The sequence below is a fragment of the Schistocerca nitens genome, chromosome 9 (genome assembly GCF_023898315.1).
Source record: "Schistocerca nitens isolate TAMUIC-IGC-003100 chromosome 9, iqSchNite1.1, whole genome shotgun sequence".
In the NCBI taxonomy this organism is placed as follows: Eukaryota; Metazoa; Arthropoda; class Insecta; order Orthoptera; family Acrididae; genus Schistocerca; species Schistocerca nitens.
The window spans coordinates 401,119,156-401,255,348 of record NC_064622.1 but is presented as its reverse complement, the minus strand read 5'-3'; the positions used below and the strand labels follow the sequence as shown (position 1 = coordinate 401,255,348).

Below are 136,193 nucleotides of genomic sequence, written 5' to 3'. Positions count from 1 at the left end.
GAAAATCGCTGTGTGGAATGATTTACTCTAAAAAATAATCAGCTTCATTTTTGCCTTCATAGTCCATTTCTACAGCTTGTGATGAAGCAAGCTGGAATATTTTTACCTCCCCTCTTGTTTTGCCATCTGCCTCCTTAAAATTCATTTTTCATGTCTGACTAATTACCATTAACATAAGTGAGTATAATATGCATTTTCATAAAAGAGAAAGGTTGGCCCTCAGTTTTAAAGAACACAAGAGCAGATCTAAATTTGTGCTTATTTTTGTGTATGTAATTATTTTCCTGATTTATTTCGACTATTCCTAGTTAATACTTTTTTTATAGGGTGAAAGCAGTAATTGTTTCATAACTTAGATTCTGTTGTTGACTTATAAACAAATATAAATTCTATAATAATTATGAACATTTGGAGGAACAACAAATAGCATTCTGTAAGTAGTTATTTGGCTCTATTCGAAAACATGTTAGCAAAGCCATCTCTTCATTAATTCCAAAGTAATTACCAGTTTCATCAAAAGTATTGTTTGCCATAACTATATCTATTAATTTCATCATTTAAACTAATAAATTGGCTTAACCCCTTGTAGTAGAAGAAACTGTTAAAAGGAAAGAATTTTTCCATGTATTCAGTTAATTCAGTGAGTGATGTTTCAGTTGTAATTTCTGTAAATTAAACATCAAACAGTGTATAGCTTCAGTACCTATTATTATGATGATATATAAATGCTTGATTTTTGGTCCTGAGACAATCAGTCCACTGCCAAGTTTCACAGAAGAAACCTGTGTTGGTTAGAACAACAACAATACACCAACTTAACTGTGAAATAAGTGTAACACAATTAGGCCATGTGTTAAAACAATAACAGCACCTGTTCAGTACATACCATAATATTCTACAAGACTTGTGAACTGTGTGGTTAGATTTTTACTGCTCATAGATATTCAACAGTAAATTATTGTAGAGTATGCTGATGTATGCATGTAAACTATTAATGAGGCTTATCAAAAGTTAAACAATAGTGCACTGGTCATATAACTGTGTATTATTCTGGGGCTGTGAGCAGTGAAAGTAAAGAACTGTGAAACACAACTGTGCATCTGTTGGCTACATTATTTGCAGTACTCAGTGTTGAAATTCCACCCCCCATTTTTCAGCTGGTATCACAATGCAATATGTCGACACTCAGGACCATCAATGAAGAAATAAAGCAGGCAAACGTCACAAGCTACATCTACATTATGAAAATCATATCAAATACATGAGTCAGTGTACTTTATCTTGTCCTGAATATTAGTAATTCCACAAATTCCATTGACAGAAGGAGAATGGGAAGAATAAAGAGCTTATGCGCCTCTGTGTTTTTTTTTTTTTTTAACTGTGGGAGTGATATGAAGTATCTAGAAGAACACAGGGTGTGCGTAAAGTCCACAAACATTTTCAATTATTTATTGCACAAAAACTAAACATTGTACAGATGTCATACATTTTGAAGAGAAACACTGAATTTTTTTATTTTTTATTTATTTTTTTACGAACATTCAGTATGTGAACCATGAGTGACCCAGCAGACATCAATACGGTAATTGAATTCTTGCCATAAACGTCCCTCCATGTCTTTATCGACTGTGGCAGTTGCTTCCCGTATTCTCTCCTGGAGCTCTGCTACATCATTTGGTAGACACGGTACATACACCAGATCATTAATGTGTCCCCACAGAAAAAAGTTACACGGAGTGAGATCTGGTGATCGGGGAGGCCATTTCATGAACTCCAACACACAGAAAGCTTGCTCACCATGTTTGTGACTAGTGCTATCAGCAAATTACCAAACTACACTGTAGTGGCATACATGAAAAAGAAAAACTTTCAGAGTTTCTCTTCAAAATGACATATGTATGATATCTGTGAAATGTTTAGTTCTTGTGCAATAAATGATTGAAAGTGTTCCTGGACTTTATGTACACCCAGTATTTATATATTTTATTCTCTAAACTAGTCCTGGAAATGTCTAAGTCACTATTTATGAAATATTTGATTTTTTTTTGAGGAAGTTGAAATTGATCAGAATTTCTGTCACATTCTCCCACAATGCAAAAGGCCATATGCCTATTCTCAATGCTCTTCATTGAATACAGGGTGTCCCATGAGGAATAGTTGATATTCAGGGATATGACAGGAAAAACCATTCAAAGCAAAATAGTGTAGTAAACATGGGCTCTAAAGTGCATAGCTTAAGGGCCATGAGCTTAGGTGTCTGCATGGGACGGTGGGTGTGAGGGCAAGAGGGGGCACTCGCCCTCTCCTGGAATCTGGATACTGGTGCAGGATTTTTCATTACAAAATTCATGCTAATGTCCACCGACAAAGTTTAAGAGGTGATAATATGGACCAAAACAATAAAAGAAAGTGTAATAAAAATGGGCTCTAAAATGCATATTTAAGAGCTTTGAGGTTTTGCCCATCTTTGCTACTGTGAAACACAGCTCTTAAACTGAACAAGTATTCATAGCTCTTAAGGTGTGCATTTTAGAGTTCATGTTTCCTAGACTTTTTTGCCTCAAATGATCATTCCTGTCCTATTCCTGAATACTGACCAGGCCTTCTAGGATACCCTGTGTGCTTGATGTTCTTGTTTCTAGATAACATGAATCCCACTCACTTGAACCGTTTTTCAGTATAAGCTGTATGAGATTATTGCAAACAATCTCTTGAGCAAATAAATTAAAATTTACCAGTAGCCTATCAACAAATTGAAGACTGTCATCTGCCATACATACAATTCAGTCTATTGACTGTTCCATTCCTAAGCACACACATTACTACTGTCAGACATTCAAGTGGTATGTTTGAGTACAGTTGTAGATCATTAATCATATATACAAAGGCTACTGGGCTGGTTTGATTCACACATGTAAGGCCTTATATTTTTCTATATTAAGCGCATTTTGCTATTTATTGCAGCAGGTTACTATTTATGCAGATCCTACTGATCATTGGTATGGCTTTTATTGGGAAAGTTTCACTCATAGGTAACTGTCATTTGTGAGAACTCTGATACTGTAACTAACTAATGAGTGAATAGCTGAATATTTTCAGTCTTATTACACATCTCTGAGGTACAGCTGAAATTACTTGTGTGCCTGAGAATGATTTCCCATCTAGAATTAAAGGCTGTTCTGTTTATCAAAAGGCTTTCATTACATAAGAAATCCTAGCTAGATACCCTGTCCAAACACATTTTCTTTAGTAGGCATAGATGTGGTACTGACTAACAAGTTTTATGAAAGTTTGAAACATTGAATCCACTTAATTGCTTTTGTCAATAACTCTCAGAACACCATCATGGTTATGATGGAAAAGGTTTTTGTTTCAGTATTCAGAGTATTATCCACAACCGTATTACAAACAGATATGAGGAATGCAGAATGGTACTTCTGTGGATCAGTTTTGCTGCATTTATTGAGGCTACGTCCGCCCTGGTCGCCAGTTCGTATTTCTTGCTGAGAGTCCTCTTAATTACATTCAGTGCCGGGTCCCAAGCCTTGCTGAGATTGTAGCCACAGTCTCGGCAATCTCTCCTAACTGGCGACCAGGGTGGATGTAGCAAGCACATCGAGGCTAATACAGCTTCCGACGCCCACATCTTCACAACCGCTGGCGCGCGGGCGTAGACGGCGAAGAGAGCTACCCGGAGGGGGAGGGGATTTAAATTGGCCACCCGCCCTCAGGAGCTCAGTTCGTCAGCGCACCTGACGGTGGCAACATGTCTGATCGCCGAAATATTGTGCCTGTTGGACACTATGAATCGGCAGTATACCCGTGGACTGTTCGAGCAACAGAGAACAGTTATCTAATGAAGTTACCTATGTTGTATTATGGTTAACAATGGAACTAATTTGCTTGCAAATTCTTTGTCTTTCACATTATTTGTCTTTTAAATTCCCTTTGTATAGGTTTTCTATTGTTTCTTCATCAGTTGTTTTTTTTTTCGTATATCATATATTGCAAGCAGGCGCCTTTTCTTTTGCGGTAGTTTGCACTTTTATATTTGCAACCATTTGAATTTTATTGACAATTTTTTCCCAGTACTCTATATTTTATTTTTAGTTTCTAAAATTATTATTTTTTTATGTCAACTCGATAGCTTTGATTTTAAGATTATACTTTACACTGTTAACCGATTTAATAAGTTTTTCCCTCACAACATTGGTGTCCTTATTATCTGTTATCAAGATGAAGATACTGTTTGTGGTGCTTGCATGTGCACCTCTGCCTCGGTGCTCAAAACTGTATTTGTATTATTATTTCCAGTTGAGGCAGCAAGTGGTACATATGAGACAGTTGGTCTTGAAACTTGAGCTTTACATTTCCTCCTATTCAAACAATTTGATTTTTATCTTCAGGGTGGCACTGATTTTCTGACAAATTTTGCAGGTAGTTTCTGTGTTTCATGGTGAATGTCTTAAATTTTCTCTTGTATTGGCACCTGTTGGTGCCTCCACACATTTAATTTGCTTTTGATCTCTTCTATGGTTTATTTTGAAATTTTCTTGTTTATGGCTATGTTTGGAACACACATTGTGATGTCAAGAATAGTCTTTTCAATTATGCTATTTTGTCAAAAACTGACATTTTGAGAAATGTGCATGTAATACTGCAAAGTTTATAACTGAAACAGCAACCAGCTACAAATACAGTACTATCAAGATTTATGAGGTCTGTTAGAAAAGTATCCTACCTTTTTCATTTTTTTGCGAACACCTGATGGATTGAATATAGCATGCTTGCATGAGCCAACCTTGAACCTTGATGCACATACATAAATTTTTTCCTATCTGTCGATAGCACCAGTTGCTTGTGAGCAGTAGTTGAGTGAGGTTGTGTGTAGTGCTTTCATTGGTTCTTCATTGCAAGGGAAATGATGAAACGACTGGAGCAGTGCTACTGCAACAGATTCTGCCAGAAACTGGGCAACAGCCAGGTAGAACTCTCGGTGATAATGCTGTGGGCATCACACAGATGAAAGACTGGTACAGCAGTTTTAAAGATTTCTTACAAATCCGTCTTCAAGTGGTTTTACATGTTTCATTGTTTTCTTGCTGGGGTGTCGTTTTGACTTTCTGCACTAGTACAGAAAGCTTTTTGTTCACTATTTGGTAAAGTTTCAAAGACTTAGTTCTTATGATGTTTACTGAAGCATTTATGAAAAGATTTTAAAGTTATTAGAAAGCAAAATGTTGTGAACAATTTCTTGCTGTATGATTCTGTACAAAATTGCCCTGCGTTTTTGTTGTGGTTTTTAAAATCAAATAAGAATTAAATCTCTGGTAAACTCTACCAAATAGTGAACAAAAAAATTTTCTGTCTCTCCTAGAGGAGCAAACCAGTGACAGATAAACGATGCAGCAGCAAGAAAACTATGAAATGTGTAACAGCCATCTGAAGATGGATTTGTAAGAAATCTAAAATCATATAATAGTTTCTTAGAAATAAACATTGTCGAACCATACTTGCGGCTGGTTGCTGTTTCAATTATGAATCTTATTGGTGTTTGTTTTCCATTCGGTGGAGTTGTGAGTGGTGACAACCCATTTCCATTATGGGAGAACTTAGGACCGCACACCCACCGTCGTCGCGACTGCACAGATATCATTTCGCCAATATACGCCGCTATGAAGCAATTTGTATATACTGTAATTATTTAACAAAAAATATTATTTAATTTTGTATCATTATTATTGTAATATTTTCTGTAATAATATTCTCGATGTATTTATGATTGTAATATTTCTATACTCAGAATGTAATTGCGAAATGTGTCAATATCTGCGATAACAAAAATGTAAAATTCAGCCACAGAGGAAAATAATGTTGTAAGATTACAAAGAGATGTTAATGGTCAGCAATAATATAAATAACACTGCATGGTGTGCGTTCTTTGTTGTCTTCCTCGAGAGCTGAGAGAGAGAGGAACCTGTGACGTAGCATTTTATGAATGGGTAGACTTCATTTGTCTGTATCTAGATTTAGCCGCCATTAGAGGAGAAATTACAAACTAATGTAAGGTGAATTATTGTTGTGGTCTAAATACATTATAATTTATCAAAAGTGTGTATTACTAATGTAAATTAGCTTGCCCATGTCATCTATAATATTTCTTTAAAGAATTTTCAGCATTTTTAGCAATGATCGCTGCTGTTGCTGGGCTGTGCCGCGACCGAACGATTTGCAGCGGCGGCACATTTAAAAAATTGTTCCGCTAAGAAAAATTAACCAAACCCGTAAATCGGGAGCAGATAAAAATTAGCAGTGAATTAAGAAAATGTTTTTCTTTTACAGCGATCCTGAGAATGACGGAATTTATTACTAGTTTCACATTTGTGCATTCATAGGCGGATAGTTAACATTGAAATTTAACAATTTGTTGGTTCTTTCAAATACACTCCTGGAAATGGAAAAAAGAACACATTGACACCGGTGTGTCAGACCCACCATACTTGCTCCGGACACTGCGAGAGGGCTGTACAAGCAATGATCACACGCACGGCACAGCGGACACACCAGGAACTGCGGTGTTGGCCGTCGAATGGCGCTAGCTGCGCAGCATTTGTGCACCGCCGCCGTCAGTGTCAGCCAGTTTGCCGTGGCATACGGAGCTCCATCGCAGTCTTTCACACTGGTAGCATGCCTGGGACCGGACCGCAGCGACGCACGGATGCACGCCAAGACCGTAGGATCCTACGCAGTGCCGTAGGGGACCGCACCGCCACTTCCCAGCAAATTAGGGACACTGTTGCTCCTGGGGTATCGGTGAGGACCATTCGCAACCGTCTCCATGAAGCTGGGCTACGGTCCCGCACACCGTTAGGCCGTCTTCCGCTCACGCCCCAACATCGTGCAGCCCGCCTCCAGTGGTGTCGCGACAGGCGTGAATGGAGGGACGAATGGAGATGTGTCGTCTTCAGCGATGAGAGTCGCTTCTGCCTTGGTGCCAATGATGGTCGTATGCGTGTTTGGCGCCGTACAGGTGAGCGCCACAATCAGGACTGCATACGACCGAGGCACACAGGGCCAACACCCGGCATCATGGTGTGGGGAGCGATCTCCTACACTGGCCGTACACCACTGGTGATCGTCGAGGGGACATTGAATAGTGCACGGTACATCCAAACCGTCATCGAACCCATCGTTCTACCATTCCTAGACCGGCAATGGAAACTTGCTGTTCCAACAGGACAATGCACGTCCGCATGTATCCCGTGCCACCCAACGTGCTCTAGAAGGTGTAAGTCAACTACCCTGGCCAGCAAGATCTCTGGATCTGTCCCCCATTGATCATGTTTGGGACTGGATGAAGCGTCGTCTCACGCGGTCTGCACGTCCAGCACGAACGCTGGTCCAACTGAGGCGCCAGGTGGAAATGGCATGGCAAGCCGTTCCACAGGACTACATCTAGCATCTCTACGATCGTCTCCATGGGAGAATAGCAGCCTGCATTGCTGCGAAAGGTGGATATACACTGTACTAGTGCCGACATTGTGCATGCACTGTTGCCTGTGTCTATGTGCCTGAGGTTCTGTCAGTGTGATCATGTGATGTATCTGACCCCAGGAATGTGTCAATAAAGTTTCCCCTCCCTGGGACAATGAATTCATGGTGTTCTTATTTCAATTTCCAGGAGTGTAGCTTAAATGTATAGTGAAGTGTGTTTTATCAATGATAATTAAACGTCGGCTTGGCAATATTTAACCATTTTCTGCTAATAGAGACAGTCTTGTGTTCCATAGCTAACGCCGGGAAAGAATTCAGTAAATATTTAAAAAAAAAAAAAAACCGCTGCATATAGAAAATGTGTGCCAAGGCCGAATTATGTAAAGGATTTAATTCTCACCTAAATATTCTTAATCAGTTAATATGAATTTATCAGCATGAGAGGGTTGACTAAGTTCACGTAATTTTAAATGTACTTAATTCTGTCTAAATGAATTTTTATTACCACACGTAAATAAGGGGTTCTACAACAAAGTTCGTACTGAAAGAAAGAAGGAAAAAATAACAAAAAAAAAAAACATTATAAAAAAAGTAACTATTTAATTTTTTTTAAATTGTAATTTCATCAAATCTCTTAACGGGCACTATTTTTCACTTCTCGTTTATTAGCGGAATCACCTTGACAACGCGCGGCAAAGATACTAGTGTGATAAGGTCCAAACCATTTTCGGTCCCAATACTCTTTAATAATTCCCATACAGCGAATAAAGTCCTAATTCAACATAAAAGTTTCCGTATTGACAGTAAATCTCTTCACAATTGTAAGTATACGATCGCAGCGTTTTGTTTAAGACGTACAATCATCATTCACATGAATATCAATATTTGTACACCCAATCACCTCTAATTGACTCCGTCTCTGAATTTATCCCAAAATGATCTATTCTCCGCCACTCCAATGTTTAATCCAGTTCTAAGAATGCAGTTTATCTAATCCCGAAGTTCCGACTGCCACAGAAGAACTGTGAACACACTCGACACCGCTGAAAACAAAAACTCAAGAGACCTAACAATGCTGTGCGTTGGTTTATATATTACATTCAAAACAAAACGCAGCTCTGTTATTCTTCCTTGGATTCCCTTTGTACTACTACTTTGCGTTTCTCTATTTCGAATATTTACACTTTGTAAAATTTTAACTAACTATTACTTTGAAATACACTACTGACCATTAAAATTGCTACACCATGAAGATGACGTGCTACAGACGCGAAATTTAACCGACAGGAGGAAGATGCTGTGATATGCAAATGATTAGCTTTTCTGAGCATTCACACAAGGTTGGCGCCGGTGGTGACACCTACAACATGCTGACATGAGGAAAGTTTCCAACCGATTTCTCATACACAAACAGCAGTTGACCGGCGTTGCCTGGTGAAACGTTGTTGTGATGCCTCGTGTAAGGAGGAGAAATGCGTACCATCACGTTTCCGACTTTGATAAAAGTCTGATTGTAGCCTATCGCGATTGCGGTTTATCGTATGGCGATATTGCTGCTCGCGTTGGTCGAGATTCAATGACTATTAGCAGAATATGGAATCGTTGGGTTCAGGAGGGTAATAGGGATCGCTGTGCTGGATCCCAGCGGCCTCGTATCACTAACAGTCGAGATGACAGGCATCTTATCCGCATGCCTGTAACGGATCGTGCAGCCACGTCTCGATCCCTGAGTCAGCAGATGGGGACGTTTGCAAGACAACAACCATCTGCACGAACAGTTCGACGATGTATGCAGCAGCATGGACTATCAGCTCGGAGACCATGGCTGCGGTTACCCTTGGCGCTGCATCACATCAGCGCCTGCGATGGTGTACTCAACGACGAACCTGGGTGCACGAATGGCAAAACGTCATTTTTTCGGATGAATCCAGGTTCTGTTTACAGAATCATGATGGTCGCATCCGTGTTTGGCGACATCGCGGTGAACGCACATTGAAAGCGTCTATTCGTCATCGCCATACTGGCGTATCACCTGGCGTGATGGTATGGGGTGCCATTGGTTACCTGCCTCGGTCACCTCTTGTTCGCATCGACGGCACTTTGAGCAGCGGACGTTACATTTCAGATGCGTTACGACCCGTGGTTCAAATGGTTCAAATGGCTCTGAGCACTATGGGACTCAACTGCTGAGGTAATAAGTCCCCTAGAACTTAGAACTACGTAAACCTAACTAACCTAAGGACAACACACACATCCATGCCCGAGGCAGGATTCGAACCTGCGACCGTAGCGGTCGCGCGGTTCCAGACTGTAGCGCCAGAACCGCTCGGCCGCGACCCGTGGTTCTACCCTTCATTCGTTCCCTGCGAAACCCTACATTTCAGCAGGATACTGCACGACCGCATGTTGCACATCCTGTACGGGCCTTTCTGGATACAGAAAATGTTCGACTGCTGCCCTGGCCAGCACATTCTCCAGATCTCTCACCAATTGAAAACGTCTGGTCAACGGTGGCCGAGCAACTGGCTCGTCACAATATGCCAGTCACTACTCTTGATGAACTGTGGTATCGTGTTGAAGCTGCATGGGCAGCTGTACCTGTACACGCCATCCAAGCTCTGTTTGACTCAATGCCCAGGCGTATCAAGGCCGTTATTACGGCCAGAGGTGGTTGTTCTGGTTACTGATTTCTCAAGATCTATGCACCCAAATTGCGTGAAAATGTGATCACATATCAGTTATAGTATAATATATTTGTCCAATGAATACCCGTTTATCATCTACATTTCTTCTTGGTGTAGCAATTTTAATGGCCAGTAGTGTACTACTACCTTTTTTTGGCTCTTAGGACATTTCGTGTTACAGAATTTAATCTAATACTCTTTTCTGTATAACCACTCTCTAAAGAGCGATTACACACTGCATGTACTTGACCTTCAGGAGTGCGTGGCGGTGAGCTTGTAATGCTTGTTTACCAGTCTCGAGGCCGCTGATGACGCCGTACTGACGCATAAAGAGCGTCCAGCATTGACAGCACAGCCGGAGCCGCCTCCGCTCAGCTGACGTGCCATCAGAGAGCGTGGCGAGGCACTGCACTCCAGTGTAAGCAAACAGGCGACTGCTTACATAAGTAGGACGACGGCCGCGATCAGACCCGTATACGGTGTACTCACCAGTCACTTATTTGACTAAAATTGCTTTGGCGTTTACTTTGTACTTTTGGAACAGAGGATCACCACCATTGCCACGGACGTCCTGCACGATCGACAGATATGCTATAGTTTCTGTCGCACCCATTTCGCACGTTTCGGTAAAAGCATGAAAAATCACGGGTAAATGTGAAATGAAACGGATTTTATGACGTAACCACAAGCACACGATGCATCACCAATTACTTGGATTCACGGTCAGCTTCACGAATTAATCTGGAGAATGAGCTTCACACAGAGTGCCTGTGAGCAAGACTGCGTCGTGATGACCATACCCGAAGTTGGTGATACTGATTGTGTACATCCTTTTTTAAATTTCACCGCTGTTTGATGACATTTTTTTCACACGAGATATGTGTAGCGGCTCCCTTTCAGTGTACGAGGTGCATTCAAGTTCTAAAGCCTCCGATTTTTTTTCTAATTAACTACTCACCCAAAATCGATGAAACTGGCGTTACTTCTCGACGTAATCGCCCTGCAGACGTACACATTTTTCACAACGCTGACGCCATGATTCCATGGCAGCGGCGAAGGCTTCTTTAGGAGTCTGTTTTGACCACTGGAAAGTCGCTGAAGCAATAGCAGCACGGCTGGTGAATGTGCGGCAACGGAGAGTGTCTTTCATTGTTGGAAAAAGCCAAAAGTCACTAGGAGCCAGGTCAGGTGAGTAGGGAGCATGAGGAATCACTTCAAAGTTGTTATCATGAAGAAACTGTTGCGTAACGTTAGCTCGATGTGCGGGTGCGTTGTCTTGGTGAAACAGCACACGCGCAGCCCTTCCCGGACGGTTTTGTTGCAGTGCAAGAAGGAATTTGTTCTTCAAAACATTTTCGTAGGATGCACCTGTTACCGTAGTGCCCTTTGGAACGCAATGGGTAAGGGCCCTCGCTGTCCCAGAACATGGAGACCATCATTTTTTCAGCACTGGCGGTTACCCGAAATGTTTTTGGTGGCGGTGAATCTGTGTGCTTCCATTGAGCTGACTGGCGCTTTGTTTCTGGATTGAAAAATGGCATCCACGTCTCATCCATTGTCACAACCGACGAAAAGAAAGTCCCATTCCTGCTGTCGTTGCGTGTCAACATTGCTCGGCAACATGCCACACGGGCAGCCGTGTGGTCGTCCGTCAGCATTCGTGGCACCCGCCTGGATGACACTTTTCGCATTTTCAGGTCGTCATGGAGGATTGTGTGCACAGAACCCACAGAAATGCCAACTCTGGAGGTGATCTGTTCAACAGTCATTCGGCGATCCCCCAAAACAATTCTCTCCACTTTCTCGATCATGTCGTCAGACCGGCTTGTGTGAGCCCAAGGTTGTTTCGGTTTGTTGTCACACGATGTTCTGCCTTCATTAAACTGTGGCACCCACGAACACACTTTTGACACATCCATAACTCCATCACCACATGTCTCCTTCAACTGTCGATGAATTTCAATTGGTTTCACACCACGCAAATTAAGAAAACGAATGATTGCACGCTGTTCAAGTAAGGAAAACGTCGCCATTTTAAGTATTTAATACAGTTCTCATTCTCGCCGCTGGCGATAAAATTCCATCTGCCGTACGGTGCTGCCATCTCAGGGACGTATTGACAATGAACGCGGCCTCATTTTAAAACAATGCACATGTTTCTATCTCTTTCCAGTCCAGAGAAAAAAAATCGGAGGCCTTGGAACTTGAATGCACCTCGTATACCACAGTGACCAACTAATTCATTAATTAGGCTGAGAGATAAGGATTGTTCCTGCTGTGACACGTTATTAAGTCGGACATGCTGATGGTGCGATCTTTTCCTCGTGAATTGTTACATGCGGAGGGCCACGTTGAACAACTCGAAAAGAGAACCACCATACCTGCAAGTACCCTGTCTCACAGACAAAAGGTTGTCTTACCTCGTTCCTAGTAAAAGTGTTTCGGTGTCCCAATTGGTCTTCTTCTCCGTTGGCCACCGATTTCAACGTGCATACTGTCTACTGTGAATGTGGAATGATGGTCTTCAATGAAAGCCTCGAAATAAAAAAATGCCGCCTTGTTTTTAATAAAACTAAGGAAAACTAACAATCTTTAGAGCCACTCTTGAATCTAAATTGGCGATGCCTAATCTTCACTTGCCCACCCCGATAGCTGAGTGGTCAGCGCGAGAGTCTGTCACGCCAACGGGCCGGGTTCGATTCCTGGCTGGGTCGGAGATTTTCTCCCCTCAAGGACTGGGTGTTGTGTTGTCATCATTATCATTTCTTCATCATCAGTGGAAGGCAGCGGGAAACCACCACTGCAATCGCTTCTGTAGACGATCGTGCGGTGGACCTCTCAGACGAGGCTTCCCCCATGACAAAACCTGCCGTAAGGCAGCACGCAAAGTAAAGTTTAATCTTCACTCGTCGAGCACCATTGCAAGCTCTCAAAAATATCCACGCGAGATCGCATATAAGCCTTTTCCAAGGCCGAGTAAGACTTTCACTTAAGTAGAAGAACATAAAATACCCACTTGCAGTGAATAAAAGTTGTCGGCCTGATACTAGTCGAAGACTGCCTGTCAATAAATTGCTTGAAAGTTCGTGATCCGCGCTTGCCTGCACAGAGCGCGGTTTTGATTGGTCGGTTTAGCCGGGCAATGACTGATAATATGGTATAAAATTCTAATTAAAATGTGAGCTTGATTTTGGAATTGCTAAAACCACAGTTTAAGCGTTTATCAGTGTGGAAAATGTCGAAAGGCTAGGTGGAGGCGCATATAAAAATTTAAACAGTTAATACTAATAAACAAAGTTCTGCATTTGCTGCCAATCCTCGCAGTATGAACCACTGCATTCACTGTACACTCCAGCAAGGCACGGTTCCTACTAGCTTCTCTGTTCTCATGCTGCGTGACCATCTGTCATTTTATGGGATGGGAACTGCTAACGATCTTAACTGTTTGCTGATGTACAGCATTGTAAAGTCTTTCTACCCTGTAAAATAAAATCTAATGCAATGGTGGTCGACGTGGCACATATATTCCACAAGACATTCCCATATACAGGAGCCACTCACCTGTTTTTTTGTCAAGTGTTATGAATTTTGTTCAACCTGCAGTTCATCAATAGCAGTTGCTCTGCCGGACTTCGTGTCACTGACTACTCCCACGCTAGGAGCTCTTACCGTTGATTTCGGCTTTTCATTTGCTCTGAAATTACTTCGGAGAAGTTGGTTTTTGGATGGGTATAATTTCTGCCGAGGTTCTGCAGGAGATTCCCTGTTCACCTAATGTTATCTTTCATGTAGATACTTTCAACCACGTAGCTCTGCTTTGTGTTTTGGCTCTCACTAATGGCTTGCACCAGCACATCTCATGCTTGTGTGCTCTTTTGAGCTACTGGAGTGTTCTGATAGAGATCTTAGCATTTCTCAAGTAGAGTCCTGTGCAGAGGATAAAAACTTTAGGAGAAGACAGAGGTGGAACATACCCAATGAATAATTGAGGACGTTGACTGTAAGAACCACTTCGTTATGAACTGGTTAGCAAAGGAGAGAAAGTCGTGGCGGACTGCGTAAAAACAGTCAGAGGACTGACGACACAAAAAATTTTTAAAAAGTTTCACACAGATGTCCTTCAAGCAACTATCGTTGCTCGAGTAAGTTCGCAAATAAAGACGCATCAGGCGAGCATTACTGGCAGAAACAGAATGCTTGATAACAGGTGGTGTCAAAAAGCGTCACAACACTGCCCAACACACCAAGAATTCTATGATGAATGCATGGGAAAATGAACGTGTAGTCGAAAGGTGTCACCAAGAAATTAATTTGCATTAGATTCTGATCATATTTCTAGTGTGTACAAAGATAAGGCTGAAAGTGTGTAACTCCATCCTGTAGCTAAAACTCGGAGCATAACACTTAGTTCTGATGGAAACTTTACTATTCTGAACTAAGTTGACAGAACAAAACATTATAGTAATTGAAAACTTTGCAAACCAGGATCGCTAAAAAAGCGTTTTATATGATGACGGGTTTCAGCAGAGCTTTTAAGGTACCCCTTGTCTGCAGATAAGAGTGCATTTTACTGTATTTCCAGTGTTGCTAATTAACACATACGAAGTGAATGTATCAACGTTGCGTGCATATGGAGTGAGGAGCGTGCGGTAGGTTCCCACGTTGGCTAGCCGAGGCGGATAACCATCTGGCGCTTTCAGAGCCAGTGGGATGGTGTGATTATGCAGAAATCGCTCGTGATGTCAGCAAAGAGATACGTAGGTAAAGTACATTTATTCTGGCGCGAATCAGGCAGTTGTTATTAACAAATATTTGCTGACAAATGTTGCCATTTTCAAGTCAGACAGTAGGAGGAGTCTACAGCTCATAAATACTATCTTCAGGAATTTTACAGTCCCAGGAAGTGTTGGTAGTAATAAATAAATGAATGACTTTGACATAACCGAAACGTACGAACTTATACAAACTATACCGATTGTACACACTAGTTACAGAGAAGCCGAAGTAAATATTCCAGAATTCCAATCGAGAACAGCTGTCAACTTAGTAACATAGAAGTAAATATCCTCGGAGTAGTGAAGCAACTTAAATCACTTAATAAAAGCAAGTCTTCTGGTCTAGACTGTATAGCAATTAGGTTCCTTTCGGAGTATGCTGATGCATTAGCTCCATACTTAACAATCCTATACAACTGTTCGCTCTACGAAAGATCCGTACCCAAAGACTGGAAAGTTGCACAGGTCACACCAACATGCAAGAAAGGCAGTAGGAGTAATCCGCTAAATTACAGGCCTAGGGGACTGATGACCTCAGTTGTTAAGTCCCATAGTGCTCAGAGCCATTTGAACCATTTGAACAGGCCCATATCGTTAACGTCGATATGCGGCAGGGTTTTGGAACATATATTGTGTTCGAACATTATGAATTAACTCGAAGAAAACGGACTATTGACGCACAGTCAACATGGGTTTAGAAAACATCGTTCCTGTGAAACACAACTAGCTCTTTATTCACATGAAGTGCTGAGTGCTATTGACAAGGGATTTCAGATCGATTCCGTATTTCTGGATTTCCGGAAGGCTGTATTACACAAGCGGCTCGTAGTGAAATTGCTTCCTTATGGAATATCGTCTGTTATGTGACTGGATTTGTGATTTCCTGTCAGAGATGTCACATTTCGTAGTAATTGACGGAAAGTCATCGAGTAAAGCAGAAATGATTTCTGGCGTTCCCCAAGGAAGTGTTATAAGCCCTTTGCTGTTCCTTATCTATATAAACGATTTGGGAGACAATCTGAGCGGCCGTCTTAGGTTGTTTGCAGATGACGCTGTCGTTTATCGACTAATAAAGTCATCAGAAGATCAAAACAAACTGCAAAAAGACTTAGAAAAGGTATCTGAATGGTGCGAAAAGTGGCAGTTGACCCTAAATTCTAGGCACTCAGTCCGGAACCGCGCGACTGCTACGGTCGCAGTTTCGAATCCTGCCTCGGGCATGGATGTGTGTGATGTCCTTAGGTTAGTTAGGTTTAAGTAGTTCTGAGTTCTAGGGGACTGATGACCACAGATGTTAAGTCCCATAGTGCTCAGAGCAATTTGAACCATTTTTTTTTTTTTGACCCTAAATAACGAGAAGTGTGAGGTCATCCGCATGAGTCCTAAAAGGAACTCGTTAAACTTCGGTTAGATGATAAATCAGTCTAATATAAAAGCCGTAAATTCAACTAAATACCTAGGTATTACAACTTAAATTGGAAGGAACACATAGAAAATGTTGTGGGGAAGGCTGACCAAAGACTGCGTTTTATTGGCAGGACACTTAGGAAATGTAATAGGCCTACTAAGGAGACTGCCTACACTACGCTTGTCCGTCCTCTTTTAGAATACTGCTGCGCGGTGTGGGATCCTCACCCGATGGGACTGGCGGAGTACATCGAAAAATTTCAAAGAAAGGCAGTACGTTTTGTATTATTGCGAAATATGGGAGAGAGTGTCACAGAAATGATACAGGATAATACAGGATTTGGGCTGGACATCATTAAAAGAAAGGCGTTTTTCGTTGCGACGGAATCTTCTCGCGAAATTCCAATCTCCAACTTTGTCCTCCGAATGCGAAAATATTTTGTTGACACCGACCTACATAGGGAGGGACTATCACCACGATAAAATAAGGGAAATCGGAGCTCGTACGGAAAGATATAGGTGTTCATTCTTTCCGCGCGCTGTACGAGACTGGAATAATAGTGAATTGTGAAGGTGGTTCGATGAAATGTGATTTGCATATTATCCATGTAGATGTAGATGTAGATGTTTACCATAGTCAGCAGTCGTTGATAGGATGCCTTCCGATCTTGTCACGCTCTCGTACCATTAATAGATAGCTTTTAATCAATGTGGACAAATTCGCTTTATAGTGTGCCTTAAATAAACGCTCCAAATGACATCCCGTTTAAAATTTATTTGTACATGAAACTTCTTCCCGCTTCATTATGTTAAACATAGTAGCAATGCACTTTCAGAATCCGACGGCGCTGCCACGGCTCTGCAAGGGGACGTAAAACTACGAGAGCATCGCTATGTAACAGGTAGGAAGAATTCCTACACTGCGGTTCACTTCGTCAGTTCAAGGACGGACTGACTTAATTATCGCAAAACTCGAGAGGGAAAGTGTGGCCAATTACACTGTGCGCCTCACCATCTACGGACTCATCCGCTAAACTGAGACATTTCTCGAGGTTTAACACGAGGGGGGTGGGGCTGCCCCCCCCCTACACACACACACACACACACACACACACACACACACGCACCTTGCGGGACCGCATTGCCACTCGCGGCGTCCCCGCCGTTCAGCCCGCAAGCTATTCGTTTCTTTCGTCAGTCAGTTCGACTGAATCGAGTTATCCAGTGGTTATACTTTCCTACGTAGCACGAGCGTCCGCGTCATCGTATTTTATACGTTTCTATCTGGCACATAGATAGCTAACCCATACCTACGAGAAAAATCGTGGATATTCTAGTGATCTCGATACGTTGTTCTGCCTGGCATTTGTTCGAGAACAGTCGCGAATATTCTATCGTTTTCTTGTACAGAGAACCGTCGAGGTCGACAATGGAGGAGGATGGACTTAATGGCTTAGTTCTGTTGAAGACTCACCCTGACATTGATTGACGATGTAACTAACCAATTTTCCAGGAAGAGTAGGCGCATAGAATTTATCATTTAAGGAAGAGACGGAAAGTCATCGAGTAAATCAGAAGTAATATCCGGCGTTCCCGAAGGAAGTGTTGTAGGCAGGCCCTCTTTTGTTCCTGATCTATATTAACGACATAGGGGACAATCGGAGTAGCCGTCTTAGATTATTTGCAGATGATACTGTCATTTACCGTCTTGTAAAGTCATCAAATGACCGAAACCAATTGCAAAATGATGTAGATAAGACATCTGTATGGTGCGAAAAGTGGCAATTGACCCTGAATAACGAAAAGTGCGAAGTTATTCATAAGCACTAAAAACAAAAAAATCCGCTAAATTTCGATTACGTGATACGTCACACAAGTCTGAAGGCTGAAAATACATCTAAATATGTAGGGATTACAATTACAAATACCCTAAATTGGAACTATTATACAGATAATGTTGTGAGTAGAGCAAACCAAAGACTGCTACTCATTGGCAGAACACTTAGAAGGTGCAACAGGTCTACTAAAGAGACTGCTTACACTACGCTTGTCCGCCCTATCCTGGAGTATTGCTGTGCATTGTGGGATGACATCGAAAAAGTTGACAGAAGGGCAGCTCGTTTTGTATTATAGCAAAACAGGGGAGATAGTGTCACAGGCATAATACTTGAATTGGAGTGGCAATCATTAAAACGAACGCGTTTTACGTTGCTACGGGATCTTCTCATGAAATTTCAATCAACAGTTTTCTCCTCCGATTGCGAAAACATGTTGTTGGCACCCTTCTACATAGGGAGAAATGATCCTCACGATAAAATAAGAGAAAACAGGGCTCGCACAGAAAAATTTAAGCTCTCGTTTCCCCCGCGCGCCGTTCGAGAGAGGAACGGTACAGAGAGAGCTTGAAGGTGGTTCACTGAACCCTCTGCCAGGCACTTTATTGTGAATAGCAGAGTAGTCCCGTAGATGTAGATATGCGTTACCTTACTGAAAAATGCCACTGCCGTAGGGAAACATGATCGTCATGAAAAAGGGTATGTGGTCTGCAATCAGTGTACGATACTCCTTGGGCATCATGGTTTCTTGCATGAGTTCCACTGAACCCACGGATGTCCACTGAATATTCCCCAGAGCGTTCCCCAAGCATAACGGAGCCGCCGAACTTGTCTCGGTCCTGCAGTACAGGTGTCAACCAGCTATTTCCCTCGAGGATGACAAATTCGCGCCCTTCCGTCGGCACGATAAAGAAAGTATCGGGATTCATCAAACCATGCAATGCTCTGCCACTACGCCAACGACCAGTGCCAGTGGTCATGTGCTCATTTCAGTCATAGTTGCCAATGTCATAGTGTTAACACTGGCACATGTATGGGTTGTCGGCTGCAGAAACCCATCGTTAGGTGAGGTCGGTGCCTTGTGTGGCCAGACACACTTGTTCGCTGCCCAGCATTAAAGTTTGATGTTAATTTCGCCACAGTTCGCCACCTGTCCTACTTTACCAGTCTTCCGGGCCGCCAACATCTGTAATGAGGGGTGGCCATCCAACCCCACAATGTCTGGATTTGGTTTCTCAACATATTGAAGACACTCACTACAACACACCTCAAACACCCGACAAGTCGTGCAGTTCCTAAAATGCTCGTGCCGAGCCTCTGGGCCATCAAAATCTTCTTGGCCAAACTCAGACAGATCGCATGGCTTCCCCATTCTACAGGCGGACAGCCCACTCATTGATACAACATGCACCATGCATGTGTCTGACTAGCAGTCATACCTTGCCTGGAGGCACCTGACTGGTTTACACCGATACATATCATAATGTTCTGGATGATATATATATATATATATATATATATATATATATATATATATATATATATATATATATATATATAGATTGCACATCAGTGTTACAAGTCGCTTCACAGTGCTACTGTATGACTCACTACCATGAAGGTCACTACACATTGGCATGTCAAATGTAAATGTAATATGTACAATGCAGTGCGAAGTGACTTGTTACACTGATGGATAATATGCTGCAAAAATTCAAAAGTGTAAGATCTGATGATGACAACAAAGCTCTGTTGAAACCGGTCATCCAATAAACTGCTTTTTTAGCGATCTTCGCTTGTGAAGTTTTCTTCAGTTACCATACATTACAGATCACCTCCAGACTGATCAAGTCATGGATATATAACAAAATATTATTATCTACTTAAACGAGCACATTGGTCGTTTTGGTGGGCTGTGGATGCTGTGGAACTGACACTAGATGGTCATGGGGCCCTCCACCACTGACGTAAGTCATGACAGTGAAATGGTGTGTATGTGACAGTCGTTTGTATAGCCTACAATCAGAGCAATAGGGTAAGTCGACGTGGAGGCAGGGCACAATGAAAGAAAATAGTTATCGTGTTTGGAAGTGCCCATGACCACACTGTGAATGAAGATGTCTGATTTGATAGTATATCAACACGGAGTTTGTAATGTGTGAACAAGGAATGGTGCAACACTCGCAGCATTGTGACATGGGCATTAAAATGGCCGTCATAGAAAGACCCTAACTTATAGGGACTGGAGATATGTATCACACTTTGTCAATTACAATCAGTTTCAAACCTGACAGGAGCTGCTGCACTATCTGAAACAGTTATCGAGCAAGCATTACGAAGCGAACTGCACATAATGGAGATCTGCAGATAGCCATTGCCCACAGTGGCACATAAAGATGCTCGTCTTCAGTCGGCTAAATAACACGCATCTGGACAGAAGCTGACTGGACGGGTTTTCGTGTTGTCCAACGATTCGCAATTTTACTTGTGTTTAAATGATGCAGGGCATCGAGTGCACTGATGGCCAAACAGTGCTTTTAATCTGCAGTGTACTGAGGGCGCAGTTCAGACTTGGAATGGTCCCATCATCTCTTCGGGGGGTGTCTTTTGTGGTGTGATTTGGGCACACTCATTCACGTTACCTGATTATGCACAATGGAGTTTATTTCAACATTTTTGACGAACAAGTGTTGCCCTTTCTTCTACATTTTCTCAGTAGTATGCTGGTGTGACGAACATTCAGGCAATCAATCGCGCCATAACCGGCCCGCTAAATCACCTGACGTCGATTCCATACAAAATGTATGAAATATTTGGAGTGGTGGGTGGAACATAGCGATCAACATCCCTGTATTTTGGTAGCTCTACAGATCGAATCGTCAATGAATGGTGTGATGTGAAAGTGACATATCACTGATGGATACTTAATTATTTTTCTGTTCTCTTCCTGGATATTTTTGAGAAGAGTACAAGGCATGATGACTCTGGAGGAAGGCTTCAAATTGTTTGGTTAACAAACGAGCAGGCCCAGGCGTTCATCCTATGGTCTACCTTGTCACAAGAGGTTACAGGGGCTCTGGAGAAGGGAAGTGGGTCCCGAGGGCATTGCAGTTTATCGAAGCATATGTGATAAGCCCCTACCTCTCGCTTTCACCGTGAATGTGGTGGCTTTCTCCTTTGAAAGCAACTGCCGCTAAGCCACTGCAAGTCCCTTGAGTACACCACAGTGACGAATGTCATGGGATACCTGCTAATATCGTGCTGGACCTCCTTTCCTCCGGGATGCTGCAGCAGTTCGACGTGGCATGCGCTCAACATGTTCGAAGTTCCCTGCAGAGATACTGAGCCGTGCTGCCTCTACAGCTGACCATAATTTCGAAAGTGTTGCTGGTGCAGGATTTTGTGCACGAACTGACCTCTCGATTATGTCTCATAAATATTCGATGGGATTAATGTTAGGCTGTGTGGGTAGTTAAATTAGTAGCTCGAAATATCCAGAATGTTCTTCAAACGAATGGTCAACAATTGTCGCCCAGCGACATGTCGCACTGTCATCCATCAAAATTCCGTCTTTGTTTCGGAACATGAAGTCCATGAATGGCTGCAGATGGTCTCCAAGCAGCTGAACATAACCATTTGGAATCAATGATCGATTCAGTTGGAGCAGAGGATCCGTTTCATTCCATGTGAACACAGCCCACACAACTATGGACCCATCACTAGCTTGCACAGTGCCTTGTTCACAACCTGGGTCCATGGCTTCGTGAGTTCTATGTCACACACTAACCCTACCATCAGCTCTTACCAAGTGAAATCGGGACTCATCTGATCAAATAACGGTTTTACAGTCGTCTAGGGTCCAACTGATATGGTCACGAGTCCAAGAGAGGCGCTGTAGGTGATGTCGTGCTGTTGGCAAAGACTCTCACGTCAGCTGTCTGCTACCATCGCTCATTAACGCCGAATTTCGCCGCACTGTCTTAATGGATACGTTCGCCGGACCTCTCACGTTGATTTCTTCGGTTATTTCATGCAGTGTCTGTTAACACTGACAACCCTATACAAACGGTGCTGCTCTCGGTCGTTAAGTGAAGGCCGTCGACCTCTATACGTCCGTGGTGGGAGGTAATACCCGAAATTTGATATCCTTAGCACACTCTTGACACTATGGAATTTGGAACATTGAATTTCCTAACCATTTTCGAAGTGGAGTGTCTCCTGCGTCTATCTCCAACTACTATTCCGTACACATAGTTGTTAATTCCCGTCGTGTGGCCATAATCACCTCAGAGACCGTTTCACATGAATCACTTGAATACAAATGACAGCTCCATCAATCCAGTGCCCTTTTAGACCTTGTGTACGCAATACTATCGCCATCTGTATGTGTGCGTATCGCTGTCCCATGACTTGTGCGTGACGAATTCATCTCCCCGTACGCAGATCTATGAATAGGCTGACACGGTACAGCTCGGTCACTGTGAGAAAATTCGTCGCCTTTCTCTCCAACTCTTGTTATCCAATCAACTGAATCTTACCCGCCACTGTGTTTACGCACAAAGGGCTCGACTAACGAGTGGTACATGGTTGGCAGCTGATACCAACCTCTTGGATATTAAGACGCATTCTGTAAGCCAAGAATGGGACTTTTCTGCACGGTTCCCCTGTATTTATGTACATAAAGCGAAGTTCTCGCTGGTGACTGTGGTAATGGCTGGACGTATTCTCCTCCATGTTAGTTTTTCAAGAAGACGGGAGCTAGGTTTAGACGAGAAGAATTTTGGGCGCTTTTCGCTGGGAAGCCGTCTGGGGCACACACATTCCAGAGGTCGTCAAGGGCAGGGCTTTTCTGCCGCCATTTTGTCTTTCTTTATCCTGTACTGACTGGTGCATTGTTGTGCACGTTTGCTGAATTTTGAGGAAGTGTTGCATTTTGCCTTAGTGCTAATCACTTTCTGAGCAGCTCACAGTTTGCGACGTTTGCTACGCAACTTGTTGTGCCTGATTAATTATATTTCGCGGGTGTTGGGCTTCTTTACTGTGCATTAGCAAGCTACACCGCTTAGAAAAGCTTGTAGCATTTCCCAAGCAGTCTTTCACGTAAACTGGATACCCCCCCCCCCCCCCCCCCCACAGTGTTATTGGACGTTCAAATTTAAGAGAGCTTTGTTTTTCAATATTTTAACTGACTTGGGCTCGATAAGTCTGACCAACTTATCGTTCAACAATACGAGATTTTATGCTCATTTTGTAGTTACATTACTTATTCTCTCTCATTTTGATATGATAAGTGTCGAGATATTAGAGTAAATAAATGACTTACTAAATTCACAATTGAAATTCTGAATTTCAGAACCAATCCATTGTCTTACAACGTATTCTGGTTAGGCAACCCTCTAAAAACAAATGTAACCGCTGTATTCCCAATTAGTTTTCCACACTGTGACGGTTTTCCATTGCAAAACAGGCGCCGACCCTTTTGTTCAAACATTAAATATGAGTGTATTTTGATCTGCGGTTATTATTTGTAATTAACGAGCATTGAACTGAGCTCGTCTTCGAAAGCTGAGTAAACAGATCAACGAAGAACCTGAAGAGGTGTCATAGGACGTCCGCCTCGAACAAACATAACGAACAATGCAGAACAAAAGGTGAAGTGGTCAGCCCGGTCGAATGCTGTGCAAAGGGGTCCGGGTTCGATTCCCGGCTGCGTCGGAGATTTTCTCCGCTCAGTGACTGGGTGTTGTGTTGTCTTCATTACCATTTCATCCTCATCGACACGCAAGTCGCCGAAGTTGCGTCAACTAAAAAGACTTGCAACAGGCGACCGGTCTACCCGACGGGAGGCCCTAGCCACACGACATTTCATTTCAGTGTACTGTGTCCTGGGAGTGACTCAGTTTTTGTTCAGTGTAGTTAGGTATCTTGATTTCTGTAGAAATCGCCGTGTACTTTTTAGGAGTTTTATACAGGTGTTTTCATTCAGATGTAAGTAATTTTGGAAGCCATCTCTGACATTTACTCATAGTTCACGTAATGTGTTTAAGCGGCTGTGGAACTTTCGTTACAAATTCCAACTGCTTGGCCAAAATCCGTGTTTCCTGTTCTTTTGTTGACACATTGCCAGAATGGAAAGGAAACTAGCAATCGTACACTGAGCAGCGATGGGAACTATGCATGGGTTGTCAGGAGCCACAGTGTAGCATTCTGTCAAGCTACTGCTAGTCAGTAGTACAGTGACATAAGGGTCAGAATAACAGGTACACAAGAGGATTGTGAGATACACTAGCCATACTTAGCAGGAAACTGAACCACTCAGGAGTAATAACTGTAGATGGCAGGATGGCGACACCACACCAGGGCGAACCTCTTGTTGTGAGCTATGTGTCTGGGTGCAGAGTTTTAGTGTAACAACTCTACATCGGAGCCATATAAACAGTAGGGGTTTGAGTCAGAGGCATTTGGAGTCCAGCAGAAGAGCCACAATGGCACGTCCACACTGGATGATTAGAAGACTAGGCACCGCCAGGTGCAGCCGCGGGTTCGAGTCTGGGTCAGGCCAGCTGCCGTCAGCATTGAGTCTCCTTGCAGTACTTGGTTCCACAGCGCTGCTGACTGGTCATTGGCGCTTCATCGTCAGACTCCGCCAGAGGGCAACGGGTTGTGTCCAGTGGGTGGAAGTCTCCACTCGCCTCCACGGTGGATGTGTGCAGACTTGACGCTGAGAGCAGCCATTCTCCAGAGGAATTGCTTCGCAGCAAAAGTAGGGGGATGCCGCTGGTGCTGACGCCGTGGCTTACAGTCAGGGTAATGCTGACTCGTCCCAACGCCAGCATTACGGGGCACTTGCACCAACATCTTCTCAACTAGATGAAAACAGAGACATACGGGATGCTCGACGGTCTACTGTGATATATGTATATAGACTGAAGCGACAAATGGAAATTTGTACCAAGGCCATACTTCGAACGTGGGTCTCCTGCTCATTAGACAGATGCGCTAACCACTATGCCGCCCCAGCACAATGGCTTTGCACAACTGCGTGGGCTATCCTAGCACAGCGCCCTTCTCAATCCAAATTCCCATTGACACCGCAACCCACGTTGGTATTCCCCAAGCAATGCTATTCGAATTAAGGGGGAATACCAAAGTGGGTTGAGGCGTGAATGGGAATTTGGGTTGAGGAGGGAGGCACGCTAGAGTAGTCCTTGTAGTCGTGAAAATCTACAGTGCCAGGTAGCACATATGCCTAGTGAACAGGAGACCTGGATTCGAATCCCGGCCTTGGTACAAATTTTCATTTATCGCTTCAGTCTCCACACGTATATCACAGAAGACCGTCGAGCTTCCCATTTGGCTCTGCAGAGGCGATGTGACGTCTGGTCGTAGAACACTTGAGATCGTCCTAGAAGGTGTTAACGGGTATGGAAACCTTTTTTCTGCGGCAATTGGAGATCCACACTTGTCGCTACTGACCTCGGAAACGCAAATTCTCGCATAGTTTTGTATATACTATGAGTCATGTCTTACATCGATTATAACCCTACGTTCAAAGTCTGTTAACTCGTGAGGAGCTATTATAACAGTCCGGTCACGGATCATGTCTACACTCGTCCCATAATCCTCATCTCACTTGAACATTTGGGCATCGAACGAGGGTACTTCTTTTATTAAATGTTGCATTACCCTTCAGAGTGGCACACATATATGCACTAATTTCCAATACAGTCACCAAGTCTGGGTAAACTACTGTTGCAACTTTCAACAAATCGTTCAATTCTTGGACGAAAGAAATCCGCTCCTTGGTCGTGAAGCCATTAGAGAAGTGCTATGTGAACATCCTTATCGTCGGAAAATCTACAATTGCTGCGAATCAGTTTCTTTATTCCTTGGACAACGTCGTCTGTGGTCGATGTTGATGGCCTGCCTACCTGTGTGGCTGTGATCAGATTGTGCACCATTTCACTATGGCTGGACGTGGCCTTGCATTTGTTCTATTTACCGCCAGAAATTCGTTGGGAATCTGTGTGCAGTTTAGAAGCAGTGCCTATAAGAATCATACCATTCCATGTACTTCAACTTTGGAGTACGTCTCCAGTTGCCACGCCATATCATATCACTCCCATTCTGTGATGCACCTGTGATTCGTAACGTAGTAGAACTGTCTGTAAGAAATTCAGACAAGTACCCCCTTCTAACAACAAACCACTCTAGCTGCACAATCATGTTAGTGTGGGATGTCATGTGTAGTTTACTTTTCCAGGTCCCCACGTACGGGACACATCTTCACCCTGTTGGTGAATAGAATGCACCACCTCATGTAATTTTCGACGTGTTTGTCCAGTGACATGGGCGTGAATCAATGTGTACCGCAACTTGTCAATGCTGGAGACTGTTCTCCTTGCTTCGAGCACCTAATGGCAGTATTACCACACCTATGCTAATCTGTATCCTGTGACGTGTCGTGAGGAAAAGCACACGTTTGAGGCGGTGGCTGCTACGCCTCATAGCGATGAGGTAGTTCTGGATGGTACACATGTTGACTTGTTGTGGGACTGGCGAATAACATACAGCTCTATTATCTGTCTGTTACAGTCCCCGGTTGTAGATGAGTACTCCAGCCATCAACACGTTATGCCCACGGCACTTAAATGGCTGCGGTTTTACTAGGATAGGAGTACTCATGGTATGACCTTGAAATGGTGGCATGGAAAAAGCCAATATCTGCCTGATGTCTGAGATGAAGTGTTCCTGAGTTGAAGTGCCCAACGATATGGCTATGATTAAATACGCTGGTATTGGGCATTTTGACCATCTTGCTCTTGGTTGCCATGCTGGCATTTAGTTCTAGGTCTGATTAGATCCTAATAGTGTGACTCGCCAAAATATTACATTTGTTGTGGTGACAGTATGCTGTTTTGAGTGTATTCTAGTTAAAAAGTGAATTGTTGGTAATGTCTCACTACGTTCTTCTGGTCTGATTGCATAAAAACGGAAGCGAGGTATGTAGTTTTGACAACTACGAGAATAACAGTGCTGTTGTTTCCAGGCAGCATCTCCTAGGTAAGGGATTTGGAACCAGATGGAATTGGAGACGAAGGCATGTGGCTTGAGTATTGGCATAGGTCAAGAGACGGGATGTAGCTGGGTGGAGGTGGATAGGTTTGCACTTTTCCAATCTTAATTTGGGAAATGGAGAGGTTGTGAAGGATACAGATGAAAGGAATTAGTTCATGTTGTTGGAGGAGAAGGCGGTAGAAGTCACTCTAGAAAATGACATGAAGTGTGTGGAGATATAAAGAATGTGAGGCATGTTGCTAGAGTCATGGCAGCAAGGCAGTGTTGTCAAGAACTGGCGATACAATTGGGTAACCATTCTGATTTTATAGGTGACGTAATGGCAACTATATAAAATGATGTGAGTGACAGAGTGTAAATGGATTCAGAAAGCGGAGTGCGTGGCAAGTAAGGAATTGGAGGGATTGCTAAAACATAGGAGGGTTGAACACTCCTGCGACATTCCCTGGGTGAGAAGAGCATAGGTGAGGGAGGGGCTTATAGGTAGGTATGACAGTCGAGGGATTTAGTGCCCATGGCTGGCTGGTTAGTAGTTTCAGTCTACTGTGAGCTTTCTTTTTTCTTTTCGTTAGTTGGCGTGGGAGGTTGTATCTGATCGAGTTTGTAGTCCAGTGTGTTTTGGTGTTTCAGTTAGCAGAGTTGGGCGGTTGTGGATTCTATGAAGAAAATTTCGAGGACAGAATGCTCTGGTAATTTAGCCTATAATTATTGCTTGGGTTTTTGAAGGCTTGACAAACAGGAACCACTAATTAGACCAAGAGGTGTAATTATTGAGGTAGAACTGGAGGTGGAAACTGGTCGAATGGAAGGCAGGTAGGACAGCAAGGAAAGTGATCTCGTTGGATTACTGAAGTAGGTACGCGTGAGAGGATGGTTTAGGAATATCGGTTGTATATAGGATATGTAGGTTGTGTATAGGATATGAAGGAACTCCGCCAAAGCCGGTCCCAAGCCCAGTTGAAAAAGGAGGAGGGGGAGGAGTAACACCTCGTTAAAAAACCTTGGTTCACCTGGCCCGGGTGATAGTACCTCGTGAGGGTCCCTTGCCAGGCAAACGGTGAAGACTTCAACGGCAGTGAAGGCGGCAATGAAGATCATCAGAACGGCGGAACTGGCGGAAGAGGCAGGCTTTTGTATAAATGCACCAGACTGTAGCGTCTGTTCCCACAATGGGCGGCTACAAAAGGTGTCTGTCCCACATGTTAGTGGCGGCCTCACTTATAATTCTAAGCTAAATGCTTGAATTTTTATCATCGAAAGGTTCAACTACCTTTCCCCAAACCAAACTTTAACCTAAAACATGATGGTGAATTTCAAAAGGAAAACTACTCCAGGAAGTAACCAATCTTCCATCGCTATTCATGGCGGTGCAACTAGGCCTTTGGATTCTGGAGAGCCTAGAACATCATGTAAGGAAGAGTCGGAGCTTCCTAGTACTTCTTCAAAGATAAGACCCAAGAAAAAACATCTACTGGGGACTCTGAATATCAACACACTTATGAAAATTGGAAAACCTAACGGACACTCTCAATCAACGCAACATACTTATATTAGCTCTTCAAGAAACAAGGTATCTGGATGAAAATGCATTTGAATCAGGTGGATACAGGATCTACAAAGGAAAACCAGCCATTAAAAATTCCAATAATACGGCTATATTGGGGACCGCATTTATGGTCAAACAGCAACTTACAGAATCAATAACTAATTTTAGCTCCCCATCAGAACGAATTTCATTTCTAACGTTCAAGTCAGGCAATAAACGTTACACTATTATAAATGCACATGCACCTATTAAGCAACATAACAGAACAAATGTTGAGAAAGTGGAAGATTTTTGGGAAATGCGAGAACACGAAACATCCATATTACCAAAAGAACATATAAAAATTTTAGTGGGAGACTTTAATGCACAAGTTGGCATAGAAATAAAATTTAAATCAGTAGTTGGAGATCATTCAGCACATGCAAGAACCAACAGAAATGGGGAAAGACTCATAGATTTTTGTAGACAGTTTAATCTAAAACTATTGTCGACATGTTTCAGGAAACTTGCAAGAAAGAAAAAAACGTGGGTATCACCTAATCCAAATCAAGGTGAATATCAGTTGGACCATGTGGCAATAACGACTCGCAACTACAAGGAAATCTTGGATGTCAGAGTGAGGAAGGGCCTAAACATAGACTCAGACCATTATCTGATAGAAATAAAGACCATGTTCCAACCGAACAAACCTAAACCAAAACCAAGAAGATTTCCAAGAGTAAACACTAAATTTCTCATGCAAAATCAGGACAATTTCTGTCATATACTAAACACAAGAAAAATGGATGATTGGGAAGAAATTAAAGAAACAACGCTAGAGTCAGTTAAAGAAATGGGACAGCCACGAAGAATACCAAAACACAGATGGTGGAACGAGCTGTGTGATGAAGCAATTGACAATCGACTAAAGGCATGGAAAAAATGGAACAGTAATAAGAAACACGAATACTGGGAAGTCTTCAAAGACGAAAGGAAAAAGACAGCAAAAGTCATCAGATCAGTGAAAAGAAAATATGATAAAGACAGATTAGAAGAAATGGATTCAGACTTTAAAAGGAACAACACTAGAGACTTCTATAAGACTTTCAGAGAAGTTTTAACAGGATTCCAGTCACCAAGTTTACATTTTAAAGATAAAAATGGAAAAATGGTTTTAAGCAATAAAGAGAACTGCCAAATTTTAGCTGAATACTTTGAACATCTATTAAATTGTGAGGAGCCTAATGACAGGTTACAATTTCAGAAACCACTACATGAGAATCCACCATCGGAACCACCTACAGTAGAAGAAATAGAAAAGATTACCAAAGCATTGAAGAATAACAAAGCACCAGGTGAGGATGGAATAGTAGCAGAAAAGTGGAAACTAGGGGGCTTATCCGCATGGCAGAAAATTCACAAAGTAATTAAAGACATTTGGACAAAGGGAATCATACCCAGTGACTGGAAACAAGCATTGATCCACTCTCTCCATAAAAAAGGAGATAAAACAGACACCAACAACTACAGGGGCACATCCTTGTTACCAGTGGCATACAAAATACTTTCTAAAGCACTAATAAATAGAGTAGAGGAACAAGCAGGACCTAATATAGGAGATTATCAAGCAGGATTTAGAAAAGGTCGATCATGTGCAGAACAGATTCTTAATTTAAAAACAATTTTGAGAGTGAGAGCTATACAAAATAAAAATAAAAATTACTTTCGTAGACGAAGAAGGCCTACGACTCAGTTTACAGACGAACACTATTCCAGATACTCAATGAATCAGGGATAGATGAAAACACCAGAAGACTTGTTGAACAAACGCTCACAGATACAACATCAAGAAATAAGTTTCAAGGCGAAATTTCTGAACCATTTAAAATCAAAACAGGAGTTCGATAACGAGACGGACTGTCCCCAATTCGCTTTAACTTGGTGTTAGATAAAATAGTAAAAACATGGGAAAGCACATTAAAAAACAGAGCATAAAGGGTATAAGCATGGGCCAAGGAAAGAACAAATTTGAAGTGAAATGTTTAGCCTTTGGGGATGATATGGCATTGATAACTGAAAACCGAACAGACGCAACAGTTATGCTTGATCTGTTACACGAGATTGCTGAAAAGACTGGGCTAAAAATATCCTATGAAAAAACCGAGTACATAGAATACAAACATGACACCGAAAAGTTTATGAAAACAAAGTATGGATAAATTAAAGGAGTTGATAGATTCAAATACCTGGGGGAGTGGATCCAAGCCAATGGACTGGATAACACAACAAATAAAGAAAGAATAAAAAAGTTAGAATTTGCATGTAAATTAACACAAAAGTAGTACAATAAGAAATCAATATCCATACAAGCGAAGACTAAACATTATAATTCAGTTATTAGGACACAAGCAACGTACGGATCAGAGTGCCTAACATTGAATAAGAAAGGTTAATTAAGAGAACTAGAAAAAAAAGAGAGAAAAATACTAAGAAAAATTCTAGGTCCTGAGAAAAACAAGGAAAATAGGTGGATTAAAAGGAGAAATGAAGACCTATACAAAAATTCAGAAAAGATCACAGATACAATGAGGAAGAGACGGCTAAAATTTTATGGACATTTAAAAAGCTTGGAAGAAACACCGATTACAAAGAAAATTTTTAATTACGTTAGTAAGCTGAAAAAAACTGTAGGATGGATAGAAGCAGTAAAGAAAGACGCCAACAAAATAGGTGTTACAGAAGAAATAACACGTGACAGGAATCACTTTAGGCTACCTATGGAAATCGCAAACTATGAAGAAGATGAGCCAAAACCTCGACCCAAGAGAGTGTGGACAGATGAGCAGAGACGAGCAGTTGGCGAGAAAATGAAGAAGTACTGGGAAGAACGGAAGAAAAAGAAACACCATAAGTCTTAAGTTGTATGCGGTCCATAGCTGGACAAATTCATAAAAAAAAAAGGATATGAAGGAGCGATGACAGGATGAATTGTAAGGGACCCCTGCTGTTGGATGGGATTTGCCGGACTTTTAGTTTGAAAAGATGCAGTTAGGCCTTGGGTAGAAATACATACTAACAAAATTTTAACAGGAGACCACAGTGGTGTACACAGTCGTAGGAGTCATAGGCTTTTTCCATATATGGAGATAGAAAGCGAGAGGGTCGGCATTTGTTCTGTTGTAGGTATGGGGCCTGGGGTAGCTGCAGAAGTTGATCACACTTGATGACGGAGAGACGATGTTGTTGTTCGTGTGCTCGTGGACCAGTTTGGATGAGATGGGTTGAAGGATCTTGCCGTTGGCACATGGTTTGAAAGAAAGAAGGTTGTCCGGGAGTCTGGTTTCGCAAAGAGGAGACTTTTTAGGTCTTCGGTAGTTGGAGTTGGAAGGCATGTAAAGGATGATTTTACACAGAAATGTGCTTCTAGGAAGATGAAAAAAAAGTTCAAATGTGTGTGAATTTCTAAGGGACCAAACTGCTGAGGTCGTCGGTCCCTAGACTTACAGACTACTTAAACTGAGTTAAAGTAACTTATGCTAAGAACACACACACCCATGCCCGAGGGAGGACTCGAACCTCCGACGGGAGTCAGTCAGTGATATGGCGCCTCTAACCGCGCGGCTGCTCCTTTGCAACTGATGCTTTTATGTTAGGTGTTGTGACTGACGTATTTAATTCTGTGCTTGGCGTGGAATGGAGACAAGGAGCAAAGGCAACAGCAGATACGAGTTAACGTTTGTTACTGAACCTTATCCTTATGTTTGAATATAGCAACAAAAATGGATGAGTTTCTTGAACAATCATCGAGAAAGAAGGCAAACATTGAGGAGGTGATCCTGTATAAACAAACTTCTCCTTCCACTCAGCACGTGCTCGTAGCTTCCCCACCCCTTTCACACGTCGGTAATTGGCTGCTAACGGAACGCCGCGAGTGCAACACCGCATTGTACGTACTCTTATATTAGCGGACCGTTTCGCGCCTACCAGCTGATCAGCGCCAGTCACAAGTGTGCCTCCTCGCCGTAGCCATGCCTTCGCTCGCTCCTACAGTGAAGCTCAACGACGGCAGGAGCATGCCGGCTTTCGGGCTCGGCACCTGGCAGGTAAACATTTAAAAAAGAAACACTCTCTGAACGAGAACTCACAAAGTATTTTTGTATTTTGGGTATCTGCAGTTGTTGAAAGGCATGGTGTTAAGAAGAATTCCACTGACAGCTGGTAAAATTGTAGTTTTACTGATACATAAGCGGTTAAGTGGTCTAAAGCTGCGTCATCTGCTGCAACTTACATGGTAAAGAGTAATATACAGTGTCTCAAATTCGTGGATTTTAAAATTAATAAACGTCGTCTCTGAAATACATACACAGTGTTAAAAGGTCGTCGATGTACCCATCGCTCCTAGTCAAGATATGTTATTCAGTAAATACTGTCTACAGCACATTGGCGAACGAAGGGTGACAAAGGCATGGGGCCATCCTGATTTAGGTTTTCCGTGATTTCCCTAAATCGCTTCAGGCTAATGCCGGGATGATTCTTTTGAAAGGGCACGGCCGACCTCCTCCCCTACACTTCTCTAACCAGATGGGACCGATGACCTCGCTGTTTGGTCTCCTTCCCCAAATCAACCAACCAAGCTACCATTAATTTCGTAAAAATTGGTGGTGGGCGGATCACGTCATTATAGACCCTTCTTTCAAATTTGCCTGCATCTAAAAGGAGGAAAAAAGTTTAAAATAAGAGGGCACTAAAAATTTTTTAGAACTCGGGATTGGCAATAAAAAATAGTTTCTACTAAAGTGATTACTTGGGGCACAATGCAAGCTACTGTGTGGAATGCTAGAAGGTGGCACTTTCTTACCGGTGTGACAGCAGGGTGACCCGCTGTTGAGAAGACCAGAAGCGACCCGTACGAGAGACTAAGATGGAATAACAGCGGAACGGAAACTATCATAAGGACGGTGTTTCGTAACGTCCTCATCGCTAGGAGCGCTTGGTCGCTCCCTTTACAAATCAAATACTAGTGAATTTTATTACGTACTCATTACTTAAACGTATAAACAATCCAAGTTAGCTGGAACGCCATTGTAAGGCAATCGCTCGCGACAAGCGGAAGATCAGCATGCATGTTCGAAGGAATATTGTATCGTACTTTCGGACAACACAGGCTCTGCAATATCGTATTGATTGACAGAGTTGTTGATATCCTCCTCAGGGATATCGTACAGAATTCTGTCCAATTGGCGCGTTAGATCGTCGAAATCCCGACTTTCTCAGTTGTGGATAGATCCGGCGACCTTACTGCCGAGGTAGGGTTTGGCGAGCACGAACACAAGCAGCAGAAACTGTCCCCATGTGCGGGCGGCTGTTATCTTGCTGAAATGTAAGCCAAGCCCACGCTGGCTTGCCATGAAGGGGGGAGGGAAACCCAATCGTAGAATATCGTCGACGTACCGTACTAAGGGTGCCGCTGATGACAACCAAAGCGGTCCTGCTATGAAATGAAACTGAAATGTAATGGCACCCAAGACTATCGTGGTTGTAGGACCATATGGCGGGCGACAGTCGCGTTGGTATCCCACCGCCTTCTGGGTCTTCTCCTGACACGTGCTTGCTCCTCATCGGGGGTGAGTTAGAAGCGGAGCTCATCACTGAAGACAATTCTACTCCAGTCAATGAGAGTCCAGGCTGAAAATGTGATGGTGGGATACCAACCTGACAGTCAGCCGCCATACGGCCCAAGCAGGAGCGATGGTCTGCTGCAACCCCTTCATTTCATAGCAGGACCCCTTTGTTGTCGTCCGTGGCACCTTGCATCTCAGCGGTACGCTGGCGACATTCTAAGTCCCATTTTGTTGTCCTTCATGGTAAGCTATCCTGAGCTTACATTTCAACAAGATAATGGCCGCTGCACACGACGGAGACTTTCTACTGCCCGTCTTCGTGCTTGCCAAACCCTAACTTTGCCAGGAAGGTCGCCCGATCTCTCCCTGTTTGAGAACGTTCGGAGCATTATGGGCCGGGCCCTCCAACCAGTCCGGGATTTTTGACGATCTAACGCGTCAGTTGGGCAAAATTTGGCACGATATCCCTCAGGAGAACATCCAACAACTGTATTAATCAATCACAAAAAGAATAACTACACTCCTGGAAATGGAAAAAAGAACACATTGACACCGGTGTGTCAGACCCACCATACTTGCTCCGGACACTGCGAGAGGGCTGTACAAGCAATGATCACACGCACGGCACAGCGGACACACCAGGAACCGCGGTGTTGGCCGTCGAGTGGCGCTAGCTGCGCAGCATTTGTGCACCGCCGCCGTCAGTGTCAGCCAGTTTGCCGTGGCATACGGAGCTCCATCGCAGTCTTTAACACTGGTAGCATGCCGCGACAGCGTGGACGTGAACCGTATGTGTAGTTGACGGACTTTGAGCGAGGGCGTATAGTGGGCATGCGGGAGGCCGGGTGGACGTACCGCCGAATTGCTCAACACGTGGGGCGTGAGGTCTCCACAGTACATCGATGTTGTCGCCAGTGGTCGGCGGAAGGTGCACGTGCCCGTCGACCTGGGACCGGACCGCAGCGACGCACGGATGCACGCCAAGACCGTAGGATCCTACGCAGTGCCGTAGGGGACCGCACCGCCACTTCCCAGCAAATTAGGGACACTGTTGCTCCTGGGGTATCGGCGAGGACCATTCGCAACCGTCTCCATGAAGCTGGGCTACGGTCCCGCACACCGTTAGGCCGTCTTCCGCTCACGCCCCAACATCGTGCAGCCCGCCTCCAGTGGTGTCGCGACAGGCGTGAATGGAGGGACGAATGGAGACGTGTCGTCTTCAGCGATGAGAGTCGCTTCTGCCTTGGTGCCAATGATGGTCGTATGCGTGTTTGGCGCCGTGCAGGTGAGCGCCACAATCAGGACTGCATACGACCGAGGCACACAGGGCCAACACCCGGCATCATGGTGTGGGGAGCGATCTCCTACACTGGCCGTACACCACTGGTGATCGTCGAGGGGACACTGAATAGTGCACGGTACATCCAAACCGTCATCGAACCCATCGTTCTACCATTCCTAGACCGGCAAGGGAACTTGCTGTTCCAACAGGACAATGCACGTCCGCATGTATCCCGTGCCACCCAACGTGCTCTAGAAGGTGTAAGTCAACTACCCTGGCCAGCAAGATCTCCGGATCTGTCCCCCATTGAGCATGTTTGGGACTGGATGAAGCGTCGTCTCACGCGGTCTGCACGTCCAGCACGAACGCTGGTCCAACTGAGGCGCCAGGTGGAAATGGCATGGCAAGCCGTTCCACAGGACTACATCCAGCATCTCTACGATCGTCTCCATGGGAGAATAGCAGCCTGCATTGCTGCGAAAGGTGGATATACACTGTACTAGTGCCGACATTGTGCATGCTCTGTTGCCTGTGTCTATGTGCCTGTGGTTTGTCAGTGTGATCATGTGATGTATCTGACCCCAGGAATGTGTCAATAAAGTTTCCCCTTCCTGGGACAATGAATTCACGGTGTTCTTATTTCAATTTCCAGGAGTGTATTTGCATAAGGGCCAGAGGTGGACCAACGAATTATTGAGATGCTCAATCCGTGAAGCTGTTTCACTTGAATAAATCATCCAATTTCTTTCTGAAATTGTAATCGTTTATTTGTCTGTACATGTAGATCATATCCACTGATTTCCATCCCATTCGGCTAATTCTTTCGCGGGACGTCTTTTTTGATATTAAAAGCGTACTTTCACATTATAAGACGTTGTGTAAAATTTTTATAAGTTGACAGAAAATCTTCGAGTATGCAACCTTGTCTGAATCTGACATATCGCTCAGTAAAATCAATTCAGCATGGAATATTGTGAAATAAGAGACAGGGGAAGAAGCCATAGAAGATAACATTATTTCTGTTAGTGAGTGGAAGCACTGTACAGCACAGTTCACATGTAGCAGATACAGTGAAGCGCCAAAGAAACTGGTGTAGGCATACGTATTCAAATACAAAGACATGCAAACAGGCAGAATACGGCGCTGCGGTCGGCAACGCCTATGTAAGACAAGTGTCTGGCGCAGTTGTTAGATAGGTTACTGCTGCTACAATGGTGGATTATCAAGATTTCAGTGAGTTTGAACGTGGTGTTATAGTCGGCGTACGAGCGATGGAACACAGCATCTCCAAGGTAGCGATGAAGTGGGGACTTTCCCCTATGATGATTTCACGAGCGTACTGTGAATATCAGGAATCCGGTAACTTCCGACATTGCTGAGACCAGACAAAGATCCTGCAAGAACGGGACCAACGACGACTGAAGAGAATAATTCAAAGAGACAGAAATGCAACCCTTCCGGAAATTGCTGCAGATTTCAGTGCCGGGCCATCATTAAGTGTCAGCGTGCGAACCACTCAAGGAAACTTAATCAATATGGGTTTTCCAAGCTCGTGTTCCCTGCACGACACAAAACTTTACGCCTCACCTAGGCCCGTCAACACTGACATTGGACTCTTGATGACTGGAAACATGTTGCCTTGTCGGAACGAGTCTCGTTTCACATTGTATCGCCGGCTGGACGTGTACGGCTGTGGAGACAACCCTCATAAATCCAAGGACCCTGCATGTCAGCAGGGGACTACGAGGTGTGGCTAGAAAAAAACCGGACTAGTACTGGTGAAACAATAAAACGAATGCAATAAGGCTGAAAGTCGCGTGGCCTGTCACGTGACTCGCGCTCCGCCTACTGCTCGAGTTTCATCTGCCTCCTGCACTCAGTCTGCCCGTGGCGTCTGTTTTAAGTAGTTGACGTTTTGTCTGTGCGTCGGAAAATGTTGAGTGTACAGAAAGAACGGCGTGTTAACATCAAATTTTGTTTCAAACTAGGAAAATCTGCAAGTGAAACGTTTGTAATGTTACAACAAGTGTACGGCGATGATTGTTTATCGCGAACACAAGTGTTTGAGTGGTTTAAACGATTTAAAGATGGCCGCGAAGACACCAGTGATGACACTCGCACTGGCAGACCATTGTCAGCAAAAACTGATGCAAACATTGAAAAAATCGGTAAACTTGTTCGACGAGATCGCCGTTTAACAATCAGAGCAGTGTCTGAGTTAACAGGAGTTGACAAGGAAAGTGTTAGGCAGATTCTTCATGAAAGTTTCAACATGAACAAAGTGTGTTCAAAAATGGTTCCAAAGTGTCTCACAATTGAACAGAAGGGACGCCGAAGAATGATTTGTTCTGACATCCTGGAAAACATTGAAAGTGATCCCACCTTCTTACAAAATGTTATTACTTGCGATGAATCGTGGTTTTTTACTTACGATCCCGAAACTAAACGCCAATCGATGCATTGGAAAACTCCTGGTTCTCTACGACAAAAAAAAGCACGAATGTCAAAATCGAAATTCAAGGCAATGATGACTGTTCTTTTTGACATCAAAGGGATTGTGCACATTGATTGGGTACCAGAGGGACAAACAGTGAATCAGCATTACTACATTAGCGTCCTGGCTACCCTACGTGAGCGAGTACGGAGAAAACGGAACGATTTGTGGAGAAAAAAGTCATGGATCCTTCACCAAGACAATGCCCCAGCTCACAGTGCGTTGTCAGTGAAGACGTTTTTGGCAAAACACAACATTCCCATCTTAGATCATCCACCCTACTCACCTGATTTGGCCCCCTGTGACTTTTTTCTTTTCCCTAAAGTCAAGTCAGCTTTGAAAGGAACTAGATTTGAGACTGTTGAAGCAGTAAAAGAAAAAGCGACGGAAGTAATGTATGGACTTACCGAAAATAATCTGCAGCATTGCTATGAACAGTGGAAAATTCGTATGGAGCGGTGTAGAGACCGAGGAGGAGAGTACATTGAAGGAGATAACATGAAATTGTAAATAATTGTAAATAAAGGTTTTTTCCAGCATCAGTCCGGTTTTTTTCTAGCCGCACCTCGTATTCAAGCTGGTGGAGGATCTGTAATGGTGTGGAGCGTGTGCAGTTGGAGTGATATGGAACCCCTAATACAGCTAGATACGAGTCTGACAGGTGACACGTAGGTAAGCATCCTGTCTGATCACCTGCATCCATTCATGTCAAATATGCATTCCGACGGACTTAAGTGACACCTCATACATCCAGAATTGCTAGAGTGGCTCCAGGAACACTTTTCTGAGTTTAAACTCTTCCGCTGGCTACCAACATCCCCAGACATGAACATTATTGAGTATATCTGGGATGCCTTGCAACGTGCTATTCAGAAGACATCTGCACTCAGTTGTACTCATACGTATTTATGGCCAGGCCTGCAGGATTCATGGTGTCAGTTCCCTCCAGCACTACTTCAGACATTAGTCGAGTCCATACCACATTGTGTTGAGGCACTTCTGCATGCTGGCGGGGGCCCTAAACGATGATACGGAGCTGTACCAGTTTCTTTGGCTCTTCGGTGTATTTTTAATAATGAATTTCTAAAACGTAGGTGAAAATATTGTTGCAAATGTCTGGCTACCTAGTCGAGTGGTAAGTGAGGCTGATGCCATGCGGGTTCGATTCCCAGTACTGCCTGGGATTTTTCCTTCGTGAGAGGACTAGTACGAGTTGCACTCAGCCTCATGATGCAAACTGAGGAGCTACTCGACCGATCTGTAGCGCTCCCAGGGTCAAGAAACCCAACAACGACCGGGAGAGAGGTGTGCCGACCACTTGCCCCTCCATAGTGCTCACAGTGACGCCATTGATGAAGGATGCCACGGCGGCGGGCGAGCCCGATTGACCCGCCTAGGGTCAGAGCGTTGAAAGTCGAATTTTTGCAAATATTTCAGAAGAGAAAGCAAAACAAGTCACTGAAGAAGCAGTGCAGAGGACAATAAATATTGATGGTACAACCCCATCTGAACTAAGGACTATGACTCTAATAAGTGAAAGTTCGTATGGGGTGGGTAACACCTCCAACAAGACAAGTTCACAAGGGGTGGGTAATATCTCCAACAAGACACTAACAGTTGTGGCCCAATATATACATAATCACTTATGTAATGCATCATTAATTCAGGTTGGTTTCCCAGACTGATTAAAATTTGCCACCTTTAGGCCCCTCCATAAAAGGGTGACCCCACAGATGTCAGTAACTACTGCCATTGTCGCTCGTTACATCATTTTCTAAAGTTTTTTAAAAGAAGATGCACTCCAGAGTTGTCATTCACCTGTGTAGTGGCGGGATACTTGTCCAGTCACAATTTGCATTTCAAAAGGCACTCTGCGGAGAAGTGGAACCGTCCTCTGATACAGTCGACACTTGGCAGCGTGACAGAAGGACGAAAATATAGACATCTGTTATGGCTTAGGTGCCAACACGCAATAGCTTCTGAGAGAAAAAAAGGTTGAAGTTTCGACGCGAATTCATCAAGCAACTCAAGCATTGGTGGCGCAGTGGCTAGGACAACAGTCCGAAATTTTGCGCCCTGTGATCGAACACCATCTTAAGTCTTTTTTTGTTTCGTTGTCACGAAAGTGTGTGACATCAATATAGCTTATGACATCGTGAAGTACAATGGAACTGATAGCTAAAGAAATAAGAATTTTATTAAAAATAGATTTAACGTCACAATTGACACTGATTAACACCTTCCAGAAAACCGCCACCAACAGTTTTCGTTTGTCTGCAAAAAGTTAGTGACAAATTTGGTCCTTGAGTAAACCAGTTAATGGAACGACATCAGAAGACGCACGCAACAGCTGCGAAATCTGGAAAGCTGACAAAAGGAACCTGTCACCAGTTTCTGGACAAAGTGCGACGACCTTACGTAAAAATAGAGCCGTTTCTATGTATTATTTATACGAGGATGGGCAAGACGATCCCTTCTTATACGATGGGCTGTTTGTCGATGGACTCGGAATACCGACATGTTCTAGTCTTGAACATGGCTGACGTTCAACATACGTATTTTAGATCGCGAGGTTGTTTTCCTAAAGATATTTTTATGCTTTGAATGTTTTTGTGAATGCGCTGATTCTCTTCAAGTACAAAATACAAAGCAAACATCGAAATACTAGAATCCTTATGTTTTTGTTTTTCAACTACTATTAATTATACCGGGTGTCCCAGGTGGAATGGTCAGTATTCAGTGTAACGAACATTCGAAGAAAAAACGTCTAGTAAGCATGGACTCTACACAGCTTAAAAGGTATGAGCACTTCCTCATCTTCGATACTGTGAAACAAACCTCTTCTACTTTGGTTTCTATAGTTTGAGAGGCGGCAGTGTGGACCAAAAAACGAGGCGCATACCTAATGAGATGTGAGGACTTGTTCATATTCACTACTGTGCAACACATCTCTTGCACTGAACGAGTGCTCATAGCTCTTGAGATACGCGTTTTAGAGCCTATTTTTACTAGATAATTTTTTCTTGTTATGATTCGTACTACTTCCTTCCAAAAAGTGGAAAGCAAAGAACTCGCAGTAGAATAGCTACTTTTCACATCATCGAAGATGAGGAGCAGTTCATAACTCTGAACGTACGCATTTTAGAACCGAGGTTTACTATACTTTTTTGCTTCGAATGATCGTTCTTGTCATGTCCCTGAGTATTGGCTGTTCGTCCTGGGACACCTGTATAATATCTGTTACAATACAATCTGTTTTTAGCAATATTTGATATGCATATTTGTTTTGTCAACAATTCCATTTTATTTTACAATGTCACAAAAAATATTGATGTGACATAGTCGTACTTCCGTGACAACAAAAACTGGATTCGAACTCGGGACACAAAATTTCGAAACTGCACTCTTGCCCATTGCGCTACCAACCCACTTGATATACTGATATACGTGGTATACTGCGCGGGTATACCGATGAAATAGCGTCGAAAGTTTAACCTCTATTTCCTAAAAAATTATTGAACGTTGGCACCTAAGCCGAAATAGATACACCTCTGTTTCCATCCTTCTTTCACCATTCCGAGTTTCGACTGTATCAGAGAGAGACGTGTAGTGGGTTCCCCTTGTGAGTCAACTACTTGCTCATTTAATCAGCCAAAATAAAATCTTTAAATAATAAAATATCATCAGTTGGGATCTTCTGGACTTCCGAAGGCACTTGACTGTGTCAGTCATAACAGCCTACCTCGGAAGTTTTTATGGAGTATGTGGTTCTGCACAATCCTGTTTTAATTCGTATAAGAATGTTGCTCTATGCTGCTCAGTTAATATAAAGAGGGACGTCAAATGGGGAGAAACTACAATAGGAATCCTACAGCGCTTGGTCATTGATTCATTGCTGTTTTTGCGTTGTGTTAACGAGCAATCTTTTTACTTGACTCAGGATGCAGAATTATCCTTGTTTGCAGATGACAGAAGCACTGTTGTGAAGCCGAGCAAAGCATCATCGGTGAAAGTTTTTGAGTGAAAGTTTCTGAGTGGTTTCACACAAATGGGCTAACTTTAAAGTCTGAAATACACACCTCAACCAGTTCTGTGCAGACGAAAGTATCCCACCTCTTATTAACCTAGTATACCAACAAGAAACAATGAACAGGGTAGAAAATTCTGAGTTCTTAGGTGTACATACTGCTGAAAAATTAAAGTGGAAAACCCATATAGTAGACCTACTATGTATCACGTTTAGGTTAGGCTACTTTTGCCAAAGGAATAACTGCAGCCTCGAGGACACAGAAGTCAGTAAGTTAACGTATTTTCATTCATTGGTGTCTTATGGGAACATATACTGGGGTAAATCCCCACCTTGGCAAAAAGTATTCATACCGCAAAATAAAGGAATTAGAATTAAGTGTTGGGTTCCACGCGCACATGTCGCACGCATCTCTTTAAGCAATTGGGAATATTAACCGCAGCATTACAGTGTACTTATTCACTTATGAAATTTGTTATGAACGTTCCATTTAAGTTTGAGAGTAACCGAGATATTCACGTACATACAGTACCAGAAGGATAAATTATCTACGTTACCATTTAATGAATTTCACTTTGACGTAGAAAGGACTGAAATAAGTAGGTACAACACTGTACGACACTCAACCGACGGAAATAGAGGTAAAGTGTCTGACAGACAGCAGGGGCGTTTTCAGTCGTTCGTTAAGGATATTTTTCTTAACAAAGTCTACAAAAATAGCTCTGAGCACTATGGGACTTAACATTTGAGGTCATCAGTCCCCTAGAACGTAGAACTACTTAAACCTAACTAACCTAAGGACATCAGACACATCCATGCCCGAGGCAGGATTCGAACCTGCGACTGTAGCGGTCGCGCGGTTCCAGACTGAAGCGGTTAGAACCGCTCGGCCACACCGGCTGGCAACAAATTCTTCCATATTCCTTAGAGGAATTATTGAATGGAAATAATTTGAACTTTTTACCGAAAAAAGTAGCTGACCAACATAAGGCCATCAAAATATTTGTGTCATTTTTTAGATGTATGCTGTAACATAAAAAAAAACGACACACCATGAAGGAATAATCCGAATGGGATGGAAATTGGTAGAGATGATGTAAATGTACAGACAAATAAATGATTGTAATTCCAGAAAAGTTAGAGGTTTTATTCAAGAGAAAGAGCGTCACAAATCGAGCGAGTCAACAACGTGTTGGTCCAAAATGGTTCAAATGTCTCTAAGCACTATGGGACTTAACGTCTGAGGTCATCAGTCCCCTAGAGTTAGAACTACTTAAATCTAACTAACCTAAGGACATTACAAACATCCATGCCTGAGGTAGGATTCGAACCTGCGACCGTAGCAGCAGCGTAGTTCCGGACTGAAGCGCCTAGAACCGCTCTGCCACAGCGGCAGGCCAGTGTTAGTCCACCTCTGGCACTTGTACAAGCAATTACTTGGATTGGCATTTATTGGTAGAGTTGTTGGATGTCCTCCTGAGGGATTTCGTGCCAAATTCTGTCCAACTGGCGCGTCAGAGTGTCAAAATCCCGAGTTGGTTGGAGGGGCTTCCCCACAATGCCCCAGACTTTCTCATTTGGGGAGAGATCGCATGAGCTTGCAGGGCAAGTTAGTGCTTGGCAATCCCGAACACAAGCAGTAGAAACTCTCGCCGTGTGTCGGCGGCCATTATCTTGCTGAAATGTAAGCTCGGAATGGCTTGCCACTAAGGGCAATAAAATGGGGCGTAGAATATGGTTCAAATGGCTCTGAGCACTATGGGACTCAACTGCTGAGTTCATAAGTCCCCTAGAACTTAGAACTACTTAAACCTAACTAACCTAAGGACAACACACACATCCATGCCCGAGGCAGGATTCGAACCTGCGACCGTAGCGGTCGCGCGGTTCCAGACTGTAGCGCCAGAACCGTCGGCCACCAGCGGCCGGCGGGCGTAGAATAGCGTCAGCATACCGCTATGCTGTAAGGGTGCCGCGGATGACAACCAAAAGGGGCCTACTATAAAAAGAAATGACGGCCCAGACTGTCACTACTAGTTGTTGGGCTGTATGGCAGCAACAGTCAGATTGACATCGCACCAATGTCTGGGACGTGTCCAGACATGTCTTATCTAGTCATCGAGGCTCAGTTCGAAGCGCGACGCATCAATGAAGACAACTATACTTCAGTTAATGAGATTTTAGGCCAAAGACGTGCCTGAAGACGACCCAGTCAGTGGTGGGATACCAACCTGACTATCGCCCGCCACATGGCCCAGCCATGAGTGGTGGTCTGGTGTGCCATTTCATTCCATAACAGCACCAGTTTGGTTGTCATCCGCTTCACCCTTACAGCACAGTGGTGCGTCTACGACATTCTATGCCCCATTCTGTTGCCATTCATGGCAAGCCACCCTTGACTTACATTTCATTAAGATAATGCCCGCTTGCACATTGCGAGAGTTTCTACTGTTGTCTTCATGCGTGTCAAACCCTACTTGGCCAGCAAGGTCGCCAGATCTTTCCCAATTGAGAATTTTTGTATCATTACGGACAGGGCCCTCCAACCAGTCCAGGATTTTGATAATCTAACATGCCAATTGCACAGAATTTGGCACAACAACTTTACCAGCCAATGCCAAGCCGAATATCTGCTTGCATAAGGGCCAGAGATGGATCAAAGTTTTATTGACACACTCAATTAGTGAAGCTCTTTCTCTTGAATAAATCATCCAATTTTTCTGATATTTTAATCATTTGTTTGCCTCTTACAAGTACGTTACATCTGCCGATCTCCATCATGTTATTTGTCTCACCCTATTTTTGTTCATTTTGTTTCATTGACACGTTTCACATCATAACATTTATCGTGAATATGATACATGGAACAATCAACTAACGAAGGAGACGAGGGAGAGTGGTGGGGGCAGGAGGAGTGTTGGCTGTCCCCTCCTCCTGGAAGATGGGGTCATCTATTTTCCATTTATTACTAAATTCTCACGCATTTGTAGCAATTATTCGCAGATTTAAGATTGTGGTGTGTTACAGAACATGTCATTTGGCATGACTGCTCAGTAATATGTCACTTTATAGACACAAAGATGTTTAGTTCAATCCTAGTCTGCTAAAAGCCTATTCTAACAGCCAACCTAAGTGTAGTTTTGGAGGTTTCTCCTATTCATCTGGTCATCCGTTACACTTTATCCCAGCAACTCAAAAAACGGAGGTATCAAAAAAATATGTTGTCAAAACTAAATAACAGAAGACGTGAAAACAACACAATAAACTCACCAGCAGTGGCAAATGCGAAGTTTTGTACACAAACAGAGTGCTATAGAATAAACTTTTTAAAGTGCATTTCCTGTTTTTCCACACTGTGGGAAATTAATATGTCGGTTTTTGCCGATTATTTTCGTTGCTGTACATCAAGATTTTGCCAGTCATTTTAATTTTGTCCGATTTCAGATTTTTAATTTTTATTACCAACGTAACATTATTGATATAGCTTGAAGAAAAATATTTTTTGTGAATAACTCGTTGTAAGCCCAGAATTTAATCATAAGAGGAATGAAACAAAAAACCATCATTCATATTCGGATTAATAATACAAAAAATGTGCTTCGCATACACCAATGAAGTAGGGAAATAAACTTATCACTTGCGTATCAAAGAAAACTACTTTAAATTAATGAGTGGATACCTACACTGAGCTGGTACACCTGCCTAATATCGTGTAGGTCCCCTGTGAGCATGCAGAAGTGCCGCACCACGACGTGGCATGGACTCGAATAATGTCTGAAGTAGCGCTGGAGGAAAGTGATACCATGAATCCTGCAGGGCTGTTCATAAATCAGAAAGTGTTCTATGTGGTGGAGATCTTTTCTGAACAGCATGTTGAAAGGCATCCCTGATATGCTCAATAATATTAATTTCGGGGGAGTTTGGTGGCCAGCAGTAGTGTTTAAACTCAGAAGAGTATTCCTGGAGCAATTCTGGACGTAAGGGCTGTCACATTGTCCTGCTGGAATTCCCCAAGTCACTCGAAATGCACAATGGACATGAATGGATGCATTTGATCAGACAGGATACTTATGTATGTGTCACCTGTCAAAGTCTTTTCTAGATGTATCAGGGGTCCCATAGCACTCCAACTGCACACGTCCCATTCCATTGCAGAGTCTCCACCAGTTTGAACAGTCCCCTGCTGACATGCAGCATCCATGGATTCATGAGGCTGTGTCCATACCCGTACATCTCTATCCACTCGATACAATTTGAAATGAGACTCGTCCAATCAGGCAACATATTTCCAATCAGCAACAGTCCAATATCGGTGCAGGCGGGCCCAGGCGACTGTGTCATGCGGTCATCAAGGGTACAAGAGTGGGCCTTTGGCTCCAAAAGCCCATATCAATGGCGTTTCGTTGAATGGTTCGCACGCTGACACTTGTTGATCGCTCAGCATTGTAATCTGCAGCAGTTTGCAGAAGGGTTGCACTTCTGTCACGTTGAACGATTCTTTTAAGTCGTCGTAGGTCCCGTTCTTGCAGGATCTTTTTCCGGCCGCAGCGATGTCGGAGATTTGATGTTTTACCGGATTCCTGATATTTACGGTACACTCGTGAAACGGTCGTACGGAAAAATTCCCCCTTCATCGCTACCTCGGAGATGCTGTGTTCCATCGCTCGTGCGCCGACTATAACACCACGTTCAAACACAATGAAATCCTGATAACCTGACATTGTAGCAGCAGTAACCGATCTAACAACTGCGCCAGACACTTGCTGTCTTATATAGGCGTTGCCGACCGCAGCGCCGTATTCTGCCTGTTTACATATCTCTGTATTTGAATATGAATGCCTATACCAGTTTGTTTGGCGCTTCAGTGTATAATGCTTCCAAAACCAGGAAAGCCACCAGACAACTCCAGATCATACCACCCAATCACGCTACTCCCGGTAAAAGGGAAAGTATTCGAAGCAACACTCAGTAACAGACTGTCAGACAACGCTGAGGAAAAACCATCATCCTGAAAAGACAATCAGGATTTAGGGAAGGAAACGCCTCTATAGACCTCGGACTAAGAGTCTGTACCAGTATAATACACTCCTGGAAATTGAAATAAGAACACCGTGAATTCATTGTCCCAGGAAGGGGAAACTTTATTGACACATTCCTGGGGTCAGATACATCACATGATCACACTGACAGAACCACAGGCACATAGACACAGGCAACAGAGCATGCACAATGTCGGCACTAGTACAGTGTATATCCACCTTTCGCAGCAATGCAGGCTGCTATTCTCCCATGGAGACGATCGTAGAGATGCTGGATGTAGTCCTGTGGAACGGCTTGCCATGCCATTTCCACCTGGCGCCTTAGTTGGACCAGCGTTCGTGCTGGACGTGCAGACCGCGTGAGACGACGCTTCATCCAGTCCCAAACATGCTCAATGGGGGACAGATCCGGAGATCTTGCTGGCCAGGGTAGTTGACTTACACCTTCTAGAGCACGTTGGGTGGCACGGGATACATGCGGACGTGCATTGTCCTGTTGGAACAGCAAGTTCCCTTGCCGGTCTAGGAATGGTAGAACGATGGGTTCGATGACGGTTTGGATGTACCGTGCACTATTCAGTGTCCCCTCGACGATCACCAGTGGTGTACGGCCAGTGTAGGAGATCGCTCCCCACACCATGATGCCGGGTGTTGGCCCTGTGTGCCTCGGTCGTATGCAGTCCTGATTGTGGCGCTCACCTGCACGGCGCCAAACACGCATACGACCATCATTGGCACCAAGGCAGAAGCGACTCTCATCGCTGAAGACGACACGTCTCCATTCGTCCCTCCATTCACGCCTGTCGCGACACCACTGGAGGCGGGCTGCACGATGTTGGGGCGTGAGCGGAAGACGGCCTAACGGTGTGCGGGACCGTAGCCCAGCTTCATGGAGACGGTTGCGAATGGTCCTCGCCGATACCCCAGGAGCAACAGTGTCCCTAATTTGCTGGGAAGTGGCGGTGCGGTCCCCTACGGCACTGCGTAGGATCCTACGGTCTTGGCGTGCATCCGTGCGTCGCTGCGGTCCGGTCCCAGGTCGACGGGCACGTGCACCTTCCGCCGACCACTGGCGACAACATCGATGTACTGTGGAGACCTCACACCCCACGTGTTGAGCAATTCGGCGGTACGTCCACCCGGCCTCCCGCATGCCCACTATACGCCCTCGCTCAAAGTCCGTCAACTGCACATACGGCTCACGTCCACGCTGTCGCGGCATGCTACCAGTGTTAAAGACTGCGATGGAGCTCCGTATGCCACGGCAAACTGGCTGACACTGACGGCGGCGGTGCACAAATGCTGCGCAGCTAGCGCCATTCGACGGCCAACACCGCGGTTCCTGGTGTGTCCGCTGTGCCGTGCGTGTGATCATTGCTTGTACAGCCCTCTCGCAGTGTCCGGAGCAAGTATGGTGGGTCTGACACACCGGTGTCAATGTGTTCTTTTTTCCATTTCCAGGAGTGTACAAGAAAAGAGCTTAACGAAGCAGACCTAAGCTCTGGTCCTGGAGATAGGCAGTGTGTTCGACAAAGTGTGACTCAAGGGATTTAATGGAGATTCCAACTCAACTAGCCACGTTTCTTTCGAACATCCTAGACAACAGGCCATCAGAAATATATCAAGATGAAGCCCAGTTTGTAGCATTCTTCCCAGAAGTACGTGTGCCACAGGACGCGATTCTCTCGCCCCATTGAACAATTTATGTACCTTTTGACATTCCACACACAACAAAATGGAATGATGGGCTGGTGCTCTATGTGGATGATACAACTTTCTGGTGGTATGGACAGTCTGTGAAGGAAATCAACAGAGAAATCAGTAAATACATCAACCATCTGGCTAAAAAAGTGGAGGATAAAGCCAAACTTCAAAAAACAACTTATGGTATTTAATCACAGACAGTTCTCAAGGAACAGAAACTTGAATCTACAAAATGCTTAAGTCCAGCTGTGAGGGAAAAAATGCAACTCAAGGAGACCGCCATCTATTTAGGAATAACTCTGAACAAAACCATGACATAGACTCCACACGTCTGAAGTATGAGAGAAATAGGTTACAGGCGCATCCTAATCTGACTCACAATGGGTGCCAACAACGATACACTGATTCGCATTTGTATGTTAAGCAGAATGCTAGATACGCCACCACTGTTTGGGTAGAAAGCAGATACATTAAACAGAAATTACTGTCACTTGAAAGGCAAATTCTCCGTATAACAGGAAGACTCGACAGAAGAACGAACAATAACATGGTCTACCGCAGCACAGAAGTCTCACCAATGAAAGAGCGATGGATTTTAGTAGCAGCAAATATGAACAAACTGTACAATAAACATAAGCCTTACGACAGACCTACTAGGCACCACGCCAATGGACGTCAATTTCCGGCAATAAAGTATGAAAATCAACCCAAAATAATCAGGGAATGTATCTCAATCATAGAAAAAAAGTGTGCCGGCAACAGAACATGAATAATTAACCACTTAACACAAGACGAATAAAATAGAGGAACAAGGGCAGATGCTTAACCAACCACAAACACAACACAACGACGCTTGGCGAGGTTTGAGACAGTTTTCCCTCAGTCATCACATCTTCTCCTCAGAAAACAAAAGAATATACAAGAATAATAAGAAAGGAAACCGCTAAATGATAAAAGAAATGGAACCCCAACAGCTAAGCTTGGACACCTAACATGATGAGTCCACAAAAACGCAGAGCATAGAATCAAGCACGAATACATGCACCTGCTATTATACGTGCGGGGAAGGAACGTTGCGAAACTACTCGCAAATAGTCAGCGAAAGACGTGGAAATTTAGTCCACATACCAATGCACACTATCACTGGCTCTTCTACTCATGTAACCTGCTTCTCCCATAAATAAGGAAAAATGCTAAATCAAAAGCAGTTAGCAAGCGAAGAAAGTGTCAGATAAACCATCAAATCGGCGAGTACTCTCCCATTCGAATGATGATTTTACTATCGAGGATGTTGATATCCACGTGGAAGAACAAGAAAGTCAAGAACTGTCTAATGTTCCTTGTGCCCTCTCAGGTATATCATCGCCACAAGAGGGAGAGGGGCAAGGACAGCCATTGGTAATCAATGGCACCACAGAGACTTCTGTATTGCAGTGGAACTTAAATTGACGCCGATCACATTTGGGAGAACTACTGCTCCTGGCCCAGAAGTTCTGCATCTGCTTACAAGAAACTCATTCTTAGCAGCCGACACACCTGCATTAAGAGGCTACCATACTTACGGGAAGGATGATCTTGCTGGATATAGAACTAAGGGTGACGTGGCTGTTTCTGTCGATGACAGAATCACTCCTCACCTGTCTGTGGCCAGAAAAGCAGTTGTAGTGGAAGTTCTCATGCCTGCTAAGATAAGAGAGAGTTCTTTGCACACATCATGATCCACTTGATGCAGGTGTAGTGACAGAGTTTTACCAGTCACTTCGCAATCCTCCTCGTTGTGCCCGTAGTGCACACAGTGTGCTGTAGGGTTCAGCCACTACACGGGACATGTGTATTCGAACTACTGAGCGCCTCGTCAATTCGGACATTATCTGCCGTTAGAACTCTGGTCAGATGACACATTCTTCTACAGTTGCAGAGCCGTCTTCAGTAATTTATCTACGTTTCTGCTTTCAAGCTGTTGCAGGCTCTCTCCAGTGGAATGTGGCCACAGATTTGTATTTCAATAACCACTTTCTGGTATGGATCCATTTTCTGACTACGACAGTGACTGACAGAAGACCACAAAGTTGGATGTTCCAAAGGCCATTCTGGTTGCAACACAGTCAGAAGGCCATCTTCAGATACAGGAATGCGTCCAGGAGATCTTAGGTCATATCACCTGTGTGATCCACAAACTGTCGTCAGTTTCATTCTCCAGTCTAGCAGCCACCTCAGATGATGGCCTGTTGTTTGGTGGGACAAAGGAAGGATTCATGTCCCCCACAACAAATTTTTGTTTACCTTAAGGATCTAAATATTTATCTCACTTCATAATACACTCTTTCAGTCTCTCCATCATCTGAAGAGCTAATATGCCCATAAATTTGTACTTCTATGGCGTGTGTTGACTTGGTGCCTATTTTGGCCACAATAATACGTTCACTACATTGTTAATAGTAACTTACCTGCATTCCAATTTTCTTATTCAGTGTTAGACATACTCCTGCATTACCCCTATTTGGTTTTCTGAGATGTCAAAGAACTTAGCTGATCACCAGTATGGTTCTTCCTGCCACCACACTTCACTAACTTCCATTATACCTAACTTCAAACAGTCCATTTCTCTTTTTAAATTCTCTACCTATCTACTTGAGTAAGGGGTCCAACGTTACACACGCCGATATGTACCAATGACAATATCATCCTGAACAGTTCCTGTCCAGAAATTCAGATGTGGGAGTATTTTACCTCTAGAATATTTTACTGACAAGCATAAAAAATTTAATGTGCGGAAAACATACTACCGAATGAAACAAAACCATAGATAACTGCACAAAAGCTTTCTGATGTCTCTTTTTTTTAGGTTGTCTGTTTACAAATTATTGAGTTAACGTCAACCAACTTCATCAGAACATTTCCTAATTTATATTCAAAAGAAATAAATTGGCACATAATTAATCACACCACTATTATCTACTCTCCCGCTAAAGAAGTGAACATCACTTCGCTCGCTGAAATTACGGTCTTGCCATTTTTCTCTGTGCTGTCGTCTTCACCAACACACTGTTTCGATAGTAGTTTTGCCTACGGTGTGTAAACATTGATCAAAGTGTCATCTACAGTCTCATAGCCTCGCCATTGGCCCTATGGATTGTACTTAAACTCTCCTAAATACTACAGTGAAATGGCGTCCATTTAATTGTCAGGTTTGGAGTCAATAAACTCCTTAGAAAACCTAATTATGACAACCTTTGTCAAGCCGTCAAGACTGCTTTTTGATATAAGAAGACATTTACTTCGCAGAAAGATGCTATCAAGAGACATTATATTCACTGTAATATATTTATGACGTAATTTAAATAACAAGATACGTGTCAAATCTTTCTGGTAGGTTCTCGATGTCGAGAAAGACGAAATCTGAACTGTGGTGTCTCTCCTTGTACTTGAGGGTAGTGCTATGTTCTGGGCTATGGCTAACCTTTTAAGGCATGAAAATGGTCCAGAGTCATATCTGAGGAAATAATAAAAACTGCCTGTCATCGTAGTTGAAGGATAAAAGTCACAACACACACTGATCAGAACGAACATTATGACCACCACGTAATAGCCGGTATGTCCACCTTTGGCACATATAACAGCGGCAGTGCATCATGACATGGAAGCAATGAGGCCTTGGTAGGTCGCTGGAGGGAATTGGTACCACATCTGCACACACAAGTCAACCAAATCCCGTAAATTCCAGGGAAGGGGGTGATGAGCTCTGATGCCACATTCAATTACATCCCAGATGTGTTTGATCAGGTTCAGATCTTTCGAATTGGGGGGTGGGGGCATCACATCAATTGGAACTCGTCACTATGTTCCTCGAACCAGTGCATGCCATTGCTGGTCTTGTGAAATGGCGCATTATCTTGTTGAAAAATGCCACTAGTGGCAGGAAACATGATCGTCATGAAGGGATATATGTGGTCTGTAACAAGTGTACGATACTCCTTGGCAATCATTGTGCGTTGCATGGTCTCCACTGGTGCCATGGATGTCCACGTGAATGTTCACCAGAGCATAATGGAACCGCCGTCAGCTTGTCTCCATCCCACAGTACAGGTGCCAAGGAGCTGCTCTCCTGGAAGATGACGGACTTGCACCCTTCCATTGGCGTGATGAAGAAGGTATCGGGATTCATCAGACCATGCAGTGCTCTGCCACAGTGCCAATGTCCAGTGCAGATGGCCACGTGCCCATTTCACTCATAGTTGCCAATGTCATGATGTTAAAATTGGCACATTCATGTGACGTCGGCTGCAGAAGCCCATCGTCAGGAGCGTTCAGTGCACTTTTTGCCCAGACACACTGGTACTCTGTCCAGCATTAAAGTCTGATGCTAGCTGTGCCACAGTTTGCCATCTGTCCTGTTTTACAAGTCTGTCCTGCAGCAAGGGGTGGCCAACCACAGGACATCTACACATGGCTTCACCTTGGTTTCTCTATATGTCGAAAACACTCACAACAGGACTCCTCGTATATCTGACAAGTCATGCAGTTTCCAAAATGCTCATGCCGAGCCTCCAGGCCATCACAACCTTCCCTCCGTCAAACTCAGATAGATTGCGCGTCTTCTCATTGCACACATGGGCAGAACCTCACTGATACATCACGCACCATGCATGTGTCTGACTAGAAGTTGTTCCTTGCCAGGTGATGCTGCTATCGTCTGGACAGGTTTATATTGATAGCAAGTCAATGGTCATAATGTTCTGGCTGATCAGTTATATGTTTTGTGATGTTGCAGGCAACTCCAGAACAAGTCGGGGAGGCAGTTAAACACGCAATTGATGTCGGTTATCGCCATATCGACACCGCAGCTGCATACCACAATGAATCAGGAGTGGGTGACGCACTGCAGGAGAAATTTAAGGAAGGGGCAGTCAAGCGAGAAGATGTGTTCGTTACTAGCAAGGTAAGGGCATAAGCAGAAATAATAATATACAGGGTGGCGTTTCGATGTTTACAGAAAGTCAAGTAAAATGCAGATAATGCAGAAAGAAAAAGAAAAAAGATGTGCCATTTTTCACACAAACCAGTATTATGGAAGTATCACTCCTTTTTAGCAGTTCATTAATGACATGTAGGTAAAAATAACTAATCCATACATGAAATGATAACATTATTTATATTTCACGTGTTTGCTTCGTCTAAAAGAACCACGTTGTTTGAAAAATGCACGAAAATCACTGGCCAAGTGCTAAACGAAAGAGACTGACGGCTATGGAAACACCACACTTCCTGTGGGCTTCATCTGCAGTGCTATACTTTTCCATGTACATGGTTGGTAAAACACACTGCTGTGCAAAACGTAAGGACAAGACAGATAAAGTAACATAACATACGAAATACTTGGTGGAAATGAATGAAAGTACAGCAGCATGTTGCTAGAGATCTCCAAGCTGTGTGCAAAAAGTTGGATATCACATAGGGTCAGCATGACTATAGCGCCAAATCGAGCAGACTCCATAACAACAGGCTGTTGAAGAAATGGGAAAGGACAGTGTGTGTGAATCAGTGAGCAGTTACGATGCACCGTGTTGGTGTTCTTCATTGTCTGGAGACAATATTTGGATGATTTCAGACAGGGTAGAGTGTTCAAGAAACTGGAAGAAGGACGAAGTGTGACAAGTGTAGCCCGGGAGTTTGGTATTGCTTACAGCATTTTTCACGTGCATGGGGAGCATTCTGAACCAAGGGCACTGCCGCCATAAGGAGACGACGTGGTCAACTACGGTGAATGACCGCTACATTGTGAAACAGGCAAGGAAGGACCCACTTCAAAAGCCAGGTGCAATAGTGACTACATTTAACAGGCCTGCAAAGCACGCAGTCTGATTCCCCACAGTGGCACGGTGATTGCATGGGGGTGGTATTTCTGCCCAATGACCAGTACACTGCATTCTATTGATATCTGCACATTGACAGAGCAATTTGCCTGATGTCAAGAGCATTGGGATTGAACCAAGGAGGTCTGGGGTCACCAACTCCTTTCAGATGAGAGCAGATTCAGTCTGAGAAGTGATTATGGACATACCATCATATGGCGTGAGGTGGAGATATGTAATGCACCCAAGAGCATTGAAAACTTGATTGTTTTGGTGGTCCATGCATTATGGTGTGGAAAATCATAATGCGCATGGCATAATTGACCTCTAAATCTTTGAACATGGTACACTCTGCAGTTAACATCACTGTGACACTGTACTCCATCTCAAAGTACGTCTTTTCAGGGGTACATTCAGCTCTGATTTCATTTTTATGGAAGACAATGTACAACCACATCAAACAATGCAGGCGTTTATTATAGTACTGTTAGAGAGCAGGTGTATCCTGTTATTCTGCATCTTCATGATGCGTATGCTATGGACACTTCGTTTTTCCAACATGACAAGAACCAAGTTGATACATATGTTCCTGCTATGAAGAACACTGAGGTAACCTATTGCATGTTGACTGGGCCCTAAATGAACTTATCTTAATCCCATAGGAAATGCCTAGGACTATTTGGAACAGCATGCAAAATGTAGCAATCTCAATCTCAACTGGACCCAATAACTGAATGGCTTCAACTGGATATGGAATACCTTAAGAAACTAGCAGACTCTCCTTTCCATTTGTGTATTGGAATCCAAGACTTAGTAATAGTGAATACACTAATAGACTTAGCAGGAAAAACATGGTTTATGTTAGACTTAGCAGGAGAAACACAGTTTACTTTTGTGTGTGAAGAGTAGAATAAGAATCATTATTTACAAGAAGGTAGCTGTCAAATGCCAGTCATGGTAGAAATGTGCATGAGAAGAACTGAGAGAGGGAGAACAAGAGCAACCTGAAAAATGAAAGGAGAAAGAACAGTAACCGTGAGTGATGAGTGAATCTACTTCACTGTTCGACGGAGAAAAATGTCCAAACATATTAATCTCTGAGGGAAAATGTATGAGGAAGATGGAAGTGTTTCAGCTTTTGTTAAATGCAACAGGGTACAACAGGGTACTGTATTGTGTGTGGAGTACAAGGTTGCTTTTTCCAGAGGCAAACAGCAGTATGTGAGTATTCACGTGACTCATCTGGCCACAAGCATAGTAAATGGGCATGTGAGGCAGTAATGTGCTCAACAGGCAGCTGGAGCATATATGAAGCACACATAAATTCACAAAAAGTTTTAATGGAGTAGAATTTTCAATACTCATATAGTGTTAAATTTCATTGCAATCGGGGATGTTTGTCCGAAACTATGACTACGCAAACTTACCAGATGTCTTCTTGCTAACTGAAAAAGAACACTGCCTGACAAAAAGGGCATAGCACCCAGAAGGCCTGGCCAGATGTTACATAACTTTACACATTTACAAACCATGGCGGGTAGGTAGATGAATAGAGTTGCAATTTTCTGTAACAGGTAGAATGGCAACCACAGTGCATTAGTGTTGTTCATGTTTGATATTGTTACCAGACCAGGTAGGATATACAAGTGACATGAACAACGTCAAATGTTGAGTGATTATTGGTAAGAATGTGGAGGTGCAGGGTACCTGTGTGACACAGCGTTATCAGCACCTGACGGTTTGAAAGGCTCCTCCATTTAGCAGGCTGATTGAACTATGCAGTATCCATATTTGTGGCACATTCAGAGGTAACAGTGGTCCATTATTGGACTGAATGGGAAAATGAGGGCAGACATACTCATCGTCAAGATTCCAGTCAACCGTGTCTTACCACCATGAGGGAGGATCACCGTATAGAGCATCGAGCACATCGTAACACCTTCTCATGTTTGCCTGCCATCTGAGAACAGGTAATAGACTCCCTGCCACATTCTGTGTCATCCCACACCCAACTGGTTGGAGACTAAGAGTAGCCAGACTAGTCAGTTACTGTCTCACACATAAGCTTCCATTAACTCCACAACACAAATGACTGCATTTGCAGTGGTGCCATTATTGGGAAGCATGAACTACTGATGAATGGTATTGTACTGTGTTCAGCAGTGAATCACAGTTCTTCACTATCCTGGATGACCACTGTTGCTGACTATGGTGGTCATCTGGAGAGAGCCTCCATTCTTCCAATGTTTTGAAGAGACACAACAGAATTACTCCTGGAGTCATGATGTGAAAAACAATCAATATCATTTCAGGTCACAGAAGATAATGGTTGAGGAAATTTTGACAGTGCCATGTGCTAATTTACAACAGAAAAATGCTCATCCTTGCAAGGGACATGTTCTTGCGAACTGTTTGCATGATGTTGAGGTACTCCCAGCAAGGTCCCCAGATCTGTCCTCCAACAGAATACCTATTGGACCAGCCTGAGCATCAACTCTGTCCAAGTGCCAGTTTCCCTTATATCAAGGAGCAGTTACAACAGCTGTGGGCCAGCTCGTCTCAGGAGAAGATGCAATAGCTTTATACCACACTTCCCAACTGAATCACTGCATGCATCCCAGTCAGAGGGGGTGCTCCATTATGCTGAGAAGTGGATGCCTATTGCCAAGATATTTATAAATTTGACTTGACTTGTGTATTGTGTGTATTGAACCAGGGACCTAGAAATGATGGAGAGGCTTCATCCTGCCATAGCCCTCAGTGGTACTCAACCCCACAACAGGCCACAGTAGTCCATCCACCTCACCGCCACCCCACACCGAACCCAGGGTTATTGTGCAGTTCAGCCCCCAGAGAAACCCCCACTCCCAGGAATGTGTCATACCAGATGAGTGTAACCCCAATGTTTGTGTGGTAGAATAATTATGGTGTACATGTACACGGAGACAGTGTTTGCGCAGCAATTGCTGACATAGTGTAACTGAGGCGGAATAAGGGGAACCAGCCTGCATTCACCGAGGCAGATGGAAAATTACCTTAAAAACCATCCACAGGCTGGCCGGCACACCGGACCTAGCCACTGATCCACCAGGCAGATTCCTACTGGGGATGGGCACACCTTCCTTCTTGGGAAGCAGTGCGTTAGACCATGTTGCTAGCTAGGCGGGCTGACTTGACTTGCTAGTCACTGAAACAACATCACATGTGATCTTTCATTTTGTTTCCTCTGTCCCTTCTGGATGCTTCACTTTTTTTGACAGGTAGTGTATGTCCTGCTCAGGTGAGGTGCTCATCCTGAGTTATGTACAACTTCTTCATCAATTTCTGGTACTGTATTGCATTATCATCAAGGAGGTTACAAAAAGCAAATAGTGTGGTGCAGTTACAATTTCCAGTAAATGTGAAGTAGGATCCCCATACACATGGAACAAACACTACACCAAACACACAGTCTGTGGTGTCAGTAGTCCCAGTAATCCTGCATTATGGCACTGCTACTGGAAGGACACACACTGTGAAGAAAGCAGACAGTGTGGTGGTAACAGCAATCTAACTGAAAGTTCAGTAAAACACTGATGAAGGTGGTACAAAAAAACAAGACAAAGTGAACAGAGTAGTGCTGTGGGTAGTACCACAGAACATGCAGTAAGACCCTTCTACAAGTAGGACAGGCACTGTAAAGGAAATACACGGCATGGTTCTGTTAGTAATTCAAGTGATTGCATTGTTGTTGTTGTTTTGGGGGGAGGAGACCAGACAGCAAGGTTATTGGCCTCACCGGATTAGGGAAGGATGGAGAAGGAAATAGGCCATACTCTTTCAAAGGAACCATCTCAGCATTTGCCTGGAGCAGTTTAGGGAAATCACGGAAAACCTAAATCAGGATGGCCACATGTGGGATTGAACCGTGATCATGTATTATGACTGCTAAAGATGGGACACACGCTGTAAAGGAATCACATAGTGTGGTGCTGTTAGTTGTTGCAGTGAATGTGCAGTAAGACCTTCCAAAAGGTGGGAAAAACACTAGAGAAAGTACACAGCACTGAGCTGTCACTTGTCCTGGTGGATATGCAGTAGGATACTGTTACATGGTAGGACAAACAATGTAGAATAGCACACAGCATGGTTCTATTGATAGTCCCAGTGAATGTGCTGTATGATCATGCTACATGTGAGACAAACACTGTAGAGATAGAGCACAGAGTGATGCTGGGGGTAGTTCCAGGGAACATGCAGTACAACACCTCTGCAGATGGGACAAATGCTGTAAAGAAATTTGACAGCATAGTGCTGTTAGTAGTCTCAATTTATCTGCAGTAATATTGTGCGACAGGTGGGACAAATACTGAAGAAAAATACAATGGTCGGTGCAGCTAGTAGTCCCAGTGAACATGCAGTAAGACCCTCTTACAAGTAGGACAAACACTGTATAATAGTACACAGTGTGGTTCTGTTGACAGTTCTGGGGAACATTCTATATGACTTTGCATGTGGGACAAACACCACAGAGAAAGCATACGGCACGGTTAGATTCCTGGTCCTAGTGAACATGTAGTACGATCATGTTACATGCGGGGGAAAGAAAAGGCACACAGCATGGTGCTGTTGGTAGTCCTAGTGATAGTCCCAATGAATGTGCAGTGATATGCTCCTACAGAAGGAATGAACAGTGTCAAGAAAGTGCAATGTGATGTGTTTTTAGTGATCCTAATGTTGTTGCAGTAAGAAAGGTCTATACATAATACAAAGACTCTGGATAGCACACAGCATGGTGCTGTTAGTAATGACTATCACTTATTGCAGATACTGTTCTGATGGTAAATATAGCAGCTTTCAGTGTTTGAATAAGATCCTGAAAATGAGCTTCCCACGACAGCTTACCTCACATCTGAACAACTAGGAACTTTAATTGTTCAAACTCAGTAATTACATGTCCATTCTGTTTTATCAGAATGTCAGTTTTAATTGAATTGTGTATCATAAACTGTGAAAACTGAGTCTTACTGTAATTTGGCATCAGTTTACTTTCTAAAAGTCATGAACTTAGGTGTTCACCTGCACTATTTTATACATTACCCATGTTGCACTTAATATACTTCACTACTAAGCTAGTGTCATCCACAAACAAAAATATTTTTGAATTACTTGTCATATTAGAAGACATATCACTTACATGTATAAGAAATGGTTGTGGTTACAGCACCAACTCCTGAGGCAACCCCCTATTAACCATGTACCAATCAGATGCCACCTCATAGCCATTCCCATTAATATGGAGAATGAAATTTTGCTGTCTGCTTTTAAAGTAGGAGAGGAAATAATTGTGAACTACCTCTCTTATTCCATAATGGTCCAACTTTTGCAGTAGCATTTTGTCACCAATGCCTTAGTTAAATCAAAGAAGATGCCTAGTATTCATAACTTTTTGTTTAATCCACCCAGTGCCTCACAGAGAAAAGATAATATAATATTTTCACATGTCAGACCAATTCTAAAACCAAACTGTATATTTCATAGCAAATTATCCTTATTTATACAGCTTTTTCAATGACTTTTGCAAACAATGATGGCACAGCAACAAATCCAAAAATGTCTATGTTACTCCTTCCTCCTTTTTATGTGGCAGTTTCACTACTGAGTACTTCAATCATTCAGGAAAAGAAATATTTCTATGGGAAAGGAAGTTATTACAAATGTGGCTAAGTACTGGTCTAACATAAGCAGCACATTCCTTTAGTCTCCTGGTATACACCCTATCACATTCATGACAGTCCTTAGTCTTCAGTGATTTAATTATTGACTTAGTCTCACCCTTATCAGTATCATGAAGGTGTGTATCAGGTGGCAGCCTTGGAAAGTCATCTTCTAAGGTTCCCTGCAGAAACTAAATTTTTATTCAGTTCACCTTCTATATTCAGAAAGTGATTGTTAAACACTGTACATATATCTGACTTACCAGTAGCAAATACAATTTTACTATGAACTGATGTTATCCACTTGACCTTGTGCTGTTTACCAGATGCTTCCTTCATGACTGACCACATGGTTTTAATTTTTTTCCTGAGACTTAACTGTTCTATTTGCATACTTTATGCTTTTTACCTTCCTAATGACATTTTTAAACACTTTACAGTATGATACCATTTTAGTGGACCACTGCAGCTTGGCTGTGATTATAATGTTTTGATGGACACTATCCAGTTACAATAGTGTGACCATCTACCAAAAGCCTGAGTAACCACCCATTGCAGTGTGGACCACTGCAAGATGTGCAGGAAGAGAGTCAGTGAGGTTCTGGAAAGTAATAACAGGAAAGTGGAGCCATACCGATTCTAGAGCCATGGATAGCTGTGCTCAGTTTCTTGATTGTGAATCCATGGCATGAACAATCTGATCATTGTGCCCATAGATTCTTGATAGGTTTTAAATCGGGGCTACAGTGTGACATGATGCATTATCCTGCTGGTAGATGTCATTGTGCTGAGGAAAAATAAACTGTGTTTATGGGTGGACATGGTTCCCAAGGACAGATGCACACTCGTACTGATCTACTGTTCCTTCCAGAATGATGAAATGACCCAGAGAATGCGAAAAAACGTTCCCAAGACCATAACACTCCTTACTCTGGACTAGACCCTTCTGATGATTGTTGCAGGGTGTTTTCTTTCAGTCCAATGGAGCAATAAACTTCTAACATTACAGGAACACTTTCACACACAAAGAGCCCTTGCAATGAACAAGAAAGTGATAAATGACCAAATCAACATAAGCAACAACTCACTGAACACATTAGCCACTAAAATAATGACAAATATGGGCTATTGCATCCTTTCGTCTTTCCCTCTCCTTCCCTCTTTCCTGATGAGGCAACAGTTTTTTTGCGAAAGCTTGAATTTCATGTGTATGTTTGTGTTTGTTTGTGTGTCTATCGACCTGCCAGCACTTTTGTTCGGTAAGTCACATCATCTGTGTTTTTAGATATATATGAATATTAAACTATATAAAGACATTCAGTGATTATTGGAAGTTAGATGTTAAATGAAGATGTGTTTGTTAAACACCAAAAATCAGAAAAAAAGTGATCAGGAATGGGAGAATGCAATGAACAAAAGGAACTACAACTGAATGGAGAATCCTGGAGGTGAAATGAGGAACAAGTGGACAATGAAGAATGACACTGATCAGATGACACCTAAGTGGAAAATGGAATGAGAACAACAAAATGAGACTGAGGAGTCAGTTAGACAGACCTGAAAGAATGGTGAACTACAGTTTCTTACAAGTCTTTCATTGGTACTTTCAGCCAGTCAAGTGAACCATTCCTTTGGATCCATTCCTTCATGAAGGACCCATTTGCAGTGGGCACTCTGTTTGCTTGCTAGGAGGTCTCACCCAAGATGTGGAGCAGGCTCTGCAGGCAGCTATCAAGAGCACTGGGCACACACAGTTGCAAATTATGGCTCGTACCACCATTACTGTCACCTGCTGCCGGGGTTAAAAGGGCTGCCAGCTTTGGTGAAGACTGGGCGGAAGCATCATTCCAAGAACTGATCGTGGTCCTCTGATTCGGAGCTGAGTGGAAGGCTTAAACCAGAGACTCATATGACTCTGTGACACTCTTGGTTGTGGATTCCTTAGTATCTGCTATCAGATGGAGAATGGTGGGACCTTCCTCCTCACCCTGCAAACCCTTTTGATAGACCAGGCTTGCACCACACTCAGGAAGCACCTACTAAGCTAGCAGAGTACATGTGGCATTCACTTTTTTTTTGTTACAGAAATCCCTCCATGACCCCAATAAGATAATTTTAATTTCAGACAGGGAAGACTGTCAGTCACATTACTGAAAAAGAATAGCATTCATCATGGGAGATCAGAGCAAGAATATTAATACAGTATTAGCTAGCCACAGGACAATCCACGGAAGGCCCCAGAAAAAAAAAGAATAGCATTCATTATGGGAGCTCAGAGCAAGAATATTAATACTGTATTAGTTAGCCATAGGACAATCCGTGGAAAGCCCCAGAACTAGTCTCGCTTATAAATGGTACTAACGCCCACATAAAACTAGGCACAGAAAGCTAGTTAAACTAACTTTTAACAACAATTAAATTCTAAATTCTGATTGAATGTATATCACAAAGATAGGATGAGCAAGAGTGGTGGAGGTGTGTTTACAACCTTAAAGAATACATTACCTCATGATGATCTCATCACCACCAATGCACAAGTCACCCAATGTAGCATCACCTGAAATAAAACTTGCAATCCAGCAGCCAAACTTCCCCAGTTGGGACCTCCTGGCCAACAATGCCACATCATCATTTTTTACTGCAGATTCCATATGTAAACTAATTTGGGTAAAGACAAATGTTAGATGTGGATCAAACACGATAATCAGTTCCTTTAATACTCCCCCTACCTCAGAAGCCATGGAGGTGAAACATTTGAGTGGAAACTTGTATCAGGTAGTGCTTAAGTTTAATGGTCATCTTGCAGTATTGGGGGAGATTCCAACTTACCACTTGTGGATTGGGAGTCTCAAATGATTATAGCATGTAGCAGGGACAGGGAGTCATGTGAAACTGTTATTCAGGTTTTATACAAAAATTACTTTGAATTGTTAATTGGAGACTGCTTCATGGAGATAACTTTTGAAATATTGCGGTTGCAAACAGGCATGGACTTTCTCTCACAGGAAACATAGAGCAAGGACTTGGTAATCAAAAGAACATTATGGCATTACTGAATACACAACTAAAAGGTAATGTAAAGAAAGTGAAGAAGATATTTCTGCCTAACACATTTGACAAGAAACAGATTTCAGGTTACCTGAGCACATGTATCTCTGAGGCTGGAAAGGTGCAGTGTAAATGGATGAAAGTCATCAGTATTACACAACACTCTTTGAATAGGTACCAGTATGTTATGAACATAGCTGTGAGAGATGGTACAGACCCTCTGTAGTTCAAAAACTGTTTTAGAAAGCTGCTCGAAAATCATAGAGAGCTTTACTTCAGATGTAAATGTAGTCAACGCCTCATAGATAAATAAAACTGAACAAAGTAAAAATTAGCATAAGGAGTGCAATTTGCAAAATGCCCAGTGAATTCAAAGGTTAGATTATTCTATCTACTGATCTGACAGAAAGTCATAAGAAGTTCTGATATTCTGTTAAATCAAAGTCATCTGTCCAAATATTCTGTGTCCATTATGGCATTGGAATGTTTCACACAATACTGGCAAACAATTTAATGGATGACATTGGAAGTTTCATCAGGATTTTTGTAGAATGTGTTGTGTTGCAAAATAGGCAGAAAAACTCATTAATTTATTATTATAATATTGCATAACACTCACAGGAAGCATTCACAGCAATAAAATATCTTTGAACAAGTGTATGGAGAGTTTTTAAGCGTAACAGTAACATAAATTATTATTATTACTATTATTATTATTAATTATTATTATTATTATTAATCTAATAGCCGGTAAGATGTACAAGTATGCCACACTAAGAATCATTGGAATCCTCAGGAAATGGTTGTTCATCCAAAAAGCTGGTACCTTACAAAACAGTTGACCAATCAATTATTTTGACATTGTTCATCAGTTTGGATTCAGTACTAGACAGATTTGGCAGAGGAAGAGAATAAATCCAAAAAAGAACAGCACATTGCATCACAGGTTCATTTAGTAAGCTCAAAATTCTCATGGAAATTCTGTTTCATTTCCACTGGCAGATGCTACAAGAGAAGAATTCTGCATCATGGTTTTCTGCATTATGGTATAGTTAAGTGTTGAAATTCTGAAAGTGTACATTTATAGAAAAATCAACAGAAATATTGCTTCCTCTTACATGTATCTTGCAAAAAGATGAAATTGTAGAAATTTTAGCTTACCAACAGTATTTTTTCCTGAAGACCAATCTTAGCTAGAAAAGAAAAGGTGAGAAGTGACCATGGTGCATGAATTACTCTCTACCACACACCTAAGGTGCCTTGCAGAGTGTAAATATAGATGAAGATAAACACATAACTACTTTGTACATAATACTTGCTAACCAAGGCAGAATTGGAATGATATTTAAGTGTGTTTTTAACTTTCATTTGTTACCATAGAGCGAAATGACATAGGATGACATTCTGTCTGAGAAATCATTATTTTGAAAATAACCGAAAGCCATTGCTGGCAGATGCACAGTCGGCACCGCACGTGTGTGGAGAGCAGTAGTGGTGGGGGTTATGGCTAGACAGTTATGGGAAATGCCGAATGCTAAAGGGGAAGTGCCATTCTAAACTGAAGCCTTTGTTAACATTTTTTTGTAAATATTAGGTGGAGCCACTCCATGCCCATTCTTTCATGGTGACCAATCAAAACAATCTGTCACCTCTGCTCTGGCTAGCATCTAAAAAGATTTCCAATGAAAATGTATCAATTTATTTTTGCCTGGCTTGTTAACCATTTGTAACTTTCAGAGAAGTATCAAGGGTGATGAATTTTGAGTAAAACCTACACATTTCATTTGTTGTCATGTTAAAATTTGCTTCTTTTGCCAAAAAAGAGCTGAGTTTACACAGTGTCACCTGTCTAATATGTTATGCAGATGCAATTTCGAGAGAATTCTGAAGCAGCTATTGCTTAAGTTTATTAAGTGAGGAACTGAGGAAAAGTACGGTAAGTCACTTATGAAACAGCACATCCTTCATACAAAACAAACATGGAATCTCTTCTCTTATGTTGTTCAAAAACCTGTAGCATTTCTCATTTCACCAGCTATCAACGGCCCCTAAAAATTACATTCTTTCATTGAAAAAGTTTATACTATGTGGAATAACAAGGCAGATAATGGAGATTTGAATAATAACCATATGGCAAAATGCTCTCCTCTTTGTGTGCTATCATTTTTCAAACTCTCATTTTGATATCTTGAACCTGTTATGAAACACAAGGAATGTTGTGGATATTTCACTCTTGCTTAATCACTGGCAGGATGCAATTGCAAATGAGTGTGCTATGTAAGAGAAATTTTCTTGAGATTGATGTCAGATTGGGACCTCCACCCAACACTAAAGAAAAATTTGGTATGTTAGCTAAATTTCACATGAATTAACATTTTACATAATATTCATCAAATGCAAAATCATAGTATCTCCTATTTTTAACTGTAAACTTTTTCAAATTTCATGCAATGTCCTACTTCCATGTAAATATCACAAAATCTGACGCCATTCATGAAATCATGATCATATTACTATGGACCTGACATATAAAGCTATAAGCAATGCAAAAGCCAATTTCTTTTTTTACTGTTAAGTTTCTGTAAAATTGTTTGAAAAAGATTTTAGGGTGTGCACCTTGATTCTGTCACCATCAACCAGCCAAAAGGTGGAAAACATTGTTGGCCTCTCCTTCTGAACAAACAAATGAACTCACTCAGTGCTTTGGATGAAAACTGTTAACAATGCATTGGCCAACATATCCTGTATGGACTATAACTTCACTACTACAATGATTTATAAACTGATTGTTGTTTGGATATTACACAAAACAATGTATTTCATTACTAAAAAATAGTAAAGGATTTTGAAAAAAATAAAATACACAAGTAAACAACAAATTTCAGCTTTAGAACAGGGTCTAACTGTTTACTTTTATCCTTTATTTATTTACATAGCATCTTTATTATGCAATTATCAAACTGGTCCCTTTGCACCCATCGTACTTACACTTGCTGCTTAAAATTAATTGTAAGTAAATATTCTACTAAGACTTTTTCTCAGAAAGAATTTTAATGTTATTATGAATTATTTTCCTTAACCTTTTGCAACATCAATGAAAGCTGGTACTGCAGATGGCTAGAATAGCATACCTGAAGAAGAGATTTTTTTTTGACACTGAATATAGACTTAAGAGTTGGGAAGTCTTTTCTGAAGGTATTTGGCTGTATTGTAGCCATGCATGGAAGTGAAACATGGATGATAAACAGTTTAGACAAGAAGAGAACAGAAATATTTAAATGCAGTACTACAGAAGAATGCTAAAGATTAGATAGATAGATCACATAACTAATGAGGATATACTGAAGAGAATTGGGGAGAAAGGAAATTTGTGGCACAACTAGAATAAAAGAACAGATAAGACACCTTTTGAGACACCAGTTTGGTATTGGAGAGAATTAGGGGGGGGGGGGGGGGACTAAAAATTGTTGAGGGAGACCAAGAGATGGATACAGTAAGCAAATTCAGGAGAATGTAGGTTGCAGTAGAGATAAAGGGGCTATTGAGTAGCATGGAGAGCTGCATCAAACCACTCTTTCGACTGAAGACCACAACAACAACAACAACAACAACAACAACAACAACCTGTTCTGATAGTGAACAGTAGCTTGTTAAACCAAATTTGATTACTGATATGTGGTTATGGTCTGTTATTCTTTATTTAGTTGTATATCTTTTTTCCCTCTAACCAAGTTTTGGCCTAAAGTGTAACATTAACACAGGAACAATACAACCAGATTCAGCATATGGTAACATTATTATTACTGTGAACTTCATTGCTGATGAGAGAAAACAATAAGTATAATAAAGTATGGAAAACCTAGGATGGAACAATAACAGTATTATAAAAGGACAGTTGCTACTCACAATATTGCAGAGATACTGAGTTGCAGATAGGCACAGCAAAAAGACTGTCAAACTAAGCTTTCAGCCAAACAGTCCTTCATCAGAGTAGACAACACACACACACACACACACACACACACACACATATATGCAAGCACAACTCACAGACACATGACAATAATCTATGGTTGCCAAGGCTAATCACTGTGATCATGTGTAGCGAGTTGCATTTGCACATGTGTGTGTGTGTGTGTGTGTGTGTGTGTGTGTGTTTGTGTTTGTGTGTGTGTGTGTGTGTGTGTGTGTGTGTGTGTGTGTAATCTGATGATGGTCTGTTTGGCTGAAAGCTTCATTCACAGTCTTTTTATTGTGCCTATCTGTGACTCAGCATCTCTCCTATATTGTGAGTAGCAACTATCCTTTTATAATATTGTTAAAAGAATAAGTATGTCATTTTAGCCTAATATGGTGTCTTAGGTGTTTTCCTTTATTATATCTTCCTCTAACTTTCACAACTGAATGACAAGTTTCGTCTTTTCCAAGATTAATTTATTTTTTGTGCTTCATGTGCTATATTAATTTTTATTGTTCTTATGTAGTAGAAAAAAATAACGTTGATATTCCTTATTAATTTGATGGAACTGAATGCTACATCTAAAACTTCAGGACACTGAACAGTTTTTGAGACATAATTATTTTTTCCATGCTGTAAATATGTCCAGTTATATATTCACACTATAGTATTTTTAAAACAGAAGTGTGTCAAAATTACTTGAAGCTCTTTTTCTACATAGTGAAATAATACAGTTTAAGTGAATTGCAACTGTGTCTGAAATTTATGGAAAATAAATTATTATTTCAGTTGTTGAACACCTGTCATAGCCCAGAATTGGTGGTGCCAGCCTGCAAGAAGACATTAGGAGATCTTAAGCTAAATTATATTGATCTCTATCTTGTGCACCGGCCATTTTCATACAGGGTGAGTTGATCAAATATGTCAACTGTTAAAGGAGTCATGGTAAAACACTCTGATTCTCACTGCAGGAAAATGACACTGTTTTAATCATTAAACAGGTACAAAAATGTGATACTTAATGCACACAAACATTACATGAAGAAGGCAGTCTCTCTACCACTGAGATCAGTCTGCAAGTCTCAGATGGCAGCGTAGTATCAGCAGCTGGAAAGCGTGCCAAATGCAAGTGTGAAAATATAATAATATTTATGAATATCAGAGAAACAAACAAAACATTATTAATTGATTACCATAACAATCTCATTTCAATTAGTAAGTGTCTTTTGTCTTTAAGATCTTCAGTGTTGACAATAAGAACTAGCTGTCCTAGTTTATCAAAGTTGCTTCTAGTAAATAGCTAGGTGATAATACCTGCTTGCTGATCTGCAGAGCTGATATGTTTCAGCTTGAAGATGCTCAATTGAATTTTTCTCATTTAAAATCATACTTCACGTCTAGGTGTTATGTTTGCTTATGATGCTCATGGTACTTGATCAACCAGGTATCACTTTGACAGTCCATATACAGAATTAGATTTTCACTCTGCAGCAGCGTGTGCACTGATATGAAACTTCCTGGCAGATTAAAACTGTGTGCTGGAGCAAGACTCGAACTTGGGATGTTTGCCTTTCTCAGGCAAGTGCTCTACCATCTGAGCTACCCAAGCACAACTCGCGCCCTGTCCTCCCAGCTTTACTTCTGCCAGTACCTCATCTCCTACTTTCCAAACTTCACAGAAGCTCTCCTGCGAACCTTGCAGAACTAGCACTCCTGGAAGAAAGGATATTGTGAAGACATGGCTTAGCCACAGCCTGGGGGATATTTCCAGAATGAGATTTTCACTCTGCAGTGGAGTGTGCACTGATATGAAACTTCCTGGCAGATTAAAACTGTGTTCTGGACCAAAACTCGAACTCGGGACCTTTGCCTTTTGCAGGCAAGTGCTCTACCTTCTGAGCCATTCTCCAGGAAACCTTCCAGCACCTGACTGAATGTATGCTTGTGAGAGTAGATTCTGTCATGAAGGCTATGGGTGGGCCAACAAAATATTGAATTCCAGCATTACCAATAGAGGGCACCATGCACTTGTAAGTCTTTTTCAGGCAGGTTCAAAAATGGTTCAAATGGCTCTGAGCACTATGGGACTTAACATCTGAGGTCATCAGTCCCCTAGAACTTAGAACTACTTAAACCTAACTAACCTAAGGACTTCACACACATCCATGCCCGAGGCAGGATTTGAACCTGCGACCGTATTCAGGCAGGTGTCCGGATACTTTTGATCACATATTGTAGATGTAAGCTATTTCGAGAAAGTCTGCTAACAAAATTTCAATAACCAGTTTTAAATGATGATTCTAGGAATATACTAAAACCCCTATATATCACTCACATAGAGGTTGTGAGGATATGATTAGAATAATTACAGCATGCACAGAGGCATTCAAACAATCAGTCTTTCTGCACTCCATATGTGAACGGAAGAGGGGAAGAAACCCTAATAACTGGTACGATGGGACATACCCTCTGTCATGCTGTTTGTGGTGGTTTGCAGAGTATGGATGTAGATATACAGAGAGCCAATTATCCCAGCCACTCTAATGACACCCATTGGCTAGCTATTACATTTACCAATTTACACCACTAGTATACTGAGCCACAACACAAAAACACTAGTTATTCCAACTGCAACAGCCAGCACCAAAAACATAAACCAATGTTTGGGAAAATCCACGTGGTGGCTTCTCCACAATAATGGCCAACATGATGTTCAGCTGACAGATATCTTAACAAATTACGGGCACAGAGAAGCAATCCAAACTTCAATCTTCAGACATGAATACAACATTCACCACACGACCCTGCAACCTTGTAGTAGGGGGAAACTGGAGTCCTCTCACACGGCAAGCAACTTAATTGATGAAGATGATGTTGGTTTGTGGGGAGCTCAACACTGTGGTCATCAGCACCTGTACAAGTTCCCAATTGTTCCATTTCCAGTCTCACCACGTCCCGAATGATGAGATGATGAAGACAATACAAACAACCAGTCCCGGGGTGGAGAAAATCCCTGACCTGGCTGGGAACCGAACTCAGAACTGTGTGATCTAGAGGCGTCAATGCTAGCCACTAGACCACAAGCTGCATACAGCACTTTAATTAGCAGTTAAATGAACAACTGTCCAATGCAGAAGCCTATACAATGAGACACATATAATTATAGTCAAACACAAATGATGCCTGAACCTGAGCAGATATAGACCTCACAACCAAAGTATTGAGTCAGATCCCTATTCAACAATGTGATAAGGACTGTAGCAAACTAAAGTAGTAATGGTCAGGTTGAAAGACAAGCAATGTAGAACAACACCCACAATTCCAATTCATTGCTATTGCTCTATTCATCAATGATATCCCTGCAAGAATCCATTGTGCACCCTCTTCCACAACTACAGAAATCCTATAGTCTATGTGACATAAAACTGAAGAAACCTGCTAGTCCAATGAATTGGCTCTGACATTCACTATCACCAGTTGTCACTGTCCTGCAGGAGTTGCATACCCAATCACACTAGACAATGAAGGGAGACTCTACACCTGCCAAGCATGCTTCCTCGGCCAAGAGCTCTCACAGGACAATATAGAAGGCTGTCATATGAAAGGAGCACTGGCAAAACAGCACCACATTCCATAAACACATTGGTTCAGACTGCCAGACAGGTGAACACCCGGCACAATACCACATGTACAATTAGCAAATGGAAGGAAGACAGGGTAGTTAGCATTTAATGTCTCACTGACAGCATGGTTATTGGAGAGCAAACAATACTTTGTTGAACAATAATTGGGAAGGAAATTCAGTGATGTTTACATTTTAGCATGCTAACCATCCTGGTGTCCATAGAAGTAAATTAGAGAAACACATAAGCCACACAGGGCTGCAGAAATATTTTTCCCAATACAAGAGCTTTCGCACAATGACAGCAACGGTAGCTAAAGAGAAGAGTGATGAGACATGTTGGGAGATACCTAGCACCAAGGAGCTAATTGTGACAATATATGTAATGATGTGTACCAACAGCTACTGTCTCTTTCTCTTCCTGTGTTATGTGAGAGTCTGCCTGTGCACGTTTATGATTGTTGTTGATCTGGACTTGGTTTCCTTTATTATGTTGCTTGTGTCTGCTTATTATTTGAATCAATCCATAATGAAATTTGGAAAGTGGGAGAGACAGAGCACTGTCACAACTGGAGCTTTGAGAATGGGTTGTGAGTTCACATGGGCATCACAGTTGGTAAGAAGATTGCCCTTAAAAAGCAAGTGTCCAGATTTGAGTTCCATTCCAGCACAAAATTCAGTCTAGTTGTTTGAAGACTCCTTGCCTATTAACTATTTGTACTCAATTAGTATGCTCCCTAAATTTAAGAATTGATATGTTTCTTGTGAAACATTCTGACTGTTGCCCTGGCTATGTATGGAAAAAAAATTGGGTCACTATTCAATATTTCTTGTGTGTTTTGTCATAGATTATTTCTTTACATTTCCTCCTGTAGGTATATGCTTGGTCATTTCATTTATAAGAAAGGGAGATTGATATGAAATGCCAACATTGTAAGATCAGAAAATATATACACTCCTGGAAATTGAAATAAGAACACCGTGAATTCATTGTCCCAGGAAGGGGAAACTTTATTGACACATTCCTGGGGTCAGATACATCACATGATCACACTGACAAACCACAGGCACATAGACACAGGCAACAGAGCATGCACAATGTCGGCACTAGTACAGTGTATATCCACCTTTCGCAGCAATGCAGGCTGCTATTCTCCCATGGAGACGATCGTAGAGATGCTGGATGTAGTCCTGTGGAACGGCTTGCCATGCCATTTCCACCTGGCGCCTCAGTTGGACCAGCGTTCGTGCTGGACGTGCAGACCGCGTGAGACGACACTTCATCCAGTCCCAAACATGCTTAATGGGGGACAGATCTGGAGATCTTGCTGGCCAGGGTAGTTGACTTACACCTTCTAGAGCACGTTGGGTGGCACGGGATACATGCAGACGTGCATTGTCCTGTTGGAACAGCAAGTTCCCTTGCCAGTCTAGGAATGGTAGAACGATGGGTTCGATGACGGTTTGGATGTACCGTGCACTATTCAGTGTCCCCTCGACGATCACCAGTGGTGTACGGGCAGTGTAGGAGATCGCTCCCCACACCATGATGCCGGGTGTTGGCCCTGTGTGCCTCGGTCGTATGCATTCCTGATTGTGGCGCTCACCTGCACGGCGCCAAACACGCATACGACCATCATTGGCACCAAGGCAGAAGCGACTCTCATCGCTGAAGACGACACGTCTCCATTCGTCCCTCCATTCACGCCTGTCGCGACACCACTGGAGGCGGGCTGCACGATGTTGGGGCGTGAGCGGAAGACGGCCTAACGGTGTGCGGGACTGTAGCCCAGCTTCATGGAGACGGTTGCGAATGGTCCTCGCCGATACCCCAGGAGCAACAGTGTCCCTAATTTGCTGGGAAGTGGCGGTGCGGTCCCCTACGGCACTGTGTAGGATCCTACGGTCTTGGCGAGCATCCGTGCGTCGCTGCGGTCCGGTCCCAGGTCGACGGGCACGTGCACCTTCCGCCGACCACTGGCAACAACATCGATGTGCTGTGGAGACCTCACGCCCCACGTGTTGAGCAATTCGGCGGTACGTCCACCCGGCCTCCCGCATGCCCACTATACGCCCTCGCTCAAAGTCCGTCAACTGCACATACGGTTCACGTCCACGCTGTCGTGGCATGCTACCAGTGTTAAAGACTGCGATGGAGCTCCGTATGCCACGGCAAACTGGCTGACACTGACTGCGGCGGTGCACAAATGCTGCGCAGCTAGCGCCATTCGATGGCCAACACCGCGGTTCCTGGTGTGTCCGCTGTGCCGTGCGTGTGATCATTGCTTGTACAGCCCTCTCGCAGTGTCCGGAGCAAGTATGGTGGGTCTGACACACCGGTGTCAATGTGTTCTTTTTTCCATTTCCAGGAGTGTATAATGAGAATCAGCATACAGGCTTGATTAAAAATCAAACCAAGAGAAGGTAATACATTTATGTTTGGAAATTTAGCTCAACTTCATGTGATGGAAGTGTTGTGAATGTACCAGGGTGAGAAGAGGGCACAACAGCACTTGCATTCTAGGAAGTTTGCTCTGTAAGTAATTCAAGGCCAAGCCGATATAAGTAGGAGCCATCTTTGTACTCATGGATTTATTCTGATCCATTTGTATGTCTTAAGCTGAGCATTTTTTGCATCTAATTAAATTATTTCTAAATATTATAATCCTTCCTTACATGTTTCATCTTTTACCTGTCCAAAGAAACAGTATTTTCTTAACATGTACTATACTGTTATTCTTTCTTCTTTTCTGTGTCATCAGTATATTCTGTGAGTTTATTTAATGCCTTGTGTAATAATTTCAGACTGGTAAGTGACAGATTACTATTTTTATAAAATTGTAAAACAGAATTTCTGGCACTTACTTACTTCAGGATGATATTTAATAATCCCAGCAGTTGTGTACCATAATTTTGTAGTTCTCTTAGGTGAAATTCCTTTTGATACAGATGACTATTTTTGGTAGTGTATTAGCTTTTGTAACTGTGTGCTATTGTCTTAACAGGAAGGGGGTGACTTATCCCTTAGAGAATGGTATCACAATGACTACTGAAATTACTTTTGTAACTGAGTAACTGAGTGCTATTGTCTTAACAGGAAGGGGATGACTTTTATTCCTTAGAGAATGGTACTGCAGTGACTACTGACATTGATTATTTGGACACGTGGAAGCAAATGGAAGAGTGTGTAAATTTAGGTCTAGCAAAAAGCATTGGTGTCTCCAACTTCAATAGTAAGCAGCTCAGCAGATTAATTGAAGCAGCTACCATTAAGCCAGTTATAAATCAGGTAACAAAATGCAGATATTTTATCAATATTTTGTTTAGTGTAGAAACCAAGGTAGAGTTCCATATTTTCTTGAATTGCTTTTAATAAAAGAGTAATGCTTCTAATTATAAATTCTTGATAGCTGTAAGATGGTTCATGACATCTTAAAAGAGCTTTCTCAGGCATAACTGAAACAGGTGAATCTTCTACCTGAAACGGATATGAAGTAATGATGCTGGGGATGTAGTGAAAAATGAACATTTACATACTTGAAAAACACTTTCCCATTAAGTACAGCACAGTGCAGACCTTCACAGAGTACACAGGTGCATACCAACAGATGTTGCAAGTGTGAGCTATTAAATATCACTAAAGATGTAAAATACATCAACATTCCTCCTTATATAATAACACACAAATTCCATTATTATTACACAAATACTGAAATCTAATAGAAAACAGCAGTTTTGTTAGTATATCAGCATGATGTTCTTCGTAGTCCACTTTTGAAACTGTAATTTCACCATCACTAACTGATTCATGAACAAAGAAATGCCTTAGACAAATATGTTTCATTCTTTGGTGAAACTCAGGATTCTGGGCAAGCCAGACAGCAGATTTGTTGTCAATGTGTAAATCTGGTATTGCTTTCAACTGGCCCAGTTCCATTAAAAGCTTCTTGAGCCAGACAATTTCTCAAGCAGCTTCGCAAGCAACCACAGCTTTAGCTTCAGTTGTGAAAATGCCAACAAAAGCTAGCCTTTGACTAATTGGACAGACTGGTGCCTCAGAATACAAATAAAGAATACCTGATGTTGAACATCATGGGCAAAGATCAGCACCATAATCAGCATCAATATAATACTCTCAAAACCCATTTTTAGAACTGTTTTTGTAAACTAGCATGTAACTTGTGTGTCTCTCAGGTATTCTAGGATAATTGTAATTCTGACTACATTACAATCTGTTTGATTTTCAAGATTTATTGATACAACACTGATAGCATATGCGAAATCATGTGTCACGAAAAGACAAGAATCAGCTTTGCACCTCTTGAAGCTCAATCTAGTGACATGATTACTGATTTTACCATCCAGCAACAAGGAGCATATTTTAAGTATTATGGATTTTTCTTCAAGCAATATACTCTTCCAGATACATCATCACATTATTCAGGTTGCTGTAAGTATGTGGTTTCTTTCACACTGCCATAAAGAAAAGCAGGTGAAACATCAATATGTACAGCTTTCATGCTCTCACTTGCAACAACAGTGGGTAATGACAGAATGATAGACATTCTAGCTATAGAACTAAAGATTTTGGTCATAGTCAATTCATCTTCACTGGAAGTAATCCTTAATCACCAATCTTGTCTTCGTGCCATCAGCTTTTGGTTTCAATTTGTAAACCCATCTGTTGGTGATTGATACTGTTTGCAGGTGGTATTTCAGCCAAGCCCCATGTTTTATTTTATTGAAGAGCTCCTATTTTGAAATCCGTGGCTTCATTCCAGAAATACTTCTGAACATACTACATGGTTTTACTGTGCGTTTGTGGTTCCTGGTAAAAATGCTGGAACATTCATCACGTAATCTCTAAACTGTTGTGGAGCTCTGAGGGTTAATTGATCATGCAGACATGGTATGTTTTCTTCCCTTATGTCTTCTTGGTCTTCCTTCTGAGGGTCTTCATCTAAATTCAATAAACTACCATCCTCACTACTGTCGTTGTCAATAACAGACTGGTCCTCAGTCTCAGAAGCTGGATCCTGCTGATTAAATAAATTTGCTAGAAAAATTTAACCTTTCTTGCTCTTCAGCAGCCTCTCCTCTAGGATGATATTTTATGATTTGATGCATTTGCACTCCTCTCCACAATGAATTCTGTAGCCTTGATTGTGGTCATATCCAATAAGAATTCATTTCACTGCTTACTCATCCATCTTCCTTCTCTTTTGTTTTGGAATATGAATGTAACAGGTGCAGCCTATCACACACAGGTTTTTCATTCCTGGAATTTTGCCATACCACAATTCATATGGAGATGTCCCTGGAATATTGGAAGGTCCTGTTTGGTTCAGGATATAAATTGCAGTGTTATCCATGTACACCCAAAGCTTTTTTTTAAAATACTTCCATGGCTCTGGCTGTTTCCAGGACTTGTGTTGTTTTCTTTCACTGTATCAGTTATGTCCAAGAGTGTACAGCATTGTGAGGTGCTGAATAATACTTTCTTTCTAAAGAATTTCCTCTACTTGTCAGTTATCAAATTCTTTTCCATAGTTCCTTGATGGTATGTCCAACAGCTTTTACTTCAGCTATGAACTGGCTTGACTTTTCTACAACTCCAGATTTTTCTTCAATTTTCAACCCTAAATTTTATGCAATCATTTTCGAAAAGTACAAAATACTGATACCTCAACACTGAACTGTGAAACAGATCATACAGATATATGTGAATAAGCTTACTTGATTCCACAGTTCTCTTTTTATTCCTGAATGGGAAATGACAAGCCTCACCATTACTGCAGCCTTTACACAGTTCGCTGTCCATTTCTGCCACGATATTTAGCTCACTGTTAAGTATGAAGTTAACATGGTGTTTGTTCTGATGTCCAGATCTTTCATGATAGAGCTGAAAATTACTGTCTCTGTGAGTGACATTGTCTTCACTGAGGGTACTGAGCTTCACTTTTCTCATAGCCAGCATGAAAAGTCCTCTAAAGTGACCATGGACTTGCGCTGCCTAATGACTTGGTCAGGCTTGAAATTGCAAATTCTACAGTTGGTATGAATTTAATTTCTGGACGTTTGTCTTAGGTACAAGAATGTAAAACAGATTCTTTTGAATCTGAGGTACGTACCACACATTTGACTAGTAATTGTGTCCCATTTTCCTCTAACTGCTGCTTCACTGTCTATTGCACCATTTCTGAGAGCTTCAATTGTGTAACCATTAGCTGCAGTTACTGACTGTTTTGTTGAAAAAATGGTGAAATGTCTTGAAACCATGTCTGTCATTTGCAATGTGACTTGTGGCACCATTGTATGTACCAGTCATTGTTTCAGCATTTACGAGAGTGGTTTGAAAAGTTCCTGGAATCACCATGAGAGGTCAGCGCTGGCACAACAAGTTGTTCACATAATATTCATTGGACTGTTGCCTGTAAACACATGCCACACCAGTGCTCTTAGAAGAGAACTGTGGCAGTGACGTGGCTCTGTTGTAGTTCCTGCATAGAGATTTGCGAAGATGGAAAAAATTGAGATTCGAGCAGCGATTAAGTACTTCATAAAGAAAGGTATGAAAGCAAAGGACATTCACGCCAATTTCCAGAATACACTGGGGGGACTCTGCTCCTTCATATTCAACTGTTGCCAAGTGGACAAATGAATTTAAATTTGGTTGAGAGAGCTTAGATGATGATCCATGCAGTGGTCGACCAAGATGTGTCACTACTCCAGAAATCATTGCAAAAGTGCACAAAATGTTTATGGAGGATTGCCAACTGAAAGTGCATGAAACTGCTCATGCTTGGCAGATGTCATCTGGAAGGGTATATCATATTTTAAATGAAGAATTAGAAATGAAAAAATGAAATGAAAAAAATTATCTGCAAGATGAATGCCGTGACTCTTGACATTATATCAAAAATGCATGAGACTGGACATATCGCAACAATGTTTGGCACATTTTAGGCGAAATGAACAAGATTTTTGCACCGGTTTGTGACCACAGATGAAATTTGGGTGCACTACTATACCCTAGAGACAAAACAACTGTCAAAGCAGTGGAACCACGCTGATTCTCCACCACCAAAAAGAGCAAAGACAATTCCTTTGGTGGGAAGGGTCATCACATCAGTGTTCTGGAATGCGAAGGGGATCCTGTTTGTAGATTATCTCCCCACTGGGCAAACAATTACTGGAGAATACTATGCTAGCCTCCTGGAACAAACTGCAACAAAAGATACATGAAAAAAGTCCAAGTTTGACCAAGTGCATTAATATACAAGGAGTCTACATTGAAAAATAAAAAAAAAAATGTTTCAGTGATGTAAGTACTTTTTTCTATTCTGTTCTGAAAACTTTTCAAACCACCCTTGTAGAATTCATCAGAGAGGATATACACTACTGGCCATTAAAATTGCTACACCAAGAAGAAATGCAGACGATAAACAGGTATTCATTGGACGAATATATTATACTAGAACTTACATGTGATTACATTTTCACACAATTTGGGTGCATAGATCCTGAGAAATCAGTACCCATAACAACCACCTTGGGCCATAATAATGGCCTTGATACGCCTGGGCATTGAGTCAAACAGAGCTTGGATGGTGTGTACAGGTACAGCTGCCCATGCAGCTTCATCACAATACCACAGTTCATCAAGAGTAGTGGCTGGCATATTGTGATGAGCCAGTTGCTCGGCCACCATTGACCAGACGTTTTCAATTGGTGAGAGATCTGGAGAATGTGCTGGCCAGGGCAGCAGTCAAACATTTTCTGTATCCAGAAAGACCCGTACAGGACCTGCAATGTGTGATTGTGCATTATCCCGCTGAAATTTAGGGTTTCGCAGGGATCGAATGAAGGGTAGAGTCATGAGTCATAACACATCTGAAATGTAATGTCCACTGTTCAAAGTGCCGTCAATTCAAACAAGAGGTGACCAAGACGTGTAACCAATGGCACCCCATACCATCATGCCGGGTGATATGCCTGTATGGCGATGACGAATACATGCCTCCAATGTGTGTTCACCGTGATGTCGCCAAACATGGATGCTACCATCATGATGCTGTAAACAGAACCTGGATTCATCTGAAAAAATGACGTTTTGCCATTCATGCACCCAGGTTCGTTGTTGAGTACACCATCACAGGTACTCCTGTCTGCGATGCAGTGTCAAGGGTAACCACAGCCGTGGTCTTGGAGCTGATAGTCCATGCTGCTGCAAATGTTGTTGAACTGTTTGTGCAGATGGTTGTTGTCTTGCAAACTTCCCCATCTGTTGACTCAGGGATTGAGACGTGGCTGCACGATCTGTTACAGCCATGCGGATAAGATGCCTGTCATCTTGACTGCTAGTGATATGAGGCTGCTGGGATCCAGCACAGCGTTCCATATTACCCTCCTGAACCCACTGATTCCATATTCTGCAAACAGTCATTGGATCTCGACCAATGCAAGCAGCAATGTCATGATATGATAAACCGCAATCACGATAGGCTAAAATCCAACCTTTATCAAAGTTGGAAATGTGATGGTACACATTTCTCCTCCTTACACGAGGCATCACAACAACATTTCACCAGGCAACACCGGTCAACTGCTGTTTGTGTATGAGAAATTGGTTGGAAACTTTCCTCATGTCAGCATGTTGTAGGTGTTACCACCGGCGCCAACCTTGTGGGAATGCTCTGAAAAGCTAATCATTTGCATATCACAGCATCTTCTTCCTGTTGGTTAAATTTCACGTCTGTAGCACATCATCTTCATTGCTACACAATTTTAATGGCCAGTAGTGTTATAGCTAGAAGTATCACATATGTATTTATGTTAGCTGGTTCTTGAGGTTTGCCATCAGTTGCCAACTTCTTGCACACTTTAATTGTGTGGTAATGTTTCTTACAGTAATTGCATACTAATTTCATTTTCTTCTCTTCTCCATTCCTGAGATGATGACAGCCTTGATAAATCTGTAGTGAGGGCTTCTTGTTTACTAAAATCATCCTCCTTTGTTGTAAAAGGCTTCTCACATGCATGCCATTGATTTGTCAGACTGCCAGCTGTTCTGTCATCTCTAGACATTGCCATTCAGCTAGATTGAATTAAAAATCTTCTTCTGGAAGTATACCAAATATTTTAAAAATCAAGAACAAGTCAGGCATTTATGGACTATTTATGTTATCCTTCCTGTTTTATTTCACTCCACAGATTTTCAGCTTTGAAATATGAGTCACAATCATCTTCAGGAGCCTTTTTGTAACTAAAGAACTACAAACTAAAGTTGTAAACTTGGTCTTCAGAGACACCATCAAATATTCTGCACAATTCTGTCCACTCTTTGTAAGCTGTTTTCAGACACACTATTTTCTGCATAGTTTCTTCCAACATATTTGTAGTTAAAACTTGTAAAGTGTTATTGTCTGCTTTATGGAAAACTTCTAATGCACTTTTGTAGATTGTCCTTCATTCGATGATCATGCTTTCTATAAGTATAGGCAACTATATATCACTAACCTGCCTTCCACAACATCCAGTGTGCCAGGAATTACTTGCAGACAAATAACTATTGTGTGTGTCCAAGTATTCTAGTTCGTTTTGTCTTTCAGAAGTTCTGAAGTTGATAATTTTCAATGTATTTTTGCTTGGTATTTATAACCTCAAAGAAATCATTTGCTTGGAGATAACTTTAAATACTTGTAGCACAGAGTTACATTCTCATTTTTCTACAAGTATACTTTGAAGGTGCACCTGGGCCCATAACCTGCTGGGATTTAGTGAAAAACAAACATTTACATGCTTGAAAAACACTTGCTTTACTTATTGTGTCTGGCTTCTTTGACACTGAGTGGCTGGTAACAATGCAATTAATTAGAACACTCTGAATAAGTAATACTTCATTAATTACAATAAAACCTATCTTTTCCCACCAGGCTCATCTGCAGCTATGAAACTGCACATGTAGATTTGTAGTTCAGAACATACTAAATGAGCTAAGATTACTGAGTGGTGAATTGATACGAGTTCAGAATGGCAATACTGTGGTTTCACTTCAGCCACTACAAAACATAAGTTCTTAGACACTTGATGACACAGTTGTGGAAGTGTTGGCATGCAGACACAATTCACAGCAAACAGAAGTCTCTTCACTCCCCAATGGTTGATATGGGCTGTGTCATGGCAAGTCAACAGTACAATTATGTTACTGCAACAGGAACTTCCAGAAAGTGGGCAGGATCTGACCTCAAACGGCCTCTGGTGACATTATTCCAGGGCAGAGATGCAGTGGTGGCACCTCAGAACTAAAGGAGGCACAGCTTCTTCCCAGCATCTTATTGGCACCTTGTGATACCACTTTGCCATGTTCAGTACTTCTTGCACCGCTCTTGATACTTGATGATGCTCCATTATTAAATATGGCACAATTCACAGAGACAAAACAAATACCACTATCTGCTGAATACAAAAATACAATCTTCAGTTATTAAATAACAATGAAGATGTAAACTACATCAACAAATGCAGCACAGATTACATATTATCATTTTTCCTTCTAGACCAGTTTGTCACTAACAAAAATATGATCAAAGGCACAAATATGCTTATTACTCAACACAAAATAACTCTTATTATGGATAGTTCTGAGATGCAAATTATGTTTTACTTATGGTCCCTTAGATTGTAATACATCAAAGTGTTACCAAGAAATATTACTATGAAGATTCTACACTTATGTTTCTCATATTTCAACCTGAAATAACAATTTTTTTAAATTATCAAAGTGGAAGATATTGCACTGAAACAGAACATGTAGCAATTAAACTGTGACAGTTTATGTAATGACCACATTTTGTTGTTTTTTTTAAATCAATTTTGTTTTTGGGAATAATGTTGTCAGTGCTGAAATAACATAACAATCAGTCTTATTCATATTACGTAAATTTTATATACCTGTAGTCTGTTATGATCCAAGACACAATTCTCCAAACAATCTACCATGGTAAAATTTATTTCATCATATTAGGGAGGTATCTTTTCTTAATAACATAGTATAGATCACAGTTTTATTTACATATATTATTATACAATTTCGAACTTCACCTATGTGTAGTACAGCATTTAACCACAATAATCAAGAAATTGACTATCCCAGATGGCTGAGCATGTAAGGACTGCCCACTTTCAGGACATGGGGACATGCACCAGTCCAGAATGGAATATGCCTCACAGATTAACAGCAATGACCAGTGTACTAGCCAACCAGGATGTGGTTTTAGGTGAATTTCTACATACATCTAGGTAAATACTGGGTTGGTCCCCATGTCCTGCCTCAGACATACAATGTGAAAACCCTTTTGAAAAACAATGTCGCATTTGACCATGAAGGGGTATACAGATTCCTCCCCAGGCAGGTGCTGATACTAGTGTTAAAATGCTTTTGTGAGTGGTGACCTCAATGTAAAAATAGCCTGTATGCAAGATTGTTGGTTCTTCATGAACCTTGGAGACATACTATACCAGTCCTGACCCAGCATTGGCTGGAAATAGCTCACAAGAAAGGAAAGAATAAAGGAATCAAGAAATTATGAAATCAAATATGATAACTGTATGCTGTAACAGAATCCAAGAACTCTGTGGTTAAGCATCCATAATTAATTTTAACAAACTGTATATACACATAAAAATTGCATACATTATATCATGCATGAAAATAAGGAGCTTTCTTGTCTTATGATTCACTTGAACTAGAAAGCTGCAGTCTCACAGTGATTATTTTAAATGTGTAATTATCAGCTTGAATTGTAATTGTTACAGATTGAATGCCACCCTTATCTTAACCAGAAGAAACTAATTCATTTCTGCAAGGAAATGGACATAACAGTAACTGCCTACTGTCCACTTGCAAATCCATCTATGATAATGCCAGGAGGGGAAGTACCAACATTGGATAACCCAAAGTTGAAGTTACTTGCTGCCAAGTACAAGAAGACAGTTGCTCAAGTTATTCTTAGATATGTGGTAAGATACGTGCATTAAAATTAATAGTAACAATGAGAACTAAAGAGGATCTTATCATTTTTATGTTGGAATTGTTTACACTGGAAAAAAAATAAGCAAAATGCTTCATTCATGTTTTGGCGCACATTCTCTCTTTGAGAATGAACCCCACTTCAAATTTTCACTTGTGTTATCCTTTGCATGACAGTAAGCTGGGTTTGGCTTTTTTATCAGATAAGTTATCTGGTATATGTTTCTAACTGTTTAGTATCATTTAAAGTTCAGATTTCAATGTTAGCTGAATAATACAGAGTACAAATAGCATCATTCAGAGACTGTGCTCAAACTGTGCATCAGCTGCTCTTTGCTCAGTCTCTAAGTATCACTACATGGAAAATATTCTATTACTGTAGCAGTGTGGTGGACCACTGCCCAGACTGTGAAACAAAATGATGCATTTCTGTTGTCTATGACTGCAGGTGAGTGATTGACCCTCAGCCCTTTTATACTCTCACTCTTGTCTTGTCAAGAGAAGCTTTTTAACAATGTACATCTTTCAAATTATATGTAGGCTGGCATCATTTAACCTGGGTCAGTCACTCACATGTGGTCATAGGCTATGGAATTGCATAACCTTATTTCATCGTCTGGACTCCATAATTATAGGTAGTGGTATGGCACACAGCTACAGTGATCGAATACTTTTCCTGAAGTGGAACTTACAGACTGAACAGTAATCAGCTCATGCACTGTTTAGTGGTAAATATGTTGAACTGCAGAACAACATGGATCTTAAACTGGTCTCAATGAGAGCAATTACATAATAAACAATCAAATAAATTTATGATGGGTCATCATGACTTGGAGATAACTGCACTGAAGATAGCTATACATTAGCTGAAATCAATCTGCATTAAACAGATTCAACATTTATAATTGATGCTGCTCTTTCTCCTTTCTTGGATCTCATTAATATGACCATGGAGCACACAGTTTCTGATATAAATAAACCTGAAATAAATTGGTGTAATGGTTTGACATTCAAAGTGAGAATAATACAGCAAAAAAATGTAGAAATATCAAACATGCATCATTAGCGCATCATCCATCTTGGATGGTCAAACAACAATACCAGTTTGTTTCATATTTTAATACATAATACACTGTAAATATCATATGGCTCTGTGACTTCACACATTTACAGCTTTTGATCTTAGTTAGTTAATTTTAGGTTCAATGGATCAGTTGCACGATAAATTGTACTGGCCTGTTTTATATTCACATTACAAATTAATTTTTAAATATAGCTACATGCTTAACATTTATAAGAATTTTTTGTTTCACTTGGTTTGTTTTTGTTGTTATTATCATTATTATTAAGTATACATATCTGAGTTATTAATGCCTGCCCACCACCTTTCACACATTACAAGAACAGAGATTCTTCTACAGAACAGAAGTTGTCAAGCAGAAACTTCTCCTGGTTGTTTTAAAAATTTACTTTGCTGTATGTCAAACATATTATATAACTGAAAAGAAAGATGATGAGACTTACCAAACAAAAGCGCTGGCAGGTCGATAGACACACAAAAAAAACACAAACACACACACAAAATTCTAGCTTTCACAACCAACGGTTGCTTCGTCAGGAAAGAGGGAAGGAGAGGGAAAGATGAAAGGATGTGGGTTTTAAGGGAGAGGGTAAGGAGTCATTCCAATCCCGGGAGCGGAAAGACTTACCTTAGGGGGAAAAAAGGACAGGTATACACTCGCACACACACACATATCCATCCACACATACAGACACAAGCAGACATATTTAAAGACAAAGAGTTTGGGCAGAGATGTCAGTCGAGGTGGAAGAGTAGAGGCAAAGAAGTAGTTGAGAGACAGGTGAGGTATGAGTGGCGGCAACTTGAAATTAGCGGAGATTGAGGCCTGGCGGATAACGAGAAGAGAGGATATACTGAAGGGCAAGTTCCCATCTCCGGAGTTCGGATTGGTTGGTGTTGGTGGGAAGTATCCAGATAACCCGGACGGTGTAACACTGTGCCAAGATGTGCTGGCTGTGCACCAAGGCGTGTTTAGCCACAGGGTGATCCTCATTACCAACAAACACTGTCTGCCTGTGTCCATTCATGCGAATGGACAGTTTGTTGCTGGTCATTCCCACATAGAATGCATCACAGTGTAGGCAGGTCAGTTGGTAAATCACGTGGGTGCTTTCACACGTGGCTCTGCCTTTGATCGTGTACACCTTCCGGGTTACAGGACTGGAGTAGGTGGTGGTGGGAGGGTGCATGGGACAGGTTTTGCACCGGGGGCGGTTACAAGGATAGGAGCCAGAGGGTAGGGAAGGTGGTTTGGGGATTTCATAGGGATGAACTAACAGGTTACGAAGGTTAGGTGGACGGCGGAAAGACACTCTTGGCGGAGTGGGGAGGATTTCATGAAGGATGGATCTCATTTCAGGGCAGGATTTGAGGAAGTCGTATCCCTGCTGGAGAGCCACATTCAGAGTCTGGTCCAGTCCCGGAAAGTATCCTGTCACAAGTGGGGCACTTTTGTGGTTCTTCTGTGGGGGATTCTGGGTTTGAGGGGATGAGGAAGTGGCTCTGGTTATTTGCTTCTGTACCAGGCCGGGAGGGTAGTTGCGGGATGCGAAAGCTGTTGTCAGGTTGTTGGTGTAATGTTTCAGGGATTCCGGACTGGAGCAGATTCGTTTGCCACGAAGACCTAGGCTGTAGGGAAGAGACCGTTTGATGTGAAATGGGTGGCAGCTGTCATAATGGAGGTACTGTTGCTTGTTGGTGGGTTTGATGTGGACGGACGTGTGAAGTTGGCCATTGGACAGGTGGAGGTCAACGTCAAGGAAAGTGGCATGGGATTTGGAGTAGGACCAGGTGAATCTGATGGAACCAAAGGAGTTGAGGTTGGAGAGGAAATTCTGGAGTTCTTCTTCACTGTGAGTCCAGATCATGAAGATGTCATCAATAAATCTGTACCAAACTTTGGGTTGGCAGACCTGGGTAACCAAGAAGGCTTCCTCTAAGCGACCCATGAATAGGTTGGCGTACGAGGGGGCCATCCTGGTACCCATGGCTGTTCCCTTTAATTGTTGGTATGTCTGGCCTTCAAAAGTGAAGAAGTTGTGGGTCAGGATGAAGCTGGCTAAGGTAATGAGGAAAGAGGTTTTAGGTAGGGTGGCAGGTGATCGGCGTGAAAGGAAATGCTCCATCGCAGCGAGGCCCTGGACGTGCGGAATATTTGTGTATAAGGAAGTGGCATCAATGGTTACAAGGATGGTTTCCGGGGGTAACAGATTGGGTAAGGATTCCAGGCGTTCAAGGAAGTGGTTGGTGTCTTTGATGAAGGATGGGAGACTGCATGTAATGGGTTGAAGGTGTTGATCTACGTAGGCAGAGATACGTTCTGTGGGGGCTTGGTAACCAGCTACAATGGGGCGGCCGGGATGATTGGGTTTGTGGATTTTAGGAAGAAGGTAGAAGGTTGGGGTGCGGGGTGTCGGTGGGGTCAGGAGGTTGATGGAGTCAGGTGAAAGGTTTTGCAGGGGGCCTAAGGTTCTGAGGATTCCTTGAAGCTCCGCCTGGACATCGGGAATGGGGTTATATAACTGGGTACATAATCAAAAGTTTTAATTGCAGCATTGTACATCCCATTCTATGCAAAGGGCAACCTTAAAGTGGAGCAATTAATTTCATTTTTCCTCCTGGTATTGAAATTATGTACTCATTGTTCCTTTTAAACTGCATTGTAACATTCACAATAAACTTCATGAGGGAATAAATATAATGTAAAAGCAGTAGCCAGGATTCACAATTCCTTAAACAGATGACTCTACAAGATGATCAGGGATGAGCACCACATATTATTCTTACAGCATATTTTTGAGCAATGAAGACTTCCTTTCTCAAAGATGAGTTATCCCAGGACATTATTACATATGACATTATTTAATAAAAATATGCGGACTATGTCAACTTACTGATTTATTTCTCCCCAGGATCTGCAATGATTATAAGTGCAAATAAGACTGAAATAACTTGTTTTAGGAATTCCAAAATGTGCTTTTCCAAGTTAGCTCATCAATATGGCCATCTAGGAATTTTGAAGTGTCTGCCTTATTTATTATTTCCTCACTATGCATTACACATTTCATTTGGTGTAGTACATCTAGATGTTCGGAATTGAACATATTCTGTCTTTTTAAAATTGAGAGTTAGAACATTCACAGAAAACCAATCAATGACACTATTAAGAACATTGTTTACCATTTCTTCTATTGCTGTATGAATGCATGGGTTGATTACAATACTATGTCATCCATAAAAAGAACTAATTCTGATTGTTGTATATTAGATATAAGATTGCTTATACATGTGAGGAACAATGGCAGACGTAAGACTGAGCCTTGGTGAACTGCATATGTGATTTCTGCTCAGCCAGAGGAATTTCCCCTGATTACATTGGTTCAGTTACTAAGTACAACTTTCAAACAATGGAAATTCCAGGTAGGAATTTCGACAGTGTAGGAAAAGACAGATTGCTACTTACTGTAAAGAGGGCATGTCAAGTTGCAGACAGACACAATTAAAAGACACTTACATAAAACTTTCAGCCAAAGTCCTCATCAGTAAAAGAGAGACACATACTATTTACACACACACAAAGAATGACACACACAACTGCCAATGCCAGCATCTTGGGCATTCTGGCCCGAGATGCTGGAATAGGTGGGCATGTGTGCATGCGGTGTGCTTGCTTGTTAGTGTGAATGGTGTGTGTGTGTGTGTGTGTGTGTGTGTGTGTGTATGTGTGTCTTTACAGAAGAAGAACAAAAGCTTTACGTAAGTGTCTTTTAATTGTGCTTTTCTGCAACTTGATGTGTCTTCTTTACAGTAAGAAGCAATCTTTCTGTTCCTGCACTGTTCTTAAGTACAATTTTCTGCAGACTTTTGGCTAGATACGCCATTATCCACTGGTTGGTCACACTGGCTGGTTTATCTAGGATGTTATTGTTATTCACACAGTCAAATGTCACAAAAAATACCAACTGGTGCTATTTTGTTACATAATGTTTGTAAAATTTGGTGAGTGAATGCATAAATGGTGTTTTCAGTAGAGCAACACTTTTGAAAGGCAAACTGTTATTTACTGATGATATTATTTATGTTCAGGTGTATTTTAGAATACACCACCTTCTCAAAAAATTTGGAAAATGACATCAGTAGAGAAACAGATCAGCAGTTATTGACATCTCTCATACCATCTTTCTTATAGAGATGTTTAACAAAGGGGTATTTCAGTCTCTCTGGAAAAATGCTTTGAGTAAGTGATGTATTACATATTTCATATAATACAGGGCTTATGTGGGAAAAAATCTTTAGTACTGTGCTGGAAATACAACCAGATCCATATGAGCTTTTATTTTTGAGGGAATATATAATTTTCTTAATTTCGGAAGAAGATGTTGATGATATGTTCATATGATTAAATTTGATGAGAATTTCTGTTTCAACATACTGCTGTGCTTTTTCTCTTGAACTGTTTGTCTCTGTATTTTCTACTGTCTTTAAGAAACGACTGTTAAATGAATCTGTTGCCTGTGGCTAATCATTTATTGCCCTTTCATTTAAGTCAATAGTGATGTTATCCTTTTCTTTTGCTGGTTCTCCCACGTTACATTTCACTATACTCCATATACTTTAAATCTGTTGTTGGAATTAATGACTTCTGACATAATATGCATTTTCCTTTATTTTTTAAGAACTTTTCTTAGTAATTTTGAGTAGTTTTTATAGTTTGTAACTACTGCAGGAGCTTTATTTGTTTTTGCCTTTAAATACAATTCCCGTTTCTTTTCACAAGATATTTTAATCCCTCTAGTCATTCATGTTTTATCACATGTCTGTTTAATATCCTTTTTGATTACATTATACAGAAAGCTATTTTCAGATAATGATATGAATGTATCATGGAACAGATTAAATTCCATGTCAGCATTTGGTTTCATCCTAGGTCATCTCTTGTAAACTATTCTTAAAAGCATTTGTTCTGGAGTCATTAATTATTCTAAATGTGAGGCATTATCTCATTTACTTCAACTAATTGTACATCATGATTAGAGAGAGCATTTGTTACTGGATATATGGTTATTTCGTTTCTTTGAGCTTCATAAAAGAAAAGATTATCAATTAGGACCCTACTGTCTTTATCCACCCGTTTTCTCACAAGTGGTTCAAAATTTCCCAATGGGGATTTATATACAGTTAGAATTAAAAGTGAACTATTTTTCATGTTAATTCACAAGAACACACTTCTATGTGCTAGTAACTATAAAATCTACTTGTCTCAATGTTTCTGAACTAATGTTCTATCTTAATATATGTAACAACTTCTCCTTTCCCATATTTGTTCTACGTGAGTAAGATGCCAGAGTGTAATCTTTTATATTTAACTTCTCTGACCCTGTCATTATGTTGTGTTGAAATATTCACTGGATGCCTATTTTTTCAGCACTCTTTAAGTTTTCTAAACAGCCAAGATGCTCTTTTACCTTGTTACTCAGTCCCCTAATATTTTGACTAAATAAGCTAACCTTACTTTTATGTGTGTTTATAAGCATTTTGTGTGATTCTTCTGTTATTTTAACTTATTTTATCAGAGTGTGCCTGAATGCTGACCTTTATCTAAAGAGACACCACTCTGACACCATTAACCACAGGGATCTTTTATTGTTTGAGGCCCTCCCCCCCCCCCCCCCCCTCCCTTCTCACCATCCTTGTATATTTTCTGCAAGACGCTCAGCCAACCTATCTTTCCCTCTCTTATTAAGATATAGGCCATATCTCATTGATTCCCATCTCCAAATCGTAGCAACAGGCACTGCACTCATGTGCAATTTCATTTCAGTCAGCAGCAGCCAGCTTAAGTCTGTTTTCACACAGCTCACAGCAGTATTAACCTATGGCTGATCATGGCACTGCAGGATCTCCACAAAACTCACACTTGTTTGTGTGTGTGTGTGTGTGTGTGTGTGTGTGTGTAGTTGCTACTCCTATTTCATTCAGGTCACCCCTAATGCTGTAATTTCTATCTTTAGTCAGGCTCTGCTCTGCTCCACCTACTATGATAACCTAATGCTCCTGTCAAAATCTTTACAGCAATTCCCTACAACCTCTGTTGCCTGGCTTAGGCTAGAATTTGGCTTCACAATACTTGTGACCTAATACTCCATTCCTAATTTATCTTGTACCATCTTGCTCACACTTCTCCCATGGCTTCTACATAACAGCAAGACTCTTTCTTTCTTACTCTCTTTTGGTACTGGCCTACACTTAGGTTCTTTACCAGAAGTCTACTGCAACTTACTGTGACCTACAGCTAGATGAGGCTCTTCCCTCCAACTTCTGGTAACAAGTCAAAGCTCCTCGGTACTATAGATGAAGCTGCAGAGGTGTTTCCCTTTCTCCCATTACTTGTTACGCCTTACCCATTTCCCATGACCTTTTTTTCCCTTCAACCTATCTAGCTTAAATAATTCAGCCCGCAGGGTACAAATCTTTGCCTCTTGTTCAATGGTTCTCCTATCTTTTTTGCGGAGCCTACATTGCCATGGGAGGGCCTCACTGAATTCCCTATCCAATTCTCCGCTGCAGTCACCCCAGTGGAATTCCAGCCCACAATCTACACATACCACTCCCTATCTGATTACCTTACAGCAATATCCACACTTATCACACATTTCACCACAGTTTAAACACATAGAATTAAAACACTTAACACACTTTACATTATATGAATTTTCATAGTTTACTAAGCTCAAAATAAGCACAAAAATTGGGCCTACAGGTAAGCAATTCAGGTGTATGTTGCAACATTAAAAGTTGATTATTACAACTTAAAAAAGAACTCATCAGTCACTTAACTGTTAATTAACTTATTCACGATAAAATGTAACTTTTAGTTGCTATGTATCATGAGTATTACTTCATATTAGACAATATTTGCTATTGGCGGAATACGGCCTACTGTGCTTGATACGATTTTATGAGATAATTTAAAAACAAAACATCAGGGAATCTTCGGTTGCCTGGATGAAGAGTTATAAAGGAATGAACTTACACATAAAACATACTTTACACAATCACTTTACTGTATAAAAATTGACTGTTTTTAACCAGTAACACAAATGCTGCTTCAGCCTGACACTGGTGCCGTCAATTGTCTGTCAGATTTATTTATTTATTTATTGAGTCCTTTGATCATATGTAGTACAGTGTACAGGATGATATTGGACTTATTGCTAAGTTCAAAATTATACATATTTAAATAATCATTTTTCAACATGCTACCAATTTCAATAGTTGTAGCTCTTACAATGATACAATGTTACAAATTACAGTAGCTTTAGTTCTTAACAGTTATTCTGGTCCAAGTATTCCTTTACTGAGTAGAAACAGTGGTACTGTAGATATTCTCTGACAGACCTTTCAACAGCACTAATATTTTGTAAGCATTTTATACTATTTGATAGTCTATTATAGAGTTTAATACCCAGATAGCATGTACCTTTCTGATACAAACTGGTACTGGCTGGGGGTACATGCAAGTTATATTTTATTCGAGTATTATAATCATGTATATCTTTGTTTTTTAAAGTATTATCATCATTTCCAATCATATACTTTTTTATGTACATTAGTGTGTCAACAATAAACATACACGGTAGAGGTAGTATATTCAGTGCTTTAAATATTGGTTTGCAGGACTGTCGAGCACTACTCCCTGTCATAATCGTAATGGCTCTTTTTTGTATTCTGAAAGTCCCTTGAGCTGCTGGGGAATTTCCCCAGAATATGAGTCCATACTTGAGATGGGCATTGAAGTACGCATAATAGGCACACAATAGTGCCTGTTCATTTATGCATCGTTTGAGAACCCTAAGAAGATAACAGCCCGTGCTCAGCTTGGCATTAATTTGTTCTATATGTTTGTCCCATTTTAAGTCTCTTTGTAACCAGATGCCGAGAAATTTTGTAGCCTTATCATTTGCAATAGGATGTTGATTGATTTTTATTTCTGGATATATCAATGTGGTGTTTTGGTGGTTATGGAAATCTAAGGCTACTGTTTTGTTGTGGTTTATTATCAACTGATTTTCTGCCATCCAATTACTTAGATGTTTTGTAACTGTGTTTACTTCTTCTTGTATATCTTCATTTTTTGCTGCTTTTACCAGTATTGTAGTGTCGTCAACAAACAGTATTACTTTGTGGGAATCAATATGTATATCCAAATCATTGATATATAACAAGAAAAGTAGGGGTCCCATTACCGAGCCTTGCGGTACCCCGTAAGTGATTGGGCTTTCTGATGGTACATATTCTGTGATTATTCATGCTTTATCATCTATATGTCTGATGGATACTTTTTGTTTACGGTCGCTGAGAAATGAACGAATCCAATCATTTGCCAACCCTCTAATTCCATAGTGCTCTAGCTTCTTCAATAGGGTTTTGTGGTTTACCATATCAAAGGTTTGGTTAGGTCCAAAAATATACCTGTTGTTTGTTGTTTTTCATCTATTGTTTTTAATACAGTAGATATGCATTCATAGATTGCTGTCTCCATTGATTTCTTGCTTCTAAAGCCATGTTGAGTATTAGATAGCACACTATTTTTGTTTATAAACTTTAACAACTTACTACACATAATTTTTTCTATTACTTTTGAGAAACAGGATGTTAATGTAATGGGACGATAGTTTATTACTTCATCTTTGTCACCAGCTTTGAAAATAGGGATGACTTTTGACGTTTTTAGTTGATCTGGAAAGATGCCTGACTCTAGGGAACAGTTGCATAAGTGAGTAAGGGGGTCAATTATATTTTGGATACAGAGTTTTAGGATTCTGTTCGGTATACCATCAATTCCTGCTGAGTATGTTGTCTTTAGTTCTCTGACAGCCTTCAATGTCTCCTCCCTGCTTACTTGGTCAACAAACATTGAAAATTTATTACTGTTGCACTTGTTTACCACTTGATGCTGAGTTGAACTAAAATTAGTTTTTATTAAATTTTCAGCTATCCTAGTGAAGTATTTGTTGAATATGTTTGCTGTTTCTGTAGGCTGTAAAATCTTTTTATTGTTGTGTATCAAGACAATGTTCTCCTCAGTTCTCTTATTTGCCAGTTTCTTTTTTAATGATGTCCCACATAGCTTTCACTTTATTTGTAGAATTATTTATGTAGTAATCATTGTACATTCTTTTTGCCTGTTTAATGACCTTTTGTAAGATTTTAGTGTATGTTTTGTAGTGAGTATGCATTTCCTCAGTGGCATTATTTTCTTTGCAGATTCTGTGGAGCTCCCTTTTTTTCTGGCATGAAGTTCTGATTCCCTTAGTAATCCAACCCTTTCCTCTTGTTTTCTCTCTTATATTTACCATTTTTTGAGGGAAGGCTGTATCAAAATGCTTTACCATTTTTTCTAGAAAAATATTGAATTTCGAATTCAGATTTTGCTTTTCATAGACATCAGACCAGTCTTCAGTATGCAATAGTAAGTTAAAGTGGTCAATGCTTTTCTGCCTGTAGATCCTTCTCTTGACCTTTAGTAAGTTATTCTTAACCGGTCTTCCTTCCTTTGTGGTGGTAAGTATTTGAGCTTTGTGGTCACTGTATCCTGTGTTAAACACTTTTACTGACCACTCCAATTTCTCTTTATCAATCAGGATTTGATCTAAACCTGTCTGACTGATTGGTGTTATTCTCGTTGCAACTTTAACTGTGGCTGTAAGGTTGTGTTTTAATGAGATTGCCAAGAGCGGTTTTTTGTTCACATTTACTAATAAAATCTATGTTAAAGTCACCACATACTACAACAAAACACCTTGTTTTATGCAGCTTATTTAAGAAAATTTCAATTTTTTTCTAAAAATACCTCAAACTTTCTGATTGGAGAGTGGTACACTGTAGCTATTATCAAACCTAATTTTGGAATTTTTATCACTGTCATCTCAAAGTCTTTTTCACAACTTAGGGAGGTGACATTATCTATTTTAGTAACTTCTATATTATCTTTTGCATATATGGCTACACCTCCATAGTGACCGCTAGGTCTACAATAGTACTCAGCCAGAGTGAAATTGTGTAGACAGACAGATTTAATGAAGTTCTCGTCAAGCCAGTGTTCTGAAAGACACATTACGGAAATATCCTCTAGTTCATGCATTAATAAAATATTTAGTTCTTCTACTTTATTGCTTAGGGACTGAACATTTTGGTGAAAGATCTTTATTACAGAATTTGTGGGAAAATCTACAGTACCACCTACCTTCAGCTTAAATGTTTCTTGTTTGTGCAATTTGTAGGTACTGCTTTTGGCAGTAAAAAATCATTCAGTTGGGCGAGATGAGTCTTCCCTAGTGATCCATTTCTCCAAGGTACTCTGACCTGCAATCTTTTTGTGCTTCTTGTCACTCTTGTTTACAAGTCGGCAGATTTCTTCAGCCAAGAACTGTTTACCATAGTAATTCAAATGTAGGCCGTGACTGGTATACATGTCTCTGTTTAATATACTGACATCTATTAGATTCACATAAGGATATTTTTTGCACAGTTCATTTATCTCAATGTTCACTCTTTCTATCAGTTTGTTTACACATGACCAGGGTGGTAAGTCATGCCTATGGGGTTGATTTACCACAGTTACATTTGTTTTGTTTAATTTGGGCAGCACACTGTCGAGAACTGTGATGAGTATTTTACCTTTATCTCTGCCAACGTCGTTTGCGCCTGCACAAATTACGACACAGTTATCAAAGTCAAGGTTTTCACATGATTTTGCAAGAGACTTCGTAACTTCTTCCATTCTTGCCCCTGGCTTTATAAAGGCTTAGATATGCTGTGGCTACTATAGTTTTTAATGTACAACTAAGTCACTTATATCCCTGTACTTGTCTCTCAGACGAATGTCTTATGAGCTATGTGGATTAACCATTGTGCAAATGGGTACTGAAATTGTACTTTTAGCATATGACTAATGGATATCTGCTGTGTGACCATGAGACAGCCAGAAGCTCGCAATAACTGCCAACTACCTGTTACTGTGGGGGGTAAAGCCACCAGTAACTCATTTCCTCACCATCTCCTGACATTTCATAGCTGCCTACTCATTGGTTAGCTATGGTAAAGCCCCCTGATGTTACTTTTACATGTAACCTTACCAAACCCACATTCTATTCCAAAATTTCTGAGAATGGTACTTGTAATGGAATAATTACCATCTGGTGGTAACAAAATACATTTTAAAATATCGGTACCTCTACACTATCAACTTCTGCCACATCAAAATTAGCTAGTCTTTCTCCCACAACTGACAATAAACAAGCACATAGGAAAATGATCTTTTCTGTAAACATTATCCTTCAAATCACAAAATGGTGTACAGCACACTTGTTGCCATTAACATGCATTATCTTTAATCACAAAAAATTAAACTTCTCACACTTAAAAGATGAATGTGGCATAGTGAAATCTGACCAAATTTAGAATGAAAATTCCTTGGTACTGGAAGAATAATAAATACAGTTGTTTTATTTACAGTAGATATTGACTATTATGTGCCATTACATTATTATTTACTAATCCTCAAAAAAAGTTGTATAATTGGATACCAACAGAATTGGGACACTTGTCTTATATAACTATTAAGGTAATCTTTGTCCAGTTCTACTTTACTTCATATTTACAAAGTTAGTTGCACTTTCCAATGACACAAAAACTAAACAGATTATTCATCTTCTTCCACTCATATTGTGCAAATTCTAACCATACTTTGTATCCAATTGTCTAAAACATGTATTAGTTCATTATCTAACCTGTTTTAATTCTCATCACTTTCTTGACCCCACTCCACTTGACTCACTATTCCTTACTCCTCTCTCTCTCTCTGACTGCTGCTTCTTCTATCAGTAGTCCAGTCCCATCTTGATTGCTCAATATTTCCTGCCTAGTTAATGTCATCCTTCAATTGACAGTACCCTCCAGTAGTGAAAATGGGAGTCAGGTGGGCACATCTTATGAACTTAGTATTCTGTTTCACCCACCTCTCTGTTTTCACAAGCATCACACTACTGATCGCTTGTGGAAATACCCAACTGAACTGGCTCCTCTCCACACAGACTGCAAGATATCATCTCCACACAAGCTTTACAGAGATATAGTCATTCAAGACAAGCAATCTTTTGAACTACACGCAGCACTCCCAAAAAATGGCAGCTTCCAGATACATGAAAAGTAAATACAAATGAAAATTTGAGAAGAAGAAAATTACATTTATCTCTGCATGAGGAATTTTCAAATTGGCAGCTTCCCACCTACATGAAAAGTAATTACACAAACTTATAAAACATGGCTTCTCAATTACTATCTCTTCATTATTGCAATGTTGCTGATCATGCACACACACACACTCGCACACACACATTACAGATGGTACAAAGAAAGTTAACCACTATAATATGCATATTCATATATCTCATCTCAAAGACACCTGTAATATCCAAAATATACTTCAGTACCTTTCAAAATAGCCATGCACTAACTTACAACTTATAGTAACAGAGATGAATCATTCACTACATAAAGTCTACATAAGTGTCATTGCCACATTTTAAGGTTCTTCAAAATGTTATTATGCTTACGGAAATTCAGAAGAAAAATTACAAAAACTGAAACTGATGTTTTTCTGCACAAGAAATATAAAAAAAAATCAGGAAAATACTCTCTCAGGTACATAAGTTCACTTACATATTCATCACCTTCCCATTAAGTAAGTCTGTTCATTAGTATGACATTAATCTTCAAAAAGTGAAGTCATACTAATAGTAGGTGATGTATGTATAATCAGAAAAAACAAAAAAATATATAATATGAACTTATATTTTAAGTAGTACAGGGTGTCTAGGTTTGAGATTGTGCACTGTTGATCATCTCATATCCAACTCTCTGGACACCATATGCACCAATTTTGTTGGACTCATTGCAAATGTCTGCCATACCTTGTCTACATTGGCATCTGAAGCAGATGGGTGATCTGTTCCCTTGTTATGGAGAACACTACCTGTTTCCATAAATGATGTATGCCAAGGCTGAATAGTTGGTTTGGATGGTGGTTGCCCTCCATACTGTGTTTGACAGTTTTGTCACACTTGTGCACAATCTCTTGTATAAAGTGCAGCTGTTTCAGGTGTTAAAGCCTGTGGATGAACCTGGACACCCTGTACTACTTGAAATATAATTTCATATTATATTTTTGTATTTCTTCCAGTTATATGTACATCACTCACTATTAGTGTGTCTTCACTTTTTGAAGGCTAATGTCATGCCAATGAACAGATTTATTTAATGGGAAGGTGATGAATATGTAAGTGAACTAATGTACCTGAGAGAGTATTTTCCTGAGTTTTTTTTTTTTTGTATTTCTTGTTCAGCAAAACATCAATTAAACCATTTATCAATATCTGGGACAGTTTTAAAGTTCTTAAAGTCTTAAGTTGCAAAGATAATTTATGGACACCAAGTATTTATAGGATTATTGTACAATTTCAGATCTTCCATATGTTTCTTGGCAACATTTCTTTCCAAACTTTGGATAGACTAGGCGTTGTTCATTTGGTTTGGATTTCTCTTAAACCAGGTAAAGTCTCCTGTAAATTTAAAAAGAACTCAAGTAACTCTTAAATCAATTTCCTTAGACTTTCCTTCATCTTAATCAGAATAAGACCTTCAGTTTCTAAATTTATATTTTATTCTTCAGTCACATCCCTTCTTTCTTATTTTGGCCTCCTTATGTCTGCTTTTTCTTATTTTATCTTTAATTCTAAGTGAGAACAGAACTTTCTCAGTTAAACAATTTAACATTTGCATCCTCTTCAATACCTCACGCAGCACAACCTCAGTGCTGTCATGAATTGTACTGTTCATTACATTTTCCATGCATAGTGGATAACTGAATCAGAAATTGTGCTTAGGATTACAATATATCCTGGAAAAACATCCAATCTCCAACATTCATCTCTCCACTGGTTACTATCTGGTCAGTAAACTGAAATATATTTTGCTTTCACCCTGTGGTCTTCCATTGCTTGTTTCACAATGCTTGAAGTAAATTGAACACCACTGTCAGAGTAGACTGCTCTAGATTTCCCATCATTCATAAAATAATCGTTTTTGTTCTTTCCCTAAACTTCTTTGGCAGTAGATCTCTTTAAAGTATCAATTTTACAAATTTTGAAAATACATTCAACACAACAAAAGCAGATTTATAGTTTTTTTTTTAGCAGATGGGGCCCATATATATCCTCTGACACCAACTGCAAAATTGCTTTAGGTAAAATATTCAATATCAGCCCTTTATTATTGTAATTACTTTCAGTTTTTGGCATATATTGCAGGATCACACTTGCTCATTTATCTTTTTGACCATGCTGTTAAAAATTACTGTTTCCTTCAATTCTTTAAACGTTTTGTGTCTCATACATGGCCATAGTTTAAATGGACATAATCCACCAAAACATCTAAAGCCAATTCAGGCCAACAAATTTTCCAATTCCATGAATTCACCTGTCTTCTTCTAAATGAAATTCCATGAGGCACTGTGTATAACTTTTCTACTTTCTTATAACCTAACTTATCCAATCTTAAGACACACTTTCACTTTGGAATCTACATAACTATCTGCAAATTTGCACTACATCCTTTGCATATTTAACCCCCTTCAAAATATCAATCTTTAGATGGTTGTGTATTTCTGTTTCCTTCCTCCATTCTTCTAAATCAAATGGTACTCATGATAAAGCATCTGCCACTACATTCTCTGACTCTTTGTTGTCACAGATTTCTATATCTTACTGTTGAACAAATATTGACAATATATTAACTGTCCATGATTCAATTTGCTAATCATTAAGAAAGTTAAGGATTTATGGGCCGTAAATATAACAGTTTTATGACCAAGTAGGAAGCATTTGAATTTCTTAAGGCTTGTAATAGTCAAAATTATATCAACATATTATTAAATTAAACTTCATTTTAGTGCAGCAATTGCGAGCTACTCAATAGGATGGGGAACACCAGTGACAAGAATGTAAAGAGATTAGTCATAAATATTTATTTATAGAAGAAAAATGCCTTTAGGCCACAGTTACTCAAATAAGTTTACAAATTACATTTATTAATAAGAGAAAGAAACAATGATTCATTCATTATCAATTGCATAATTCTCAGTGTTGTTACCATGGTGTTTACTTTGTGGTTGCTATGAGACAATGGAACTGGCAGGCAGGGTTAGATGACAATGAGAGCTGCAGTGTGTTTTACTGGGAGATGGTCATTCTGTTGTTGGCAGAGATGATGGTGGGCTGGGATCAGTTAGCAGCTTCTCATGGCGTCATGAAGGGAGTAGGCATGTGAGTTGCAGGTAGCTGGCCTCATGTCTCATGGCCTGGCAGCACATATGTGGTGGATAGTGCGTATCTTTGGCTGCTTCTGGCGCCAGATGTCCAGCTCGTATGCCCACCAGGAAGTATTGCTGTTGCCATCCCAAACACTGGCATCCCTCCAAGCTAATCACTTTGCACGCTCCAGAGCTATGTCCCAAGGTGTGGCCATACATTCTATTGGTTGGCTCATAGTCTTCTTTCGGCCAATCACATTATTGTTAACCATCATTGTTAAACATCTTTGTACTGCCCACAGTTCCCAAATTCTCTCAGCAAGCAGGGAGGACCATACCTTATGCTGAGAAGAATTTCTTCACTGGCCAAGCTCCATGTTGTCAGTTAAGAATAGATATCCTGTGTCCCACCCCTTTGCCATTTCTACCTGCTCTTCTAAAATCCCCTCCAACTCCAGTGTGACCTTTCCCACACTTCCTCTTGGAAAGAGAACTCATGCAGCAGCTAAAAGACTGTATGCAGCAAATATTCTTTCCCTTAACAAATGGGATATTGGTCATTTCACATTAGCAGTTCATGTCCTTGGGCAGCATCCAACTGTTCCCTGATACTATGTCCATTCTACTCAACAGCACAAAAAAAAAAAAAAAAAAAAAAAAAAAAAAAAAAAAAAAAAAAAAAAAAAAAAAAAAAATTCGGGTATATGATAGTGTGGATGTCCCAGAGGGGGGAGAGGGTCTCTCTTTTGTCCATCGGCTACCTGCATGTCTCCCACAGAAAACCGGGCAGTGGGGAAGTCCAAGCTACTGTCCTCGGGGCCAAAGGTCCAGTACACAACTCCTGTCTTAAATGGTCCAAATTTTCAACAGCACCAAAAGAGGTTGCATTTAAGTCACAGTGGTCTGCAAATTAAATCCTAAATCGCCTTTCCACTCATTTTCAATTAGTTTCACTCTGTACTTGTCTCACAGGGATCATCTGCATTTTATAGCCTGTAGCCAAATTTGGGCATGTCTTATGATTTATACCATTACAAACATTTGTACCTTTATCCACACAAAACAATCACAAGTAACTGTCTTTTCACTATTTTCACTGCATAAATATATTCCTTTCACCTTCAAAGTCATTTGGATTGTACTTTCGCTTTAAATGTTTATTGTTCATGATGTCTGTCATTACGACTTGATCTGTACACTACTGGTAAATGTCTTTTGTGCTCTTTTTATGCAGCAATCATTGACTTCTGCCTCTTTCATCTATCACTCTAATATTACAAACAGGTAACATTCACACCAGTAACTTATATGGCACCATTAGCTACAATGCTCCCTCATTCATACTTGAGATCAACTTCCCTTTTACAAATATACACTTTTCCTCTATTATACTCCCTCATGTTTCTTGTACTGAAGATTCCAACTTCTCTCAGTCCCTCTAATCATAGATACAAAATTTTTGAACAACATATGTCTCAATTCACAAATGCAGCAACTTCCTAGTTTCTCTATACTTTGGCTAGTTTGCATTTTTTTTGACCAATTTTTTCCTATGAACACAAACCAGCCTACATCTTTGCATTCCTCCTGTTACAGCATATGAAATGGTATCTGTCTGTTCCATCATTAAATTCCTATCCATCAAGACTTAAATATACTTCTCAGGAATGGTATATTCTTTCAGATTCTGCCCTCTCCCACGATACACATGAATTTACATGGTTTTCTCTCCATGATAGATCTTTCAAAGCTGAGTTACCTCAGTGCAGTCTCACACTAACTTCTTATCTGGTGTCGAATTCTAATTCCTGCCAATAGCATAATAATTTTAGTCAACAATTATAACATCTATCTCACGAAATGTCATTCTCCTTAACAATTCAGTTCATCATATCATGTAGGCCCATTTTCATTAAATGTTAAAGGTGATGCTTCTGTTCACAAGCTATCTTCCCATTACATCACTTATGAATCACCTCCAATACTTCATCAACAAAATTACAAATTATAGTACTGTGCTGCTCCCATGGTCTGGATAAGTTACTACTGTAAAAAACTCATTCAATGTTCTAATTTCTCCTTCCTGGACTCTTTTGCATGACTTTTAATGCTACCACAAATTTACCACATTTCTTATGTTTGGAAACAGATTGTAGGTATTATTACCCTACAAAATTGTCACTGCCTTTAGTTGTCAAACACTGACACAGCCAATCATAATTCATACAATCTGTTAAGTAAGATCAATGTCAGATTCATCAGTAGAGAATGTATTTTACAACAAACTGAAACATATACATATATCATACATGAGCAAAAGAAAAATACAATTGCAATTAATAATATGTCGAGTCACCCACAGCAATGATAATTGCTTGCTATCTCTGAGGCATGCTTGACACCAAGTTTTCCACACATCATATGGAAGAGACCTCCAAACTCATCAAATCTGCGTTGTCAGTTGTTTCAAAGTGAAGATATTTCTTCCCTGCAAATTCTTTTTGATGTAAGACCATATATTTTCAATAGAATTAGCGTCAGGTAACTGTGAGTCTCAATCCAGTTCTTGCACACTTTTATCCTTTTGCCAGCTGCTGCAAGGACTGCTATGGTGCTTCAGATCATTGTCCTCCTGCAGTATCCAATCTTCATTTTTGTTCATGAATCAACATTTGGCAGTCAGCATCAAACATTTTTGATAAATGTGATGCATAAGCTGCACTTATGCCTCTTCTTGTGTTTCACAGTCAAGAATTCAAAGTAAACTAATGCTTTATGGACACTGCAAAGGACAAAAGTTCCCTGTGTTGGGGCAGAAATCCATTCCAGTACGATTATGCCATAGGTGGTAAATCATTGGAAGCGGTAACGACCGTAAAATACTTAGGAGTTACTATCCGGAGCGATCTGAAGTGGAATGATCACATAAAACAAATAGTGGGAAAAGCAGGCGCCAGGTTGAGATTCATAGGAAGAATTCTAAGAAAATGTGACTCATCGACGAAAGAAGTAGCTTACAAAATGCTTGTTCGTCCGATTCTTGAGTATTGCTCATCAGTATGGGACCCTTACCAGGTTGGATTAATAGAAGAGATAGACATGATCCAGCGAAAAGCAGCGCGATTCGTCATGGGGACATTTAGTCAGCGCGAGAGCGTTACGGAGATGCTGAACAAGCTCCAGTGGCGGACACTTCAAGAAAGGCGTTACGCAATACGGAGAGGTTTATTATCGAAATTACGAGAGAGCACATTCCGGGAAGAGATGGGCAACATATTACTACCGCCCACATATATCTCGCGTAATGATCACAACGAAAAGATCCGAGAAATTAGAGCAAATACGGAGACTTACAAGCAGTCGTTCTTCCCACGCACAATTCGTGAATGGAACAGGGAAGGGGGGATCAGATAGTGGTACAATAAGTACCCTCCGCCACACACCGTAAGGTGGCTCGCGGAGTATAGATGTAGATGTAGATGTAGATGTGAAAGAACTAAGGCAATATCTTTTAACATCTGTGTGTAATGCTAACAATACTCTTATTTAACAGACTTAACTCAAAATAATGGTCACAAACACAGCTTATCTCATATAAATTCACTGGTTGACCTGTCTGAATAAATATCTGCCCTTAAAATTGTTCCCATCTTCTACTTAAACTGACTAGCAGTTTGAAACCCAATCACCAATTTTAAGTCTTTTCACTATTTCTCTGACATTGTTCCAAATTCTCAGTAGTTTCAGTTAACATAATACTAAGACAAACTCTCCATCATCACACCTCTACCTGGTTCTATTATCTGTTTGATTATTGACAAATTCTGTTGGACAGTGCTCAGGCCTGAGAGAGTTCACTGCCTAATTGATGGAAAAAAATCACAATGTAATTAATGTACAGTAATGAAAATTCTGGAATACATTTATCTAGGTAACATACTTACGTGATTAACATTGCCAGATGACTGATTAATGTAAACACAAAATAAGTCATTGCAAATGTGAAATGGTGGTACATTAATAACCAGTGTAACTGCCAGAATGTTGGATGCAAGCATGCAAATGTCCATCCTTTGTGTTGTACAGGTGTTGGATGTCAGCTTATGGGATGGAGTTCTATGCCTGTTGCACTTGGTCAGTCGATACAGGGATGGTTACTGCTGTTTTTGGATGAGGCAGGAGCACCCATCCAATGATGTGCCATATGTGATTGAATAGAGACAGATCTGGTGATCAAGCAGACCAAGGTAACACATCGACACTCTGAAGAGCATGTTGGGTTACAAAAGTGGTATGTGGGCAAGTGTTATCCTGTTGAAAAATACTTTCTGGAATGCTATTCATGAATGGTAGCACAACAGATTAAATCACCAGACTGACATACAAATTTGCAGTCAGGGTGCATGAGATAATAACAAAGTGCTCCTGCTCTCATATTAAATTGCACCCCTCTGGCTCAGAGCTGTCCTTGAAGTAACCAATTCGTAAGAGTTTTTTGTGTGACTGTGCTGCCAACTGCTGCTCAAACTGCTGCTGCAGATGTACTATGGTGCTGCATATGCCAAAATGGTGATCCACCCACTCTGTAGTGCCACAGGGTTGTCTGGAGCCCAGTCTTCTTGCAACTGTACATTCTTGTGACCACCACTGCCAGCATCATGTACAGTGGCTACATTCTTGCCAAATATTTCTATAATATCAGAAAAGAACATCCAGCTTCTTGTAGCATTGTTACATGACCTCGTTCAATCTCAGTGGAGGTATTGATAGTGCATATTGGTTCAGTGAAGTGTTCGTAATGCCATTTTTGTTGCCTTAAAGGCATTTTTAACAAATATCAGCTCACCACATCCAATGTCAGAGTAACTAATGCTCAAAACCATTAGAGTGTATATTTAAAGCAAACCTGATTTGTTTCCTGATAGTAGCATTACTAGCGCCACTCTTATGCGACTGGCACAAAATCAGAATAGACATTGTCTTTCAAAGTATAAACATGCCTACCAACTTTTGTCTATGTTGCACAACTCCTTCTTGGCATTGTGATTTTGTTTCATCAATGTACATTGGAGGGCAGCGTGGAGGGTAAAAATCGTAGAGGGAGACCAAGAGATCAATACACTAAGCAGATTCAGAAGGATGTAGGTTGCAGTAGGTACTGGGAGATGAAGAAGCTTGCACAGGATAGAGTAGCATGGAGAGCTGCATCAAACCAGTCTCAGGACTGAAGACCACAACAACAACAACAATGTACTTGTTATGAAGCAGGTCAATTTTGTATCTGAACATTTCATGTCTTCTGACACCTGCTAATGGAAATCTACCACTGTGTTTTTGGAGTGGGAGTGACTGCATCCATTCTGAATACATCTTTTGTGATCTCATGTCCTGTGCATCACTTAATGATGTGAAGATCATGAGGAATGAATCTTTTGATGCTGTGTCAAAAGATGTGGCATCACACTCTACCAGATAAGGCATCTCAAAACTATCAATTACTAGTGAGCTAGTAGTGATGCACACTCTAGAAGGGCTGCTGCTATCTCTGGTTACAACTTCAAATTGCAGCATACCTGTTTGTTTTGGTCTCAAATCAATCTCCTGATGTATACAACTTGTGCTATACAACACTAACTTGATTTGAAGTGTCATCAATCTCATCGGCACTATCCATGATTTTTTTCCAGATGTCGTACATTATTTGCTCTTCTGCATCTGGCTTCAGTACCACTCAGTCATATTTTCATTGGTGCTCCTGCTTTGCATCAGTCATTTCATGTGTGGAATTACAATGCAATTCATCTTCTGTCACAGTATTTTTTTCACAAATTTGTGATTATAATCTTCCCAGATCTGTTTGAGAGCATCAGTCATTCTTTTGGTGTCTCTGAGAATATTGCATTCACATGCACAATGAGTTGTTCCTCTCTATGATCCACATCATCCTTCAACATTGCATACAATTGCGTTAATATTTCATTCCGTATTAAGTTTTTGGATTGACTTGCTCCCTCACCATTTACCTCTCTACTATCATTATGCCTTGCCTCTATCTTAGTCAGATTTATTTCCAAACTCCCCATTGTACAATTAAGTTCAACCCTTGCCTTGTCTGAAATTATCTTCTTTTGCTATTCACTTCAAATTATCAGTTAAATTCACTCCTTAGTTCCACTACTCTGGCAGGCTAAACAACTGACTTATCCTAATTTCCTCCAAAATAAGACAACCAACACAACACAGATAGACAACTCAAAGACAACACAACTGACACAAATAGGAAACATAGGCACCCACAATTGAACCACTACCTGAAGTCGTTATCATATACAGACAATCTACAGCATACATTCATGCATTATGTTTGTAAGTCTACAGCTAACTAATTGCCATACCACTCCACTAATTTACATTAACATAAAACAATAATTGCTTTAATTCAGAAAATCAAATGTCAACGAAAAAGATCTGTGCTTTAAAAAACAAAATTATGCACAACTGGCAATTAATGACAAGGCATATCCCATGTTGGGCACTAATTTATGTTGTCGTCAAAATTCCACCAATATATTATTAAATTAAATTGCACCTGAGTATGGATCTTGAAAATGCATAAAAGAATAGGACTGCCACCTGCAAGAATGTAAAGAGATCAGTCATAAATATTTACTTATAGAAGCAAAATGGATTTGGACCATGCTATTCAAGTAAATTTACAAATTACCTTTATACATAAGAAAAGGAAATAATAATTTGCCCATTAACAATTATAAAATTTTCAGGACCCCTACAGGGATATTTAGATTGTGGTTGCTACATGAGAGCAAGAGGTATAGTGCATTTTACCAGGTGACAGTTGTTCTGTTGTCGATGATGCTGACAGCGTGCTGGGTTCAGTTAGTGGTGTCTCATAGCACTGTGAAGGGAACAGGCAGGTATGCTGCAGATGGCTGGTCTCTTCTCTTGTGGGCTGCCAGCACGTATCAGGCAGGTGGTGTGTGTGTTTGGTTGTAACCAGCAATTGATGTCTGGCTCAGATGCCCACCAGGAAGTATCACTGTTGCTGTCCTAATAACAACTGTCCCTCCAAGGTGGTCTCTTTTCTTCTTCCAGAACTATGTCTTGGGCATGGCCACATATTCAATTGGCTGGCTCATATTCTTCTTCTGGCCAATTGCATTATTGTTCACTGTCACTGTTAAACATTTTTGCACTTCCTACAGTTCCCAAATTCGACAGTAAGAAGGGAGGACCACGTGCAGATCTTACTGTGGGTAGAATTCCTTCACTGAGCAAACTCCACGTCACCAGTTGAGAATAAATATCCTGTGTCCCATCCATTTGTTGCCTCCACTGGCTCCTCTAGAATCATCTTCCACTTCAGTGTGATATTTCTCACATTTCATCTTGTAAAGAAAGCACATGCAAGCACTAAAAGGCTTTTTGTACCAACCATACTTCCCCTTAACAAATGGGATATTGCTCATTTCACATTAGTGATTCATGCCCTGTGGTAGCATCAAACTGTTAGCTCTGCCTATTGATCTGACACTGTGTCCCTTCTGCTCAGCAGCATAGAAAAATATTCTGGCAAACAAAACGTGGATGTTGCAGAGGGGGTCTCTCTCTGGTCTGTTGACTGCATGTCTGCCTCCCACAGAGGACCAGGAGCAAGAGTGGCCAGGCTGCTATCCTCAGTTCTATTACAGGCTCTACACAGTACATAAAGCTTCTTACTTCAATACATTTTAATTTACTTCACATTTCGATTGTACTCTGTCACAAAATGAAATGGTTCAGTGAACTACCCATCAAATATTTTAATCGGCTATAAAAGCTCTGATGAGATTGCAGAAATACTACTGTCAGTTGAAAGACAAAAAGATTTATTTATATCTGGATGGAATGACATTCTCTTTTCATCAAATGACTCTTTAACACTATTAAAAACCTCTTGACATTTGTTGGTCCACTCCCATTTCTCATTCTTGTTCAATAGTGCATGTACAATTTGGTTATTTAACACTTGTTCAGAAACAAATTTTCTATAAAGCTCAACAGCCCCCTGAATGACTTAAGCTATCTCTGGCTGTTTGGTTCTGGGAACTCTTTAACTGCCCTTTTCTCCTCAGGAGCAGACAAAATCTGAACACCACACATTATATCTCCAAAAAAATTTACTTTTTCCTAACATATTCAGTTTTGACCATGTCAGAATCAGTCCTCCTTTTGTTAAATGTTGAAATAGTCTGCACAGAATGTGACAATCTTGGTCCAACCTTTTGGTAGCCATCAATAGGTCATCCTCATAAATAGTAATCTTCACCTTTAATTTCTTTCCCAATGCCTTGACTAAAACCTCTTCCATGAAAGAATGATCAGTACTTTTTTCTCTATATCATTAGGGGAGCTTCCCAGTATCAACAAGTCAAGTCATGACTCATCATAAATTCAGCTTCCATAAACTGTGTAGGTACGTGTGTGTGTGTGTGTGTGTGTGTGTGTGTGTGTGTGTGTGTGTGTGTGTGTGTGTGTGTGTGTATGGATGAGGAGGGAACTGACAGATATAAGGGGAGGAGAAGATGTACAGAGAGGGGTGGAGAAGGTGAAGGACAGAGAGAGGGGGGAAGAAGAGGCGTGTGCAATATATGCGACATTTGTCACTACCTTTCTAAAAGGGTTAATGAGTTAAAATAATAGTTACCACTGCCAAAATACATTAAATAATCTTCTACAATTTATGAATCTCAATAACTTTTCAAACCAAGTTTGATTTTGATGCTAAAATGAATCCAACATCTTTACACTTAGCTGAACAAGAATTACAATCTGTTCCCTGTGTACAAATTTTGTAAAAACAAGTTTTAAGATTCTTTTATTTTAGTTGCACATATTTTTGGATAGTAGCTATATTTCAACACATTTTTGTTATATGTTTTCATAATTATGTTCCAGGTATTTTAATTATGTCAGTGTATTGAATTTATAGTGTTGCAATATACCGGGTGATCAAAAAGTCAGTATAAATTTGAAAACTGAATAAATCACAGAATAATGTAGATAGAGAGGTACAAATTGACATACATGCTTGGAATGACATGGGGTTTTATTAGAACCAAAAAAGTACAAAAGTTCAAAAAATGTCTGACAGATGGCGCTTCACCTGATCAGAATAGCAATAATTAGTATAACAAAGTAAGACAAAGCAAAGATGATGTTCTTTACAGGAAATGCGCAATATGTCCACCATCATTCCTCAACAATAGCTGTAGTTGAGGAATAATGTTGTGAACAGCACTGTAAAGCATGTCCGGAGGCATTGGTGTCGAATGTTGTCTTTCAGCATTCCTAGAGATGTCGATTGATCACAATACACTTGCGACTTCAGGTAACCCCAAAGCCAATAATCGCACGGACTGAGGTCTGGGGACCTTGGAGGCCAAGCATGATGAAAGTGGCGGCTGAGCACACAATCATCACCAAACGATGCATGCAATAGATCTTTCATGCTTCTAGCAATATGTCATTCCAAGCATGTGTGTCAATTTTTACCTCTCTTTCTACATTATTCCGTGGTTTATTAAGTTTTCAAATTTATACTGACTTTTTGATCACCCGGTACATTCATGTGTTTGTACTACTTTGCATAAACATGGCAGGATAGAATACAGTGCTTCGATACACTGTGAATCACAGTTTTCATTAACAATCGTCCCAGTCTACTACTTTACAAAATTCAAATGGCTCTGAGCACTATGGGACTTAACATCTGAGGTCATCTGTCCCCTAGACTTAGAACTACTTAAACCTAACTAACCTAAGGACATCACACACATCCATGCCCGAGGCAGGATTCGAACCTGCGACCGTAGCGGTCTCGCGGTTCTAGACTGAAGCGACTAGAACCGCTCGGCCACTTCGGCCGGTCTACTACTTTACAGCTGGGTATTATAAAAAGCAGGACATGGTTCTTAATAGAGTGTGTGGCCACCATGGACAGCAGTGCATGGTCTGCAAGGTGCTCCTATGTTGGCCACAAGATTGGTAAGGAGTTCTTGTGGTAGAACAATAATGGAAATTCCTGGATAGAGCAACACTTAAAGTAACAGAAAGGTGATCACCCACCTGCAGCAGATTGATGTGTGGAGCACAGGAACACATAACAGAAATGTGGCCACAGAGAAGGCTAATTATTGATACTCAGTTACTGCTTTCGGTAGTCAAGTATCAATAAGTAGTCTTTTTGTGGCCATGGGAGTATGCGTTTGGGCTTTTATGTGTGTGTGTGTGTGTGTGTGTGTGTGTGTGTGTGTGAATGTATGCACTATTGCTACAAAAAGAGTTAGTGCTTGAAACCTAGTGTGAATGCTGTTTTCTCTTACATGTTTCTGTGCCCCATACATTGATCTACTATAGGTAAGTGGGTGCCTTTCCATTATTTTACATATAAATCTTGTGGTAGGGTATTCCATTACTCTACCAACATGTTTTGCAACTGCTGAGTGGTCATTGATGCATGTGGACATGCTGGAATACATCTCCCCATCACAGACCAGAAGTGCTCAGTGGTACTTAAGTCAGGGGATTAGGCACCCCATTTTGTTTACCAAATATCCTCTAGTTCCATGAGCTTCTCCACCTGTGCAGTTTGATATGGTGGCACACTGTCATCATAAAAAATGATGTCATGCCTGAATGCACTGCTGAAAAGCTGCAGTGTCACAATAGAACAGTGTCACACTGCCCCTTCTGTGCCTGAGCCCTTGGTGAAGACCCATCTCCCCACACCATGCGTACATCAATGTTGATTCTGTAATATCTTAACTATGATATCAATCACTTTGTTATGTTATGTCCCAGTCTGCCACAGTACACATGTAGCTAATAGAACTCTTGAGTTCCTGAATATGGATATTTAGATAATTTGTAGAGTGAGTGGCTAGAGTGGCTAATAAGGTATGTTTTTCATTTTCTTTTGAATGGGTGGGGATTCCCAGCTTCTTGATTTTTGTTATATGAGAACCTGTTGAATCTCTTACCAAGAGAGTAAATAACTTAATTTTAAATGATGGACAAAGAGGCTAAGTCAACATAAAAATTGTTTTTGTGTTGTGACTGTGTAAGTCACAGTTTAGTTAAAACTGATTTTCACTATCACTAGCAAAAACCACTAATGATTAAATATAATGAGAAGTGAGTGGAATAATACCAAGGTCTTAAAAACACTTCTACAAGATGTAGAGTTATCTACTTTAGACAATGTGCCAGCATCTCACATATGGCAGTAAATGGACACAGTGTACCAAACTGTCCATTTTCACAAGGTGCAATGTGGGTTTTGCTGTAACTGTTCACTTCTTTTAATAGTCATCATCTGATCACTATGACCGACATGTGAATTTGAAGAGAATGAGTTTGTGAATTATACAATGATTCTATGACAAACAAATTAAGGTACAGGAAAGAAATACATGCAAATATGAAGGAGTACTTGAGAAGGCACTAAAAAACTAATTTAATTACTAATATGTGATTTTAATTTGGTCTTTAATGGAGCAAACAAAGAAACAAATTAATTACTAATTGGCTGTACTACCAATATGAGAAATAATACATTCTAATTTTTGTTGGTATTTATGGTGCCTACAAGTATCCAGACAATACAAATTGTTTAGTGAGTAATCATGTATGTTTGTATTTCCACTTTGGGGCAACAATATATTAATTATTTAATACAAGTTCTCATTACCATCATTCTATACTAGTCAATATATATTTCAGAATTTTTCTTACAGTTTCAGCTGGGTGCAGTACCAATCCCAAAGCCCTTCAACAAGAAGTCAATTGAGCAAAACATCCAGATATTTGATTTTAAGATCATCAGTGATGACATAACCTACATAAATACACTTAACAAGAATTATAGGATCTTTCCATTTACTGAGTGAGTATGTGAGACAAATTAGATTACTTAAAAACAAACTGCTTGCCTATTATTATTGATACTAGTGATAATTAAAAAAGATATTTTGTATGACACTTGCCAATAGCTTGAATAATTGTTTATAGACATAAAAACTTGCTGTATATCTGAGTATGATGGCAATAGACACATATTAGTGTATTATGCCACACTGTGAAAAATTCGTAATGGTTTGCACTTTTTTTGAAACTTATGAAATTATATAAAGCTGGGTGTGGGGCACAGTGTAACACTGTTGTAGGAACATGAACAGTGCAATCCCTATTCTAGAAGCCTGCTGATAACAGTTCGCTCAAAGCAATGTGTTATACCTCACCCTTTCAATCTGAAAAATGATGTCTGCAAGTTTTAAAAAGGAGCTTTCTCCTTTGCTTCATTATATGCAATTATGAAGAGGTACTGGAGAAGGCACTACAAAACTAATGTCGTTACTCATACATGATTTTAATTTAGTCTTTCACAGAACAAACTAAGAAACAAATCAGTTAACTGTCTTCTGTTTTTGAGATTTTTGTTAGGTTTGTACATGTACCATATGCTGGGGTGAATGCAGCACACCTGTGAAATGGAGCTGCAGGTGATGATATTATGGCATGGTGCAGCACTTGGTGCAGTAAGTGATTATTCCAAGCCCCTAATGTCCCGCCTATGAGATATGCTCCAATTCGCAGAATCTCCGGGGACTTGGAGACTTGCTTGTTGACATCTCTATGAAAATAAGAAGGCCATTGATTGACAACCAGAATACACAAGAGATGTTCTACAAGACAAATATTTTATAACTTGGAGTAAAACCAATTGTAACTATGCAATTTACTCATTTGGAACAGAAAGTGAATACATATGTAGCAAAGAAGAAGAGTCTGAAATCATTCATCAATAGGTGGTGTCTTAAGAAACTTCCCAGGCTGACACAGGCATCACAACAGAGGAAAAGGAGTCTGAAGCCAAGATACCTGGGCCACAATACTTCTGTAACCACTTCCAACTGCCAGAAAGTAAAGTGACTGTAAAAGACATGCAAATGGACCATTATACATGCATGCTACATCAAAAGCCCCTGACAGTGATAATGGTTTTAGCGAATCACATGAAGACCCTTCTAATACACCAACTGAGGAAGATGCACCATGTCAGAATTTAGTTGGTCCTGATATTTTTAGAGATATGAAAGAATGAAAGTAGTGGTGGAGAGAGGGGGGAGGGGGGAGGAAGAGGGGAATGAGTTGTGCTGCAACACATAACCAAGTTGAAAAAGTGTTTGAAAATCATTCACGTGGCAGCAAAAGATGAAAAGGAAAAGAAAACTAAAATCAACAAGATAAGTCCATTTTCAAAATAATCTGACTTGCCTGAAACAATGGAAGACAAATTCTGTAGTTCTTTAGATTACTCAGTGGTGCTATCAAACATCAAAATTGAGCCAGTTGTTCCAAGATGATTATGTTTTACTAGGGTATTGCAAGAATCCATTTCACTTTACTGGTAAACTGATGAGGAATAAGAATGACGGTGGTGTCTATGAAGTGGCATTTCTCCATTTGAGGCCAAAAATACATGCACATTTGTATATCCTCTCATAGCTGACACAACATGTGTGTCAGAAAAAAGTGTAGTAATGATACCACCAAAACCTGTTTGATTGGAGAAAACCAAAAGGCAGTATGGATGTCTTAAATTAGATGCCAATAAAAATTGTTAATGTTCGATGTTTTACTAGGGTATTCTTGCAAGAATCCATTTCACTTTACTGGTAAACTGATGAGGAATAAGAATGATGGTGGTGACTATGAAGTGGCATTTCTCCATTTGAGGCCAAAAATACATGCACATTTGTATATCCTCTCATAGCTGACACAACATATGTGTCAGAAAAAAGTGTAGTAATGATACCACCAAAACCTGTTTGATTGGAGAAAACCAAAAGGCAGTATGGATGTCTTAAATTAGATGCCAATAAAAATTGTTAATGTTCGATGAATATTGTAATAAACTGTTATTATTTTCAACAATTGTAAATATTGACTTTTTCTGGCATTTAATTGCAGTTGTGGTCAGAAGTAGGTAAAATATGAGTTATGTCATTTTTCTTGCACTGAGGCACAATGTCACAGTGCATTTAAACTTAATATTTTCAATAAATACACCAACGTCAATGCCACACCATGTCTTTGAGTTTTAAATGAATACAATGAGAACCTAAACGGTAAATGCATGAAAAGAATAATTAATACTTTCACAAACACATTTTTCAAAATTTAAGAGAATATCTTTTCTGTTACAGTGTTCCCCACTTCCCCTGCTGGCTGAAAGAGCCACAAAAAAATTACTGGCAGTGTTAGGACTGTTATAAACAGTCACTGACATATCCATATTTTCACCCTTTCTTACTTAAGATATGCCTCTCAAAGTTACCTATTGTCAATCATCAATATAATAACCAAGCAGTTACTGACACTAAAGACCAAGCACTCTTGGTGAGTTACTTCTGTCTCTGTCAATTTAGAGCCACAATCTTCATGAAATACTCACCTCATTAAGACTTTTTGTGCTTGTTCTGCCAGCATAATATTTTGATTTACCAAGTTTGAAAGATTTTGTGGCAATTGCTCCAGTGCAGCCCAGAGAACATTGGTATCAAACAATGGAAAATTCAGGATGGAATGTAACAATACCTTTGTTAGTCATTGTCCTCACCCATCTAGTCCCTTCCCTGTTCCCATAACAGCACTACACGGCCCTCTATTCCACCAATGCACCCAGTCTTTTTCTCTCCTTTTCCACTACCTCCCCCCCCCCCCCCCTCTCCCAACCTCTCCTTTGATCTCCATCCAACCTCCCGACTGCACCTATCTGCCCTACCCTCTCTCCAACTCATCTCAGCACACTCCTCAACAGCACTTCACTGTCAGTCGCCCCTACCCTGCTATCCCTCCCTCTTCCCTGCCCCACCCAGTTACCTCTTCCATGTTGCCTCATAGTGTGGCTTCGTCTGCCAGATAATGTGTGAGTGAGGGTGTGTGTGGAGGGGTGTCTGTCATCTATTTTTGACAAAGGCTTTGTTGGCTGAAAGTTTATTTTGTGACAGTCTTTTTATTGTGCTTATCTGTGGCTCAGTATCTATGCCATATGGAGAAAGTTGGTATCAGTTATTCTTGTAATGTGGCCAGATGTTGGATTATCTTGCTCCTCAATGTATTTTTAAGTCACTGACTTCTCATTATGCCATGCCTCTCTTTTCATATGTCTGTCATCTCCATTCTTTATCATATACCCTTGTAACCGCCCTGGGTGTAAAACCTGTCCCATGCACCCTCCCACCACCACCTACTCCAGTCCTGTAACCCGGAAGGTGTACACGATCAAAGGCAGAGCCACGTGTGAAAGCACCCACGTGATTTACCAACTGACCTGCCTACACTGTGAAGCTTTCTATGTGGGAATGACCAGCAACAAACTGTCCATTTGCATGAATGGACACAGGCAGACAGTGTTTGTTGGTCATGAGGATCACCCTGTGGCTAAACATGCCTTGGTGCACAGCCAGCACATCTTGGCACAGTGTTACACCGTCCGGGTTATCTGGGTACTTCCCACCAACACCAACCTATCCGAACTCCAGAGATGGGAACTTGCCCTTCAGTATATCCTCTCTTCCCATTACCCACCAGCCCTCAACCTCCGCTAATTTAAAGTTGCCGCCACTCATACCTCACCTGTCATTCAACAACATCTTTGCCTCTTTACTTCTGCCTCGACTGACATCTCTGCCCAAACTCTTTGCCTTTACAAATGTCTGCTTGTGTCTGTATATGTGCAGATGGATATGTGTGTGTGTGTGAGTGTATACCTGTCCCTTTTTCCCCCTAAGGTAAGTCTTTCCGCTCCCGGGATTGGAATGACTCCTTACCCTCTCCCTTAAAACCCACATCCTTTCGTCTTTCCCTCTCCTTCCCTCTTTCCTGATGAAGCAACCATTGGTTGCAAAAGCTTGAATTTTGTGAATGTGTTTGGGTTTGTTTGTGTGTCTATCAACATGCCAACGCTTTCGTTTGGTAAGTTACATCATCTTTGTTTTTAGATATATTTTTCCCACGTGGAATGTTTCCCTCTATTATATTCTTTATCATATTTTACTAGACTTAGGATTTACCTCAGAATTCTTTCAAAAATGTTGAGCTGCCCTGTACCAGCCATCCTCCTTGACCACATTTTTGCTCAACTGGTTGGAAAATAATGTTATGTACATTGATCTTAGTTCAGAGTGTGAACTACCTGGGTCCTAGTGTACATCATAGGCCAAAAAAACACTTGCATTCTTCTAAATTTTCTTTTATAATAAGGTATATGTCACTGTGTAGGGTAAACCATTTTCATAGGTACTTAAATTTATTCATTTATTTAAATGTCAATCTGACTGCAGATAGTTAGAGTTGCCTTGCTCAGACATTGCTATCAACAAGTATTAGGTGTTGCTTTTTCACTGATATGTAAACACACTTTTACCACCTATTGCATGATGAGTTTTATTACGTTTCTCATCTCATCCTTTCTGTGGCTCAGCAATGCAGTATCATATCTGTAGGCTCAGAAATTATGATGACCACTGAGGATGACACCAACCCACTTTCATCAATCTGCCTGTCTGATGACCAGTTCTAGATGTCTTTGAACAATACAGAATAAATTTTATAACAGCTGTCTACATTTCTTTGTGAAACTGCTATCATCAAACCTGCTCATTATCCATATTTACAGATTATCACAATAATATTTCTATGAAAAAGTTACTGCCATGCTTTCATATTGAAGAGCCAAGATTAATGCGTAGGCTGGTGATAGTGTGTAGCATACAAAAATTTTATGTAATCTTGTGGAAATTTCTCTCTCTTACAGAGCAAAAGCTTCTAAATATTACCCTTTTGATGATGAATTCTGAGACACCACAGAAGATGTACCTGAACAGAAAAAATTCTGCAAAGAAACTACAAAGTGCTACAGATTTATTTTGATGTTATTTTACTGTTAACCTTTCTGTAGCAGGCACCATGTGCCACATAACTGTGATATTTTTGTAAATATACTACTTCAAGCAAGCTGATGATAAGTTACTTCATTATAAAAATGACCAGGTAACATATTTTACTTTTTAGTGGTATTACAGAAAATTGTAAGTCAACTGGGACAAATGAAGACAACTGTCAAAGATGCGGAAAAGGTATAGATTGCCTCTAGACTGGTTTTTATAAGATTATCTACAAATCAGAAATCAAACTAGCTTTGAATGTGAGGAACAATATATCAAACAGCTTCCACTAAATCTTAAAATTCAACTGTGTTTGCAGCCATGATGGAAGCTGGGATGTTCCTGTTATGTTTCTTCCGTTTAATTCTCTTAAAATCTGATGATGAACTTTCAGTCTATTGCTTATTACTTTTTGACCTGATAATAGAACATCATTGTGTGGGATATGTCACTGGGAAAATCAACAGCATTATTTGTTTTGCCTCCATGGTTCATGTCTTCAACTGCATTTACATTATAAAAGTCACATTAAAATCAAGATTCAGGGTACTTTTTCTTATACTGAATATTCATCAGAATCCACTGACAGAACTAGCACACGTTTTAGTAATTTTTTTCATGAAACTTCTTGCATTTTTGAAATTTACTTCATTTCTATGAGGGTGATATATACTGTAGTGGCTAGAATAACATTTTATATGTTTTTTTGTGTAAACTGGTTCTTGGAATTAGTAGTAGATCATTAATCACATACATGGATTTTTTTGGTTTCATGACATGTACAATTTTACACTTCTCTACATTAAGTGTTTGTTCCTATAGCTTGCATAAATCCCATACACAATAGTACCATAAAAATTTCTCTGTGGTTAAATAATAATACAGTATTTTTGAGATGTATTATGAATTGTAATTTATTTTAAAAGGATTATAATGAATCACTAGACACTAGCTACTCAGAAATTGCAGCAGTGTATCCAGAAGGAATGAAATAACAGTTAAATGGCTACAGCATTACCATTTAGACAACATTTACTTGGTAACTCTCAGCTTAATATGTCAGCAACAGCAACAGTGGTCACAATACAGACTTTCCTACTACTGTAGACCTTGGGTGTGAAACTAGCAGTCCACAGGCTGTCTGTGGTATGTGATGAATATTTTTGCAGCCCAGTCCTGCAATTGCCAAAATGCTGTGCAGTGTGTTAACAGCAAGGTGGCTGACTGCCAAAGGAGATTGTGAAGATTGGAGGAAATGAGATAGATGGCAGGTGGGGGTGGGAGGGGGAGAGGGAGGAGGACAAGCTATACCTGTATCAAAGAATGTAGACACCTTAACCTGTGCTTCTTCCTTCCACTGAAGTCATGCACAGAGGTAAAAACTGCTTAATTGTTGTTCACAATAGAAACTGAAATCATATTATGTATTGACTTGTGTAATAAAGAGCATAACTGCAACAACTATGAACATTTGTCGCTAGAAAAGGAAATAGTAGAAAACAGAATTACGTACAAAACAGCAGGCAACAGTGATTACCTCATACAGTACATCAGCTAGATAAAATTGACTAAAACAAAAACCAAATGACTAGTCAAAGCTTCTAACTTTAGCAGTTTAAGACTAACAGACTGATTAGTCCACTTACAGTGAAGAGCATGTACACACTTTTGATATACACTCAGATTTGCGTATATGTAATAGAACTAATTCTTTCAAAATTTACCAGCCACATTATGCTATTTATTGAGAATTTATTATGTGTGATACCTTAATCTTCCTTCCTTTCTTTGTCCTCTTACACTGATATTTATTGGTTTTCATCCTCCAAGATCATTAAACATTTCTGAGGCTTCTTCTTCAGCTCTTAGGAAATAAAAATCAGGACACAAACATGACTGCAAGATGTATCCTTTATGGTTGATATGATAAAAATACTTGCATAATTTAAATCTGAAACTGCAAGGAAAAGATCAGATAATTACACATGTGATGATGTTAAGGCATTGAAACATAAACTAGTTCTTTGGGAAAAAGTACCTGAAAAATGAATATTTCATCTGCCTTTTGACATGCCATATGAACACATTCAGATCAAGTAAAATATATCATCTCATAACCAAACAGAAACAATTGTACAGTTCTAAGTCTGGAACTAAATTTGAAATAGATTTTGCCAGTTTCACAATATTTGGAAATAAGTGTTGCTTGTCTTCTTACAGTTTTTCAATAAATGATAAAGCAGTGCCTTGTTCATATGCAGATGGTGGTAACTGAGGTACTGTATGATTCAGGTTTGAGGACAAGATTCAGTGAAGTTTGTGAGCCTGGATTTCACCAATATTTCTATACCAACTTTGAATGTACCTCAAAATTAGCATATCCCTATTTACAAGAACAAACTAGTGGGAGCTGTTATTTACACTCCAGGAAATTGAAATAAGAACACCGTGAATTCATTGTCCCAGGAAGGGGAAACTTTATTGACACATTCCTGGGGTCAGATACATCACATGATCACACTGACAGAACCACAGGCACATAGACACAGGCAACAGAGCATGCACAATGTCGGCACTAGTACAGTGTATATCCACCTTTCGCAGCAATGCAGGCTGCTATTCTCCCATGGAGACGATCGTAGAGATGCTGGATGTAGTCCTGTGGAACGGCTTGCCATGCCATTTCCACCTGGCGCCTCAGTTGGACCAGCGTTCGTGCTGGACGTGCAGACCGCGTGAGACGACACTTCATCCAGTCCCAAACATGCTTAATGGGGGACAGATCTGGAGATCTTGCTGGCCAGGGTAGTTGACTTACACCTTCTAGAGCACGTTGGGTGGCACGGGATACATGCGGACGTGCATTGTCCTGTTGGAACAGCAAGTTCCCTTGCCGGTCTAGGAATGGTAGAACGATGGGTTCGATGACGGTTTGGATGTACCGTGCACTATTCAGTGTCCCCTCGACGATCACCAGTGGTGTACGGCCAGTGTAGGAGATCGCTCCCCACACCATGATGCCGGGTGTTGGCCCTGTGTGCCTCGGTCGTATGCAGTCCTGATTGTGGCGCTCACCTGCACGGCGCTAAACACGCATACGACCATCATTGGCACCAAGGCAGAAGCGACTCTCATCGCTGAAGACGACACGTCTCCATTCGTCCCTCCATTCACGCCTGTCGCGACACCACTGGAGGCGGGCTGTACGATGTTGGGGCGTGAGCGGAAGACGGCCTAACGGTGTGCGGGACCGTAGCCAAGCTTCATGGAGACGGTTGCGAATGGTCCTCGCCGATACCCCAGGAGCAACAGTGTACCTAATTTGCTGGGAAGTGGCGGTGCGGTCCCCTACGGCACTGCGTAGGATCCTTCGGTCTTGGCGTGCATCCGTGCGTCGCTGCGGTCCGGTCCCAGGTCGACGGGCACGTGCACCTTCCGCCGACCACTGGCGACAACATCGATGTACTGTGGAGACCTCACGCCCCACGTGTTGAGCAATTCGGCGGTACGTCCACCCGGCCTCCCGCATGCCCACTATACGCCCTCGCTCAAAGTCCGTCAACTGCACATACGGTTCATGTCCACGCTGTCGCGGCATGCTACCAGTGTTAAAGACTGCGATGGAGCTCCGTATGCCACGGCAAACTGGCTGACACTGACGGCGGCGGTGCACAAATGCTGCGCAGCTAGCGCCATTCGACGGCCAACACCGCGGTTCCTGGTGTGTCCGCTGTGCCGTGCATGTGATCATTGCTTGTACAGCCCTCTCGCAGTGTCCGGAGCAAGTATGGTGGGTCTGACACATCGGTGTCAATGTGTTCTTTTTTCCATTTCCAGGAGTGTATAATCAAGTAAGTCTCCTAGCAGACCAGAATTACTGACATTAATTCTGTGTCAGTTCTGAAGGTAGTCACTACAAACAGAACCTTCCTTGATGCTGGAAAGGTGACACCAGAGTTTTCTTGCAACACAAAGTTATACTTGGTTTTTTTTTGGCCAATGTTAGCCACAGAGTTTATGAGTTGCTGTAGAGTAAGCTGTTTCCTTCAAAGTGTCAATTAAACCAAAGTGATGTTCACATTATCCAGATGAAGGTTATATTGGATGAATAATGAAGTTATTGACAGTAGGACTCAGATGAGCAGGGAAGAGGGTGATGTCATTTTCTCATTATGAACAAGCAAAATATTATCGCAACACTAGCAGCTGCGTGGTTCCATGCTGGGTATGTTCACTTCCTTCCCCCTTCAGCATCAAATTCTGAGTTTTATTTGCATTATTGTAATATCATTATTGCTGATCTACACACTTTCACTGCTAACTTGAGACGTTCAGTATGAATGCAAGCTTCCACTGTTGTTAAATATTCCCAGGAGTGCAACCCCATCATCTTGTTGTTTCCTAATTTAGTATATCAATCGCTGTAAAAGTGGCCACTGTAGAGTTATTTTTATGTTCTGTAAATAATTGTTCTTTATGTTAACTTTATTTTTCTTTTCAAAACAAATGAAATTTTGAAAGGCACAGAGTAAGTGATATAGAGTTCTGCAGTTTTGCTGGTGGAGTGTGATAGTGGTTCTCTAACAAAACAGGAATTTTTCACTTAATAATTTTGAATCTAAGATATCGTGTTTTTGTGAATAACAGTACAACAAGACCAACAGCTAGTGACCCCAGCGTGATCTAAACAAGAATGAAATTTGATGGCAGATAGAGTGAGCAGTGATATCCCAGACAATGATACAAAAATTGAAGTGGACAATGTTAGTGTGAAATTTTCCTCCATTATGAACTGAAAAGCCTGATATATGGTTTTGTCAAGCTGAAGCACAATCTACAATTGTGAGAATACAGACTGAAGCAACCAAATTCAATTATTTGTTAGCACAGTTAGAGCTCAGATTTGTCGATAATACATGGGATCATGTAAACAGTAATAAAAGTAACAAATATTCATTAGCTGAAGAAGGACTATTAAGGAAAGTAAAGAATGTCAAATTAAGAAATTAATTAGTGAATTAGAAATTGGTGATGTGAAACCCAGTCAACTGCTTCAGAAAATGAGTCATGGAGGAATGAACATTTCAAATAAAATTTTAAAGACACTCTGGCTAGAAAAACTTCTTGGTAGTGTTAGAAATAATTTAATAATCTCAGAAGAAAATGTGGAAAGATGTGTGATTATTCTGTATCATGAAAGATGTTCTGGTGGGGATCGAAAAGCTGGAAATTGAAGTTCGAAAATCCAGAACGAGTTAGTGGCAGTATCAATTGCAGCAAAGTTCTCGTAGTAGAGGCTGCAGCAAACCGAGATACGATAGTTCAGGCAAGTAGTGCTATTATTTTCGTTATGGATCAAAATGCAGACCTAGGAAGTGTGTCCAATCTTGCCAATGGAATACTGAGGGAAACTCAGATCAGCAGACACAATAGTGACTGAGTGTTCTACCACAACAATTATACCATGCCACCAATATCAATTGTTTGTGTGAGGGTTATGTTTTCTGGTTGAGAGTGATGTTGATGTTTGCATTATAGCAGCATGTTTCAAAGATAAGGTTAAAGAAGCAGACTGCAAACTTTATGCTGCCAAAAGATCTGACATTAAAACCTATGGATCGAAGTTATCAAATCTTGATTGAGGTTTAGAACACGGATTTGAGTGGCCTTTCATAGTAGCTAACACAACAAAAGGTATGATCGGCACAGACTCTCGTGATCAGTTTTGCTTACTGATAGACCTGAAAAGAAAATTATTAGTTGACAGCAATACTCCGTTACATGTGGTTGTGCTACAGTGTGTAGCTGATTTGTCTGAATCCATCAGTTGACTTCATGCTAACTGTAAATACTCTGAACTACTTAAAAAATTTCCTGACCAGACAAAATCCATTCTTATGCTGGGAGAAGTTAAGCATGATGTTGGACACTATATTGCAACCAGTGGCCTGTCAGTGTACTGAAAAGACCACAGGTTAGATCCACATAAACTAAAGTTCAATAAACAAGAATTCCTGTTCCTAATGGATCAAGATACAATTCACCCACCTAAATCCCAGTGGATTAGTCCGCTGCACACAGTGGAAAAGTTGGATGGTTAGTGGCGTGTTTGTGGAGATTACCGATATCTTAATGACTGGACCCTTCCTGATTACTATCCAATTTCTCACGTGAATGATGTAAATTCCATCCTTGTACACAAGAAAATATTTTCTAAAATCAATCTCCCCAAAGCATATTACCAAATTCCACTGGCTGAAGGGATACAGAAAAGAGTGCTTTGATCATACCTTTTGAACTTCATGAATTCAGTTTCATTCCATTTGGCTCAGGAATGCACCCAGTACCTTTCAGAAATTTATTAATGACCTTATGAGAGATTTCAAGTTCTGGTTTGCACATTTAGATGACGCAGGCTACTGATAGCCTCCACCTTTCCAGAATAACATACTCATCGTTTAACTATCGTGTTTGAATGATTGAACAAATTTGGTTTGAGGGTTGATATTGGAAAACCCATGTTTGGAATTCAAGAAAATAATTTTTTAGATCATGTGATTACTCCAGAGGGTACCAAACCACACCCAGAATGCGTACAAGAGATGACTAATTTCAAACTTCCACGAACTGTGTCAGCATTATGTCATTTCCTTACCATACTGAAGTTTTACTGAAGGCATTTGGAACATGCTGCAGAGCATCAAGAAGAAATAAGGAAACCAAATGGTTACTAATATGAAAAGTTCTCACCATTCCAGAAGAAATATTGAACATACAATAGGGAACTTCTCAACAAGTACATGGTGATAGGTATCTTAAGCACCTCCTTGAAGATGTTCATTTGCAGTATGTACTGACCATGATCCTTTAACACATGCTTTTAAACAATGAAATGATAAAGCAACTTCTATGTAAATAAGTCACCTTCAATTCTTATCATAATTTGTGACAGATATCATACACATTTCTGGAAAAGAAAGTAGTGTGACTGACAACTTATCCAGACCAGAAGAAGCAGTATTAATTGATTACAAGAAGATAGCAGATACTCAAAAGAGTGATGAAGAACTCAGCATGAAACTAGTGGTGGAAGGTTATTATAGTTGATGAATCAGTAAGTAACATTCATCCTTAAATTCCTGAACAATTTAGATATTCTGTTGTGGCACATCCTGGAATTAAGTCTTCTGTGAAATTAGTCATGTGCAGATTTATTTGACCAACATGAAGCAAAGCAACTTCTATGTAAATGCGTCACCTACAATTCATATCATAATCTGTGACAGATATCATACACATTTCTGGAAAAGAAAGTAGTGTGGCTAGCAACTTATCCAGACCAGAAGAAGCAGTATTAATTGATTACAAGAAGATAGCAGATACTCAAAAGAGTGATGAAGAACTCAGGAAACTTCTCTCTAGCACTCATACCTCATTGAAATTGAAACAGCATGAAACTAGTGGTGGAAGGTTATTATAGTGTGATGTATCAGTAAGTAACATTCGTCCTTATATTCCTGAATAATTTAGATATTCTGTTGTGGCACATCCTGGTATTAAGTCTTCTGTGAAATTAGTCACGTGCAGATTTATTTGATCAAACATGAAATGAGGTATCCAAAACTGGGCAAAATCAGGCATAGCATGCCAAATAATGAATTGACTAGACACACTAAATCTGCTATTGGCCAGTTTCCAGTCACAGTTGCGTGATTTAAGATGATACACATCACACTAATTGGCCCCCTGCCTCCCCCAGATGAATTCATATGCTGTTTAATGTGCATCGATCAGTTCAATAACATGACAGAAGTCATTCCAATACGTGATGTTCAAGCAGAAACTATGGCACAAGAATTTTATAACTTCTGGATCATTAGCTTTGGGGCATCTAACCAAATAATGACTGACCAAGGAACATAGTACCAGTCACAGCTGTTCCATAAATTAGCTAAGATTTGTGATTCTAAGGTAACTCAGACTCTGCCATACCACCCACAATCAAATCGGAAAATAAAAATATTTCATTGAACATTGAAGGTAGCAATCAGAGCACATTGTAAAAATAAATGGAGTGATGTAATTCCAACAATTCTCCTAGGACTGCGTTACTGTGTGAGAGAAGAAAATAACTCAATAGCTGTGGAAATGCTGTATGGCACAACTCTAACAAAGCCTGGTGATTTCACTGTAAGGTCAGAAAAGAAATTAGAAGTAGGTCTACCAGCATTCACTTCTCAGTTACGCTAACATATGGATAAACTACACCCTTTAGAATCTTCCCACTAGGTAAAGGAAACACCATTTCTAAGTAAAGGTCTGAATAATACAACTCATGTATTAGTGGCAAATGAAAAAGTGAAAGCCAAACTAGTGCCTCCCTTTGAATGCCCCTATTAAGTCCTGGAGCGAATAACAAAGTATTTCACTCTAATAATTAAGGATGTGCCAACGAACCTCTCACTTGAGAGATTGAAGCTTGTCTATAACCTTGTAACTGAAACACTAGTGGTCTACATGATAATCTATAAAACACTTCACCAGAGAATGGGTTACCCACACCTCCAACAGTCTCATGAAAGAAAGTTAGCAGATTTGGTTGAGTTGTGAAATTCCTTGAAAAATTCAAGTAACTGATTTACAAACTCAGGGGGAGGGGGAATGTAGAATTACATTTATGTTCATAACCTACAGTTTTGTAAATAACTGTTTTTTTTGTGTTAACTTTATTTTTCTTTTCAAAACATATGACATTTTGAAATGCACAGAGTAAGAAAACAGAGTGCAGTTGTTCTGTTGTTGGAGTGTGATATTGGTCCTGTAACAAAAAGGAAGTATCCAAATAATAATTTTTGTGATTAATTGTACAAGCAACAGCCACCACATACCATTATGCAAAACAGCGTAATTCTTCCCAGCACATGTTAACCAAGAGGGCATTTGGGTTAGTGATGCAAAAATTGTGATACATTTTCTGAGCCAATTGCTAAAATAACAGAAAAATGTGTAGAATTATAACATCACAAAATAAAACCAAGTGTTACTACCTGCTTTGGAGCTCTTACTGATTTGAAGACACAAAGAATGAACCCAATGAACACTGTAAAAGCATTTGTGACAAAATACTGTGATAAAGACATTAGAAGAGAAATAGAGAGAAGGAGGTAAACCAAAAGCACATCATCTTCATGTCACATATGCAATGCATTAGTGGATACGTGGAAAGAGTTCTCTACTGAATGGGCATCAAACTGATCTACTGAAGTGGTAACAAAACCAGGCAAGTGATTGACTCCACTGAGGATGCTGTCAACAAGGCGTACATTCCATGTGCCTGTGAAGTTAGCTGTGAGTTGTATGCTTTCATTCCCTCTCACATGAATTTCAGTAAATATTAGTGATTACATATTTAATTAAAGGCAATCAGAAGTTATTTAGTTGTGATGACATACTCAAATAGAGATGAACAAGGGAAGGTTGAGAACTGTTTGTTTGTTGTTGTTGTCTTCAGTCCAGAGACTGGTTTGAGGCAGCTCTCCATGCTACTCTATCCTGTGCAAGGTTCTTCACCTCCCAGTACCTACTGCAACCTACATCCTTCTGAATCTGTTTACTGTATTCAGCTCTTGGTCTCCCTCTGCGATTTTTACCCTCCATGCTGCCCTCCAATACTAAATTGGTGATCCCTATTTGAAAACACCACTCCTCCAATCATTCTAAAAGCACCTGTGCCCATTGAAACTGTACCATTGGAAGAAATACAGACAGTGTCGTCAAAATACTCTTTCAAACCTAATGGAACAGCTGAAGGGAAGACTTCCTATGCAGCAGCACCTGTATGTTAATCAACACAAACAGGTCTTTTATACAAAAGCAAGAGAGCACCAGCAGTTACAACTCAAATGGGAAACATTAGTCCACTGCAAACTTGTGAAGCAGCAGCATTTAAGGAGGAAGAACAGTCATCAATAGCAGAAACAGCAACACCAACCCCCACAGGATCAAGTGTACAAGCTGACAGTGTAGAAACCTCACCAACAGGAGATCCACCCTCTATGGCAAAAAGGAGCACAGTAGTGACTGCAGCTGCTCCACATAGGATGTGCCTGAGATCAAGAAAGTCCTCAGCTGTAAATGGGGATTTTTTATGGTACTGGGGCAGAAGGGGGAAGGTTACAATCGGAATGTAAGTAGTGTAGTTAATAACAACAAATGTGGGTGTTACCAGCACAACAGCTCCCTCTTCCCTGCAGAAAACTGTTCCTGTAATACTGGTACGTCAAAAGAAATAAAACTCAGTTCCAACAGTGGCAGCACCACAACCAATCATGTAATTAAAAATAAGCTCAAAATTTTTCACCAGAATATTGAAAGCCTGCTCTGTAAGTTAGACCAAGTTATTGTAAATATTGATGAACCAACACGTGCAAATTGTGCTCATATTCTCTGTCTGACAGAACACCATGTCACTTTTGGCATCGAAATGCTCAATATACCAAACTATGTTTTAGCTACCTCATTTTGTAGAAAGCATATGTGCAAAGGTGGGGCAGTTATTTATGTGAAAAACAGCCTGTCCTTTAATAAAATAGATGTAGAGAAATATTGTGTAGAGAAAGACTTTGAGGCATGTGTCACAGAAATAGTAGAAGCTAACAAGAAACTGGTAATCGTAGCAGTATACAGGGCTCCATCTGGTAATTTTAAAGTATTCATGAAACAATTAGATCCTGTGCTATTGTATCTCACAAGAAAAAATAGGGACATTATAGTGACTGGAGATTTTAATATAGATTTCCTAGAAAGCTCATCTTCTAAGACAGAGTTTGCAAATTTAATGCATACCTACACCCTTGTCTCCACTGTCAGTTTTCCCACAAGAACTACTGCCACTTCCAGCACTCTAATAGACAATATCTTTGTAGATATGAGTAAAACTAATTACATCAAAGTTCAAAAAGTCATAAATGGTCTCTTTGATCATGATGGGCAAATACTCACAATTGACAACTTTAATACAAATCAGAACAAAGCTAGTGCACAATGGAAAACCATTAGAAACATTAATGAGGAAAATATAAAAAAATTCAAATTATGCATTTGTGACACTGACTGGAGGTATGTTTATCTTGCAAATGATGTTAATACAAAATATAATTTATTCACTGATGAATTATCAGGTATATTTGAAAATGTCTTTCCAAAAATGGTCTGTAGACTACAGAACAGGCAATCAAGCAAAAAACCATGGCTCACCAAGGGCATAAAAATATCATGCCAGAGAAAAAGAGAACTGTATATAATATCCAGACAATCCAATAATTCCCTCCAGATGAAATATCATAGGACATACTGCAAAATCTTAAATAAAGTCATTAAAAAATCTAAAAGTATGTGCATACAATCTGAAATTAACTGTTCAAACAATAAAATCAGAACGATTTGGAATGTAATAAAGAGGGAAACAGGTACTGCGCCATCTGACAATGAAAAAACTGCTGTCCTAAAAATTAACAGTTTGGAAATAACTGATAGTAAACAGATAGCAGACACATTTAACAACCACTTTCTAAGTGTCACCTCTCAAATAGGTTGCAGTGGTGACCTAAGGGAAGCTGCAGATATTCTGAAACTTAACCTTCCACAATGTTTTAATAATATAAATGTAACACCCATAACTGTTAATGAAATAAAAAAAAATAATTCACTCATTGAAAAGTAAAGGATCTTCAGGTATAGATAACATCTCCAGTAAACTGTTGAAAGCCTGCAGTAATGATTTAAGTGTAGTACTTGCTCACATTTGCAACACGTCTCTTTATGAGGGAGTTGTTCCAGAGAGAATGAAATATGCCATTGTGAGACCTCGTTTCAAGTGTGGCGATGCTACAGATGTCAAAAATTATCATCCTGTCTCTATCTTAACAACATTTTCAAAGGTTCTTGAAAAGGCAGTGTATAACAGGATTGTGGCACATCTTGATAAAGTTAATATTATTAACCACAGACAGTTTGGTTTTCAAAAAGGGGTTTCCACAGGGCGTGCCATATATTTACTCATAAATGATGTCTTGGAGTCTATTAATAGTAAGAAGTCACCAGTTGGTTGTTGTTGTTGTGGTCTTCAGTCCTGAGACTGGTTTGATGCAGCTCTCCATGCTACTCTATCCTGTGCAAGCTTCTTCATCTCCCAGTACGTACTGCAACCTACATCCTTCTGAATCTGCTTGGTGTATTCATCTCTTGGTCTCCCTCTACGATTTTTACCCTCCACGCTGCCCTCCAATGCTAAATTTGTGATCCCTTGATGCCTCAAAACATGTCCTACCAACCGATCCCTTCTTCTAGTCAAGTTGTGCCACAAACTTCTCTTCTCCCCAATCCTATTCAACACCTCCTCATTAGTTACGTGATCTACCCACCTCATCTTCAGCATTCTTCTGTAGCACCACATTTCGAAAGCTTCTATTCTCTTCTTGTCCAAACTGGTTATCGTCCATGCTTCACTTCCATACATGGCTACACTCCATACAAATACTTTCAGAAACGACTTCCTGACACTTAAATCTATACTCGATGTTAACAAATTTCTCTTCTTCAGAAACGATTTCCTTGCCATTGCCAGTCTACATTTTATATCCTCTCTACTTCGACCATCATGTCTTCTGTGATATTTCCAAGGCCTTTGATTGTGTAAACCACAAGATACTCTTGGAGAAGGCCTATCATTACGGAATCAAAGGGCCTATAGGTAACTGGCTAAAATCATATCTTGAAGACAGGAAACAAAAGGTGGTTCTAAATGGCTGCAACAAAGGATCGTCTAATCTAGTGGATTCTGAATGGGGCAAAATTCAGCATGGAGTTCCCCAGGGATCTGTCCTTGGACCCTTGCTGTTTTTAATATATGTTAATGATTTACCCCTGTCGATTAGTAAAAATTGTGAATTCACAATGTTTGCTGATGATACAAGCATTGTTGTAGATGGTAAGTCTACTGCTGATCTGGAAACTTATGTTAATGATATACTCAGAGAAGTTACAGTTTGGTGTCCGGAAACCCTTATTTCCCATGTTAGAGCTCATTTTATTACTTCTCTTCAAATCACATTAACCATGGAATGGAAACACACAGCAAGAGAACGTACCAGCGTGACTTCAAACACTTTGTTACAGGAAATGTTCAAAATTTCCTCCGTTAGTGAGGATACATGGATCCACCCTCCATTGCATGGAATCCCTGATGCGCTGATGCAGCCCTGAAGAATGGCGTATTGTATCACAGCCGTCCACAATACAAGCACGAAGAGTCTCTACATTTTGTACTGGGGTTGTGTAGACAAGAGCTTTCAAATGCCCCCATAAATGAAAGTCAAGAGGGTTGAGGTCAGGAGAGCGTGGAGGCCATGGAATTGGTCCGCCTTTACCAATCCATCGGTCACCGAATCTGTTGTTGAGAAGCGTACGAACACTTCGTCTGAAATGTGCAGGAGCTTCATCGTGCATGAACCACATGTTGTGTCATACTTGTAAAGGCACATGTTCTAGCAGCACAGGTAGAGTATACCGTATGAAATCGAGGAAGTACAGTACATACTGATGAAACTAAAATGAGCTCTAACATGGAAATTAAGCATTTCCGGACACATGTCCACATAACATCTTTTCTTTATTTATGTGTGAGGAATGTTTCCTGAAAGTTTGGCCGTACCTTTTTGTAACACCCTGTATACTCTCTGATGAATGTAGTTAATAAAGACTATGCTCAGCACGAAACAAATTGTTCATACCATAACTACAATACTAGAGGTAAAGACGAGCTACATGTTGAACTAAAAAATTTAACACTTGTACAGAAGGGAGCAAAGTATGCTGCTATAAAGACTTTTAATGCATTGCCTAATTATATTAAATATACAAGAGAAAATGAAACGCTGTTCAAAGGTATGTTAAAAAAATACCTGCTTGACCATCCACTGTACTCGTTAGATGAATTCTTTTCCAGAAGTAATGCCCTCCCTTAATAATAGATGTATTTAGTCTCTTAGTTATTAGATGGACGATACAATATTATGTTAATGTTATAGTGTTAATGTTATAGTTATAATGTTATATTGAGAATTGCTATACTAGTTAAATGACAGCTTGTAAATGAGAAAAAGTGATACTTATTAATATCTATATCATTGTATTATATTACTATTCTGTAGCATTAATTGTATTTGTACAATTGTATTGACACGTTCCATATCCAGGTGAATCACTCGCATGTACGGATCTATGGAATACGCATACCAAACAAACAAACCTCAGAACATGCCCTACCAACCCGATCCCTTCTTCTAGTCAAGTTATGCCACAAGCTCCTCTTCTCCCCAATTCTATTCAATACCTCCTCATTAGTTGTGTGATCTATCTATCTAATCTTCAGCATTCTTCTGTAGCACCACATTTCGAAAGCTTCTATTCTCTTCTTGTCCAAACTATTTATCGTCCATGTTTCACTTCCATACATGGCTACACTCAATACAAATACTTTGAGAAATGCCTTCCTGACGCTTAAATCTATACTCGATGTTAACAAATTTGTCTTCTTCAGAAATGCTTTCCTTGCCATTGCCAGTCTACATTTTATATCCTCTCTACTTCGACCATCATCAGTTATTTTGCTCCCCAAATAGCAATACTCATTGACTACTTTAAGCGTCTCATTTCCTAATCTAATTCCCGCAGCATCACCCGATTTAATTCGACTACATTCCATTATTCTCGTTTTGCTTTTGTTGATGTTCATCTTATATCCTCCTTTCAAGACACTGTCCATTCCGTTCAGCTGCTCTTCCAGATCCTTTGCTGTCTCTGACAGAATTACAATGTCATCGGCGATCCTCAAAGTTTTTATTTCTTCTCCATGGATTTTAATTCCTACTCCAAATTTTTCTTTTGTTTCCTTTACTGCTTGCTCAATACACAGATTGAATAATATCGGGGAGAGGCTACAACCCTGTCTCACTCCCTTCCCAACCACTGCTTCCCTTTCATGTCCCTCGACTCTTAAAACTGCCATCTGGTTTCTGTTCAAATTGTAAATAGCCTTTCGCTCCTTGTATTTTACGCCTGCCACCTTCAGAATTTGAAAGAGCGTATTCCAGTCAACGTGGTCAAAACCTTTCTGTAAGGCTACAAATGCTAGAAAAGTAGGTTTGCCTTTCCTTAGTCTATTTTCTACGATAAGTCGTAGGGTCAGTATTGCCTCACGTGTTCCACCATTTCTACGGAATCCAAACTGATCTTCTGCGAGGTCGACTTCTACCAGTTTTTCCATTCGTCTGTAAAGAATTCGTGTTAGTATTTTGCAGCAGTGGCTTATTAAACTGACAGTTCGGTAATTTTCTCATCTGTCAACACCTGCTTTCTTTGGGATTGGAATCTCAATGAATGAATGAATGAATGAATGAATGAAATTTTATTGTCGTTTAGCTATTACAGCAATTGACAAAGTCAAGTTACACATATACAAGTTATACAGCATATATACATGGGTTAAGGATCAATATGTGACATGAGTTTTACATAAAATACAATATGTAAAATGAAATAATATGAAAACATTGCATCATAACTGATTCAGTTAAAGAAATTATGCTACACTCTCCAAATCGGTACCACTATGATATTTTACAGTCGTAAAATTCCTGAAGTGAGTAGTATGGGTTTGCAGCTAACCAACTGAACAATTTGTCTTTAAATACATGAAATGGAGCTTCTACCCATTCTAGTGGCAAATTATTAAACATCTTCATACCCACCACTTCGTAGCTGTTCAATGACTTGGATAATCTGTAGTAAGGTATGTCAAGATTGCTACTATTCCTGGTTCCATGAAAGTGTATATCTCTTCTACGCTGGTATTCTGATAAGTTGCTCTTTATATGCAGTAGGGCAGTGTAAATATACATGTTTATCACAGTTAATATTTTTAAGTTGATAAACAGTGGTTTGCAATGGGCCAGTTTATCACTGTTTGTGATAATTCGAATTACTTTCTTCTGAAGTACCAGAATGTCCTTCACCTGAAGGTGTGAGCTATTGCCCCATATTCAAAGCCCATAAGATATAATACTTTGAAAAAAAGCAAAGTAGGCTGATCTTACATAAGCCGCAGGTACATGGTTTATTAAATTCTTTAACAAATACACCACTCTAGACAGCCTTGCACTAATGTATTTAATATGTGGCTCCCAAGTCAGTTTAGTATCTATAACAATACCTAAGAACTTAACACTATTCTTGAAGTCTTCTGCTGGCAGATCTCTCAAACTAAATACAATCTTTTGAGTTTTACTTTCATTAAGCAGGAACCCATTAGCTTGGAACCAGACAAATGCCTGTACCTTTCTTGCTTTTGCTCGTGTCACTACTTTTGCAATACTGTCTGAACTCTAGTTCAGATGGAGTCCCCCCCTCCCCCCCCCCCCCTCAAATAATTTAAGAAAATTATTAGTTATATTTTGCTTTGAAAAATCACAAAATTATGTTGGAATTTTTTATTTTCCTTGTTTGACGATAGTTACCTTTTAAAACACATTCAGTGATGAGTTAAAGCAAATAATTATTACAGTAGTAACCGGGTTAACTGAAAACGAGTGGTGTGAATCATGACTGTGTTACGGTGCTGTGGGTGAAGTCTGGTGCCGGCGGGCCAGCGCAGCTTCCGCGGCAACATCAAAAGGACTGGAGCAGAAGAGCCTGGAACCCTCCGCCTTGGGTCGCCTTGGCGCTTCGAGACATTAAGACGCCGTGGCTATATAAGGCCCACCCTGCTGTCCCAGTCATTTAGTGTGGATAGTTTCGTTCAGTGCATGCTGCAGACGTGTTTAGTGTTCCGACTTTAGTGTCTAGTGGACTATTTTATATGACTATATGTTATTCGTTTAGTGGTGGTGGTTAGTGTTTAACGTCCCGTCGACTACGAGGTGATTAGAGACGGAGCGCAAGCTCGGGTTAGGGAAGGATTGGGAAGGAAATCGGCCGTGCCCTTTCAAAGGAACCATCCCGGCATTTGCCTGAAACGATTTAGGGAAATCACGGAAAACCTAAATCAGGATGGCTGGAGACGGGATTGAACCGTCGTGTTATTCGTTTACTTCAGTCTCTTAGTGTATTGCGAATTAAGTTTGCAATGGATAAATTTGTTACCAAAAAGGTGCGCTTGGAAGTTGATGATGCTGCAAGTCAACCTCCAACAAGTATTGTGTCGTTAATTGCTTCGTCGTCTTCAGGAGAGAACCATTCACAGCCGTAACCTGGACAATCCGGTAAGGGTAGATCATTTCAGAAGTCTTGGTTTATCAAATATACATGGCTAGAATATGAAGCATCTACCGAAAAAGTTTTTTGCAAAACCTGCAAAGAGGCAGATGCTAAAAATCTATTACAATTTTCTTGAAAAAAAAAGTTGCATTTACTTCTGTAGGATTTTCTAACTGGAAAAAGGCTTTGGAAAAATTTCATCTTCATGAAAATACGTTTGCGCATAAAAAAGGTGTTGTGAGACTAAATTTTATCACTAACTGAAATGTGGCCTCCCAATTGAATGGACAGTTAGATATTGATATGAAGATAGGGCGTTTAGCTCTTGAGACAGTTTTTACTACCATGCAATTTCTATGCCGACAAGAATTAGCAATTAGAGGTCACGAAGATGCAAACTCAAATTTTTTTCAGTTGTTGGAACTCCGAAAGAAAGACATATCTGAGTTTAAAAATTGGTGAGGGCGTTCGGGGTCTAAGTGGATGTCCCACGATATTCAAAACGTGATCATTGATCTACTAGGAAAGTCTGTGTTGAGAAAGGTATTGGCTTCAATCAAGAAGACTGAACATTTTTCTATTATGGTTGACGAAACAAGTGATTCTTCAATTCACGAACAAGTGTCATTTTGTATTCGTACTGTCGATGATTCCTTAATCATCAACGATGACGTTATTGGCTTATACGAGACCTCCAACACTGAATCAAAAACTCTGTTTAGTATTTTAAAAGACATTTTGATCGTCTTGATTTGTCAATGGATACCTTAAGAAGACAGTGCTATGATGGTGTCTCGAATGTGAGAGGTAAGCTCAAAGGACTAAAAAAGCATGTTATGTGCACAGCACTGCTCACAGTTCAGGCTTGGCAGTTGTAGACAGTCTCTGCCATCTTATGTCTATGAGGGATATTATGGCTTTAGCCAAGGACTTAATAAACACCGTAAGGGAATCCAACAAAAAGATGGGACTTTTCAGAAGCATAAGCTGTGAGAGCGCCAATGACCTATCTGGTCTACGACCCCTTTGCCCAATTCGATGGACTATCTGAGCTTCTAGTATCTTGAGAATATTGAAAAACTTTGAAGACCTTCTAGAGCTTTATGAAACATTTTCTGCAGAGGACAAAACAGCGGCAAGCTACAAAAGTGCAGGCTACCTTAAGTCAAGACTTATTTCTTTTTATGTCTTTATTGCCATGCAATGAACCCAGTAGAGGATGTCAATGAAAAAATTCAATGCCCTCATTTAAGTGTTTCTGATCTGGAAAAATATATGAGGATTTGTATATTGAATGGAAGGCTTGATAGTTTTGAACACTTTTGGGAATTGTGTTTAAAAGAAAAACCTTCACAAGTTGATAATCCTTCGCCTCCTCGGAATCTAAGTATACCAAAGAAGTATTAAAACAACGAAGCCAGTTCACCGCACACTTTCAAATCCCCAAAGGAATACTACAAAGCTATTTACATTGAAGTTTGTGAAACGGTGCAATCTTGCATTACTGAGCGGTTTGCTTCAACTGGACTTACACAGGTCATTGCAGTTGAACAAGAGTGCTTGCTTTTAGTAAACAGAGGTGAAACAAATCTGGAAAAATCAACTGCATTTTTCAAAAATGACCTAGGCATTCGACTGCTACGGTCGCAGGTTCGAATCCTGCCTCGGGCATGGATGTGTGTGATGTCCTTAGGTTAGTTAGGTTTAAGTAGTTCTAAGTTCTAGGGGACTGATGACCACAGATGTTAAGTCCCATAGTGCTCAGAGCCATTTGAACCATTTGAACCTAGGCATTCAGAGACTGCGCTTACACTTGAATATGTTAGCCGATATCATTAATAAAAAAAAATAGGTCTTAAAAACATACGTGATGTGAGAAAGTACATTACACAAGAGCCTGCAGTTGGAGAAATGTTATGTGAAGTAGTGAAGTGCATTAAACTTGTCCAAGTAGTTCCAACCACGACAGCAACAGCAGAACGGTAATTTAACGCCCTTAGACGCCTGAAGTCATATCTCCGATCAACAATGAGACAGAAGTGATTGAAAAACTTGACTGTTCTTCATGCCCACGAGGATGTTTTGGATGAATTGGATATCTGACCAGTCATCAGTAATCCAGTCAGACGGTCAACATTTGCACCTTTCTAAAGCCCTAATAATGGCATTTAGAGCACTATTGAAAATATTTATAAAACAGAGGATTAAATACATACATAATGTTAAATTTTCAGTTTCGAAATGTTAG

General features: G+C 40.6%; 1 protein-coding gene across 1 annotated transcript; it reads left to right on the top strand.

Annotated features, from left to right (window-relative positions):
* Nucleotides 1-32,826: 32,826 nt before the first annotated feature.
* LOC126204274 (aldo-keto reductase family 1 member B1-like) lies at nt 32,827-111,571 on the top strand. Its single transcript, XM_049938662.1, has 6 exons — nt 32,827-32,901; nt 53,737-53,904; nt 68,309-68,425; nt 74,239-74,430; nt 82,959-83,162; nt 111,419-111,571. Exons 1-6 carry the CDS (start codon nt 32,827-32,829, stop codon nt 111,569-111,571), a joined length of 909 nt encoding a protein of 302 aa, XP_049794619.1.
* The last annotated feature ends 24,622 nt before the right edge of the window (nt 111,572-136,193 follow it).

What these genes read in the sequence shown, in the direction of transcription:
- LOC126204274 (XM_049938662.1), top strand. Translation starts at nt 32,827, where the DNA reads ATGCCTTCGCTCGCTCCTACAGTGAAGCTCAACGACGGCAGGAGCATG. An exon ending in TCGGGCTCGGCACCTGGCAG is followed by an intron (nt 32,902 to 53,736) that starts GTAAACATTTAA and finishes GTGATGTTGCAG; the next exon opens with GCAACTCCAGAACAAGTCGG. An exon ending in AAGTTATTCTTAGATATGTG is followed by an intron (nt 83,163 to 111,418) that starts GTAAGATACGTG and finishes TTTTTCTTACAG; the next exon opens with TTTCAGCTGGGTGCAGTACC.